This window comes from Nelumbo lutea, chromosome 4 (assembly GCF_056320005.1).
Source record: "Nelumbo lutea isolate HS-2025 chromosome 4, American lotus-T2T, whole genome shotgun sequence".
In the NCBI taxonomy this organism is placed as follows: Eukaryota; Viridiplantae; Streptophyta; class Magnoliopsida; order Proteales; family Nelumbonaceae; genus Nelumbo; species Nelumbo lutea.
Genome location: NC_142687.1, coordinates 55,999,204 through 56,143,382, shown reverse-complemented (window position 1 = coordinate 56,143,382; position 144,179 = coordinate 55,999,204). Strand labels below are relative to the sequence as shown.

At 38.2% G+C, this 144,179-nt stretch overlaps 2 protein-coding genes and 1 long non-coding RNA gene across 15 annotated transcripts; 1 reads left to right on the top strand and 2 right to left on the bottom strand.

Moving 5' to 3' along the window:
- Nucleotides 1-16,925: 16,925 nt before the first annotated feature.
- Nucleotides 16,926-18,949, bottom strand: LOC148860722 (UPF0426 protein At1g28150, chloroplastic). Its single transcript, XM_088986062.1, has 3 exons — nucleotides 18,854-18,949; nucleotides 18,640-18,759; nucleotides 16,926-17,226 (listed from the first exon to the last, which is right to left on the bottom strand). Exons 1-3 carry the CDS (start codon nucleotides 18,887-18,889, stop codon nucleotides 17,053-17,055), a joined length of 330 nt encoding a protein of 109 aa, XP_088842188.1. The 5' UTR covers nucleotides 18,890-18,949; the 3' UTR covers nucleotides 16,926-17,052.
- An 18,710-nt stretch (nucleotides 18,950-37,659) lies between these two features.
- On the bottom strand, nucleotides 37,660-122,012 carry LOC148860720 (polygalacturonase inhibitor (DUF639)). Of its 13 annotated transcripts, none has more exons than XM_088941190.1 (11): nucleotides 121,555-121,915; nucleotides 120,128-120,368; nucleotides 119,866-119,952; nucleotides 103,498-103,667; nucleotides 80,925-81,067; nucleotides 78,552-78,729; nucleotides 77,866-78,469; nucleotides 70,475-70,587; nucleotides 43,557-43,858; nucleotides 43,430-43,466; nucleotides 37,660-38,215 (listed from the first exon to the last, which is right to left on the bottom strand). In XM_088941190.1, the coding sequence occupies exons 1-9, from the start codon at nucleotides 121,716-121,718 to the stop codon at nucleotides 43,564-43,566; spliced, it is 1,995 nt and encodes a 664-aa protein (XP_088797316.1). In that variant the 5' UTR covers nucleotides 121,719-121,915; the 3' UTR covers nucleotides 37,660-38,215; nucleotides 43,430-43,466; nucleotides 43,557-43,563. The 13 variants fall into 13 exon arrangements, with proteins under 13 accessions (XP_088797316.1, XP_088797310.1, XP_088797320.1 ...); XM_088941184.1 differs by having other exon boundaries at nucleotides 43,568-43,858; XM_088941194.1 differs by having other exon boundaries at nucleotides 43,615-43,858.
- LOC148860721 (uncharacterized) lies at nucleotides 38,132-77,460 on the top strand. Its single transcript, XR_016094884.1, has 2 exons — nucleotides 38,132-38,246; nucleotides 77,034-77,460. It is a non-coding gene; the product is annotated as an uncharacterized LOC148860721 (long non-coding RNA).
- Nucleotides 122,013-144,179: the final 22,167 nt, after the last annotated feature.

Below are 144,179 nucleotides of genomic sequence, written 5' to 3'. Positions count from 1 at the left end.
ACCCATATCATAGGCTTAGCCCCTATCATAACTAAAATTTTTATTTCCCTCAATACTTATTACTCTACCTTTCTTGTTCCTAGTAATACATCCTTGAGCCTTATGATTTCAATGTCGAGATAGATTTTGCTCTTATGGGTATTGAATAATAAGATCCTAATAAGGAAAGTCCGAAGTAACTTCGTAACCAAGTTAAGTGATACGAAGAGAATAAGCCAAAGACCGAATCTGAAACAATAAACTTGGGTACTGAGAATGAATCGAAAGAAGTATTGATTGGGGAAGATTTATCTCGTGAGTAGAGAGCAGCTTTGATACAATTGTTGAATGAATACATCGACATCTTCGCCTGGTCCTATAAAGATAAGTCTGGTTTAGATACAAACTTAGTGGTCCATAATATTCCCACTTATCTTGATGTGAAACCTATCAAATAGAAGCTCTACAAGCTTAACCCAAAGTGGTCACTTCAGATCCAAGAGGAAGTAAAGAAGAAATTTGAAGCAGGGTTCATAGAGGTAGCCACTTATCTAGAATGGCTTCCCAATGTTGGTCTGTTGCCAAAAAAGAATGGAAAGGTTCAGAAGTGTGTTGATTTTCAGGACCTCAATAATGCATGTCCAAAGGATGATTTCCCTTTACCAAGTATCAACATTCTTGTTGATGATATGGCTAGACACAAAATATTCTCATTCATGGGTGGATTTCCATGATATAATCAGATAAAGATGGGTGGAGTGGAAAAGGAGAAGACTATTTTTAGCTGAAAAATGTTGGGGGCAATCTATCAACGATCCATGACCACTCTTTTACATGAAATAATCCATATAGGGAAGGAGGTTTATGTTGATGATATGATAGTGAAGTTCAAAAGAATAGAAGATCATTTACAAGACCTCCACTACAAGAAAATTGGACTTTGGCAACAATTGATTGATCACAGTTATAACTAGTTGTCGCCAAAAGCCAAAATTTAGCAACAATTGATTAACAGTGTTGTTTAGGAATTGGCAACAGATTTTATTCAACTGTCGCAAATTACTTATCCAATTGTTGCCTAAACCAATGTATGGACAACAAGTCTTATCCAATGGTTGCTAATTGTATATCAATTGTTGCTAATTTTTTTTAACTTTAGCAACACTCAGAAAAATCAGTCATAGTGATATTTAAAACATCAACAACTAAGGTAAAGAACGATTAATATGGCAGCCATAAAAAATATAAAAAAATGTAAGAAAAAACAATGCTTTTAGGGTCTAGAACGACATATATATATAATGAAACAACGAACTTTCAATCAAATCAGCTAGTATCATATAATAAATGTGGTAAACAATTAGTTGGTTATTAAATTAAAGAGGGGTTTTGAGTGGCCAAAGTCCTTCCTATATATATACCATGCCTTTCCACATATATTTTCCCTAATTTTATTAATTTGTTTTATAATTAACCCAAGAACCAATGTTTGATTTGAACATTTCAATGGTTTAAACAATAGAGTCGACAATTTATTTTCCATCTCATTGGTTTTTCCTATAACAGTATGCCATAGCGTAATTGGATCTAAAATTGTGATAAGTTCTGGGTTGGATGGTTCAATCGTTGTTTGCATCAAACAATGGTTTAAAACATTAATAAATAGTACCTTTAATTAATTAGCCCTAAACATACAAATATTTCAATGTTAAAATATCAATAGAACACTATTCAAAGAGCCCGTAACAATTAGCCAATATGATAAAAAAAATTGTGAGGCAATCCACTAGCTAATTTGTTGGTTAGGCTTTAAAAATTGATCAACTAAAAACATCTTCTAATTGGGCAACTCCAAAACTAATAAACTAGGCTTGATTTCATAAAACTAGTTTTTTATTCTTTTTTTAACTTTTATACCAACTTCTAGATTAGGTCATAACTTTCCAGTCAGTGATTGGATTGGGATGATCTTTTTATTTGTTTTTCAAATTTGAATAACATTTCGCAATCGATATGCATTACCAAGGGGTCAAAGGCACCTTGTCCTACTATTTTTACCAAAAAAAATTATGCAGTTGAACTCACCCACCATTAGCCCTATTCACAAGATGGATTCGAGTCAGATTTTGTATAAAGCCTAAAGCCCAATTGAGCCTCAAGACCGACCCTTGTATAAAGCCTAAAGCCCAATTGAGAAATTGGGAAAGAAGTTTTTTTATTCAACAACAAAGCTGATTTATTTATGATAAATGACCACAAAACCCCCAAAAAAAATACTAAAGGATATCACTATATAATAATTTGAAAAAAAAAGAGAAGAACAAAGAAAATATATATATTATAGATTTTTATTATATAAAATATATTTTTTAATTAGTTTTAATCAATGTTTTGAACTTATCGTTGACCCGAACAAAGAAAATATATATATTCTAGCTCTGGTTCGAGTAGAACCCGAAGAAGTGCCAAAAACTATTGATTTTGTCAAGAACCATTCGACCCAAATGGTTTGACCATTGATCCGGTCGACTCGGTGACTGGGTCGTAGTTCAAGAGGCCATAAAACACATATCATATCTAAAACATAATTATACATTATTTATTGATAAAATATGTACTTGTGTGTGTGTGATCCAATTATTGAAAACTTACATCTGAACTCGATCAGATTTAAGACTCGGAATCAAATTCAAATCTTAATGGACTCTGATTGGATTTGGATTTAATCCAACTTTGCTATAACTTTTTTCAAATATTATTAAAATTATTTTTTTTTTATTTTTCAATTTATATATAAAAATTTAATATAAATATAACATACTAAATTTATTATATATATAAATTCATATTTAATATAATATATTGACTATATTTTTTATAATTTTAAATATAATTATGTAAAAGTTATATATTAAAATTAATAAATAGTATAATATAATCGGATTCGGATTTTTATAGGATTGGATGGGGTCAAATCCGAATCCAATCCAATTATTAATCGGATGTAAATTGTAACATTCGAATTTGATCTGATTACATAAATACATCATCTAAATATGAGATAATTGGATCAAATGTTAGGTCGGGCCTCGGATTTTTGGGTACCATTCACATGCCTATATAAGTATATAAATATATATATACTTCAAATATATAGACGTTGATGTGGCACAATCTAAACCATTCAACCTGATTCGTCGAAATCGGTGGCCCGTGACCTATATGCAAAAAATGGTTCGACCTTTGGGTCGGTTTTTTAAACATTGGTTTCAATGTCTTAAAAACACACCTGAAACCAGAGTCACTTTCGCCACTAGTTTATGGGCTAGCTGTTCGATTGTCTAGTTTGAATGAATGGCCCACTCCAAATTTAAAAAGATTAAAATATATATATATATATATATATATATATATATATATATATATTTAAAATATAAAAATAGCTAAAAACCATTGCTTGTGACGAATGGGTCAATGGTTCAATCGCATGAGTCGACAATTCATTAACCAAGTGAACGCTTTTTTGCCAAAGAATGGGTTAGGAGTAAAATGGAATTAGTTGCCTGGATGGCACCTAAGCCGAACGGTTTGACCATCCAAGTCAATGGCAGTACAAGAACACTGATTAGCAAGCTTTTTAAACCAACTTGGATGGTTTGACCGTTTGAACCGAACGGATAGCCCGTTTTGACAAAAAAATTAAAAAAAAATTTAAAAATATAAAATGGTCAAAACCATTGAACGTTTCGAACAGTTCAGCCGCTTGGGCCAACGGCTTGTTGATTAAATCAATGTTTTTTTGGGAAAAATCCAGTTTAGGAAAAACCGAAACCAATCACTTGACTGTTTCCCGGTTTTTTCAGTCTGACCGTCCGGTCCGGTCCGGTTTTGAAACCATGCTGATTACTCGTTGCAATTTTTCTTACTAAATTAATTCTTGCTAATAAAATCAATTAGAAAGTTACCTTTTCCCACATTTTATGCTTTATTATATTCCCTCCCTATTGTATCCCGATTTTCCCTCCATTAGTTTTCAACCTCGAGTAGAACGTGAAGGCTCACGACTCCAACTTCGACTAGGTTTCAATCACTTCGAGTTTGACTTGAACCCGAAAGATCATAAATCATTTTCTCCATCGGACTTCTACTACTCACCTGCTATTCTATTTACTTCGTTCTAATGGTTTTATTCAGTTTGATGATACACAGGTTAGGCTCTCTCTGTTTTTCTCTCTATTATTCTATTGGTTAGTTGTTATAGGGTTTTATCATTATTTTCTATAGGGTTTTCTCTTTCTTCTAACATTAGGATTTGTAAATTTGTGGTAGCCGATCAAGTAAACAAGGGGCTATAAGATAAAACAGTGATTTGAAGATAAACCTCCAGTCGGAGTCGTCGCAGTGGTGATTTGAGGTAAGATTTCTGCATTCAAAATGTTTATGTCTCTCTTTCTTTATTTTGCTAGAAAGTTTCGAGCAAGCAATTAGTAATGAATTCCATGACAAAGATGTGATTATAGTCAATATAACCATCAATCGGAGTTGGTGTTGTCGAATTACACTTTTATTTCTGTTGTTGAAGATAAGCATTCACGAAGATGGTTTATCTATTCAATAACACTGTTGTTAGTCCCTTCCTGTTGGTTTTATGAGTATGGTTTTTATTTGTTAGCGCATAGGCTCTTAGTAAGCTTCTTTTTATTTTTCAAAGAACATAGAAAAGCCAAGCATGTTCCATTTGATACCTGAAACAATCCATTATCTATAAATTGGTTGAACATTAACTTCTAGGTAATAATTAATCATTAAATTGTTATACAGTTTTGTATGCCCTTAGCTTCAATCAAGATGATGTACTTTATGAGTTTATTGTAAATGAACAAAATTGTATATTTGATTTATATTCCTTTGGTATGTTTCTGTGTAATACCCTTAAACTGGACACTTAATGAGATTCGTGTTAGTTTAGAATATTCACAGCCAGTGGGTCGGTCTAGGGAGATCTATCCTGACAAGGCTGACACTGTGGTGCCACCAAGTCGGTTGGGGTGGCCTGTCTCAGCTGCCAGGGTGAGACCTTAGGCACATACAGTGTAGGATTAATTGAATCTTTGAACTGGATCAGATTTCCAATATTGCCCTGGACCTTGGAGATTGATGGGCAAAACTGGAAAGTTACAACCGACCCCTAGACTCGATTATGATACTGCAGTAGGTGTCGGATTGGGTTGTCTTTGATATACCAATCATTGAGATCCTTAGCGGGGGGTCAAAACCTAGGTATATTGGGACAATCTAAGAATTCATCTGAGTGGGTAATTATAGTGACAGGATCAGCCCCTTTGTCGGGCAAAGGTAATGATCGGGGATGCACTCTCACTAATGGAAACCAAGACTGTCGGCAGCCGATTTCAATCGTTGAGATTTGTTTTTGCAAAATATATTTTATATGAGATATAAAAGTATATATATTATGGTTTCTAAAATGTTTGCAAGAAGGTTTTAATTCCCGTGATCCATATAAGCAGAGAGTGCAACATTGTTCCTTGCAGCCGAGGGAGAGGTCCTTTCTTGTCAGGCAGCGTATGATCATTATGGGCTGAGAGGTTAAGTGTAAGACCATTGAGGATAATACCTGATGGGCTAATTTTGCATCTGCCCACAGTCCCTAGGTGTTACGAGGTGGCTTGGCCCAGGGACCACTTAGGGTAAGTGTTGGGCCCATAGAGCCCATAAGATGGGTTTTAGGGGGTGCGCTATCCATAACAGTGTATTCGGCCAGGCCTTGTAACAAAAACTAGGCCGAACCCATGTGGTTGATGTGTAGATCAATGTTTGGGTCCCACGCCATACAAGGAAGCCCAACTGGGCAGCAGTTTGGAAAGCTAAATGAATACATAACCTTAAATGGGCCTTAAGCCCATTTCAAACTGGGTTGATTTGATCAGTCAATTAAAAAGGGGTGAATTCTGAGATAGATCAGCTGATGGGACTGGGCCTAGACCCTATCCACTTAGAGAGTCCAAGATCTAAATAAGATTTAGATCTGGAAGCCTCCTAATTAGATTAGGAGATGGCTGATTTGATTTGTAGATAAGATAAGGGTTATCTCTTATCACTTAAAGGGACTTCTAATCCAAATATGATTTGGATTAGCAACTCCTAATGGGATTGGGAACTGATCCCTTTAAGATTATAAAAGGATGAGGGGGTGGTAGCCTTTAGACATGCAACCAACATACTCTTGTCTTCGGAGGTGAAATCACAAGAAGAGAGAATTCTGCACCTTGCGAATACTCTCTTGTCGCCTCCTTCCTGCAGCCGCCGCCTCCAGCAGTTCGATCTCCTATTCTCTACAGGAATAATCAAGATTTCATCTTGATACCAATCTTTTAGAGAAAAGATTGATTGGAGCTGTATTCACAAGCCATCCTGTTGATTCTTGCGAAGGGTCAAGTTCTTTTGGAATAACACTGTTGATTCTGCTCCATCCTGCACTGCGTCATTTTCAGTGGGAGCAGATTTTGGATCATTCCTTGGGTGTGAACACTTCCATTGGGAGATTACTATTTATTTTAATTTCTGAATCAAAGATGGTGGCGCAGAGAAGGAGATTTCGCAGATGGGAGATTCGCTATCTGCGATTTGCAGTTTGAGAAACTGCAATCTGTGATCTAACCTTTGTTTTGTAGGATGGAGTGTGCGAATAGCCCTGATTAACTGATTTTGATTTTTTTTATCAGTTATCTAATTTCAGATTATTTTCTTGAATTAAGGATTTAATTAAAAATCAAACCCTAGACCCATTCGAACCAAGATTGGTTCAAACTGTTTAGACCAAATCTAGGGTTTAACCAAGGCTAAAAGTCAGCCCTAATTTTCCCAGAAAATGGGCCTGAGGATTGATATTTAATTAAATGGTTAATTCGGCCCAGCCTGTAAAGGCCCAGTTTTAAATAGTTAAAACTGCAAAAGCCCATTTTAAATGATAAAGCTATATGGGCCGAACTGGGTAACCCTAATTTAGCCCACATACCCAGATAATATTAATGGTTAATATTATGGAATTTTAACGGGCTTCCAATGGGCCTTACAGATAATTAATTGATTGGATCAATTTATCCCTGCATGAGATGTATGGATGTGTGATGTGCTGCGTACATGGGCCATAAGTGCTTGGCCCATGCTCATTCGACAGTGGCTCTTGCGCACACCATGGCTGAATGCACATCATTGCCATGGTGTCCCTTTTGGTCATTGGATGACATCCCTCAGTGGTAGGCCCCACACCTCATCAAGAGGTTACGTGCGGAACCCTAGTCGATTTGGGCCCACCGAAATTTGACTTTATGAAAGTCAGTGGGAGCCACTTTGGTTTGACATAAATCAAACTAGGGCATAATAATTGTTCCCTCTAGCTAATATGAGTGCAAGTGATAGGGAAATTCATACGATGAACTCTCTAAAGGCCTTCCATCATTAGCATGAGGATGGGTCCTTCAGTAATGAGGAAACGCACTAGAAAATGGGCTATCCATTTGCTGTTGGACTTGTCTGAGTGTTTCATAAGATGATAGGGGCGTCATAGACCGATGTGGGAGGGGATTCACCAGAAAATGGGAACTCTTTCACGGTACCTTGGCATTCACGAATATGATGGGTAAGCACTCACTAGACAGAAATGTTTACCTGAAAACGGCTCTGAACCTTGTCTGGCAGAGGCCAAAGGAAAAACTCATATGATGAGTGGATATGATCCTTCACAGAAAGGTGGTGGGGTTATACAACTGAAACAATTGGCTCCATGCACCCTATGTGATTTCCCACATTTCCAGAGACAACCCGTAGTCTCCGTCACTGAAAAATGAGGGAAATCTCAAAGATGAATAAATGGAAATGGATCGTAGATTAAAATCCATATCTATGTAATGAATATGAATCAAATTAGGTTGTGGATTGATGTTTGCTCTTTTATCAGAAAATGGCAAACGGATCATTTGCAAAGCTTCTTGACAACAACAAGCTTAAGGGCCCAAACTATGCCGACTGGTACAGGAACCTTATGTTGGTCCTAGCTTTTGAAAAACTAGATAAAGTAGAAAAGAATCCTACCCTAGAGCGTTTGGGCGACAGGGCTTCTGAGGCCCGAAGGTGAGACTATCAGGCATGGGAGGAGAAAAACTCCCTTGCCGGTGTTACATCATTGCCTCCTTAGACAACCCAATACAGAGGCTGTTCGATCAGATCGAACTAGCTAAGGACATACTGGACAGTCTCAGGACGATATATGAAGAGCAGAATCGTTCTAGTCAACAAAAGGTCTTGAAGCCCAAAATGGATAGCTTTGAACTATTAGGAATGCCCAAAATGGGTGCCACTTTAAAAAGGGTTCCACCTTAAACTTGAGATTTGCAAAATTGCAGCCTATTTCGTGTGGAGGGGCATTCTATGATTACTTTATTTGCCCCTAGATTTGTCTTTTGTCATTTACCATTTTCTTTTAACTATTGGCCTAGATTCAGAGCTTGAGTGGTCTTAAACTGACCTATTTTGAACCAGGGTATATTGTAATTTACTTACACTTTCTTTATGAAACTCAGGAAGCTACCTGAACCAGACTAGAACAAATGCAATAAGACATTGAATTGGACCAATCCAATCCAGTCTAGGTTGGACAAATATTAAATCCATTGAAATGGACCAGTCCAAAGCCAGTCCAGATTGAACAGGTTGGACAATCCAGTCCAGGAAGAACAAAATTAATTCAGAATGAATTTAGTGAGCTTTAAAAGAATTGATTACATTGCCTCAGCCTGTGAATAGGCATGAAATATTGTGTTGCTTGGGTTTCTTGTGTACATCTATGATGCTTTCCATGAAGAGTGCAACTCTATTTTCTGAACTTATTGGTTAACATTCTCACGAGCTATCCTGTTTTGTATTTTACAAGTATTGGTTGACAGAGCTTATGTGGGGGAAATTTTGCAGAAAAGAGCTGCTTTTTGAGATCAAGAAAATTGATAGTCTATGGTCAATATGATTCAGCCTGAACAACTCAGCTTCTAAAGATGTAGTTGTAAATAGATTCAGCCTTATTTGGATCCTTGATATAACTATTTGTATTAAAACAAGCTATAGTTACAATGTTGTTAATCTATAGAAAGAACAAATTAAAAAAAAAAAACATTTTGTGAAGTTCTGATTTTAATATTTCAGATTTTCTTCATTTTAATTTTTTTTGTAATTTTCTATATAATTTTTGATATTTCATTCAGTATGGATTGGATTGGATTGGATCCAATCCAGTCCATTTACATTTTAATGAATTGGACTGGATTTGGTTTGTATTGGATTTTGACTGGATTGGATCTAGTCCATTTGTAAATGGACTCACATTGGATTGGATCGGGTTGGACCAAATCCAGTCCAATTGATACCCCTAGATTTAACCCCCTTTGGACCTACTTCAACCAAAATACCCAATTTTTTCAAAATTACCAAATTACCCCTCATAAACCTCAAAATTACAAAAAAATGCCATTAAAACCTAATATAGAAGAGAACGCAACTTTCTAATTCGGGTCAATGCGAGAAAGGTTACCGTTCATTGTCTCCTACCTTAAGACGAAGAACCGAGGGGCATATTTTGCATCGTATTTTCATAGTTTTTTTTTTCCTATGTTGTATCTGAATACATAAACTATGGATTATGTAACTTCTCTCGATCTAGTCATTTCACTCAGGGTAATTAGTTGTCAATGTTCTGCTCAAGAATAGTTTGTGAACGCATTATATTTGTTGGATCTCAAGAATCGGTAGTTTGTTAAGACTAGTATTTTACTGGTAATATGTTGGATCTATCGAAGAGTGATTTGGTCGAACTAAATAGTAGTATCCCTAGCCTTATGGGACTGTAAGGAAAGCTCACCGATCCGTCAGCTGCTTATTGTGTTAGAGTTTAAAAGAAAACATCAAAGCAAATCAGAAATAAAGATAATCAACAAATGGAGTTAGAGGAAAAAAAATATGTACAGAGTGATAATAAATGTAATGAGTAAGTCCAAAAGGTAGGGAGAATCAATTTGCCAAATAGATGGTAAAATAAGAGGGGTAGAATGAACAGTAAAAACTACAAAAGATTAAAAAATATCTAAAAAATTCATGAAACAAATCAACAAATAGGGTTCTATTAAAATAATAACACAAACAATCAATAAAAATAAAATTCAAAAAAAATTATATATATATATATATATATATATATATAGATATATAAAACAAAGATTATATAAAATAAAATAAATGAATAAATAATTAGGGGTTTTCCTCTATGATGTTTCGTTCTATATTTATTTTGCTTGTTTGAACAATTATCTCTTTTATGATTATGCTTATTCATAAATTCCATGTGGGTCCCACCTACTGGACCCGGGAGAGGGGTGCCTAACCCCTTCCCTCTCCCAGCAGAGTCTTACTCAAATTGGTTGGACCATTATTGTGGGTCCTGGAGTCACTATTAAGCAAAGATATTTTTGAAAACCCTTCTTGGAGGTCCCATCACCTCATATGGGTGGCGACTCCAATTCAACCCAAGTGAGTTTCTCACTTTTTCTATTTCTGCCTTTAGATACAAAAGAAACATTTGCATTCTTAAGCTTCCCAGTCTGACTATTCTTCTTAGAGTTGTTGTTCTGAAACCTTTCTAGGAGAAGATCTAGATGTAATTTCCAACAAGTGTCCTTAGTATGCTTTGGTTTCTTACAGTATTCACATATCACCTCTTTCTTCTCAGTTTGCTCATTTGACTTTATTCCAACATATGCAAAATGCTCTAGAGGTTGTCCCTATAATTGTACTCGCCGCCTACTCTTTTCATTGCTCACCATATAATATGCTTGAGTAAAGGTAGATTCATCTCTGACTAAAATGTTCTACCTCGTAATATCAAACTCAAGGTTGTCTTGTAAGAAACTCAAACACTATGTTTCTTTCAACTAGTTTCCTAAATACCTTTGCATCCTTGTACTCTCCCATACAACCGTCTTCATTGCATCAATCTCATACCACAGTGACTGTTTTTTTTTTTTTATCAACAGTGAAATTTTATTAATGATATAGAAAATCAGAGTTACAAGGGAAGGAGCTAAAAAGTCTTAACTCCCAGCTACCCAAGGAACATCCTGACCATGCAGCAATTACAAAACAGCCCAAAATATAGTGTCTTTGTTTACCCCTTGCCTAGCTAGACCATCACCCAATGCATTTGCACTTCTCTTTATCCATGTATAATGAATTTCCATGTCCTTGGTTAGCCACAAACTTCCTCTTTTCATTGTTGTATTTCCAAAGCATAGAACTATCCTCTTTTAACCAATTCACCACAATTTCAGAATCACCTTCTATAATCAACTTTTTTATATTCATTTCCTTGACCCTTTCTTCCCCTTCAATAGCTCCTAAAATCTCAGCCCTCAAGGAGTCTCCCACCCCAATCGGACTAGAGTACATGGCTAACAAATTCCATGTTTCATCCCTTATCACTCCCCCTACTCCGGAAGGCCCTGGGTTGCATATGTTACTGCCATCAAAGTTCAGTTTGATAAAGCCATGAGGTGGAGGAGTCCAGCAAGAGTTTAAAATCTTTCCACTTGAGCCCGAATCTGCAAATTCCTTCCAATTCCTTAACAACTCATCAACTGAGAACACTTTGAACAATTCCAATGTTCTCAACCAATGTACCATCCTAATGTGGATAATCTCCATGATTTCTTCCACACCTCTCTTTGTTTGAGAATATCCTTGAATTCCTCTCCTCCCAAACAATCCAACAAACCACATGATCTTAGCCTTTTTAGTTGGCCAATTAGGCATGGAAGTAAATGGTATTCAGACTCACCATCGGATTTACAGAGAACACACCAATGAGGAGACAAGTAACTATTGGGTCTTTTCCTTTGGAGTAGATCCCCTATATTAATTCTTTCAAAAAAGGCTTTCCAACAAAAACTCCCAACCTTTGGAGGTATAGCTCAACACCACACTTCTTTAACAGGGAAAGATGATCCAACAGGAGGAGAGAGTAATAGTACTTTGAAGAAGGAGGCACATGTGTAGGAACCCGAGGGAGTGAGTGTCCAAATTCTGTTCTCTACCTTAGAAGGCTCAATGAAGACCCCTTCAAGAATGGATAGTAAGGCTAAAGTATAGGCTAATTCTATGTCCCTGACATCTCTTCTCAGACTTAAATTCCAATCAAACCCAGAAAGTGAATTAGAAGGAACAAGAAAGGAGGAGAGTGATTCATTTTTTAGGGCAAAAATAGCAAAAAGGCCTGAAAATTGATCTTTCAAAGAGGAATCCCCAACCCAAACATGTTCCCAAAACTTAATGAGGTTACCTGAGTGCAAGTCGTACCTAATCCATGGAGAGAACAAGGGCAAGATGGCTTGAATAGCTTTCCAAGGAGAAGCTCTTGTAGTCCTAGCCTGAATCCCATCCATTATTTGCCAGCCCATGTATACTTCCCACTATCTTAACCCACAGTCTTTCTTTCTCCAATGAAAATCTCCACAACTATTTCCCTAGTAATGCTAGATTCCTAATCCTAATCTTCCCAATTCCCAAACCTCCCTCCTTTTTACCCATACAAACCACCTCCCACCTAACCCTATGGTCCTTCTCCTCCCCCGGTTCCCACAGAAAATCACTCATTAGTTTTTCCAACCTACTAGCCACCTTAACCGGGATCCTAAAGACTGACAAAAAATATACAAGGTTAGCCAAAGTAGACCTGATTAAGGTGATTATCCCTCTAAGAGACAAATAGTTTTTCTTCTAATTGACAAGTCTCTTTTCAAATCACTCCACAATAAGGGCCCAGAAATCACCTTTCTGAGGATTATCCCCCAGAGGTAAACCTAGGTAGTTTAAGGGCCAATTAGAAACTACACAGCCCAAAATGTCTGCATACTCACCAATCTCCCCTTCCCCTATATTGACTCCAACTATACAACTTTTTTCAAAGTTCAACCTAAGGTTTGACATTTGTTCAAAAAGTTGTATAGTAAGCTTCATATTTTTAATCCAATTGATATCCCCTCCTTCACAAAACAGAATCGTGTCATTTGCAAATTGTAGGTGTGTAAGTGGTATATTATCTCTTCCAACTCTCCACCCTCTTATTAGCTCCTAGAATCTGCTTTGGATATCAATCCCCCCAACACTTCAGCAATCAATGTAAACAAGAAAGGGGATAGGGGGTCTCCTTGTCTAATCTCCCTCAAAGTTGGGAAATAGTCCACCATTGTCCCGTTCACCAAAATGGAATATCGACAATCTCTAATCCAACCCATCACCCATTTGCACCAGATGTCTCCAAACCCAAAGTTAATCATTACCTCCAATAAGAATGACCAATCAACCAAGTCATAAGCCTTTTCTAGATCTAATTTGCAGACCACACATTTCTCCAGGATCTCTTATAATCCTCTAGACTCTCATTTGCTACAAGTATCTGATTTGTTATTTGTCTCCCCTTTACAAAAGCTCATTGATTGTTTGATATGATAGTTGGGAGCAGCTTTCTAATTCTAATTGACATCACCTTAGTGATGATCTTATAAAGGCTATTTACTAGACTGATCAACCTGTAATCCTTTAGATGGCTTGCATCACTTTTCTTGGGTACCAAAGCAATGAAAGTGGAATTTAGGTCAGGGTTGATCATTCTTCCGGTATGGAATTCATCGAATACCAACAATATGTCATCCTTTAGTATCTCCCAACAATCATGGTAGAAAGCCATTGTAAAACCATCTGGGCCCGGTGCCTTTGATCTATCCATTGAGAAAACCGCCTCTTTTATTTCTTCCAACTCAAATTTGTTTTCCAACCACTCCCTATCTTCTCTCTTTAGTGTTGGTCAATCCAAACCTTCCCCTTTTATTCAGTGGCCTTCTAAATATATGCCGAAAATGACCTGCAAATGCTTCTGCAATTTCTCTCTGACTTATGATTGTTTCCCCTTTAATCCCCAATCTAATAATAAAATTTTTCCTCCTTCTGCCACTTGCCAAAGCATGAAAGAACTTAATGACTTCAACTTATAGGCTCTTGTAACATTCAATTTCTGAGAATATGTTTTTGTAACACTGTCCCAAATTTCTTTGGACAAAGTCATTATGTAGGATTAATCTCTATTGGTTTCTCTTTACTACCTATGAGATACCCCAGTTTACCTCTACTACAAACATAAATCCTTATAGATTATGCCCGGACCAAGTAATTTGTTCCATCCAATTTTATTCTAGTCACTCCAATCAAAATGAAATCTGTTGAACCAACCCCAAACATTGTGATCTGCTTCATCTCACTTCTAGATTGCTCCATTGACCAACGAAAATCCAAAAACAAGGTTTTTAATCTATATGGACCTAACTAAGGTCAGTCTAGTACCCGTAGGTCCCAAAATTAGGATTTCACTACACTCGACTACCCGAGAGAAATGGGAGAAAAAGCAAGCGCATCTACTAGAGCTTTCCAAACTCCTTCCAACTTTAACTACCCACTTCTAGATATCAAAAGGAACCCCCTAAGCACCGAGTGCCACACCCAAACTGTCTCCTTAATATGTAATGGTAACCTCTCTAGTTAACTAGGATTTTAGGCAAAAATCCAGCAACCTCACTTTCTTGGCAATCTATAACAAAATTCTGTCTCTCCAAACCCTCTACCAATTAAGCACAAAAGTTCTCTGAACAATCAGCAACTTATCTCTCCATTCACTCTTCTAATCAAAGGGTGTATGGGAAAAGAAAAGAAAAAGAAAGGAATAAACAAGGAGGTGCTCTAATACCAAGATGTGATTCAATCCATCAAATCTAAAAAAATATTCTTTGATTATAACAAGAAAAAGAAGAAGAAAACAGAAATAGAAGAAGATGGAGAAGAAAGGGAGAAGAAGAGAGTTCAATGACTTCTCTCCTACCTCTCTAATCTTTTATTAATCTCACTAAATCTGAATTAATTACAAGTCTGCCCTTAAGGCTCAATTTGGAAGGAGTACAAATACATGTAGAGTGCAAAACCTTGTATTTTGTATTATTTTGTATGCATTTATACTCCTTCCAAACTGAGGCTAAGTGGGTGGCCAACTCATCAACATACTTAAAAGACAAAAAAAAGGATTAACAGGCCCACTATCAAACAAAACATATAAGCACTGATAACAAGACAATAATGCACTAGGGCCCATTCGGCCAGTCTCTCTAAAGATTCTATTTCATCCCCAGATCCCCAACCGTTGTCACCTTAACTCTCTCCAACACCACAAGTTTGGTTATTTTTACTGACAAGGGTTTAATTTCTTCTCAAGCTTGCTCTTTTGGAGGCATTTGCTTATCTACTTCTCTTCCTTATCTAGGTGTGTTCGGTGGTAGATCATCAAGCTTCAGTTCTGTTGAGGAGATAGAATTACTGCTATTTTGCAGGGAACTCAATTTGCACCTCAGTTCTCTGATGGTCATATTATCATCTCCTCTGACTCCTAGAATGTCATCGAGGCGCTCCAAGACAAGTTTTCTTTTCCTTGGTCTTGCTTATGGATTTTGATAAAGACCAAGTCTATCTTAAGTCTTTTTTTCCTTCTTTTCCTTCTGTTTTGTAAATAGACAGTATAATACTCCTACACACCTTGTAGCCCAAGCTGCAAAGACTCGTGCTGAGAACTTCTTTCTTTTGATCACTATCCAGCTTGGCTACCAAATGTTAAGGACCTTGTAAAGATTCAGCTTGTTTAATTTAATCCTTTTAGTTATAAAAAAAAGATGGAAATACAAAGATGTAAACCTACACTAGAGGTTAAACCCTAAAAGGAACATAACCAAATAGAACATGCAAAGACGAATAACAGTGCAAAAGAAAAAAATGGAAAATGGAAATACAAAGAAACAAGAAGAATGAAAAACAATGCATATGGTTGAGGTATTGCAAGAGCACTGGACAACCAATCGAAACCTAGAAAATGAAACATGAAGTCGAGGAGGAGGAGAAGAGAAAGGAAGTAAGACAAGAGCTTACATTGGATCGATAGCGTTCCACTGTGTTGGGGTTCTCCTTCAGCGGCAATTGAGACCAAACGAGTGAAAATGGGGGTTGAGAAGAGAACTCCTCTTAACTTTTGATTGGGTCACATGTGGGAGTTTTGCACAAGTCCTGACAAATGACCAAGCTTTATTGAGTAGACAAGAGGGCTTGAAAAGCTCTCAAGCTTCATTTGAAGTTTCTTGAAATTTGGCTTTCTCGTCTTTCTATAACACCCATCTTTTGATCTAATGGGCTACTTGATACCAAACAGGATGTCTTCCCGTAGAGTAAAAGGCACGCGAAGTAGACTTACGAAAGGGTGCCTTATTTTATTTAAATCAATCAAACAATCCAACCTGTTAAAGTGACCTCAAGTTTATCCATAAATTCATTGTTCCAAAATTAATTTGATACATCATTTGGATGGTTTTTTATGATTAGATTTTATGTGTTTGATATATCATTTAAATAACACGATTTTTCGCATTAAATATCAAGTATTAATTGAATGGATAGGATCATTTGAGATATTGGTATGTATTTGGATGATCATGATTAATTCATTACTTTGATAACATAAATTTTGGGGTTAGTTTATTTAGATGGTCCCAATTGATTGAAACCCTAGTACATCACTAGGATAGCTGAGATTAAACCACTCATCTTAAGAGATGACTTTGATGGCCTAGTATCTTTGGTGATTAGGTATAGCACTTGAAGGACAAAGATCAATTGCCAGATAAAAGGACACCACATTTATTATGTTTAGTATAAAAAAGTAACATCCAGAGTAATCTAACTCTTGACTACCCCAGAAAAAAAGGTTAACTCTTGGTAAATAATTCCAACAAAAACAAGTGAAGTGAAACTTAAATAATTTGCAAATACTCATTAATAACAAAATGATTTTCGTTTTATACAAACTGCATCTTTGTATAACTTTAGAACATCAAGCAAATAAATTTGATACACAGGCTACTAGTAAAGACATCATTCAATCTCAATCTGTTTCGGTCCGTCTGATTGTGGTCCTTCTACATCAATTTCTTCTTCTGTTATCCCAGAGGCCTCCACTGTTTTTGTAATCCATTCCTTAAGTGGCTCCTCGTTCAAATCAAGTCTTAGGAGACCAGCAAAGATTCCTCCCATGAAGGCAACAGGCTCCTAAACAAATGGTAGGGTAACTTAAATTGAGATAGAAGGGCGGGGAAGTATTCCAAGTTTATGGTAAATCTTCCATAGGCATTAAAGCAAGACACCAAGATAAATATCTGAGCTGGTACCACAAGAAAATGAAGAAATAGGCTTGCAGTCAGGGAATTCCACCTTACATGAAACACTTGCATCAATAAGGGAGAATATGACTTAGCCATTTGAGCAAAGGCAGCATTAATCAAATAGGTTACTAGATGGTAATTTAAATTGTTTCTTGCTTCCTTTCATGAAGTTTGGCTTCTCTCAATGTAAAGGGTCATATCCACTGAGAGAACAGTTCAGAGGGTATGAGTATCTAATAAAATATATAATTATATATATTAGATACTAACTGATCAAAAAAAAAAGTATCTTATAAAATAGAATGCCATACTAAATTTCCACATGGCTCCTAAAGTCCTCCATCTTTTTACATGGTTTTTATTATTGTAAATTACATGAAAAGAAACAAATGCCCAATCAAAGTCACTGAACCAACCAGTTACTTTTTATTCCTTCTCCCGATGGTTTGGATGAAGGGCTGCTCCAATTTATTAAGACACAATAGAGGCTTCCAAGAAATGATTAGGGGGTCTTGTGTGGTTCTCAGAGTTGTTTTCATCCAATAGATGGTTTTATGTTGTTAAAACTGAACAAGTTAAAAGCAGAGAGCTTTAATATTTTTGCACATTTTCAAAAACCAATTTAGAGTCAGCCCACTTGAGAAGAAAGAAGAATTAGAAACTTAATATCAGTTTTTGAAACCTAGAAACATATTTAATAATTACATAATTGGTCATTGACTAGAAATCAACTCAAGAAATTATAAACTCTTCCCCTGTGTTTGGTTTGAAAAAAAAAAAGTCAGGGAAAGGAAGGAAAATGTTTCCCTACCTTTTCTTTCAAACCAAACACAGCCTTCAGGAATGTGGAATACACTGTACTGATAAACAAGTAGTCCAAATATGCATTTCGTTGGTACATAGAAAGAAGACCATTTAACTTATATTTAGGGTTTAGGCTGCAAAAAATTGTAAGGTTATATTTAGAATTTAGTAGATAGAAAGAATACCATTTAGCAAAATGTATTAGGTACTATTATTTATCTATTAAAATCAGGGTTTGATAAAATATCTCAAACCTTCGAAGACCTAGCATACATTTATCAACCAACGTTAGCAATCAAATTAAAAAAAAAAAAGAAAAAGAAAAAAAAAATCAAAGACCTACTTGGTGAAATCTATCAGAATGCCCAACAAACATATAGTTAACCTCGGCTTACAATAATTTTCATATTTTTTTTAACTTCTTGGTGCAAAAAATAGGGCAAAACATATAAACAAACAGATAAGGTTGTGATAGATAAGAAGAATAGAGGTTAACCTTGAGAGCTTCTTTGAGGACTGGATCTTCTATGGGATTGAAGAATAGCGCCTTAACCCGAAAACCTCTGTTACGCATCTGCTTTGGCGATGTAGAGATTTTTGAAGGTGTCCGTTTCCACTATTTAAAAAAAAAAAATGGACGAAGAATTAAGGAAGAAGAGTGAAAATAAATGTGAATAAGAAAGGAAACGGGGTTTCAACGGTAAACTCACCATCGCCGTTGAGGGACCGACAAGGCAGAGAGCCATCTCTGATAAATCCGAAGTTGAAATGGAAGCGAAGTGGTTTGGGTTCTGTTTACACGGTAATCTGCTGATCTGCTACATGTAGCGCTCTTCGTAACAAAACCCAAACCGACCAACCCGGTCCGATCTAATCCGATTTGGCCGGTTTTTCTTCAGCACCGGTCGGTTTTGGGTTACAGAAAAACATAAACTGATGGTTCGGTTTGGTTTTGATTTTCGTGTGTGAAAACCGAAACTGAACCAACTTAGATATATTATATATATCTGATATATTTCAGTTTTAATATATATCTGATATATATCTATATATATATATATATATATATATATTTATTTATGGAAATGTATATATATATATATATACATTTATTTATTTATTTCAGCTTTATTTTGGAAATATACATATTATACATAAAATTTCAGCTTTAATCCATCAAATCATTTTTAATTTCCAGGCATCCAGCCTTCACTTCTTAGACTTGAATGTTTACCGTTCACACCGGGAGAATCATTCACAAAACTGACCCAAACTGACCCAAACCAACTCAAACCGACTAGGTTGGTTTTACTTAGTATTGGGTCGGTTTGGTTTCATTTCTAGGTAAACCAACCAGGTCGGGTCGGTTGGAAAAATGCCAATAAACCGACCCAATCTGACCAGTGAACAGCCCTAGCTACATGTTTTTAGAGGACTAGTGGAATGGCCTGTGCGATGCACGGGGTATTTGATATTGAAGATGATGTTTGACTATGCTTTTATATATCGGGTATAGATTTGTAATTTATGTTATTTTCTTCAATTTTTATGATTTTCTATTTTTCATAAATTTTCTATGTATTTCTTTGTTTTTTATAATTTATATTATTTTCTTCATTTTAGTGTTTTTTTCATAATTATTTTGCAATAGCATATATATATAATGGGAAAATAGAAAGTTGAGGGTAAAGTTGGAAAGTAAAATTATAGTGTTTTGACCAAACCAATTGTACCATTCTCATTTTTCAGTATGATATATAAGTTTCTATGATTTTCTACATTTTTTGTAAATTTTCAATGTATTTCTTTGTTTTTTGTAATTTATATTGTTTTCTTCATTTTATGTTTTTCATAATTATTTTGTAGTGATAATATATATAATGGAAAAAATTGAAAGTTGAGGGTAAAGTTGGAAGGTAAAATCAAGGTGTTTTGACCAAACCAGTTGCAACATTCTCATTTTTTTAGTATATAAGATATACATGGTATAGAATTTTTTATGATTTTCTATATTTTTTGTAAATTTTTTGTGTATTTCACATTCTCGTTTTTTTAGCATGGTATAGAAATTTTTATGGTTTTCTATTTTTTTTTTTGTAAATGCTTTCATGTATTTCTTTGTATTTTTGTTTTGTAATTTATATTGTTTTCTTTATTTTGAGGAGAAATGTGCACAGGATAAAGAGACACCATTTCTATTTCCTCTTTCTTATTGTGAAGTAGGGGGAATGGTAAAGATATACACTATACAAAGAGTGGTTTAAAGGAGAGAACTAGGGTTTTAGAATTTATTTCTTCGCTTCATGTGTGAATGATAATATTTGGCCTTTTACCTCGTGTCATTATGCTCGTAAATGGGGAGAAAACAAAAAAAAAGGCTTCATTTAATCATCTAATTGATTGTTCAATGATGAAAATAGAGAGATCGAAAAAATCCATTCCTCCCTTTAATTTGAATTTGTGGGTTTTGGGCAAACCATTCGATACTTGACACATGTTGGCTCTAATCAATGAAGAGGTTCGTCAGGTAGGCCTGACAGGAATAGGCCTGTCAATGATACCCGAAAATCTAAGGCCCAATTTGACATCCAATCTAATTATCTTGGATTCAGATTGTGTATTTATGTAATCGGATCAAATTGGGATGTTACAATCTACATCCAATTAATAATCAAATCGAATTTGGATTTTACCCAATATGATTTGATTAAAATTCGAATATGATTATATTATAATATTTATTAACTTTAATATATAAATTCTATATAATTTTATTAAAATTTATAAAAATATATTTTAAATATTATATTATATATGAATTTGTATATAATAAATTTAGTATGATATATTTATATTAATTTATTATATATAAAAATTGAAAAGTAAATATTTTTTTTTAATTTTAGTGGTATTTTAGAGAATTTAAAAGTGGAGTTGGATTAAATCCAAATCCGATATGAGTTTACTAGGATTCAATTTCGAATATGAGTCTCTAAATCCAATCGAATTTCGGATCAAATTTGAATGTAGGTTCTTCATATTCAGACCGGATGCGGATTCTGCTACATCCAATCAGAATCCGATCCAATTGCAGCCTTATTAGGGAGAAGATTAGATAAGGCCTAAGGGGAGAGAGAGAAGTAGGTTCCATAGCGGTTTTATTATTATTTTATTTGTTACAAGCGTGAACCGTTAACTAAATGAAATTGGAAAAATAAAAAACTATTATTATTTTATTTATTTTATCCAATTACAAGTGTTAACCGTTAATTAAATAAAATTAGAAACTAAAAAGGGTAAAAATGGAAAGTGAAAATCAGGCTTTTTCACGAAACATTGTCATCATCCTCATTTTTATAAATGGTACAGACAACGTTCTCATTTTTTAGTATGGTATAGAAATTTTTATGATTTTCTATATTTTTGTAATTTTTTGCGTATTCCTTTGTTTTTTTGTAATTTATATCGTTTTCTTCATTTAGAGGAGAAAGGTGTGTAGGATAAAAGAGATGCTATTTTTGCTTCCTCCTTCCTATTGTAAAGTAGGGGGAGTGGATAAGATATACACTATGTAGAGAAGGGTTTAAAGGAGAGAATTGGGGTTTTAGGATTTATGTCTTCGCTTCATGTGTGAATGATGACATTTGGCCTTTTGCCTCCTACCGTTCTGCTCATCAATGGTGGGGCCGTTATTTGCATATCTAATGCTTAGCATTAGGATATAGGTTAATCCTAATTCATTTATATTCGGATTTGAATTGAACATCCATTTGATTTATATAGAAGAATCTGGATCTCCTGCCAACAAAATGCATTCCAAACCCCTATGGCCCTACCAAGTACAATCCCTACGATATTACATTGGTAGGGTGTCAGATTACTGGATTGGCCTAATGATCATCGAGAAAAAACACTTAAAATTAGTCAATATAATGAACCTAAGAGCATTTCCTAATCCAATACAACTTATTACGTTAAGAGAGACAATTGAAAAAAAAAATAGGGAGAAAAAAAAGCTTCATTTAATCATTTGATTGTTCCCTAATGAAAAGAGAAGTTCAAAAAAATCCATTCTTCCCTTCAATTCAAATTTGTGGTTTGGGCAAACCATCCGATACTTGACACATGTTGGCTCTAATCAATGAAGAGGTTCATTAAGTAGGTGCTTCAGGAGAAGATCAGATAAGGCAAGGAATAGGTTCCACAGTAGTCTTATTGTTATTTTATTTGTTTTATCCAATTACAAGTGTTAATCGTTAATTAAATAAAATTGAAAAATGAAAAACATAACAAAGGGTAAAAATGGAAGTGAAAATCAAGCTTTAAAATAAAAAAAAAAACATGATAAAGGGTAAAAATGGAAAATGAAAATTAGGCTTTTTGACAAAACATTGTCACCATCATCATTTTTATAAATGAGAAAATGATGAGATGCAGAGATTATCCAATGACAAGTGTTAACTGTTAATTAAATAAAATTGGCAAAATAAAAAACATAATGAAGGGTAAAAACAAAAAGCGAAAATCAAGATTTAAAATAAAAAGTAAAAAATACAAAGATTATCCAATTACAAGTTTTAACTGTTAATTAAATAAAAAACATAATAAAGGGTAAAAATGGAAAGTAAAAAATATAGAGATTATCCAATTACAAGTGTTAATTATTAATTAAATACAATTGAAAGAAATAAAAAACATAATAAAGGGTAAAAATGGAAAGTGAAAATCAAGATTTAAAATAAAAAAGATGATAAAGGGTAAAAATGGAAAGTAAAATCGTGGATCTGGTCTCTTCTCCCAAGTATTCCAAACTGGGACAACATTGACCATCAAAGCATGTCCTTCCTACCAGTCCACCCCCTGAAGTGGCATAGAGTGAAGGTATTGTTACGACTTGATGCTTTTCCAATTAACTAATGAATGGAGTGGAGGCCATTTTCTATTGTTTAATTTCCCAAGGGATCCTATTATGTTTAAAAATCCCCTATTTAGCCCAATTTGAGCCAACACATGGATGCCTTTTCTTTGGTGAACAAGTCAAATTCATGGGGGGCACATTAGAGGGCTAAAATAAAGAAAGAAGAAAATAAAAAGAGAAAACAGAGAAAGTAGGACCAAATTTAGTCGGGCTTAAAATGAAGTAGTTGTTTGGAAGTGAAGTAGAGATTCAAAGTGCTTAACATATAATTTTTCAATAGTTGTGTCATGTTATAGTCAATGAAATGAAGGGATGCCATCTTTTGGTCATTTGTTCCATCTTTCATGTTGCATCCCAATTATACACAATAGAATATGTTAGTTGGCCCTTTGAGGCTTCAACTTAGCCTTTCCTTTCCAATAAACATTTCCTAAGAGGCAAATGTCCAGAATTGGGGCAACAAGGGGTAGTTGAAAAAAATGTGGTTAAGGAAGTCTAAAAAGAAAAAGATGAAAACAAAGGAAAAAAAGTGAAGAACAAATTGAGGCAACTTAGTATCGAGGGATGACATAGAAATTTTGGAAAACTAGAAAGCTTTAAAGAAAGAGATAGTCGAGGAAAACCAAACTAAGGAAGTTGGAGAAATTAGAAAATAAAGGGAATGGGAGAGAAATAATTACAAATGAATGACGAAAGAGAGAAACTATGAAAAAGAAATTGGGGTAGACGAAATGATTCAATCATTCAAGAATTCCTTGGATTGGATATTTGTCTTTTGATTCCCCAAACTCATTACATTTCATCTATAATAAAGTCCTCTATGATCAATGAGGGAAAAAAAGTGAAGAACAAATTGAGGCAACTTAGTATCGAGGGATGACATAGAAATTTTGGAAAACTAGAAAGCTTTAAAGAAAGAGATAGTCGAGGAAAACCAAACTAAGGAAGTTGGAGAAATTAGAAAATAAAGGGAATGGGAGAGAAATAATTACAAATGAATGACGAAAGAGAGAAACTATGAAAAAGAAATTGGGGTAGACGAAATGATTCAATCATTCAAGAATTCCTTGGATTGGATATTTGTCTTTTGATTCCCCAAACTCATTACATTTCATCTATAATAAAGTCCTCTATGATCAATGAGGGAACATGGCTCATATTGAAAAATGCGAAGAGCATAAAAAAATAAAAGAGAGAGAAGAGAAATAAAAAAAAATAGAAGATAGAGAAAATGATTAAGAACAAGTAGCAACCTTGCATAAAAGTTAAGTATTCAATTTCCTTTTGCAAATAAGTTTTTTAACCTTTTACCCTTCATTTCAGACTCTCCCTATCTTGAACCACATTTTGTCCTATGCACCAAGTCCTCCTTTATCCTTGAGAAATTGGCAAACCAATGCTAGATAGACCTAATTGATTAGAAATAAGGGATCCCATTTGAGCATTCTATAACCAAAAATCATTTTCATCATCAACCCTTCTCGTCAACTAGATATTGGGGCAACCCCCTTGGATTTGGGTATTTTTCCAAAATACACCTTTAATTGATACTTTAGCATTTTCAATGTATATGCCTTTAAAGTTGTTAGGGTTTTGATTATCTCTTTCAAGGAAGGGGAAAATTACTTTTTATTGTTTACTAAAGTGTAATGTAGATCTCATTGGACATAATTATTCTATTCTGAATTGATGTTAACGGTATCCCTTGTTTTGATCCAATCACTTCCTAAAAAGAGAAGAAGAAGAAGAAGAAGGAGAAAAATTTTATCCTCCACTTCTTCAAAAGCGTTGCACTATCCTTCTACATCGAAAGTTGCAAAAAAAAAAGTTTTTTTAAGGGAACCCCTTGGAATATAGCGTTTGGCATCCAAATCGATTACATAGATGCGCCTCAAAGGAGAAATTCAAGCCCCTCCATTACAAGGTCATTTGAGAACTCAATCGCTCATCGTGTGCAAAAAATATATACAACAATAAAAACAAAAAGAGGAGAAAGAAAAAAGTAAAAGAAGAAAAACAATTATAAGAAAGAAAAGTTGAAGATTTTAATGAGAATGTATAGAGAAATAAATCCAAAAAGGAAAGTGATCAAATGAAATTTAACAATTAAGCTAAGCCATATCTATTGTGATAGTAGTTCTTGAGTCTTTTTGTTGCATCATGCATTCATGTTTCTCATATATCACTTTTATGGTTTTGTGATAATTTCCTATCTCTACTATTAAATAATACATTATAAATTTTGATTTCAATTGTCTAGTCCCTACATCATGCATCATGAATTGCAATTTTCAATTACATCGTTGATTTTGTTGCTTTATCACATATTATGGGTTATTAGTTTCTTTTCTCATAGCACATCATGAATTCCAACTATTTCTTGTCACTTTGTAGCACAATGGTTTTATTTGATTAATCGCTTCACAAACACAACATAATTTCATCAAATTTTCACAATACATGGGTTTTAGAAGTTTAATCACTTTACAAGTACACCATGAATTTTCCACCATATATACTAACACATCATAAATCACTATTTTCACTACTCCATAGCACATTATTTTTTGGCCACACTGGCACATCACAAATAACTATTTTAATCACTCTATAACACATGAATTTTTCACCATGCTAGCAAATTACAAATTAGTATTTTTGTTTCTCCATAGATCATAAATTATCTACCATACTGACACATCACAAATCTCTATTTTTCACTACTCCATAGCACATAATTTTTTTGCCACATTGGTATAGCATTAATAAATATTTTATTGCTATATAGCATATTAATTTTTTCTGCACTAGCAATCATTGTTTTTATCACTACATAGCATATAGATTCTTCCACCACACTATCACATCATCAATCTTTGAATTTGTTGTTGCATAGCACATAGATTTTTCGTTGCACTAGCATACTACGAATCATTGACTTCATTTCTCGTAAGCACATTATGACTTCCATCAATTTTATCACAACATGACACAGTTTCCTTGCCACATGACATAGATTTTATTGTCTCTTGGCACAAGCTTCATCATCTTTCAATATAGCACATTTTTTTCCAAAATTCATAGATTTATCTTCTATGTGGCAGAATTTCATCACATTTAACATAGTGTTATTGCTCCATGGCACAAATTCCATCACATCATGAGAAAGCATATTTTTTGAAGCCATTGATTTTATCGCCTCATGGCACAAAATGACTTCCATCAAATTCATGATTTTCTACGTCTCACAACACATGCTTTTCTCAAATTCATTAGCTCTACTAATTCATAGCACATGGTTTCTTTGCATCACCAGTTGTTTCGCTTTATGACACATCAGAAATTTTAATTAAGATCTTATCATTTTGTTAATTGCTATATGGCACACTACTGATTTAAAGTTCATATTCTCTCACCTCAATATATAAGTGACCTCACTTCACAAGGTAATGTTTGTTGGAAGGATCACTATTGCCAAAATAAATAAAAAAATCAAATAGCCTTAATGGATGATCGGTATTACTTGCAAAAATCTTCATATGCTTCTTTTATCTTTGTTATTTCGTAGCCTACTACCTCACAACAAAGAAGGGCAACTATCAGCACTTGATTTTTGCTCGATCTATTTCTAAACCCCCAATTCGTACCCCTAACGCCCAATCAAATATTCCAAACTCTCCAAAACAACAAATAATCTAAGATGCCAAATCTTAGGCCAAAAGTTCCCAAATCTACCATTGAATCTTTTTTATCTCAATCCAATAGACTTGATAAATCCCCCATTCATACCATGTCCATCAAATCAAATTCAATCATTCAATAATTAGGAACCCCAAAATACCCATTTAGATTAAATCTTATCACCAAAATTCAAACTTTCATCGACCATCAATTAAAGATTCTATTTTGGTGACCCTAATTAGCTAATGCATTTAAAGCTTAAAATTCCCAAGCTACATTCCCCTCAATACATCAAATCTTGTCTTTAAGTCCAAATCCCATAACCATACAACCGATCAATTTTCACAACTAAATTTCTTAGTTTGACCCATACATAACCCAAGATTCAATTTTAAGACCCTAAATTAGCCATCCAAATACAACCTAAGATACTTTTAGCCATTAGATATCTTATTCCATCTATCTAATTGAAAACCTGTCTTTTCTGTCAAACTTTGGGCATCCTAATACACTTACCCATCAAATTTCAACTCAAATTTCGCTCATTTAGCCCTTTATCATATAAAGATTCCATTTATAACACCTTTTATTGGTAAAAAGATAGGGGTGTATAAAAGATGCTAAAACTTATAAAAAACTGGTGGATAGGAATTGGGTTTTTGAGTTCCTTACTAGACTTAATCCTAAATATGATAAACTTATATAGAATGTTTTAGCTAAATATGATGTGATCCTTTCTTAGGATTATATTATGGTCAATAGTGAAGAAAGTAAAAGACGAATTCAAATTGTGGAAGCCCCAATAGATAATTTTTCCAATTCTATGATGAAACAAAAGGTGATTATTGAGAAGGAAATTATGTGTGATTTCTACAAGAAACCAAAGCACACAAAGGATACTTATTGGAAATTGAATCCAAAGCTTACACCTCTTAAATTTTAAGAATAATAGTAATGGTAAAAATAGTAGGAATGGGAAAGGTGGAAATGCTAATGTAGCCACCTCCTCCGAGGGTGAAAAGGGGTAGTGTGATGAGAAGTCTTAAGGGAACAACTTGTAGCCACTAGGGCTGATCGAATATGAGAAGTATGGTTGTATTATCATTTATTTGGAATCTACCTCTTTAGCTTCTACTTGATCAAGCAATCACTCCACTTTTGCTTATGTTCACTTAGGTGTTTGTGCTATTATGAACCATGCTCCTACCTTAAATAATCATAAGATCTTGTAAATAATAGATTCTGATGCTTTTGACCATATGACTAGTGTTTCCACTTTATTCACTACTTATCAACTTTTATCTAATCGAAACAAAATATCTCTTGTTGGTGACTCTCTTACCCTTATCTTAAGAAAACGAGACATAAGAACCTAAAACTCCTTTATTTTGACCTTTGTACTTCATGTACCAAAACTTAATATTAATATGTTTTCAATTAGTTTAACTAAATCTCTAAATTATAGTGTAATTCCCCTTTTATTGTGTTTTTTAGGACATGAAATCTTAAAAAGGTGGTTGGGAGTGGCAATGAGGCAAATGGGATATATCTATTGGATATGCCTATAAGTAGAGCAAGATATAGCCTCAGAAATTAGCTTTTAGATTTATAGTGCCGGAATTAATTAGTCGTGTCATGTTATGTTACCATCGTCTATGTCATCTATTTTTTTCTTCATTAAAGTTTTTGTTTCCTACATTATTTAAAGGAGTCAATTATCAAGTCTACATTGTGAGTCTTGCAAGCTTTCAAAGCATTGTGGAAACTCTTATCTTGTAAATAATAAAATATGCACTTTTCCATTTAACATTGTTCACTCTGATGTGTAGGGGCCTTAGCACTTACCTTGTATGAGAGGTTACAAATATTTTATTATGTTCATTGATGATTTTTCTTGTTATACTTGGCTTTGTCTCATGCTTTTCGTGTTGAAGTACCCACACTTGTTCAATAGTTTTATGAGTGCTTACCTAGTTTGACACTTAAATCTAATCATTCTAGTTAAACAATGTTAAGGAATATTTTGATAAGGATTTTACATTTTTCTTTGAAAAGTTTAAAGTTGTTCACCAAAGCTCTTGCGCTCATACTCTTGAAAAAAATGGGATAGTGAAGAGAAAGAACCAACACATTATGGAAGTTCCTAGAAGTACACTTTTTGCTTCCCATTACGAAAGTTGTCAAAACACTCGTACTCCAAATGCCCTTGATCCCAACATTACTGAACCCATCAAGAACTACCAATGAATTCTAGACATTCTTAGACACCTTCCTACCAAATTTCAACTCAAAATTCTCCCATTTACCCCTCTATAATACAAATATTCTATTTCAAGCCTTTTCATTAGTCAAGACACCCATACTCCAAATTCCCTTGATCTCAACACCTATGAACCAATTAGGAACTGCCAATGAACTCCTAACATCACAAAACACCTACCTACCAAATTTCAACTCAAAATTTCCCCCATTTATACTTTCATCATACAAAAATTTCTTTCCAAGCCCATTCATTACCAAAACACCCATACTCTGGATTCCTTTAATCTCAATACATTTGAACCAATCAAACCCTACCATCCCATTCAAGAACCTAGGAAATGTTACTCAGTTAAACTCTAAGTTAGGACCCCCTTTAGCCATTTATCAGACAAAATTTCTATTTTGAGATTTTTCATTAGCCCATATGTTTTCCCTCAAGGTCTCTTTAATTTAGGCACATACAATTGGCCCAATCAAACACCACCAATCAATCTAGAACACTAAAAAGCCATACCTTATCAATTTTGGTACAAAAATACATTCATTTCCCCCTTAACTAAAAAAAAAAATCATTTTAAATGCTATTGGCCCATACACCAAAGACTGACTTCCACCCTTAGGCCCATATTCACCCTTCACACATCATCCTAAAAATCAAGCCCTTTAATTTGAATCTCAATTTAACCACTACTTGCACCCCAAAATGACCAAAATAACCTTAAACCTCCAAAGTATTTATCAAAGTGTTCCTACCCTAATATAAATATAACATAATATTTTTTCACTCAAAGGAATAGGGAAGAACATTATTTACGCTTTCCATCTCCAACAACAAACAAAGAACCCAAGTGGTGGTTTGAGCTTCGATTTTCCCTTCTCTCATCATCATCATCATCTTCTTCTTCTTCTTCTTCTTCTCTCTACAACTGCAACCCCTCCTTTATTCCTTGTTCGTCGTTGCAACTTGACCTGTTGTCGCTCTCTTCTCTCTCTCCCTCTTATTAGTTTCTCTCTTCTCCTTCCTTACTCGCCACCACTATCACTTCCTTTGGGTCCTCACGTTATAACTGAATTTCTTAGCACTATCGTTGTTGCGTCGTTATCTCTCTCTCACCTTATTCCTCTCTTTCTATCCCTTTGCTCACCATTGCAACATACCAGGAAATAGAGCACACCCTCCACCGCACCACCATCTCTCTCTCTCCCCCCCTTCTTCTTCTTCTTCTTCTCTCCTTTTTTCTCTTCCTTTCTTTCTTCTTCAACTTCCTTATTCTTTTTTTTATTAATTTTTTCTCTCCCCTATTCTTCCTCCATAATCATTAAAACCGAATCAAAGCAACCATTGATATTCCACCATTGTTACTAGTCTTTGCTCAACATGGAATTCTCCTAACCTACATTGCCACAACTTAAGATAACTCTACACTACTCCCACCATTGCATACTCAAGCTTAGTTTACTAACTCTATCCAACCAGTCTTAGCACTATTGGTGTTGAACTAACCACAAACTAGAGTCTCAATGGTCATTTCTATCTCTTCGATTAATTTAATCTATAGATGAAAAATTCTATAGATTTCTGATTAGATTTTTAAAGGCCATCACGTTATTATCACAACAATCTCGACTTTGATCCCCCAACTTGTAATATGAATTTAATCATTTGAAGGTGACATCAAGAGAAAGTTATAATGGTTATGGCTCTCTAAACCTGGTCAGTGACTTTACTTCCTCTTTATATTATTATTATTATTATTATTATTATTATTATTATTATTATTATTATTAATCATTTTAAAGTTTTGCCTAATCAGAAATCCATGAATCGGCTTAACTTCTAGTTCATCTTTTCAAGGTCATATCTATTGATAATAGGGGGAGAATCTAATCTACACCTTTTATTATGGGCCATTTGTCAGATTTTATCATTTTCACCAATGATTTATCATCATCAAAAAGGGAGAGATTGTTAGCAATATTGACCCTATGTTTTTTTATGATAACAAATTCATTGAAAGTACTAACATACGTAAAAGTCAAGTGTATAGACATTTTTCTTTGAATGTTTCTCAGATGGACTAAGCATGAACTAAGAAAAAATAAGAAATCCCTATAATGAGGAAATGGAAGAAGTTCATTCTTTTAAAAGCATGAAGGAATCAAGACAAAAGCAAGATCAAGTTCAAGAGAGTTAGTGTTAATCTTTCTAGGATTTTATGTAATTAGATTGCATATGTATTAAGGGATTATCTCAGACCTACCTTGGTTCACAACTTAACCTTAGAGACTAATGGTTAGCTTAAGAAAGGCCTTAGGTCATTCGCTGATCTTGAACAAAGTGAAAAAGCACAAAAGTTATGTTTTTTCTAAGTTTGGAAACCTAATGAATTGACATTTTAAGTGAAGGAATTGACTACTTGGGTCCTCCAAAAGAGGATTGTAGCAAATAGCTAGTCAACTTCTACATCCTAATAGTTGACTGGTTGTGACAATTGAAATTGGTAAAGGGAAGTAGTCGATTACTACAACTCGATAGTCAACTACTAGAGAAAAAATATTCCCAGTAGTGCATGAGAGTCGACTATCAAGGCTTAGTAGTCAACTCCCAAGGCTCCTATTAAAGTATTCCAAATTTGATAACTAAAGCAATTGACTACTTTGCCCAAGCGGCTTATGTTAGCTCTCTGTTTTCGATTCTTCGAAGCCTATAATGACTCTTTATTCTTAAGTTGTATAGGATGATCTCTGAACATTTTCAATAGAAGAATGAAGAGCTTCAATGGATCTATAATGGCTATATGTTGAATCCAACATTAACATGCTGGTGAGAAAAAAGAGATTTGCAAGAGAAAAGAGAGCAAAACGTTGGAATAAGAGTTTAGAAGAGAGTTTCTAAGCTAAACAAATAATCATCTTTCCATGCTTGTATAGCTATTGGCTTGCTAGCTGTGAAAGATTTGGATATCACCCGCAAGTCCATCTAATGAAAGGTCTTGTTGGCATTTGAAAGTCCAACTAGTGTAAAAGTATTGTTGGCACTTAGATGTCCAATTAGTATAGTGGAAATTCTTAGGAGGTATGTGTAGGGAGAGGATGTAGGCTAGGTTTAGTTGAATCTCTATAAATTTTGTATATTCCTTCTGTTATTCTTGCCTTTAATCTTGATAATTCCTATTGTCTTTCATACATAATCTTGCAATCTTTGAATATACTACACTTCACACTGTTGTTCTCATCACTCTTATTTAGCATTCATTTTGAAAAAGAGATATTTTGAGAAAATTTGTAGAACCCACTTCACTCCCTCTTGGGTTAGACTACCTAGGCTAATAGAAGACTGAGGCAAGCATATTAGATCAAACAATAATGATTATGGGAATTCTGTTTTGCTGACCCAATAGACCATTGAGGAAGGGATGGAGATGGAGCCTACCAAATAGAGGACCCATTGACTCGTAACCATTGTTTATTGCATTTGAGATGGCAACAATCACCCAATAATATTTACTAGTAGTAATGTTGTAGGAGGGATGAGAAATGTGATCCACTTGAACATGTAGCAATGAAAATTCATCACCGTCCCTTGCCTTTGACGACACAATGAAATTGGTTCTACACTAGCCAAAACCTTCATAAGTCCATGGAAGACTACAAAGATCAGATTATAGTAGATGCTAATTGTAGTGACTTAAGCACCAAAAACCAAAATTGGAAGATTGATTGAGCCAAGCCTCATTCTCCACTACAGGTGCCAATTGGACTGGATTTGGTCCAACCCGATCCAATTCAATGTGAGTCCACTTACAAATGGACTAGACCCAATCCAGTCCAAATCCAATCCAATCCATTAAAATATAAATGGATTATAAAAAATTACAAAATTCCAATATATCCATATAGCATTGGAAAATTTACAAAAATCCAATCAAATAGAATGAAATATCAAAAATTATATAAAAAACAAAACATATAAAAAATTACAAAAATATATTAAAATGAAGAAAACCTGAAAATTATAAAAAATATACCCTTTTGGCATTGGAAAAGAACTTTTGCAAAAGTGCTTTCATAAAAGTGCTTTTGTAATATTATAAAAGTGCTTTCGTAAAAGTACTTTCATATAAGTGCTTTTGTAAAAGTACATTTATAAAAGTGCTTTTGTACAAATGCCTTCATAAAAGTACTTTTATACTTTTGTAAAGGTACTTTCATAGAAGTGCTTTTATAAAAGCGCTTTCGTGAAAGTTCTTTCATAAAAGTGCTTTTGTAAAAGTACTTCCACAAAAGTGCTTTTACAAAAGTTCTTTTGTAAAAATGTGTTCGTGTAAAAGTACTTTTATTAAAGTGTTTTTATTAAAGTACTTCCATAAAAGGATTTTTATAAAAGTGCTTTCATGTAAAAGTACTTTTAGTGAAGTGCTTTCGTAAAAGTGACTTTATAAAACTGTTTCTGTAAAAAAGTGCTTGAATAAAAGCACTTTTGTGAAAGTGCTTTCGTAAAAGCTTTTCTATAAAGGTGCTTTTGTGAAAATACTTTCATAAAAGTGATTTTATGTCAGGTTCAGTTTTGATCGGTTTCAAATTGAGCAAGGTTTGTCCTCATGATCAGATTATTGGAAATTTGGTTTAGGTCCAATTCAGACCAATAAGAATATGGACCAATTTATTTTGGATTGCCCCAATCCAATAATTATAATGGACCATCCAAATCAGGTTTGATAAGGTTTGAATTGGATTGGATCTAATCCAAAACCGGTCAATTGACACCCCTATTCTCCACAACCCATATCTCAATTTCCACTCCCATGCTATCTCTTCACTTTGCGATCTCCAATCCCAAACCCAGATTGCATGAAGCTTAGAAACCCTGTTTTGAAATGAGCAAACTCTACTATTCTCATGGAGTCCTTTTTCCCCTCCTCAGCAAACTCTACTATTCCAATGGACGATGGTACACCAAGATTTGACTTTGAATTCCTAAGAACACAAATTCACTAGCCTGACTCATGGGGAAAGATGTTAGTATGAATTATGGTGATACCATTCCTCTTTGTCATAATTCCTCAAGCCCATATATTCATCCAAGCCTCTGAAGTCTGAAGTAAGAAACCACATTACCTAGCAGCAAAACCTTCTTCGAAATCTTATTATTCAAATCAAGCATGGGAATATCCATTCCTCTTTGTCAGAAAACTGTATGTCAAACAACTTGTATGGAAAGATGTTTTGAAATTTTAAAGAATAATGAAGGATAAAATAGAGTTCCATAGAACTTAAGAGCAAAGCTCAATCTATGTTCACTCACCCAGATTCAATCGTAAATCCTGGAATCAGCCATGGAAACTGTCTAAATTTTCCACTAGAGAGGGAAAACATTTTCTTTTTCATAATTGAAGAGTAGAATAGGAAAAGCTGCCTAAAGTTTCAAGGTCAAAGGACATTTTTTACCACAAAGGGGTAAAATTGGGATTTAACAAATTATATAAGTCATGTGGTATCAAATCCCAACAGATTGTGACAGCACGCTAAGGGTCGGGGAATATTTAGTCAATTGTTAGAAACGTTAGGAGTAAGTTAGGGCATTTTGCAAATAATAAGGAAGTTTTAGTCCATTTCCAAAAACTTAGGGGTAGTTTAAGTGATTTATCCCTAATAAAATTATTAATGCCATTAAGAAATTAGGTTTTCTTGGGTTTTATTTTATTCACTTCCCATAACAATGTTGGAGCAAGCAGAAATTTAAATATAGTTCATAGAGTACTTTTTTTATATCATTGTCATCCTTGTATGCGTCCTTCAAGTTCACGGTAGTTGGGTGCTTAGGCAAATGCTTCATGATTTCAACCTCTCTTCTCATGCCTTCGATATCCACTTCTATTCTCATTTTTCTTTAAAATTGTTTCTCTTGCTGCACCATAGATGGAAAAATCCAAAACCAGCACAACCTAACTATTTTGTAGGAGCTTTGACCTAGAAGATGATTTTGTTACAGGGCTAAGCTATAGCAAATCTAGGCAGTATTTGGCATTGTGCTCATCTCATGGACGGGACAGTTTCGGTCCCATACACAGGATGAACACCTGTTCGGCTGGCTGTGGACGGGACCGCTCCACGCTATATCATGAACCGGTCACGTCCACACCCCAATTTCTCATCCACAACAAAAACTCGTGGTTAAGACCCGTCCACAATTTATTCTTGATCCCCTACTTTACACTCTCCCTGAAAGGTTGAAACCCTATTATTTGTTTCACATTTTAATATTTTTGTCAAAAAAATATTAATTATTTTACTTATTTTTTTAAAATTTTTATCAATAAAATAATAATTTTCAATATTTAAAATATATTTTTGAAATTGTAATTATTCTACTATTATTTTTATAAAAATTTAATAATTATTGGTTAATATTAATTCATTGATGCATTTTTTAATATATTTATCATTTAAAATGCAAAAATTAGATATTTATGATTAAATGTATAGATCATTCATAAAATGTATACATGGAATCAAAAAGTGTGGTGTGGGTTGGTCCACACCATGCCTCCAGAACGCCATTTGGGTGTGGCACGGTACATGGTATCGTTCCAGAAAGTTTCAACATGGTACATGGTACCAAATTGAATGTGCCGTATCTATTCGTTGTATCAATGCCATATTGTGCCCATATTGTTGAGTGTCGGTGCGTTTTGGTATCGTATCAGTTACAATTTTATTGTGGCAGAATCGTAAATAAAACTCCCTTCGAAAGAGGGCTTCTAAACCCATTTCAGAAGCCCTCTTTCTTTCCCAAACCCTTCAAAAAGCTTTTTAACCTTTCTAAAGACTCAAATTTTGTAAAAATTTGCCAAAACATCTATAAATTTGCAAGACTCAATAAGTTTTTCAAGATTGTGAAAAAATGAGCGAAAATAAATATGTTTTTTTCAAATTTCTTTTACACTTTTAGCCAATGTTAGAAAAGTTAAGGGGAAAAAAAGTGGTTTGCCCCTTTCTCCTTCGGTTGGGAGGCAAAGCAGCCTAGACCCCCCCCCCCCCCCCCGTCCCCCTTTTTGATGTAGCCCAATTTATTTTTATGAGTTAGGGGGGTCTTGCTCCACTTCGGCGAGCGAGTGAAGCGAGCTTGCCTTCGCTTCGACAAGACCCCTCTTTTAACAACTGTTATGCATTTTTATTGTTCTTATTATAAAAGATTTTTATTAAAGAAAAAGAAAAAAAATGAAATCCCCCTTTCTCATTCCTCCTCTTAAGGAAGCTTTCACCTCCTTGTGTTTGAGAGGCTTACGCCTCTTGCATTCTGAACTATACTTCACACCTCTAGGTAGTGGAACGCCTCTATGCTTTAAAACATTGATATTTATTTTTTTAATTTTTACAATAAAATATGCAAAATAATTATTTCATCTATTGTGTCCATAAGTCCATTCAATTTTTTGTTACATATTTACTTTTCTTAATTTTAATTTAATTTTTAGAATAAAACATGCAAAATAATTATTTGAATAAAAATAAATAATTATTTAGTTTTTAAAAAATTAGAATAAAACATGCAAAATAATTACTTGATATATAATGTCCATAATTAGATAGTATGTTTATGTTCCCGACTTCCCATTTATTGATTATAATAAGTTTTTTTCATAAAACCCACTAAAACATGTTATTTTTATGCATATATAGCTCATTTATGTCTTATATTTAGTGATATTAATGTTTATTTATGATTTATTAGAGTATTTATAGCATTTCCTTGTGTTTCCATGCGTATCTTAATTTTTCATCCGTATCCATGCGTATCCAAGGTATATTCCAATGCGTCTCTTAAATTTACCTTTCCAATACGCATAGCATTTCCGATACTTTGAACCTTGAGTGCAAGTGAAGCAATGGCAGCACCACGGGATAACTAACAAAGTTCCCCCTCAAGGTGCCAACCAATTGGTTGGTAAGTACTCGTACAGTCATACTGATTGTAGCAGAGACTTGGGATTGAATTTTGCTTGTACCTGGATTGGCGGGGGTCGATGGATTTGGGGGACGAGCTACCCTCGTTGTGTAATCCCTTGGAGTAAAAAGACCAAAGAAAAAAAAACAAAAAAGCACAGACAAGCCCAATGCAGATTTCTTCCACTGCGGACCTATAAACATTCAAAATGTCAAATACCCCCACTCTATACACCAATGCCACCTACCCTAACTATAGTTTAGGCCTAAAAATTCTAACCCTAGGCTGAACTGTCATTCTCCCAAAAAAGAAAAAAAAAGTGAAGGCTGTGGAGCAGTGGTAGCATCGTATAATATGGTCATCCATGTGATCATCTAAGCATTCTTAACAGGTCCAGATTTTTCTAAAGCCCAACAGATCTGTATTCATCCGTAAAATACTGAGCTCAACCAATCTATGATATATAATAAAGTACGTATTTTGCCTTTGAATTACATAGTCTAGGAATATAATAAATTTTCACATTTCCCGAGTGCTTGGCAGGGATGGAGATGATTTTTCCTCTGCGGAGATAGGATGGAAATTTTTCCATCTCCTTTGGCAGGGATATGAGCACTCCCTGCCCGGTAGGGATCCCCGTTAAGTAATATATATATTGTGTTAATATTGTTTGAAAATATGGCTTGAATACATTTAGATGATTGTAAATTATAAATTATAACTATTTTATTTAAATTTTTAAAAATAAAATAAAAAATAAAATGAAGTTGATGTCATAAAAAAGTTGATGGGGATGGGGGAAAACCCTGTGCCCGTTGGTAGATACGAGCCATCCCACCCCACTCCATTGTCATTATACAAGTTCTACCTCGTAAAGCATTGGCATAATATTTTGTATTTCCAGTCCATATAGTTTGACAAAGCACACTTAACTTTATAACCAGATAATTACACACTAATTACAAAGAACAGGTGAAAAGAGATATTCAAGTTGCTATGACTATTAGGAGAAGAACCTCTCTCCATCCAAAGAATTATTCATTTTCGTTTCTTGTCTTCAAGTTTGATTAGCTGAACTGGGGCTGCTGGAATCCCGATCCACCATTCTCTAACCCGCCTTAACCACCTATCGCTGAGATCTTTCCTCAAAGGCATTTCCCTTGTGAACGCCTCAAGAAATACTATCATGATCAGAAACCATAGAGGCACAAATGCAAAGACTGCAGCCATGATGATAAAAAACACAACAGCCTTGTCTGTAGCCTGGATAGCAAAATGTGGAAGAGACAGAAAAGTAAGATAATTCATTTCTTTTTTACAGAATTGCTTTCTTTCTTTTTCTCGATCAGTCACAATACAATGCCTTTTAAAATGACTTTGATTCTTTAAAACAAAAAGGTGTGGTAATCAAACTTGAATTTTGGTTATATAATTTTATCTAATGATACCATGGCTCAATACATGAAAGGAAAAATCCTGCAGTAGCATATAAATGCTCAAATGGCCTTGAAATATCCTCAACAATCATTCAATTTCTCTATTTTCATATCTTCTGTCAAACAGCAGAAGGCATCATATTTCAGAGCATTACTCCCCTAAGCTTCCAAGCATACTAACGGGAATGTCATTTAAAAAATCTCATGTACCTAGGAAAGGTAACTCCATGTGATGTCAAAAAATAAAGGAAGCACCATAAATAAAAGGTTCCTTAGCACTGAATCAGAAGGAAGCACCAAAACCAACTGATGATTGGCTTTATTGGTATAGTCACTGGCTTGTTCCAGAAGAAACTTGGGATCAAATTTCATTGCCACCAGGGGTTGGGAATGAGAGGTTATTGGTACAGGGGGATCCCCACCCCCCATCCACCCACCCCAATTTGTCCAATTGTGTAGCCCAGTGAACAAAACAAGTGAAAAAAAAGAAAAAGAAAAAATGGAAGCACCAAAGACCCTGCAGATTTGTAATAGAGGCTTATACATATATTGCTTACACTGTGAATAAGAGAGATAAGTGTGTGCAATACAAATACACTGTGAATAAGAACCATGTATTTCTAAGTATTGGACACACATATACATGAATATAAGAGAGATAGGTGTGTACCATATTAGGGAAGCATGCATCTTTTTCTTTAACACAATATCTTAACTATCCATGACTTGCGAAAAAAAAGTTTCTGGTGAGGATGGGCAGGAAAAACCATTATACATGTCTCTGCTATACCATTAGTATAAGGTGAATCTTCACAAATCATGTAACCTGTAATAAAAGAGAATGAATTCGTCCATATTTGAACTTTCAATTCCATCAATATGATAATTGTTATGTCAGTATGTATGCCCTCAAACTGATGTATTATACATACTTTTGTTATGAATAAAAGGATGTTTATTTCATGTGCTATTGGGTTGTTCTGCTTGTTAGATAGCGTATGCCCTTAACTCCAATCAAATTGATGTATATAAACATTTATCAGTAAATGAATAAAGTACATCATTGTTTCATGTTCTTATTGGTGTATTTCTGTGAATTACTCCTTAAATTGGACACTTATGAGACTCGTGTTAGTTTAGAATGTTTTCAGCCATTGGATAGACTTGGGGAGTTTATCCTGACAAGGCTGACAATGGTGTGCTATTGAATTGGTGGAGCAACTTGTCTCAGCTGTGTTAGATCCCAAGCACAACCAGTGGGTGTTTAGAAGAAACACTAAACCCGGATCAATTTCTAGTTATGCCCTGGACCTTGGAGATAGATGGGCAAAACTGGAAAGTTGCACTTAATCCCAGACGATTATGATACTACACTAGGTTTTGGACCGAGTTGTCTTTGATATACCAACTAGTGATCTATCAAGGGTCAAATACCTAGGCATGTTGGGGCAATTAGGGAAATTACTTGAGTGGGTGATCATAGTGATCGACCCCTTTGTCAGACAAGGTGAATATCATGGTTTACACTCTCTCTGATGGAAACCTAGACTATCGAAAGTGGATTTCAACTATATTTGAAATTTGATTTGCAAAGTATATTTATATGTTATATTACTATTTTATGAAAAAGGTTTGCAAAAGGTTTTAATCCCGAGATCCATCCGACAGAGAGCGTGACATTGCATTTCGCAATCAGGGAAGAGGTCATTCCCTGTGGAAAGTGTTTTGATGATTATGGACAAAGGGGTTAAGTGCAAGAGACCATTACAAAGCTAATTACCTTATGGGCTTTATCTTACAGTCCATTATCCCTGGGTCTTCATAGGGTGGCTGAATCCAAGGATCATTTATGTGTAAATGTTGGGCCTAAACTAAGCCCAAGCTAATTGGGTTAGGAGCTCACTGCCTCTGAGCAATGAATTTGGCCTAACCTCTACCAGAGGTGGGGACGAACCCTTATAGAATTGTGTGAGAACTTTGTAGGTTCCACGCCATATGATATTCAGGCCTAAGGTGGCCATGCAACACCTTGGGACATAAACCATTAGAGAAAATGGGCTCAAGCCTCATTACTAATATGATTACTTAAGTGTTCACATGAAGTCAAGGTTCAAAATATTGATACTGCATTTTGTGCCTTTTTTATTATTTTTTTTGCAACCGGTTTAGGGCTCCTCCACCCCCTAAACCGATCAGACCCCCGATACACCCATTGTAGGGGCATATCGGAGGGGTCCCAGAACGATATGCATTGACCGATACGGGCCAATACTTTGAACCTTGCATGAAGTTGTCATGTGATTTAGGTTAAAAATAGGCATGGATTTGGGTATGGAGCACACATTCTCTTAAGAAGAGAATTCTTACCAATTGAAGATAAAGTCCTAATCCAAATTTGATTTGGATAAACTCTTAATTAAGTTAGCAGAGTGCTCTATATAAGGGACTAAGAGGGGAGGGGTGAATTCACCAATTCTCTCCACTCTCTTACTCTCTCCTCTTCTCCCTTTGCCTCCCCAAAACCCTAATTCGACCCAACTATGATTGGTGCAGATTTCCATCAGTCCTCTACTGTGTATTTGCAAGAAAAACATCATAGCATATCAGGTTCACATACCCACTTCGATCCAAGCAAGTTGGAGACCTATTTTTGCTGTAATGGTGTTGCTGAATTGGCTTCACATACACACTGCACCATCTTCAATTGGAGGCCGATTTTGGGACTGAAATTGGGCATGAACTACCACTCTCAGAGCTGCAGATTGTGGACTCTGTATTAGGTATAATCAGTTTTTAATTTGGCTTCAAATCTGGTCCAATTTAGTGCAAGATCAATCCTGAAATTTCAGATTTCAAAATTACCGAGAAATTGTTTCCCAGTTGGGGTTAAAAATAATTTTAAAAATTAGGTCAACCACTAAACTTGGTTTGGCTAGGTTTAATTTGATTTCTAACCCTTCCAACACTGTTGTGCTAAATGCCCTTAGTTCATAAAAGTATTATGTATGAGACCACATGATTGTTATAATATGGACTTAAAACTTCACAACCAGTGGATACACTTGGGGAAATGGGTCTCATTTTCTCAGGTTGTGACCTAAGGTGTTAAGGTGAGTGTTTACAAGAAACATTGAATTGGACCAAACCCAACATGCTCCTGGACTTTTTGACAGGTGGAACAACTAGTGTTGCTTTTAATCCCTAAACTTGATATTGATATCAGATTGAGTATCAGACTTATCTATGTTTGATATGCCAACCAGGGAGATCCTTCTAGGGTTAAATATCTAGATATGTTGGGATATTTAAGAAAGGTATCTTGATTGATGATCAATGTGATAGGATCCAATACTATGTTAAGACATAGATAACACTTTGTACAACTTCCTCCTTGGAGTCCTAAATCTACCAGCACTAGGATTATCTAAATCATCAATGAAGGATCTAGTGGTGCTGGAAATTGGACACCATGTTATAAAGACAAAGAGGGAAAGAGTCATTCCCTTAATGTGGGTCAAGTTTTTATAGCAGAGAGATTGATTGCAAGTGATTGATTAGACAATATTGACTTGATTATCACATAACAGTAGCTGAACCAATAGACATGGGCCTTTAGGATGGTAAGGTTCCAAGTGATTTTCAAGTGTTTAGACACTTAATAGGTCTGATCATTTAAGCCCATGTTATGGTCGAATTAGCCTATAATGGCTAATTAAAACTTAAGTGTCCGGCCCGACTAGCTTATATAAAGCATGTGACATGTTGGCTCTCCCATTAAGTGTCTGGCCCGACTAGACATGTTTAGTAAGATTAGGATTTGACTAATTAGACTAGTTAGATGGATTCCAATATATTCCAATGAGCCAACCTAAGGCTGATTTAAGAGAGCTGGACTCTCTCTAATCTTATCATAAGTGAATTAGGAGTTGTAAATAGATTAGGAGAGGGCTCTTGCAGCCTTCCCAAGTCTATAAATAAAGAGGAATGAGAAGGGATCAAACAATGCATGTTCTCCCTTACTAGCTGAATTCAATCCCACCATTGTGAGACCCTTTTGCTAGATTTTGAATCCCATTCTACCAGAGCTTTTATCCATTGTTTGTAGCACTATTGCAGCTTTGTTTTGGGTAAAGAAAACCACCCAAAAACGTGAGAAAGGTCAGACCTTTGCTGTTGTACATTCTGGAGAAGAAATCCAAGACTATAAGGATAGAGTTGCACCATCTTCAACTTGTTGCAGTATTACTAGGAAGATTCAAGCTTGGGTGTGAGCACCACTTCGGATTATGCATTTGTGGAATTCAAAATCAGGTAATGCACTCAATCTTGATCCAAAAAGATCTGATCTTTCATGGTCCAAAAACCCAATCGGTCTAATGAGAAAAACTAGTTCTTTTCATATTGTGCAATTTTAGCATTAGGGTTCCATGAATTTTTGAAATCCTATCTTTCTAGTTGCTGGATTTTTGGCACAAAATGATCATTGGATGATCAACTTTCAGTAATACCCTTATTTTTTTTTTAAATTTATTACATTATAATACTTTGTCTCCTCTTAAAGGATATTTAGTAATCCAAAGTGGTTTTTATTGCTTGCAATCAACAAGGTCTATTTGACCATTGATCAACTATAATAGTTCAAAAGTTTCTTAGTAAAATACATCTTCCATTGATCTGCAATTAAGCATACAGACTTAAAAAAGAACATAAATCTAATGAAAAAAGGTTCAGGCCAATAATAATCCTTTATATCAATTTTGTATTTTTAAATAAAATACGTTTTTGATGATTTTTCACGCCCAACTATAGTTAATGTTTTAACTTTTATATACTTAAATACCCCTTCTATTTATTCAATTTCCTATCTTTGTCCTTATATATTGTGTTTAATAACCAAAATTACCCCTTCTATATATGATCTTGCACATGCAACACGTGCCACACAACTAGTATATGAAGACAAGTGCTGAACAATTTTACGATGCCACATATTTAAACATATCTGATCTATTTGGGAAAAATCCAGATCAGATAATCATACTTTCTTTTTGGCATATCCACCAAGAGGTAATTTAACCCTGCAAAGGTAACAGCATAGATGTTGAGATGGAAGCTTACAGGAACTAGAACATGGAATTTAAGTATATAAAAGGGTGCTCTTAGCTTACAGGAAGCTTACAGGAAGAAAATTTCTTTAAGGTTCTTTAGGTATGTTGAGATGAAAACCTGAGGAAGAACACCAAACAAGAGTGCTCTTAGCTTGAGGAGAATAATATTTCCAGCTTGAACCAGTGTTTCAAATTGAGAAATTGCTTCCTGTAATGATAGCAGTTGTTCTACAGCATTTCGAGTTGGAGGAGCTGTAACTGTGAAAGCTTCCAATGGCTTCCCTTTGTTGCAAAACTTGTGCCAAATCATGAAAGCCGCAATGGATACAAAAATACAAGGGAAAATGTACCTGATCCAACCCCTACAAGCCATGATTAACTGGTCCATTAAGTTTCATTTTTTTGTGCAAGTTATTAAATAAATAAACATTATTGAAGCTGTGAGAAATTCAAGGTACCTAATAACAATATACCAAGTACTAATGTATAATTCTAAAATGTGGAAACATATAATGTTAACCCACACCCAAAGGACCTTAGCATCAAAGAACTTATGCAAGAAAAAAGTTAGGTCAAAACATTAATTTTTTTGGTAGTTAAGTTTAAATTATATTAAAAAAGGAAAAGAAAAGAAAAGAAAAGAAAATACAAACTTGCAAAGGACAAATCTGATGGGGGAGCCGCAAAAACTGAAATCCCCCTCCTCAATATAAAAAATATACAAATCCCCACAAAGCCAACCCTCCCACAGAGAAAAGCTCAGCACCAAAACAAACCCAAAATTCATCCTTAAGAACATTGCCTCAAAGCCAACACCAGATGAGGAACTCCACAAAACCAAGCTTCAGAAACTAGCAACCAGATTGCTACCCAAAACCAAACGGTACTGGATCACATCACAATGAACTCCTGCATCTCCCTTGCACACTTTTAGCAGATTTCGGATCAGCTTGCACCAGCTTATCAACATACAAATCTTCTAGTCTCCTCAGATTTCTGCTCCCTGGAAGGCCACCAAAGTCATACAGTTCCATAGCATTATCCAGGGACTCCTCACTGCATTGCTCTTCCTCTAAACTGTACACAAGTCCTTGGAGTGTCTCTGGTTAACAGCCTCAGTCCCCAAAGCTCAAAAGTACTCCCTAGCCCTTTCTTCACCACCCATGAAAATCAAACCAATTCCTTCCCATTTGGGCATCATCATTCACAAGGTGCTCTATCACTGCTTCCTCTAACCACCTTATTTTGCGCACAAACCTCCTGAGGACATGTATGCAATGTCTCACCAGAAACCAACCCAACAGCCTTCTTTGAAGGCACTGCCTTGTTGCACCAATGTGACTCCTCGTAGACGTAGCTTGTTTCCTTTGTTTTGCTAGTTGAGAGTTAACTCACCATTTACTAATTTCTTTGGGTTTTGTGCCTAGCATTTGGGAATGGTTTTCTTTCTCATTTTGGTTATAGATGGCTTCCACCAATTGACATTGCAAGGCTGTTTGATGTTTCTTTCCTTCCCTTTCTTACTAGAAAAAACAGGCTTTCATGGAGATGCAGTAAGGCAGCTATTCTCTGGTCATTGTGGGAGGAAAGAAGTAAAAGGATATTCAAGGGGACATCAAGGTTAAAAGAGATGGTTGTGGAAAGTATAACAGTGAAGGTTGAACATTGGGCCAAAATAATGTAATTGCTTAATTCCATGGTTTAACATGCCCCTACTTTCCCTAATATTTCCATGACATATTTCCATTTCCATGGGTAGCAACACAACTTTACCAGAATGGGATGTTCCCCAATGAACAATACCAGTACTACGTGGAGTACAAGAGATAATATTATAACTGTTAGAGTTGACTAAACAGGGGCATTTTCAGTCTTTTCCATATCAGTAATGTATGAGTTATATGCTGCATTTGTCCTTGTACACTTATTTACAAAGTCTAAATATATGGTCAACTGAGTTAGACTCTTAGTCTTCTCAGTTCGACACTTTTCTCCTTTCTTCTTCTTCTTCTTCTTCTCCTCTCTCTCTTCTTTCTCTCTCTTCTCAGTTCGGCTGAACACTAACATGGTTTCAGAGCACCACTAGAAGTCGACTGCAGCTTTCTTCTCTCCTTTTTTTTTCATTTTATTCTGGTGTAAGAAATCTGGGTTAGAGGACTGAGAAGAAACCCAGGTTTCTGCGGCAACATCTAGGGTTTTGGTGGGTTAACTTCTGGTGACAGTAGACGACTGCAGCAGTTTGAGTGAACAAAGAAAAAATAAAAATTGTGTGTGGATTGCTGTCACTATGTGTGACAGCTGTGGTGGTCGAGTAGGTGCAGTAGTTGTGATCTGAACCCTCTAATGAGCAGTTTCAAGAGGGATTCTCTGTGTTTTTAATTCTACCTGTACGCAGATCAGTGGTGTTCAGAGTGGCCGAATGCATGCTAGGGCAAGCTCATGGTGACTATAAGTGTGCTGGTGTGGAAGTTGAAGAACAGTAGTGCAGTGGTTGAAACTTCTCGTGTGTGTGTGTGTGTGACAGGAAGAACCAGTTTCGCAGATTGAAATGGAGTTGGTGGATGATTCGAGTGGTGACCAGAAATCGAGTGTGATGATCTCCTCTAATTTTTTTAAGTGTCCAGATGACATCCATCAAACTCAACGATGATTGGGAGGTATTGGGCCAAATCGGTGGAGGTATTTCTGAAGGCTAAGAAGAAAGTGAAACATGTACAGGAGGAGAAACCGAGTGCTGAATCCCCAGGTTTTAGTGATTGGGAGCAAGAGGATGCTCAGATCATGACATGGTTGTGGAACAATATGGAGCCTAAAATCAGTGTTAGCTTCATGTTTTTAGATACAGCAAGAGATATATGGGCACATGCCAAGAAACTCTATTTTGGACAAGACAACACTACAAGGGTTTATCAGTTTTATCAAGAATACTTTAGTTTGCAGCAGGGAAATCAGGCTCATGAAGAATATTATGCCAACATGAAAAATCTTCGGAATGAACTTAACGTCTATCATCCCTTAACACTGGACGTTAAAATTCAGCAAGAACAAAGGGAACAACTAGATATTACATGGTTCTTGGTGGGACTGAAAGTAGAGTATGAACCTGTCAAAGCACAAATATTGGGAGGGTCTTCTCTCCCTAGTCTAGAAGAAGTGTTTGCCCGTCTCCGTAGGATATCTCTTAGTCCCGCAGAGAGTAACATAACTTCCGACAGAACAGCACTGGCTAGTACTCGAGGTGGTTCTTATGGGCACAAAGGAGGTGGTCGTACAGTTAAGGGAGGCCGTGGTAATCCTATGGGTGGTCGTACCAGTGGAGGAGGTCATGAGTCAAGGGCAGGCCGTGAAAAAGGAAGGGGGAGCACAACAAGGAAGTGCACGCACTATGGGAGAAAAAGACAGTTAACTTTTGTTATGGTTTACATTGCCCACCATCCACATGGGCTAATCATGCAATTGTTGGTGGTAGTGAAGTCAGGGATACTCAACCAGTTGATCCAGCCAAGGTTTAAAATGTCGATGTCAATGGAAATGTCGCTTACCAAAATATAGGACATATGTCAGAAACGTCGGAAATGTCGAGGGGAAATATTGTAAAAATTAGAGACATTGTGGAAATATTATGAAATATGTGGAAATATGCAAAAATATTTTTTAAAATGATAAAAGAAGCATTAATTCATATTTCTAGACTATTATCTTATTTCCAACCATTATATAAAGCTAAGAAACTAAGATCAATAACAAATTAGTAAATGACGATTTACTGATTTATTATGCATTTTGATGTTTTTACAAGGTTATCTGATATTTTCTTTTCTTATTTTTAGTTCTGATTTATTATAAATTCTAATATATTTATTTCACACTAGTAAATAGAAATACATTTATTATGATTTTTTAAATATTAAAGTTATAATACATTATGTTTTATTATAAATTTAATAAACTGATTCTCCTTTTTGTAGTATTAAGATTATGATAAATTCTGATTTCTTATAAAGCTTAATGAATTTATTATGATTGTTAATACTAAATTTATAATAAATTATGATTTAGTATAAAATTTATTAAATTTATTCTGATTTTTTATATTAAATGTAGAATATGGTTTATTAGAAAATTTAATAAACATTTTCTGATTTTAATAAATATTTTAAAAAATACTAATTAGTTAATATTTTATTACTTGAAAAGTATTTTATGTTTTATCTTATAAAGTAATTAATTTATTCTTTTGTTTTTATATTTTGTTAATTCTTTTTATAAATATTTTATTTGAAATATTAAATAGAAATATTAATGGAATAATCTATATTAATATACTGTATTATATTAATATAATATACTAATATATTATATTTTTAATGTACATTAGTCGACATCTTGTTGACATAATAGGGAAAACTGTATTTTTTTGGTTATTTGGACCGATTTGGTCGACATTTCTGACATAATGTAATTTTTATATTACCATCCATTTTCATGTCAGTGAGCCTCGACATCGTCATATGTCGGGCGACATTAGCGACATTTGAAACCATGGATCCGGCATCCTCTACAGTCACAACCAATGTTTTGAAAAGCAGAGGCATGACGCAAGGCATTCCACTACCTAGAGGCGTGAGGCATAGTTTAGAATGCAAGTGGCATAAGCCTTCTGAACACAAGGAGGCATAAGCCTCCTTAAGAGGAGGGGGGTTAGGAGGAGGATGAAGAGGAAGGAGGGATCTCATTTTTTCTTTATTTTTAATAAAAATCTTTTATATTAAGAAGAATAAAGATGCATAACATTAGTTGAAAGGGGGGGGTCCTTATTTCTTGCATTTATACTTGCTTACTTGTACTATTGTAGGTAGCAGGGGCATTTTTGTCCTTTTACCTACTGTTATGTTTAACATATAAATAATACTGCCTTGGATGGCAGTAATAGTGTTTTAAAAGCGAAAGGCGCACAAAAAGCAACAGGTTCCAAATGCGCCTGAGGCACAAGGTGAGGTGCGCACCTTTTTAAAAAAGGCACACAAAATTAAAAAAAAAACTAAAAAATAGAAAAAAAAACATGTAAAAATTCTAAGAAATCAGGAAAATATAAAAAAACAAAGTTAATTACTTAATTATTAGCTCAATTGGTTAGAATTAGATAGTTAAATTATTAGACATTACTCATTAGAGGTAATGTAATCAGCTTATCAGAAATCTGAAATTAATGAATCAGGAAATGATCAATCTTGAATCTACAGAAATAAAAATTAGAGATAAACTCATAAATTGATAAAGTATGAAATCAGCAATGGTTCAATATAAAAATTAAGAAATCAGCATGATTAAATATAAAAGAATTATAGAATATACAAAATGCAATCAGCATTAAATATAAAAGAATTAAAGAATATGCAATCAGCAATGATTCAATTGGTTAATCAGGAAAATATGCAATAAGTAGTTAAGTATAAAATTAAGAAATCAGCATTAATGAAGTTAACACTTAAAAGACACTTACCTCTTGGTATCATTATCCTCTCCATGGCTCACACCGTTACACTCACATGTAACAAAATCAATATAAAAATTAATTGTTTATTGTAATAAGCAAGTAAGGAATCAGATTTGAAAATTATTTCAAAAAACAAGCTATATATTAGGTATTTAAATATGCAATATTAATTTTCTAATATAAAAAAAAAAGGTTCTTTTATCAATCATCATTCCCAGCACTGCACAACCTATACAAAAAGCAAGTTTACTGCCTATACAAAATCTCAAAATCATATATTCTCATATGTCCATTGACTCCATTGATCCATTCTTGATTCTTTTTCCTCATTCCAGCATTCATTCTTCCTCATCATTTCCCTCTTCTTCATTTGGAAATTCCATATCATCTTCATACTCATCAGATTTGTAATCATCGATATTTTTTTTTTATCAATAACAGCACTTTTATTAAAAGAGGTAAGATACAACCAGAAAGGAGGGGCAAAATGTCTAAACCCTTCCTTTCAAATCCGAAAAAACATATTACAGAATAGCCCAAAACAAATTAGATCTTCCCACCCCCTGTTTAGCCAAGGAGTTAGCCATGGAGTTGGTACTCCTCTTAGCCCATTGAAACCTTATGGTCATGTTCTGAGTTAGTTGCTTGATTTTCTTTCTTTCATTTGAGAACTTCCACATACTGGACTCTTCCATCAGCAACCATCTAATAGTCAGTTGGGAGTCACCTTCCACCAGCAACTTGCTAATATTCAACTGCTTAGCCCTTTTGACTCCTTCTACAACTGCTAGGATTTCAGCTCTCAGAGAACCCCCCCAGCCTATAGGTCCTGAGAACATAGCAATAATTTGCCCTTCTTTATTCCTGAAAATACCACCTATGCCTGAAGGGACTGGATTTCCTTCACTACTACCATCAAAGTTCAATTTGATGAAACCCAAGTCTAGTGGAGTCCAAACAGGTCTGATATCACTGGACATAGGAGCTGACTGAGCCACTTCTTCCTAGTTTCTAATGATGTCTCCTACTGAATAGGCTTCAAAAAGCTTCAAAGAGTTGGCCCAATGAGCCACCCTAACATATACAAGTTCTATGAGGGCTTCCCTGCTTTTCTCTTTTTCATGAAATAATCTTTGATTTCTTTCTTCCCAGACCGTCCAGCAAACAGCAACTCTAGCGCATCTCCACAAAATTTTACCTCTCTTCTTTAGACCCCTCATTGGAGTGGAGCTAAACAAGCTTTGCACACTTAAAGGGGAGGGCCACCTGCAACCAAATAAAGAAAAGAACCAACATCAAAAATCTGAAACAAAAGGGCAAGAGACAAGCAAGTGATAGCAGCTTTCACCATTCTTCTTACATAAGATGCACTAGTGTGGGGATAAACACCAATTAGGCCTTTTCTTTTGAAGTAGGTCACAAGTGTTACAATTTTCTAGGATTGCTTCCCAACAAAAAGCACCTACCCTAGGAGGGATGGGGCTACCCCAAACTTCCCAAACTGGAAAAGGAGGCCCAGGTACCGGACTAGACTGTGTCAATGCTTTGAAGAAGGAGAAGCAGGAGAAGATACCCGAGGGAACAAGAGACCACATCCTAGAGTCCACAGTGGAAGGTTCAAGGACTACTTCATCCAAGATTTTAAGCAGATTCGAAATGGGTTCCAACTCAGAATCTCTGAGAGCCCTTCTGAGACCTAAGTTCCAACCAGTAGCAGAATTAGACAAGTTAGCAAATGTTGCTACTGGTTCATTTTTAAACCTAGACAGAGCAAACAAAGAAGAAAACTGCTCTTTCAAGGGAAAATCCCCCACCCAAGTGTGTTCCCAAAAAAGTATAGCCAAACCAGAACCAAGATCGTACCTGATAAATGGAATAAAAGACTGCAGGACAGCATGAATCGACTTCCAAGGGGAGGCTCTTGAAGCCCTAGATGATAGTCCCGGATCCCAGCCATCTACCTCTTGCCCATGAATACTTAGGATTATTTTAGCCCACAAATTTTCTTTTTCTTTGGACCATCTCCATTACCATTTCCCTAGAAGAGCTTCATTCTTCTTCCGCAAACTTCCCAACCCCAGTCCCCCTTCACTTTTAGGTCTTGTAACTAGATCCCACCTAACTATACGGTCCTTTCTCTCCTCCCCAGGTTCCCATAAAAAGTCCCTCATTAATTTTTCCAACTCCCTACAAACTCCTTCTGGGATTTTGAACACTGACAAGAAATATACTGGAAGGTTTGCCAAAGTTGACTTAATCAGTGTTATCCTGCCCCCCAGAGACAAGTAGTTCTTCTTCCAGGAAGCTAGCCTTTTAGTGAACCTATCAATCACCGGATTCCAAAAGCTCCTTTTTCTGGGATTGTCTCCCAAAGGAAGCCCTAAGTACTTCAATGGCCAATGAGCTATCTCACATCCTAACACTCAAGCCCTTTCCTCAACCTCTCCCTCACTCATATTAATACCAATCACACAACTCTTACCCAGATTTACCTTGAGGTTGGTCATTTGTTCAAACACCCTAATCGCCATCTTCATATTGCACACCCAGCTAATCTCCTGTCCAACACAAAACAGAATTGTGTCATCTGCAAATTGTAGGTGAGTGACCAGAACCCTATCCCTCCCCACTCTCCAACCACTTATCAGATTTCTGGAGTCTGCCCTCTCAATAAGCCTCCCTAGCACTTCAGCAATTAGGGTAAAGAGAAAAGGGGAGAGAGGGTCCCCTTGCCTAATACCCCACATAGCTGGAAAGTGATCCACCACCTTGTTATTTACTAACACAGAATAATGGCAAGTCCTAATGCACCCTATAATCCACTTACACCACCTCTGCCCAAAACCGCAAGACTCTAGCACTTCCAACAACAGAGACCAATCAACCAGATCATATGCCTTCTCCAAGTCCAACTTACACACTACGCCTTTCTCACCTCTACATTTGTAGTCTTCCACACTAGCATTTGCAATTAAGATTTGGTCCACAATTTGTCTATTTGTCACGAAGGCACCTTGGTTGTGGGAGATGATCGAGGGGAGCACCTCTCTAATTCTTCTGGATAACACCTTAGCAATGATCTTGTAGAGGCTGTTAACCAAACTTATGGGTCTGAACTCTTTAGGATGAGAAGCCCCAACCTTCTTCAGTATTAGAGCAATAAAAGTAAAATCTAGGCCTGGGTTCATCACAACTCTTTCAAAGAATTCCAAGAACACTTCTTGAATGTCAGCCTTAATTATCTCCCAACAATCTTGATAAAAGGCCATCGTGAAGCCATCAGGGCCCGGGGCTTTGGATCTATCCATAGAGAAAATGGCTTCTCTGATTTCTTCCAAGTCAAACTCTCTTTCCAGCCACAACATCAACTCATTAGGGAGCTTAGGCCAATCCAACCCTTCAATCCTTAATCTCTTCTGCAGAGGCTTTCTAAAGATGGATTTAAAGTGTTCCACAAAAGCCCCGACAATCTCTTGTTGTTGTGTTAAAACTGTCCCATCAACAACCAGCTTAGATATGATGTTCTTCTTTCTTCTGCCATTGGCTATTGCATGAAAAAATTTTGTATTCCTATCTCCTTCCTTCACCCATTTGTGTCTAGATTTTTGCTCCAACTTACTTCTTCTTTGAAGATTATGTCCTCCAGGCTCTTCTTTAACTCCCACCTCATTTCTTTATCTCGGTCCCCAAAACGTCCTCTTTCTTCCTTGGCATCTAACTCCTCTATTTTACTTATCAACTGCTGCTGCTTCTCTTCTAGCCTACCAAAGTGGAGAGAATTCCATTCCTTAATTTTGACCTTGAGCTCTTTCAGCTTCCAATGGAATTTCATCCCTTCCCAGTTGATTTTCGGGTTAATTTCATTCCACCAAGTTTTCACTTTGTCTTTGAATTCCGGGTGAAGTAGCCACACATTTTCAAACCTTAAGGGAGAGGCCCCACTACCACCAATATCAGACTTACCGATCATTATTGGCCAATGATCAGAAGTAACTCTGGGTAGAGCCCTTGACATCAGATCTCCCCAATGCTCCTCCCAGACTGTGGTGAACAAGAATCTATCTAAATTGGAGCAGATAGGTTCAGCTTGGAGATTAGACCAAGTGAAGCTATTATGAGAAAAGTTCAATTCCTTTAACTCAAAGGCATTAATGAACTCATTGAACTTCCTCATACTGGTAGTGCCCATTTGTCTCACCTTATTGCTCTCTTCAATGAACCTTATCACATTGAAATCCCCTCCCACAGACCTCTAATATCTCCTAGTTCCGCCCAAAGCTCCTTCCTTTGTTTGTATTCATTGGGACCATATACATTGGTAAGGACCCACTCAAATCCATCTGACACCTGCTTAAATTTGATAGAAATTGAGAACCTTCCCACTAATTCTTCCACTCCCTCCACTACTTCATCCTTCCACAAAGTAATTAACCTTGGGCTCATAACCCACCTCAGTCCATTCACTCTCCACACACTTCTAGCCCACCTTTTGTCTAAAGTCATAAGTTTAGATTCCTGAATTAAAACAATGTCTGGATTTTCTTTCTTTAAAACTTCCTTTATTAAGGCTCTTTTTCTTACACCCCCAATCCTCTCACATTCATTCCTTCCACAGTTCAGCCTAGCCCCACTCCCTTTCCTTCTAGTAGCCTCCTTTTCTTCCCCTCCCTTTCCTCACTCTAGCCTCTGTGTTCACGTCCACTTCCAACTTTAATTTCTCAGCTTCGCCTAGCCTTCTCTTCCTCCTTTCAGCTCGTTTAGGTTTCTCACCTTACAACCTAACTTTTCTACAAATTCAGCTAATGGCTCCACTTCTTCCTCTCCCTTCTCTTCCTTTTCCCCCCTACCTCACTCCTCTTATTCCCCTTCTCCATCTTACCACTGTCCTCCTTAGTTTCCTCTTTGGTTAATTCATTTGGATCTGCTCTCCCCACCCTCCCCACCTTCTCATCCCCCTCCTGTAACTCCCCAACATCTTCAGTATCAGCCTCTAGACCTTGGGTATTCAATAAAAAGGCACAGTTGGGATCTAAAAGACAAACATCACAGGTAGAGCAAACATTAGTATCTAAAATCGAAACTACGACCATACATGGGATTGAAGGAGAAGGACAAGAGAAATCCAACTGGGTAAGTCCATTCACTCTTCGTGTAGGGCTTATCTGGTCGGCACCTAGGCTAACTTCACCATTGTTCGTACCTCCAAGGCCCTGTCGTTCATCCCCGTCTGTGCCGTCTTTGCTCGAATTATGATGAGCAGCCAAAGTCCTCTTGCAGGTTCCTTGTCTTAAGTTACTCTCCTGGTTTGGTTCTCCCTTACTTGGTGTTAGATTTTCCCCCTCATCTTCTAAGGCATGCTCGACAACGTTCAGCCCTCCGCACCTAGTGGAGGATTTACGCAAGAAAGGATCCTCTACGACGTGCTCTGAGAAAAGGATATCAGTATTCAGGGCATCTTCCAACTCTCCTTGATGATCTTCCCACTGAAGTTCAGCTTCAACATCTGAGTCTGACATCTCCTCTGAACTGTCACAACTTACCCATCTACCGTCCTCGTCTTCACAGTCTTCCTTACTCCCCCTGGAGTCGATATTCTCTTCTTCTGTTTCTTCTTCTATGTCAAATTCATCTTCATCTTCCAAATGAATTTGGGAATTTGATGTGCTAGGTCTTCTAGAATTGGTTGCCTTGGGCCACTTGGCTCGTAACTGTGAAGCTGAGCTTGAGCCTCTAGATCTTGTATATCTTAGTGGCTCTTCAACTCCAGAAGCACGAGAAACATCTCCCCATGTTAATGAATCACCATCATCAAATACCAAATCATCTTCAGCCCCATCCATCTCTCCCAATAACCACCCATTACTTTCATCAATATCTTTTAGAGAGATGGGATCGGTGTAACTGCGGGAATCAAAACTCTCTTTTAGCATCTAGTTGAACTTAATGAACACCAAATCATTTAATCGCTTTTGATCCAAGCGATTCCTCTTTTTGGTATGAATCTGTGAATTCATAAAATAGCATTGAATTACTAAAAAATTTGAAATTTAAATGTAAAATATAAATATAAGATAAATTACACAAGTAAATTTATTAAAGACATACATGCTCAAACACATTCCAGTTCCGCTCGCAACCAGATGCACTGCATGTTAAACTAAGAATTTTGATAGCAATTTTTTGTAGATTTGGAGCTGAAGCACCAAATGCTGTCCACCAATCAACAGAAAAATATAAAGATTAACTAAATGAGCAAATTTACTAAATAAAAATAGCAATTATTAAAATAACTAAACACAAATATTAATTGACTATGTATGAAATTATGAATATTTACCCAGTGCTTTTATCTTTCTCTACCAAATAGCCATGTTATTATCAAAAATCCCTTCTGCATTCTTATACCTTGATAATTCATCAAGATTGCATTCAACTTGTTCTTGTCACTTTCAAACATCTGGATTACTTTATAAAGGCCATTTATAATCTCTTCATCTAAATCAATTCTTTCCGCATCATCATAATAAAGTTGAGGGTTTAAATAGAAACCAGCCACATGCAATGGTTGGTGGAGCTGACAATCCCATCTCCTATCAATAATCTCAAAAATCTCTGATATCTTTTCCCTTTTACCATCAAATGCCTTTAGAATTGCTTCCTTTGCTCTATCAATAGCCTCATAGATGTAACCCATAGCCGGCTTGTTTTCACGATCTACCAAGCGTAAGACACGAACAAGAGGCTGCATACCTTAAGAATATATACAATGTTATTCCAAAATGAAGGAATCATTGCTGTCTCTGCAACCCTTCTACCCTTGGCTTCCTTTGCCCACTTGCTATCACTCCACTCAATAAAATTGAACATCTCCCTCAAGTTCCTCTTTTGCTAAAAAATGCTTTGTAATGTAAGATAGGAAGTAGCAAAGCGGGTTTTGGTCGGCCTAATCAATTCCCTTTGACTTGTAAACTTTCTCATCAAGTTTAATAGGCCCGGATGGTTGCATATGTATCCCGTTAGTGCTATAGCCCTCTCAATAGTCCTCTTGACAATAGGTAACTTGCCAATGTTTTCCAGAATGAGATCCATACAATGGGCAGCACACGGTGTCCAAGTCAAATGAAGATACTTAGCCATCAAATATTTTCCTAATAGCACAAAAATAATAATTTTAGAAACAAGACAATAAAAACTAAGTAAAAGTTATACTTTGTAAAGAAAAAAACAAGTTAGAAAATTTACCTGCCAAAACATAGCTTGAAGCATTATCGGTAATCACTTGAATGACATTCATTTCACCAATCCTCTCAACCATCTTCTCAAGTAAATTAAACAACCTCTCAGCTGTTTTTACATCACCTGATGCATCGATGCTTTCTATGAACATCGTCCCAACATGGCTGTGGACCAAAAAATTGATTAGGGTTCTATCCTTTCTGTTGGCCCACCCATCAGACATTAGAGAACACCCCCACTTTTCCCATGCCTCCTTATGATGTTGTAATAATGTCTTTGTGTATTTAACCTCCTTTTTCAAGAAAGGAACCCTTGCTTCATAATAGTTTGGGATCTTTAATCCAAGCCCAAATTGCCCAAGTGCTTCCACCATAGCTTCAAAGCTTTTCAAGCGAATGGTATTTAAGGGAATACCCGCTTGATATAACCACCTAACAATACGTATGCAAACTTGTTCCCTCCTTTCTTTGTTATATGTTTCAATGATGGTGGTTTGTCTCATTCTTTTTTGTTCCCTTCTCATCTCTACAACTTGCTCTGGACTAGGTGTTGTCAAAAACTTATCCATAGGCCCTTTTTGTCTTTTAATGGGTGGCTTGGAACTTGATCCAGCAGATGTAAAAGGCCTAAGACATGAATTAGAACTACCACCAACACCACGAACTTGTCCATCATCATCATCTTCAATTTCAATCATATTCTCATGATCATCAAAATTAGGGATCCTATCCCTTTCTTCCATCATCATGTTCTCTTTTATCGTTCTTTTCTTTTGCATATATCCCAAAATTTCTTCCCTAACTTTTTTAGGGCACTTGATACATCCTTTAACATTCCTCCTACCACCAACAATGTGCTCTTTTGCACTATAAATTCCTCCATTAGTCACTTTTCCACAGAATTTACAAGTGATTGAATTTGTATTATTAGGGTCTTGTAGAGAGCAATACTTCCATGTTGGATCTCTCCTACCACTACTAGTTTCATGAGAAGTATTGCCTTCGTCCATATCTAGTTGTACAAAAAAAAGAGGAAACTAAATTAATATTTAATAATCAATCAAAATAAAAATAATAAAATATATAATAAAACAAAAACAAATAAACTAAAATAGCTAACCAAGGAAATACATTGTATATGTATAGATTATTTCCTTTTATGTACCAAATCAACTAATACGGGTGTGTTTTTTGTTCTTCTTTGTGTTGGTTTCAACATGGAGTTCTTAGGGGGTAAACAGAAACCTACTGGAGAGGGTGCTCAAAGGGCTGTTAGTATGACTGATAACAACCCTTTCCGGGTTACCACAATCAGGTTTGATGGTTCTAACTATTTGGAGTGGGCTCAATCTGCCATGATGACAATTGGAGGAAGGGGAAAGTTAGGCTATGTGATTGGAGACACTAAGGAACCAGCCAAAGATGACTCTTCCCATTCCAAATGGGTTAAAGAAATTTATCTTGTGATGACATGGCTGTGCAATTTGATGCAGCCTCATATTAGCAGAAATTATCTTTGGTCAAAGACTGCCAAAGAAATTTGGGACAATATAAAAGAAACTTATTTCCAGCCACTTGATGTAGCTAGGGCTTTTGAGTTGAAACTTGAAGTTAACAATCTGAAGTAGGGGGAGAAACCCGTATCAGTTTATTACTCCACTCTGAAATCCCTATGGCATGAGATAGACCACCTTGAAACAATCGAGTGGGAGAGTAATAAAGATGCAGCAACCTTTAACAAGTTGGTTGAAAGAAATAGAGTTTTTGAATTTCTTGCAGGTCTGAATTCTGATCTTGACATTGTTAAACAACAGCTTTTCACTAGGGAAAATGTTACCTTGTCTCAAGCCTACTCTCTAGTACATAATGATGAGAGTAGGAGGAAGGTTATGCTTCAAAATTCTCAGATGGAAGTGGCATTAGAAGCTACAAGACACAAGTATAGTGGTGAGAGGGAGAAAGAGATGAAGAATGAAGAAAAGAAGGGTGTGTTTTGTGAGTATTGCAAGAAACCTAGGCACACAAAAGACATCTATTGGACACGTAATGGAAAACGGCACTGTAGCGGCAAACCCGGAAAAAATCGCAAGCATGATAAATTGGCCCCAACCTCAAAATGTCAAGGAGTTAGGGGCCTTCTTGGGTCTAACAGGGTACTACCGTCGAATCATCAAAGGGTATGGACTGATTGCTGCACCTTTGACAAGTTTACTTAGGAAAGAATGGATTTTGTTGGATTATGGAGGCCCAACAGGCCTTTGAGACACTAAAAGCAACTGTTTCGTCTCCACCGACACTCGCACTTCCAGATTTCACAAAGGACTTCATCATTGAATGTGATACATCAAGCCAGGGAGTAGCGGTGGCAATTGGGCGGGTTGGGTTGGGTTTGGTTTGGGTTGAGCTTCAACCCAACCCATTTAACCCGCCAACTCATTAATGACCCAGTTATATAAAGTTATATGGGTTGGGTTCAACCCAAACCCGCTTTAACCCAATCCAATCCACCTAAACCCATTAATCTTATATTTATGGACTTAAAAAACACTCTCTCTCTCTCTTAACAAATAAGTTGGTCATAACTTGGTGGTAATAGTAGTTACTATTTACACAAGTGGTGAAGGTTCAAATCACATTACATGCATGCTATTTTTACACAAGCGGCGAAGCCATTTGACTATGTTCGGATTTTGGGTTTGACTGAACCACTTAGGTTCAAACCGGTCAGACCAACTTGAACTATCTAATTTGATCATCTTCGAGCTAATCACATCAAGGGTAGTTGAACCATTTAGATTTGGATCAGTCCGGTCGGACCGGTCCAGTCAATGGTGGATTGACTTGGACCGGCCCATATCAGGTTTGTACACGGGTTTGGAACTAAACCGACTCGAAGCGGGTCAACGTAAGTAAATAGAGTTAGTCCAGATTCAAGTCGGGTTGTGTGGATATTGGTCGGAGCAGACAGCCTAGACCAGGCAAAGCACATGGATATCGAGCCATCCCGCCCAGAACCGTTTCGGATTCAGGTTGACCCGAATCGGCTTGTGTTGGGTCGGGTTGTGCTGTGTGAATACTGGTTGGACCAGACGACCCAAACCGGGCAAAGAAAGTAGTACCGAACCATCCCGCCCAGGGTCTACTTCGGATTTAGGTCAACCTTGATCGGGTCAAACCACATTGAACTGGTCCGAACTTAGGTCAAATTGATTTGGATTTATGTTGGGTCAAGTGTGTTGATTCAGGACAAAACTAAATTTAGTCAATAATTAATAGAAAATTAATGCATTAATTATAAATTATTTAATTCGAATGAAGAAAATTAAAAAAAAGGCTAAGGAATTAATACTTGTGTTTGTAATGGTTAACCCAATGGTTATCCACAACCCAACCCAACCCAAAATACTTGGGTTGGGTTGGGTTGATGGGTTGATCACACAACCCGCCAAGTAAATGGACAGGTTGGGTGGGTTAGATACTAGGTGGGTTGGGTGGGTTCAACGGGTTGGGTGAAAAATTGCCACCCCTACCAGGCAGTGGGTACGGTTCTCATGCAAAAAGGGAGGCCACTAGCTTTTTTTCAGCAAAGCATTGACATCACAAAGATGGGCCAGATGAACGAGAACTGATAGCAGTTGTTCTTGCAGTTCAGCGATGGCAACCCTACCTTCTAGGGAGGAGGTTCATCATACAAACTGACTATCAGAGCTTGAAATTTCTATTGGAATAGTTAGTGTTATCTCCAGAACAGCAGCAGTGGGTAGCCAAATTACTTGGCTATGATTATGTCATTGAATACAAGGCGGAACACACTAACAAAGTGGCAGATGCACTGTCACGCCAACCACAACTATTCCCACTACTACTCATGTCCCCAACATGTTCTTTCATGGATCAGTTACGGGAAGAAGCCAAAAGACATCCAAAATTGAGCAAGCTGTGTTCATAGGTCCAGGAGGACCCTACCAACCACCCAGGGTACACAGTGGAGAATAACTTGCTATTTATAAACACCGACTGGTGATACCACAGGATTCAGCCCATATTCATCAGCTTCTTGAATTGTTCCACTCATCACTAGCAAGAGGCCACTCAGGAATTCTGCACATTTACAAGAGACTAGCCACCCAATTCCATTGAAAGGCATGCGGAATTCGGTCCAAAAATTCATAGCCAAATGTGTCATTTGATAGAAAAATAAGGCAGATACCCAGAACCCAGCAGGCCTGCTACCACCACTCCCAATTCCTACACAAGCGTGGGCCGATATATCCATGGACTTCTTAACGGGTCTGCCCCTTTCCTATGGCAAGCCAGTCATTCTCGTAGTTGTTGATAGATTCACCAAATACTGCCACTTTCTCCCTCTCTCCCACCCCTTCACAACTTCAATGGTGGCTGAGATTTTTACTAAGGAGGTGGCACAGCTGCATGGTACCCCTAACTCCATTGTCTCAGACCGCAACCCAACTTTCATGAGTCGTTTCTAGGCAGAACTTTTCCGATTACAAGGAGTGAAGCTCTTCAAATCTACCAGCTTCCATCTTCAAATAGATGAACAAACTGAGGTGGTTAACCAGAGTCTAGACACCTATTTAAGGTGTTATGCTGGTGACAGGCCACGACAATGGCTCAAGTGGCTCTATTGCGCTGAATGGTGGTACAATACCACTTATCATAGTGCAGCAGGAATGACTCCATTCCGGGCTCTATATGGACAGGACCCACCTACCCTACTTACATATGAGAAAGGTTCTACGGCAGTAGCAGCAGTGGAAGACCAACTCCTCCAACGGGATGTAGTGTTACGAGAGCTCAAAGCCCACCTCTGTCGAGCTGAACAATGGATGACAGACTCATACAACAAGAAGCATAGGCCAGTTCAGTACCAAATTGGAGATCAAGTCTTCCTTAAACTACAACCATACAAGCAAATTTTAGATTGTTGACCGCATTGGGTCCGTGGCATACAAACTTGACCTTCCAGTGACATCAAAATTGCACCCTGTATTTCATGTATCCCTATTAAAAAAATGGCCGAAAACTGGAGCAATAACGACAACAATCTTTCCATCATTTTCGGAAGACAGCCAAGTTCAAACTGAACCTACCCATATAACAGATTTCAGATGGGTGCACAAAGGTCATCACATTGAACCAAAAGCATTGGTGGTGTGGTCAGGTCTGTCACTTGAAGATGCATCTTGGGAACCTTACTTGGACTTCGTCGCTTCTGGCTGCCTTATTCCATCACCCGAGATCCAAGTTAGCATCGGCAAAGATCTCTTGATTCCTCGCGGCCGGGCCGGCTTGGAAGCAAGCTAAGCTACCGAAAGCTTCTGGCGACTCGCTTCTATGCCCAGCCCACCGCCTATCCTATCGGCTTGGAAGCAAGCTACCTGTCACCTATCTCACCCTACATAGAAACCTATAGTGCGCTCCTGCGTCCCGCGCGCTCCAGCGAAGAAAACGGTTGGGCTCTCTCTCTCTCTCTCTCTATCTCTCTCTCTCTCTCTCGCTTCAGGAGGTAGGCTCCCTCGAAGAGCCCTGCGTTAGGCAGTTACCTAACATAAAGGCAATAGGGAAGTGCTAAACAGTTCTAGCCACTCCTGGAGTCATTGAGACAAGCAGCTAGGACATAGCAGTGGCATTTTCCTTATGCCAGATTGAGTAATCAGCATCATCCTCTTTAGGTTCCTTCTTCTGTCCATCTAAATAACCCATAAGTTCCCGGGAAGTAATGAAAAGCTTAGCTGAAACAGACCATTCTCTGAAGTTGTATTCATCTAACAACACAATGGTGATTTGCAAGCTGTGCAGATTTGGGTTTTCCAGGTTTGAAGACCTCCCACCAGTCCTATTGTCCTTAGAAGACACTTCACCTGATATTGAAGACATATTCTTCCTCTTACAATAACCACAGCTGAAATCTCAACACAAAGAACTAGACTTCAGACTTACCGGAGCTGTTATAAGGATGAAAACACCCTCTGTAACTGTACTGAAGCACTTCTGGGCTGAAAACAACACCACTTCAGGCTGAGCAGATACTGAACTGAAAACAATACCACTTCTGGAGGTCGAACCTGGACTGTGACCACCCTATGGTCTGTTCAATCTCCCAGACACCAACTAGGACTGTCTGCTCAGTCCTTCTACCTAGATCTGTTCTACACAAATCTCTCTAGCAGCCGAATGGCTACTAACTGCACAAAACCACTAGTAGGGCATAAGCTTCTAGGAAAAACTCCCCTTGGGCCCTACAGCCAAGAGAAACCCTAGATACAGGCCTTGCTATTGTCTACGGTCAGCCCTAGGGTTTCTTCACAGTAGCAGAGATAAGAGAGAAAAAAAGGAACAGATAAGAGGAAAAGAAGGAAACTAGCTGTTACCAGTCAGGCCGAATGGAGCTCTGATACCATGTTTGCTGGAGAACAGCAGTAGAAGAGGAAGAAGAAGAGAGGAGAAGAGGTTTGAGAATGGGCAGCAATAGTGTCTTAGCTGGCCCTAGAAGCTAGTATATATATTTACAATAAGAGATTACATAAAAGGACTAAAATGCCCCTGATTAGTGATGGGACACCTAGACATAATAAAGAAAAATAAAACAGGTTTAGGCCCAATAACTAAAGGCCCATAGTAGACTAAGGAACTTAAACATGAAAGTTAAACTAAGCCCACCAACACTTACCCACTCAAACCAACAGTTTTCTTGGTCCCACCTATCATGTTCAGCTGGCTCACTCTTGGGTTCTTTCACTCTTTCATTTATGTAACCAACTTTTCCCCTTGCTGTTACATAAAGCTTTACACTTTTAGCCCACTCCAGATAGTTTAGGCCATTTAAAGGGGCAATTGGCATGGGAAACATCATGTTTTCACCTCCCATACCAGCTATGCTACAGGTTGATGTAACCCCAGATGAAGCAGAATCATCATTTGCCATTGAGGGGGAGGGTCTACACTACAGAAAACAGAACCACAAGTGCACCAGACCAGTTCCCCACACAACTACTATCTTTACAGTCATAATCAGAATGCTAAACCCCAAAAAACCTTACTTTTGAAATGAGCTGCTGAAATCAGTCCAGTAACAGTTCAGCCATTAAAACAGTCCAGTAATCAGCATTAAAACAGTCCAGCAACAGTCCGGCCATTAAAACAGTCCACTAACAGTTCGACCATTAATAAGGAGTCATACCAACTGATTAAAACACATACCTGTGATAAAAAAGGAACCACACCCCCCTGCCCAGCGCCTGTACGAAGGTGTAAACCCAGAAAAGAGGCCTTCACAGCATTAACCACAGAGAAAAAGGGGACACACCCCTGTCCAGCACCTGTACAAAGGTGCAAACACAGAAAGAAGTCTTCACAGCATCGATCAAAGAGAAGAAAGGCCTTCCCAGCATCGGCCCTCTTCTATTAGGGTTTCCATAGTGCTACGACCAAGGAAGAACCCAAAAAAAAAGATAGTAACAAGTCGCCTGACCAGTCCGATTAGGATTTTATTTTGTCTTCAACGTCCAAGAGATCAAGAGGAAAAAACTGGGAAGAGATTTGATTCAGATGAGAGAAAGGATCCCTATAGCCCAGAATTGCGTTCTGATACCAACGTTTTCTTTCTTGGAGAGAGAGAGAAGAGAGAGGAGAAGAGAAGGGAAGAGAGAGAGATCTGATTGAGAATCAAAAAGTATTGCTGGCGGCGCCCAGATTCTTATTTATATTAACATAACATAAAGTAGGAAATTACAAATATCCCCCTGGCGGAACACCCTAATAAAAAAAAATAATAAAAAAGAAAGAAAGGAACAAGCTGACACCACCCTAGGCTGACAGCAAACAACTATGAAAAACTGCTGAACAAGAGAAGAGAAAGAGAGGAGAGGCGAGAGGACTGAGAGCCCAAAAGAATACAGCAGGCGTGTGCAGTATGTAATTATTTATACTAGGATGGTCATACAACATAAAAAATAAAGAAATTACAAAAGTACCCTTGCGGTACTAAACATATGTGTACAACAACATCTGTCAACACTCCCCCTCAAGTTAGGGCATAGATATCAATCATGCCCAACTTGTCACAGAGATCATGATGTCTAAAATGGTGTAGCCCTTTTGTAAAGATGTCTGCAAATTGGTTCTCAGAGCTGACATAGGGAGTACATACTTCGCTTGTGATGACTCTCTCTGATAAAATGCTTGTCAACTTCGATATGTTTTGTTCTATCATGTAGCACTGAGTTAGCAGCAATGTTTATACCAGCTTTGTTATCAGAGAATAGAGTCATAGGCTTGTCCACTGGGAAATCCAACTCACTCAACAGATTCTTTATCCACATACTTTCAGCTACTCCGTGAGCCATTGCACAATATTCAGCTTCCGCACTAGATCTAGCCACCACATTTTTCTTTTTACTCCTCCATGTAACAAGGTTCCCTCCTATAAAGGTGCAGTAGCCACTAGTAGACTTTTTGTCACTTTGAGATCCAGCCCAATCTGCATCTGTATAAACTTCAATTTTCAAATGCTCGTGCCTTTGAAATAGCAAGCCAACACCAGGAAACTTTTTTAGATATCGGAGGATTCTTTCTGCCGCTTCAAGATGAGTGGATCTAGGTGCATGCATGAACTGACTGAGGACACCAACAGCATAAGCAATGTCTGGGCGAGTCATAGAAAGATATAACAGTCTCCCTACAAGCCTCTGAAACTGTTTCACATCCTTGAGAGGTTCAAATTGGTTGTCACCTAATTTATGGTTGGGGTCAATGGGAGAGTCAACTGGCTTCACTCCCATCTTTCCAATGTCCTGAAGTAAATCTAGGACATATTTCCTTTGGGAAATGAAGATACCCCTTTTTGATCGGGCAACTTCAATTACAAGAAAGTATCTGAGAGGTCCTAGATCCTTCACTTCAAACTGAGTGGCAAGGAAACCCTTCAACCTCTGGATTTTATCCTTCCAGTCACTAGTAACAATTATGTCATCCACGTATACTATTAAAGCAGCCATTTTGCCTTCTCCTCTTTTCACAAACAGTGTGTGATTTTATTAACATTCCTTGTATCCTTTCTGTTGAACTGCAATATGGAATCTACTGAACTAAGCTCTTGGTGATTGTTTCAGCCCGTATAAAGACTTCTTCAACTTGCACACTTTCTGTTCATTTCCTTGAGCCAGGAAACCAGGGGGTGGAATCATGTAAACTTCCTCTTCAAGATCACCATTCAAGAATGCATTCTTGATGTCAAGCTGATGCAGATCCCAATCTAGATTAGCAGCAAGAGAGAATAGAGCTCTAATAGAGTTCATCTTGGCAACAAGGGCAAAAGTTTCTACATAATCAACTCCGTACACTTGAGTAAACCCCTTTGCCACTAAGCGAGCTTTATACCTCTCCACCGTTCCATCAGCCCTATGCTTGACAGTGAACACCTATTTACATCCAACTGGATCCTTTCCCTTAGGAAGATCTACAAATTCCCATGTGCCATTTTTATGAAGGGCATTAATTTCTTCCTTCATGGCATATGTCCATTCAGGTACTGAAAGAGCTTCTGCCACATTCTTGGGGATAGGGACACTGTCAATAGAGGTAAGGAAAGCACGAAATGAGGGTGAAATGTTCTCATAGGAAACAAAGTTGGAAATGGGATGTTTAGTGGTGCACAATCTAACACCTTTCCTATGAGCAGTAGGAAGGTCAAGGTCATTAGCAGCAGAGGTATCAATTTCAATAGAATCAGGAACATCATTGGGAGCCAAGTTACCTGAGTGGGTATGATCCTCCCCCGAGGAGTTTGATGGCACTGGAGGTACAACTTCTAGATTCTCCACAGCTCTTGAATTTGATTGGCCTTTGCGATGACGAAAGAAGACACGAAAAGGCGGAGGATCAAGAAGAGAAAGGAACTGAACCAGTTTCTCCTCATGCCTACAGTCCCCCTTAGGAGAAACAGGAAAGAAAGGTTCATCCTCAAAGAAAGAAACATCCATGGAGACATAGAATTTCCGAGAAACGGGATCAAAACAACGGTATCCCTTTTGAGTGAATGAGTAACCAAGAAATATGCAAGGAATAGCACGATAATCCAATTTCCCATGGGTGGGAGACAGATTTTGGACAAAGCACCGACAACCAAATACACGAGGAGGAATGCGAAGAAGGGGGGCCTTAAGAAAGAGAAGCTGATGTTGGGCTTTGTACTCTAACCAACGAGACGACATACGGTTAATGAGGTAGGTAGAACAAAGAACAGCCTCAAACAAAAAACGTTTGGGGACATTCATATGGTGTAGTAAACCCTGAGCCACTTCAAGGAGATGTTGGTTCTTCCGTTTAGCCACACCATTTTGTTTTGGTGTTCGGGCACAAGAGCTACGGTGAAATGAACCACGCGAAGCAAAGAACTCCGTGAGATCACTATGAAAAAACTCTTTAGCATTATCTGACTGAAAATTTTGGATTTCAGTCTGAAATTGAGTGAAGACCATTTGCTGAAAATCTTTGAAAATTTTTTGTACTTCCTCCTTGGTTCGCATAGGATATACCCAAGTATATCTAGAATAATCATCAATGAGGGTAATAAAATACTTGTAACCACTCTCAGATGGTAAAGTAACAGAGCCCCATACATCAGAATGAACAATGTGAAAAGGAAATTCAGATTTACTATTTTTTTGAAGAAAATGAGTTCTACAATGTTTACTTAACTGACATGTTTGACAAGAGAAATCTAAAACGGACATTGACTTAAACAGTTCTGGAAACACAACTTTTAAAGATTCAAAAGACAAATGACCAAGGCGACAATGCCATAAATAAACTTGACTCTTACAGGACTGACTCATAGACTCTGTAACATGAAGACCAGCCTTATTCTCTAGCATGTAAAGTCCATCAGCCATATGTCCCCTACCAATCATCCTCCCCGAGGCCAGATCCTAAATCACACAATGAGAAGGGAAAAAGGTCATTGAGCAGTTTAAGGAATTAGTAACACTACTAACAGAGAACAAATTAATGGAAAATTTTGGAACATGTAGGACATCAGAGAGGGTAAGGCCAAGGGGAAGAGAGATGGTTCCTTGACCAGCTATGGAAGTGTACGATCCATCATCTAGTCTCACCTTGTCTCTTCCAGAAAGAAGGTGATAGGTTTGAAAGTAAGAGGATGTACCAGTCATGTGTTTTGACGCTCCAGAGTCAATGATCCGTGGAGAGTCAAGGGTGTGAGAAGCAACATGGAAAATTGTGATAGAGTTACCTGACGTAGATGCAAATGAGGTTGAGGGAGGAGCATCCATCTGACGAATTGCCCTACTATAGAGCTCTAAATGGTCACGGAAGGAATTCATAATATCCTCAATTAGGTCAAATCCAGAGAGATGTGTTTGAATCACAATAGGGATGGAGGGTTGATTCTCCCAAGTAGCCATGTTGGCCATGTTGTATTTCTTTGTACATTGTTGTCTGGACCTTTTATTCACATCTGAACCTTGCTTCTTATTCAGATCTTGAGCCCATTTTGGTTTCCCATGAAGATCACAATGGGTATCTCTGGTGTGTCGGGGTTTCTGGCAATGAGTGCACCACAATTTGTCCTTATCTTCTGTTTTTTTTCTGGAGATCTCCTTTCCTAGAAGAAGATCCCACACTAGTAGAGACACCCCCTTTTGCTGCCAACACAACTGCATCCCCACCAGGGCTTTTCATCAAATTCCTTCTACTCTCTTCAGATTGTACAAGAGCATAAACTTCCTGAACTGGTGGAAGATCCTTAGAACTGAGAATTTGGACTTTGACAGATTCATACATAGGATTCACACCATGTAAGAAGGCAAAAACTCTTTGTTGGGAGACAAGTTTCTTGTATAGTTTTGCATCCTCGTCACACTTCCAATCCACATTCTGGTAATGGTCCAACTCCTTCCAGACAAAAGTCAAGTTAGAGTAATATACTGATAAACACCTCTCCCCCTGTCTACAAGTAGACGATTTTGCCTGCAGTTGATAGATCTTGGCATAGTGTCGCAGTTCTTAATATATAGATTTTGCTTGTTCCCAGATCTCATTTGCTGTTTCAGCCCACATGAAATTCTTCCTTATTTGAGGTTGCATGGAGACTAAGAGCCAAGACATAACCATATTGTTCTCCTGATTCCATCTATCATATTCAGCACCCCCAGAGTGTAGTTCTTTAATTCTCCCATTAATATAGCCTATCTTCCCCCTTGCAGTGATGTATAGCTTGATTCCTCTTGACCATTCTAGGTAATTTAAACCACCAAGAGGGACAACAGTCATAGGAAATGATAGGTCACCACCCCCACTCATTCCATTCAGCATTGAAGAAACTCCAAATGTGGCTGAATCTTCACCACTCATGATTTCAGGTTTAAAAAACAGCACCCAAAGAAGGAGCACTGCCTCACAGAGTTGTTACAAAAGGCACCAGGCACTTCATGACCTTCAGTCCACTAAAAAGACTGCTATTGCAGCACACAAACAGGTCCTTATGACCTACGGTTTCATAGGGATCCAAGAACAAACGCTGTTGCTGCAGCACGTAAACAGGTCTATATGACCAAAGGTTTTACAGGGATCCAAAAGACAAACACTATTGTTGCAGCACATAAACAGGTCTGTATGACCTATGGTTTTACAGAGATCATACGACCCCACAACAGAATGGAAGGAGCAAGGTGAAGTTCACCACACACCTAATCAGTAGACCTGGTACAGTGCCAACTTCAGGGCAGCCGAACAGTCAATGAGAGCAAAGTAAAAGAAAGAGCTACTTCAATCCATCAACAGGGTAGCCGAACAGCAGTAACACAAAAAAGAAAACTTCAGTCGAATACCAGGGCACCCGAACAGCAGATGAACAGTAGATAATACATTCTTAAACATCAGATGATAGCCTCTCTATAAACCAGAACTTTCTCTACGCTGGAATATGAAAAGTCAGGCAGGCTTCTACTTGCTTAAGGTCGAACAGCAGATGGATACAGCTGGGAGATGAAGAGACTGACTGCTCGACATTGGAAGATGAAGAAATCAGATTTGCCCGACATCACCCTTCAGGCCTGGACGACTTGCTCTGATACCATGTTGAACAAGAGAAGAGAAAGAAAGGAGAGGCGTGAGGACTGAGAGCCCAAAAGAATACTGCAGGCGTGTGCAGTATGTTATTATTTATACTAGGATGGTCGTACAACATAAAAAATGAAGAAATTACAAAAGTACCCTTGCAGTACTAAACATATGTGTACAACATCTGTCAACAAAAACAAATAAATAGCCCCAACAACAGACAAAAAATCTACTATAGGCTAATGTACTCCCATGCAGGAATCTAATCACTTAGAAAAGTAAGAAGCAGAGTGTAGTTGCTAGAAGTAGTGTGGAAGTTGAGTACAGGGCAATGGCACACACCACTTGTGAAGTGATTTGATTAAAGCATCTTCTCCAAAAGATTGGCATTCCTGTTAACAAACCAATTAAAGCTCTTATGTGATAATCAAGTAACCACACACATTGCTTTCTAATCCAGTTTTTCATGAGAGAACCAAGTACATAGTAGTCGATTGTCATTTTGAAAGGAAAAAGGTGACAAATGGTGATGTTGTCACTGTGATCACACCCTATGTAAGATTAGAAAATCAGCTAGCTGATCTATTCACCAAAAGTTTAAGCCATGCCAAGATGGGTTACATTTGTAACAAGCTAGAGCTTTATGATATATGCTCCAGCTTGAGGGGGAATGTTAAAGTCTAAGGTTCAGGGGCAATAGTGTCTTTTTCCCTTTGTTTCTAAGTCTCATGTTATATGTAACTCTTGGAGGGTATTTTTGTAACTTTGTCTTTATTAGAAGCCTAATAGAACAAAAGTTGACAAGAGGGAGAATACAGTTTGGACCTCTCTCTCCTAGACCTAGTTTCTTCTTTCTTCTTCCTTTTCCTCTCTTTTTTGACTTTGTCTCAAACAAATCTCTTCCTTATCACTTCTCTTTATTTCAACTTTTTCTTACACTTCTTTTTGGCCTTTATCACACTAATGATGAAAAGAAAGGAAAGCAAAAATGGCTTTTTTTCACATAATTAATACAACAGAATAATCAAAATCCGATGATAAATGATGCCAATTTCAAGATTTCTGCTACTAGGCACATGCCTATCATTCAGCACAAACTATGCCACAAGAAAATGACCTAGAATTTTCTTTAGGTAAAAAAATACCTGAAAATTGTGTAACATATCACCACCAGAAACATTGCTGACTTAAAAGGATCATCCCAAGAAGCCAAAAACTGAAGCCGCTGAAATAATTCAACTACTGGGAATAATAGTTCCTACAAACAAATAAGAGAAAAGAATCTTCTTGACTGGATGTAAACATGATACTTAAAAAGTTGATTCAGTTGAGTGCATGGAAACTAGATTATCAAAATCTCCATTTTATCTCAGATCTTGAATCTTTTGCTACTGAGATAAGTTCTAGGAAAGAGATTTCTGACATTTACTCATTTAACATGTGGTACAACCAATTATTATCTATCTAGAAAGTAATAGATACTATTTCAGACTCATAAGTGACTGCTACCTATTGAATAATACAAGGTCACATTCCATTGGATGATCACCACCATCCAAGAAGCAGCTTTATTTGGCATTGTCATTGACTATGGGGAGTATTCAACAAAAGTTATTTCACAATGTTATTAGGACCATTCAGGGATGACTCATTCAAGAGGTGGGCTGTCAATTAGATGATCTGGACTATAGGAACATATATTTCTTGGACAAGTAATAGAAGGTCGTAGTTGTCAAGGTCTCACCTAGGCACCCACCAAGGGGCACCAGAACACCATGAATTATATTAAAAAGGCAACTGTCTAGGCGAGACTAGGCACCTGCCTAGGTGATAAGATGATCATCTAAGTGACAAAAGTTACAAGATAGGTGCCTTTTGTAACATTATTACTTTGATGTATGTTATTATCATGTACCTCGATAATATCACACTACATATAATATATAATATTTATGCTTTGTTGTACTGTTTTATTGTTAAAACATAAAACACCCAAAGGTTTTGAAAAGAGAAAAAAAAAAAGAAAAAAAGGTACAAAATAGGGATCCCTTAGGTTCCTTTTATAATAAAAGATCTCATTAAAATAAGAGTCTCTCCAAGAGAAAGGTGATACTGTAATAAGAAATCACTAGAGAATATATACAACAATAGAACATAAAAATCCTCCGCCTTCAAAATCCTTTGCATCAATAGAACATTAACCCCCTTTTTTTCCCATCCCTTTCTACAATTACTCCCTCTCACATTGTTGAGAAAGTTTAGGCAAGGGTGTTTTTCTTTTCTTTGTACTCTTTTTGTATTTGGGTGCCCAAGTAGGGACCTCTTTGTAATTTCTTGTTTCAAAATATAAAATGCTTTTTGAGGGCGTGAACAGTAACAAGAACACACCATTCAACAGATTCCTCTCTTCTTCTCCTTTCTCTTTCTTTCTTCCTTTCTCATACAAACCCTAGATTTACAATACTAGTTGACAACTTGGTATCAGAGCAAGGTTAAGGCACATGGGAATACCTTTCTTCCTGACTCTCTTGCACAAGATGAACTGCTGACATCAGACCGCCACACGGATGATGTCAGCAGTCCGTATAGGTGTTGGCGGCAACACATGAATCATATATGGTTTGATTTGCCCTGATTTTAGAAGATTTTTGGTATGGCTCTTGTCTTCATTCGAAGCTTCTATGATATTTAATAGATTTTTCAAGCAGAAAATCGCAAAAAATCCAGATCTGATGTCGAGCCTTATACACTTTGTTTAATCAGTTTTTCTGCTGCAAAACCTAGACCATTCAGGTCATTTTTACCTTAGGAGCAACGGGAAGTGGTCCCGTATTTTTCTAAGCCCTAGACAATTTTTGGGAGATTTTCTTCTCCCTCTATTTTGGCACCAACTTAGTTTTTTGGCCCTTTTTTGCTTCTTAACCATGTGGTGGCCTAGTTTCCTGGGTCCTTAGCTGTGGTTAAGTATTTGGGGCCCCTTTTGGTTGACGCGAAAGTGTTTTGATAGATTATGGAATCATCTAAGGATGTACAGATGGTTTCCAGTGTGTTCCCGGGAAGTGCAGACATTTCCAGTGGTATGATAACCATTGTTAAACTTGATGGAACCAACTTTTTATAGTGGTTTCAATCTGCTAAACTTACCATCACTGGGAGAGGTAAACTGGGATTCATCACAGGAAAGGAGGTGAAGCCAAATCTGGAAGATCCAAAATATGTGAAGTGGGAACAGGATAACTCTCTTGTAATGTCATGGTTGATTTGCTCAATGCAACATCATATTGCCCGAAACTACATGTTTCTTCCAATGGCCAAAGATATTTGGGATAGAGTTGTTGCCACTTATTCCCAAGTTAACAATACTGCTAGAGCATACCAGCTTCGGCGAGAAGCTTGTAGTATGCATCAGGGGGAGAGATCTATGGCTATGTATTTCTCTTCTCTACAATCTCTCTGAGAAGAAATGGATCACATGAAGACTCTTGTATGAAAGGACCCTGAAGATGGTGAGCAATATCGAAAGTATATAGAGGAGAATAGAATCTTTGATTTCTTGGCTGGCTTGAATCTAGAATTTGATTTTATTAGGCAACATATTCTTAGTGTCGGCATTGTCACTCTTGCTTCCATTTACTCCCTTGTACAAGGGAAATAGAGTAGAAAGGCAGCCATGATGCAACCTCCTACGATTGATCACTCTGCCTTTATGTCATCTCAATCCAAGCAAAATACTAGTAAGCACCATGTTATTGAGAAGGCTGAGGATGTGGTTTCGGATTATTGCAAGAAGCCAAGACATACTACTAAGGAAAAGTGTTGGAAGCTCAATCCTCACTTAAAACCAGAAAAGTACAAAACCGGGAGGAAGGGAAATGCTCACTTGGCTACAGTTGGTAATAATGTTCAACCTTCTAATGTTCATGACTCCTCTGATGTAATAGACAAACTCAGGAATTTACTGCTGAAAATGGAAAAGGGTGGTACATCCTCCTCATCTGGTTCTGGACTTAGTAATCCATCTAGTTCATATGCCAAGACAGGTACTGCACTTGCTTGTTCCACATTTTTAAGTCCTCGGATTGTAGACTCCGGGCTAGTGCCCATATGACTAGTATGCCTTCACATTTTACCTCATATAAGTTAACCCCAAGGAAGGGCAAGATAACTGTTGCTAATGGATCTCAGACCCCTATTTCGGGTCAGGGTGAAGTCAAACTCACTCATAATCTTTCTCTTGAATTGGTTCTTCATGTGCCTCAATTACATAAAAGTTTGTTGTCTATTAGTTCTCTTACTAAATCCTGTAATTGCTAAGTGACCTTTTTTCCTACCCATTGTGTTTTTTAGGACCTGAGCACAGGGAAAATGATTGGAAGTGGGCATGAAACTGATGGAGTCTACCTCTTTGATGGACCTTCAGAGCATGGATTATCAAGCCAGACTGAGTTTTGTTCAAATGAGAAAATGAGTGTTGAAATTATGGCATCTTCTTCTTGTTCGTATGTCTTTCAATTCTGTAAAACTTTTGTTTCCGAACTTATTTTACTCTGTGTCAAAGTTGAACTTTGAATGTGAAGTTTGTCATCTATCAAAATAGTATAGAACTACATATTTTGCTAATAGTAAAAGAAATAATGTTGCTTTTCATTTGATTCATATTGATGTTTGGGGCCCATATGCTATCCCTTGCATGGGTGGGTATAAATACTTCATCCTCTTCATTGATGACTACAGTCGGTATACATGGCTCTACTTGATGAAAAGTAGAGATGAAGTTCCTATGGTGGTTCAAAACTTCATGAATATGGTAGAGACACAGTTTGAGAAAAGAGTTAAGATAATAAGATCTGACAATGCCAAGGAATACTTTGAACATCATTTGCATAGACCTCTTGAAGATCGGCGCATTATTCACTAGAGTTCATGTAGTCATACTCCACAACAAAATGGGGTAGCTGAAAGGAAGAATAGGCATGTGGTTGAAGTTGCTCGAGGTTTACTATTTCAGACTCATGTTCCCACCCGTTTCTGGGGTGATGTTGTTGAGACATCTGTGTATCTCATCAATAGACTTCCTTCAAGGACCCTTAATCTTCAATCTCCTCATCAACTTCTCATTCCTGATGAACCTCTTTCCAATCTCCCCCTTAAAATCTTTGGTTGTGTTTGTTTTGTTCATGATATGAGTCCTTCCCGGTGTAAGTTTGATCCTAAGTCAGTTAAATGTGTCTTCCTTAGTTACTCTCCTGTCCAGAAAGGCTATAGATGCTTTGATGCTCTCTCTAGCAAGAAATATGTCTCTAAGGATGCTACCTTTTTGGAGTCCTCTTCCTTTTTCCAGTCATCCCATCCTTCTCTTCAGGGGGAGAATGCAAGTGAACATTGGACTCCCTTTTGCCTTCCTGCCCCTGTCTCTTCTGTTCCTCCTCCTCCCTCTCTTCCCTGCAACGATGGTATTCCTTCTCCTCCTCCTCCTCCTCCTATGTATCGGCCTCGGTCCTGGCAGCAATTTTTCATCAGGTGCAGTAAGAGGGTGGCTCCTACAGTAGAATGCCCATCAGAATTTGATCTCCCAGACTCAAGTAATCTTGAACCTCCTGATAATTCTATTACTAATCCTGACCTTGATCTTCCTATTGCCACTCAAAAAGGGAAGAGGGCATGCAGCAAGTACCCTATTACTAACTATGTGTCTTATGATGCTCTCTCACCTTCCTATTGTGCCTATATTTCTACCATCTCTTCTGTTTCCATCCCTCGCAGTATTACAGAGGTAGCGCAGTCCCCTCATTGGAAGGAAGCCATGAACCAAGAGATGGAGGCCCTGATAAAGAACCAAACTTGGGAGGTTGTTCCTTGTCCTAAGGATAAGACTCCTGTTGAGTGTAAGTGGGTCTACACTATTAAGCACAAGGTCGATGACTCAATTGAGAGGTACAAAGCTCGACTTGTAGCCAAAGGATACACACAAACTTATGGCATTGATTATCTAAAAACCTTTGCTCCAGTTCCTAAAATGAACTTTATTCATGTGATCATTTCTCTTGCTGCCCATTACTCTTGGTCTTTATATCAAATGGATGTGAAGAATGCCTTCCTCAATGGGGACTTACAAGAGGAAGTGTATATGGACTTACCACCTGGGGTGACCTTTCCTAACAGTGAAGGAAAAGTTTGTCGCTTAAAGAAGTCCTTGTATGGGCTCAAACAATCTCCTAGAGCTTGGCTTGACAAGTTCAGAAATGCTATCTTAAAGATTGGGTTTTCTCAATCTCAGGCAGACTACACTTTATTCATTAGAAGAGTTGATAGAAGAGTAACAATGCTGATAGTATATGTTGATGACATTGTTGTGACAGGTGACGATATAACAGGTATCTCCCAGTTAAAGTCCTTCCTTGCTTCTGAATTTGAGATTAAAGACCTTGGTGATCTCCGATACTTTCTTGGCATTGAAGTTGCAAGATCTAAGAAGGGAATTTTTCTGTCGCAAAGGAAATATGTACTTGACTTGCTATAAAGTTGGAAAATTAGGATGTAAACCTGTAGAAACTCCAATTGATCCCAACCACAAGTTGAGTGCTACTGAAGGAGAAGTTCTTCCAGACAAAGGGGTATATCAGAGATTGGCGGGCCACCTTCTGTATCTCTGTTTGACTAGACTTGACATATCCTATGTTGTTGGAGTGGTTAGCCAATATATGCATGAACCTAGGACCTCTCATATGCAGGCAGTTAATAGAATTTTAGCCTATTTGAAAGGATGCCCTAGTAAAGGGATGTTGTATTCCAACCACAACCATCTAAAGATTGAGGCTTACACAAATGCAGATTGGGCAGGGTCCATTGATGATAGAAAATCAACATCTGGTTATTGTACATTAGTCGGAGGCAATGTGGTTAAATGGAGAAGTAAGAAACAATCTGTGGTTACTCGTTCTAGTGCTAAGGCAAAATACAGGGCAATGGCTCATGGAGTGTCTAAACTACTCTAGTTGAAGACCTTATTGGCTGAGATGGGCATCCAAGCGGATAACAATGAGACTGTATTGTGACAATCAAGCAGCCATAAACACTGCCCACAATCCTGTTCAACATGATCGTACAAAGCATATTGAGGTGGACAGACACTTTATTAAAGAAAAAATTGCTAGTGGAGAAATTTGCCTTCCTTCTGTAAGATCGGAAGACCAACTAGCCGATTGCCTCACTAAAAGTGTTCACCACCCAAAGTTTGCTAAGAACCTTGCCAAGTTGGGCATGATTAACATATATGCTCAGCTTGAGGGAGAGTGTTGAGAAAGTTTAGGCAAGGGTGTTTTTAGTCTTTACTTCTTCTCTTTGTACTCTTTTTGTATTTGGGTGCCCAAGTAAGGACCTCTTTGTAATTTCTTGTTTCAAAATATAAAATGCTTTCTGAGGGTGTGAACAGTAACAAGAACACACCATTCGACACATTCCTCTCTTCTTCTCCTTTCCCTCTTTCTTTCTTCCTTTCTCATATAAACCCTAGATTTACAATACTAGTTGACAACTATGAATTAAATATAACATGGGCTTGGTACCTTGTTTTTCTCCTCAATACTCTCTCCTTATCTCTCTCTTAAATCTTTTATTAGTATAAAAATATAGCCTGCTTTATTTGCTACTAGTTTTTTGACTTGTAATTTCTATGAAATAATTCTGATAGGCCAACATTTTCAGGAAGGTCCATGTGGGAAGGTATCTCAGCTTGAGCCACTTCCAGACTCTTCGCTCAAATCTACAGTAGGAAGCCACATGCCTAAGATGGTTAGAAGGAATAAAATGCATGATTTGATGTAACAGAATATATTGAGGAGAGAGATGATTATAAATATCTAGCCCAGGGAAGAGAAGGCAAAGAAGTTAGATCCAATCTTCCTCCTTTCTCTCGATTTCCCCACCCCCACCATTTTGAGGTGGTTAGCTCTCCCTCGAAGAGAGCTCTGTGATAGGCAGTAACCTATCAACTTCTTATATAATAATGTTCTATTTGAAATATCGAAAGAATTGATTTAAAATGCTATTGTATTTGTAATATAATGACTTTGCATGTTTCAATATAAAATCCGTTGTTATTATTGGATAGAATAACTAATTTTCACTTTATATACATGTTGGCTGATATACAGAACTGGGAAATTAGCTTAGATAAGGTATTTCTTCTTTAGAAATTTGTGCAACTAGCCACTCCACTATCATCTAGAGTTGCCTATACACCTTAACAAAACTATGTAACTTTAGTTCTTATCAAAATTGCCCAGAAGGGTACTGCTTACTGAATGATACATGTCATCATTTCTCCTCTACTAATTTTTTTATAATTATTTCTCTATTAATTACAGGACATGTAATTTTTCTTTTCTTGTAAATTCAAATGCTGTTCTTATCTAAGAACTCTTAGTTCTCCTTATAAGTTTTAAAAATAGATATTGCAATAGCTATTTTTAAAAGTTAATTTAGTAATAAGAACATGAAACAAAGTCCAGTAAAGAGCACAAAATTCACAACACACCTTCATCACAGCTATGTTTGTATCAATTCCCTCCACTTTCACTTGATTCACGGTTTCCTGTGCTGCCTCAGCTCTTCCAGTGCTACATTTCAATTGCTTCACAGCCAATTCCAAAGGATTTATTTTACCAACCCAAATATCCCTCTCCAGGAACTTTGCTTCTACCTCCACATCTAACAGTTTTGGTAACATGAAGCCAAGTCTAGTGAGTGTAATAAATGACACCAGGGACAATGAAGGCTGCCGATTCATGTCAACTGATGAACTCTCAATGGCATCATCTTGAGACATCCCAGAATTCAGTATTTCTAAGTGTCTTGATAAAGTTTCCAGAATGGTATCTCCCCCTGGAAGCTTTTCTGCTAAGTTGTATGCAAGTAAAGTCTTATAATGGGACGGGCAAATATGGAAAGCATCTCTCACAGCATGGTATCGATAGATGCCTAGGATGGCCTTTGCAAGTGCTTCTGCTTGCTGAGTATGTTTGAGTTTGTATTTCCTAATAAATTTGTGAGCATATAGAATCTCAAGACTAATTTCCAACCAATAATCCCTCCGTGAACTACCTTTGAATTCTGGAAACTCCAAGTAAACAGGTTCTGGTCTGTAAAATAGCACAGCTAAATTTTGATCACAAGGTCTATAATTATATATATGTCCAACAACCATTAGCAACTGAAACTTACATAGCTGTTGATTTATACATCAGAGCTTTATCAAAGAGACGAGCACCCAAAGGTCCAGTCAATTCAGGCTTTACGATCTGCTTCAGGTCTGTTGCTAAATCATATCTAACAGCCTTTTCATACAAACCAACTCCCAGTGATTCAAAGTACAAAGCATAATTGGTCAGTGTCAAGCGCCCTGCCGCAAATAAAATTTATATAAGGATGAAGACAATTTAACTCATTACATTGTTACCCAGTTTGCAAACACAGTACAATGTTACCCTACCTCAACATAAATCACATGGTATTAACCAAGTCTGTCTAAGCATTGGTAGACTGCAGACCTAAATAAACCCAATGAAAGATAGATGATAAATGGGCAGCCCAGTGCGGGAGTGTCCCACCAATGAAAAATAGATCCTATGAATAATTAATAAAGATGGCATAGGTGATGCAGGAGCCAAAGAGCCATTATACAGTAACTTTTTGAAAATTTCATATATTTTTGTATTTTTAGACAGTAGGGAGATCTTGTCCATTTTATATGTTGCCTGTGGGGTCTGACCTAGTAGTTTGATTTGTTTAGTCATATTTTAGTTGTGCCTAAATTTCTGAGTCATTGGTTTAAGTAATTCAAGAGTTAATTTATTTTCTTATGACAGTAGCAATTCTGTAATTTGATTCCAGTCCTAGTAGGGCTGCCCACCCCTATGTGTGTGCGTTTGTAAAAGTGCAAAAGCATAGATAAGATGAATGGATGAAGTTTATTTGAGATTTCACAGATTATATTGTAAGTGTGCCCTCAAGTGATTCTAGGCACCCCGATGAATCATTCCAGATTTTCTCCCACTTTTTTTCTCTCTATTTTCTTATTAATCCTTCAAGAGCCATTACAACCATCAACCAGTGTTTTAAAAGGCATGAGAGGCATATGCCTGGAGGCATGCCTCCAGGTAAGACACCCCTCAAATACCCCAAGGCATATGCCAGAAACACTAATGCCTCTGAGGCACACCCTCATACGCCTTTTGCATGAGGTATGCGCCTCACACGCCTCATGCATGGATCATACAAAAAAGCAAAAAGAAAGAAAATAAGGAAAAAATGAAAAAAGAAAAGGGAAGGGAAGGGAAGGAACAAGACATCTTTCAGCTAGTATTATGCATCTTCATTCTTCTTAATACAAAGCATCTTTCATAAAATTAAAAACAAAAAAACAAAAAAAAGGGGAGATTCCCCTTCCTCTTCTTCCTCCTCATCTTCCACCTCATCCCCCTCCTCTTAAGGAGGCTTACACCTCCTTGAGTTTGTGAGAATTATGCCTCTAGGCAGTGAAACACCTTGCATCATGCCTCCAAGTTTTAAAACATTTCCGTCAACAACTGTAAGTTTTTCATCAAAAGACATTCATTCAACATTTCAAGGGATTGGAACTATTAGGTGTATTTTCCTTTAATTTTCATTAAAACTTGAAATCTTCCCATTCTAGTTGTTTCCATCTTTTTTTCCAAACTGTCTCCAATCCCAACCAAATTTAGATGCCCCATATATCATTACATCCTTCCATCCCTTTAAATATCATACAAAATCCCACATAGAACACAGGATTACTTAATTATTTAGCTTTATGCCAAGTCTAAAATTTTCATCCTTATGTGCCAAACATACTCCAACCTAACCAAATTCAATTGCATTTCACAACTATCCATTCTAACCCTACATCCCTACCTATGAAATTTCACAGAAAAATTGCATCATAGACCTATTTTTTTCTATTTTAAAGTTTTTTCACCTTATTAAGATAAATATATAATTTTTGTGTTCAACAACCTAAAACTTTTCCAACTTAACCAATTTTTGTCTTTTATCCTAAATCCATCCTAACCCTCATAAGCTCATCCTTTGGTCATTCAAGTCTTACATCAATTGGTATCAAAGCAAGTGGTCCTACATCAATAGGCTGCCAAGGATATAGGTGTTCACAGCACAAATCTTTGTACATTTTCCATTTTTTTAATTATCAATAAATTGTGAAGAAATACCAATTTTAAAAAACATGGATCCAAGTGGAAATTGGACAAGGGAAGCCAAGATAGATTAGACCAATCAAAATGATCTAACAGATCAAGCCAAATCATACTTCAGTTATCCAAGAAAGCTACCTTAAGGAAAGAAAGCTAAACAAGTGGAGAAAACAGTTTAGTGGAAAGATCTTTAGGCTGAGTTTGGAAGGAGTACAAATGCAAATATGTAGAGTGCAAAACCTTATATTTTGTATTATTTTATATGTATTTACACTGTACATATTTGTATTTGTACTCTTTCCAAACTGAGCGTTATGGAGTCAGAAAGAAAGAGACATCCCAGATCCAGGAGAAACAAATGCCTCACCAGGCCATGCAGAGATGCCAGTATGTTGCAGAACTGGTTGAGTGGGAACACTACCATCAACATCTAGGATGACCTCTCCTTCAGCAAGTGTAAGGCTGGAAGCTAAAGGCAACCCTGAGGCACTTTTTGCATTTTTGATCATCCTGCAATAAAATGTATGATCCAATAACTGAAATTACATTTAGGTACTAGATAACACAACTAATGAAGCATTCAGACAAATGCACCATCTCAGTGTAAGGCTGGAAGTTAAAAGCAACCCTGAAGTAATTTTTGCATTTTTTATCACCCTGCAGTAAAATGTATGATCCAATAACTGAAATTACATTTAGGTACTAGATAACGCAATTAAAGAAGCATTCAGACAAATGCACCATCTCAGGGTTGCCTTTACTGCAGTAAAAAGAATAATCAACCAGTGGAGAAGGGGCAGGTGAATATAATAAATTTAATAATAAACAGTTGATATTTTCATCAGCATTTTATTTGATACTTTGTACTTCTCATTAATTACTTAGGTGTGTTTCTCTGTTTTTGTTGATAATAGAAAATTTTGCAAAGAGAGAAAAGCAAGGAGACACATAAACAGTAGTCATTATAATCAAGAGGATAGAGGGGAAACAAGGAGAAAGGAGAGAAAGAGGAGAGGCAAGATAAGAGAGGAGGGAAAGTTCGAAAGGGCCAAAAAGTTGGGCTGGTGGTGCCTTTTCTATTATTTATGTTAGAGTGACAAGAGATTACATAATAAATAAAAGGATTAAACTACCCCCGCAGCAGTCTAGTACATGTTACAATGCTCCCTCTCAAGTTAGGCTATAGATGTCAATCATACCCAACTTGTTACATAATTCACTATGCCACAAGGAGTTAACACCCTTTGTGAATACATCTGCAAGTTGCTCCAACATATGGGGTACACACTTTTCCCTTTCAATCTTCTCTCAGACGAAGTGTTTACCAATTTCAATGTGCTTGGTTTGGTCATGGAGTATAGGTTAGCAGCTATATTGATAGTTGCCTTTAACAATACAATATTATGGGGCCACTTGCTGTGAAACCATGCTCTCTGCCTCTCCCAGGAGACTTTAATCCACAACACTTCTGTCAGACCATGTGACATGGCTCTATACTCAAGACTCTACACTTGACCTAGCAACCACCTCTTTATTTCTACTCCTCCAAGTGTATAGTAGCCACTAGATGACTTCCTCTCATCCACAGAGCCTGCCCAGTCGGCATCATTAAAGGCTTCAACTCTTCAACGATCATGCTTTGCAGGCAAAAGTCCCCTTCCAGGGTATTTCTTCAAGTACCAAAGAACCCTTTCTACAACTGCAAGATGGGAGGTTTTAGGAGCATGCACATACTGACCAAGAACACCAGTAGCAATAAGAAATGAATGGGCATGTCATAGAAAGATATAACAACCTTCCAATAAGTTTCTAGAATTGCTTCACACCCTCAAGGGGATCTCCTTCATTGTTTCCCTATCTGTGCTTCTGCTCTATTGGTGTGGCTGCTGATTTAGCTTCCAGCTTTCCAATATCCTGTAGGAGATTAAAGACATTTTTTTCTCTAAGAATTAAAGATGCCCTTCTGTGGGCTCTTTCCCTTTTTGGGTGTAGTTGGAATCCTCCTTCAAATTTGCAAAGCCTTTTTTCCCCTTCTTTCTTCAGGTGCCGAAGAGAAAGGACCATGTGGAGATGTTCGAGGGCTGCAGTTTGTTGGGCCCTATGGGAGGAAAGGAACTCCAAAATCTTTTCTGAAGTAGGAAAAAGTAATGAAGAACTGAGAAAATTGATTCATATTAGGGTTATTCAGTGGCTGAAATCTTCAGAGCTGTTTACAGATTTCACAGTGGTTGATTTGTTGAGGAAATGGGGTGAGATTGCTAACTGCAACCAGGCCAAAGCAATCTTGTGTGTGTCCTGGGCTCCCCCACCGGCTGGCTTCTTAAAACTGAACTTTGATGGGAGTAGTCGGGGGAATCCTGGACAATCGGGGATTGGAGGTGTGTTTAGGGATGAAAACGGGCTTGTCTCAGCCATGTTCTCCGGCCCAATTGGAGTGGGTGACTCTCTCAGGGCTGAAATCTTTGCAGTTATGGAAGGAGTTCAAAGAGCCAAGGAAATGAATATAAGAAAACTCATCATTAAAGGGGATTCAGAGGTGGTGGTAGGGTGGCTGAATAAAGAAAACAGCAGTTTATGGATGTACAGTAACGAGAGGAGGAAGTTTAGGTGGCTGGTTCAAGAGATGGAAGTTAAGGTTAGCTGGGTGAATAGATCAGTCAACTCCTTTGCGGATGGATTAGCTAAGCAAGGAGTCGAGAGGGAGTCAATGTTTTGGGAACAAGTGTAATTTTCCCTTTTTGTTCTTGGGGAGTGTTAAGCTCCTTTTGGAAGATAAGAAGGTTTATCTTCCTCTCTGTAATTACTTTTGTAATTAAGTAATGAAATGTTGTTATTGATCAAAAGAATTAAAGATGCCCTTCTCTAAGCAAGCAACTTCAATTCCAAGGAAGTACCGAAGAAGACCAAAATCCTTTACTTGAAAATTAGAAGTTAAGAACTTCTTTAGCCTCTGAATTTGCGACTCCCAATTGCTTGTGAGCACTAAGGGTGTCAATGGACCAGTTTTGGATTGGACCCCATCCAGTCCAAAATCAATTTGGACGGATTGGACAGACCAACAAGACATATTGGATTGGACCAATCCCGTCCAAAATATTTATTAAATTGGATTGGACCTAGTCCATCTGTAACAAATTTATATTGGATTGGATTGGATTAAGCTAATATCTGGTCCATTGATATAAGATAACAATATATGTGTCAATGGACCGGGTTTGGGTTGAAACCAATCTAAATCAAAATTAATTTTAACAGAGTGGACGGTCCAGACATTGAATTGGACCGGTCCAAATTGTTCCAGAACATTCATTGGATTGGATTGGACCCGGTCCATTTATAATGGACTCACATTGGACTGGATCGGATTGGACCAAATCCAGTCCAATTGACACCCCTAGTGACCACTATATCATCAGAATACAGAATGAGGACAACAATCTTCTCACATTCTGTTTTTAGTTTTTACAAATAATGTGTGGTTTGACTGGCATTGCTTGAACCACATTTGTGTACAACCTTGTTAAATCTGTTGAGCCAAGCCCTAGGGGATTGTTTTAGCCCATACAAGGATTTCTTCAACCTACGCACTTTGTGCTCACTTCCCTCTTCAAGGAAACCCAAGGGTTCGATAACGTACACCTCTTGCTCTAAGTTTCCATTGAGGAAGGCATTTTTAATGTCTAGATGATGGAGACCCCAATCAAAGTTTGTATCTAAAGAGAGGAGTACACATATAGAATTCACCTTAGCAACTAATGCAAATGCCTTAGCATAGTCCACTCCATACACTTGAGTAAACCCTTTTACCACCAATCTCGCCTTATATCTTTAAATAGAACCATCAACTCGATGTTTCACTAAGAACACCCTACTAGTTCCTTTCCCACAGGGAAATCCATAGGTTCCCAAGTTTTGTTCTTTTGAAGGGCATCCATCTTTTGCCTCATAGCATCTATCCATTCTGGTAGTTAAGGTTTTTGCATCAACCTTGGAAATAAAGGCATTAGAGATAGCAGACAAAAAAGCATGCAAGGAAGATGAAAGGTTTTCACATGAGGTAAAGTTGGCTATGGGATACTTGGTAGTATAGGTTTGCACACCTTTACATTTTGCAATAGAAATATCAAGGTTATACACAGGAATAATATCAACAATATCAGAAGAATTAACAAGGACAAGGTTACCTGACTGAGAGGGAGGTACTAGGAGGTGTACTAGCTTCCAATTTTCCCTCTAGGTAATCCAATGATGGTGTTGGTTACATAGCCTTTGATCCCTTCATACTATCTAAATGTGGTTGATCCATACGAGGACGTTTACATGGGAATACACAAAGTGGAGTTAAGGTCTAGTAGGGATGGAAGAAGGATTTGTCTCTCCTCCAAACCATTACACTTCTCCCCCTACGGAGAGGCAGGGGTATAGGGTTGACTCTCAAAGAATGATACATCCACGGAAACAAAGAATTTCCTGGATAAAGGGTCAACACACTTATAACCCTTTTAAGTAAAAGGGTAACCCAAGAACATGGAAGGAATGGACTTAGGATCTAGTTTACCACATGATGGAGATAAATTATGGACAAAGAAACAACACCCAAAGACACGTAAAGGAATGGAGAACAAAGGAGATTAGGAAGAGTAACTAGTAAGGAGCCTTAGAATGTAAAACTCAAGATGGCATTCTGGTAATTAAGTATGCTATTGTTAACAGAACTGCAATCATCCAAAATCTCTTGGGAACATGAATGTTGATCATTAAACCTTGAGCAATTTCCAGCAACTCCATTCAGCTAAGGAGTTTTGGAACAGGAACTTCTATGGAATGATCTACAAGTGACAAAGAACTCATTAAAATCAGTTTTGAAGTACTCTTTTTTTATCAATATTTTTGAAGTACACTTTTTTATCAAAATTTTTGAAGTACTCTTTCACATTGTCAGATTGGAAGATTTGAGTTTCAACATGAAATTGCATGAACAGTGAACACCATGCAATGAAAGTCCCTAATAGGTACTTTCTCTCATGAATGCAGAGGATATAACCATGTGTATCGTGAGAAGCCATCAACAAAACTAATAAAATAGTTGTAGCCATTCTCAAAAGTCATAGAGGAAGACCCCCAACATCAGAGTGAACAATTTAAGAAGGAAAAGATGTTCTTTTATTAGTTAGAGGAAATAATGTTCTACAATACTCACTCAACTGAAATGTTTGACACTGTAATGTCAATCAAGAGACTGACTTAAACAGGTCTGGAAACAAACACTTCAAAGTTTCAAAAGAAAGGAGACCCAGGCAAGAGAAGAAGAGGAAGAAGATGAGAGAAGAAGAATGGAGGAGATGAGAGTACTATCAGTTCTCTCTCCTTTCTCCTAGTCACTTTTTACAAACTTAATTTTAATGAACATAATTACAATGATGCCCTTAATGGGGCAACAAACTCAAACATAGCATATAAGGAATAAAAAAAAGTTAACAGGCCCATTAACATAAACATAACTAATAAAAGAAAACAAAAATAAAAGAGTAATAGGGTCCATTCAGCCCAGTCCCTCTACAGCCAAGAAATCAAACACTCTGTTCTTCTCAACATATTTTCAGTACTATTCACCATCCTCAAGATTTTTCCATTCCAAGGCCTCTAGATGGTCCATTTTTCCCAGATTGTAAGGAAGAGAAGTACATATCCACAATCCTCTCTCCTTGGTGCATATTTTTTTATCAATGATAATAAATTTATTAATTCAGAAAAAGATTTAGAGTGAGTTCATACAACATCCTAGGGAGAGGCACAAGCTGCAGCCCCTCCTTGAATCTTACAAGTAAACTAGGAAAGAAAAGCAAGAATCACAACTGAGCCTCCCCTTGCTTGGCTAACACATATAACGAAGTATTTGCTGATCTCCCCACCCACTGTACAGTGACCAACATATTCCTTGTCAACCAACTAAATTTCTTCATTTCATTCTTGTAACGCCACATAGCCTCTTCAGGATTTTTCAACCAACCCACCACCACTTTGGAATCCCCCTCGAATGTTAGGTGTTATACCCCCAACTGGTTTGCAAATTGCACCCCTTGTACAACAGCTAATAGTTCTGCCCTGATGGAGTCCCCAATCCCTAAGGGACCTGAGTAGAGCAACAAAATCTCTCCCTTCTCATTTCTCAAAGCACCCCCCATTACGGATAATCCTGGATTACCCAAGCTACTTCCATCAAAGTTCAACTTCAATGAGCCTTCGGATGGAGGAGACCAGCTTGTAATTGATTTGTCCTTTAGGGATGAACACCTCGTTACTACTAACCAATTTCTCCCAAGGTCATTAAAGGAGAATTGATGAAAGATTTCCAAGGTCTTCAGCCAAGGTATTGCCCTATTCAGCACACAGTCTTTCAATTCCTGACTGCTCCTTTCCTTTTCTTGAAAAATTCTAGCATTCCTTTCTTCCCAAAGAGTCCAAATCAAGGCATCACGAGCACATCTCCACATAATTCTCCCTATTTTTGTAGGCCAATAAAAGGTAGAATGGTTGAAGAGCATGTGAACTTCTGCTAGTAGACTCCAACTACTCCTAAACAACGAAAGTAGCCAAGCCCAAAGTTCTGCAGAAAAGGGACAGGATATTAGTAGGTGGTAACAATCCTCACTGTGAGCTCTACAAAGGATACACCAATTAGGAGAAATACAGAGGAAAGGTCTTCTCTTTTGTAGGTTATCTAGAATGTATACTTTCCCATGGAATACTTCCCAACAAAACGCCATAATTTTTGGGGGAACTGGCCTGCACCAAATTTCTTTTGACGGAAAGGGTTGGTGAGTAGAAAGTTGAGAGATAGACTTGAAGAAAGAAGCACAAGTGAAGGTTCCATTGGATCTAGGAGTTCATACCCTCTTATCTGGCTTGGAGGGATCCAAACAAACCTGATTAAGACAACCAAGCAAGACAGAAAGAGATATCAATTTCATCATCCCTAAGTCCTCTACGAAACCCAAAATCCCAAGTAGGATCTAAGGGTGTTCCCAAAGGTGAGACAAATTTTGAGACCACCTCTTTTTTGTACAAAGAAACAGAAAATAACAATGGGAACAAATCCTTTAAAGGTGTGTCTCCTACCCTAATATCCTCCCAAAAATGAACAACGTTGCCAGAACAAACTTCATACCTAATAAAATTGAGGAATTGAGGAAGGGTGTTGTGAATGGCCTTCAAAGATGCTGCTAGGTTAGCCTGCCTTGATACACTAGCATCCCATCCATTCTCTGACATCCCATGAATGCTTCCCACCACCTCATGCCATAATCTATCTCTTTTCAATGGTCATCACCACAACCATTTCCCTAACAGAGCTTGATTTTTTCCACTTACCCTCCCAAGTCCCAAACCCCCCTCTTCTTTACTTCTGCACACAATTTCCCAATTAACCAAGTGATCCTTTTTTTCTTGTCCCAGCTCCCATAAGAAATCTCTCATCAACTTCTGCAGTTTCCTAACTTCCCTAACTGGTATCCTAAATACAGACAAAAAATAGGCAGGTAAGTTAGCCAAGGTAGCTCTTATTAGGGTAATTCTCCCTCCTAAAGAGCCATAATACCTCTTTAATGAGGCTAATCTCTTCTCAAACTTTTCTACCAGGGGTCCAAAATCTATTCTCCCTATGATTTTCCCCTAAAGGAAGCCCTAATTATGACATAGGCCAAGCAGAGGTTGAACACTCAAGACACTCCACAATAGCCTTGACCTCCCCTACCTCCAAATTTATACCCACCATACAGCTCTTTTCCAAATTTATTCTCAAATTAGAAATACTTTCAAATTCTTTGATTAGCTCCTTTAGGATATCTATCACATGGACGCCCAAAGATTGCGGAATAAAGGGTGCGAATTTCAAAAATTTTTCTCTCCCTTCAACTAGGAATCGAATTCCCTATTTAGAAAATCATATTTTTAATTATCATTCTTGAACCATAAACTGAACCAGATCTGAACCAAAAGGAGTAGGGAGGGATTATACCTGATACGGAGAAATAGTATCTCCCAATGGAGGTCTTCACGCCAAAGGAATGATCCAAAATCTGCTCCCACTGAATATGGCGCAGTGCAGGGTGGAGCAGAATCAGCAGTGTTCTTCCAAAAGAACTTGAGCCTTCGCAAGAATCAACTGGATGGATTGTGAATACAACTCCAACCAATCTTTTCTCCAAAAGATCAGTATCAAGATCAAATCTTGATTTCTCCCAAAAACTGGAGATCGAACTACTGGAGGCGGCTGCTGAAGGAAGCAGGCGGAAAAAGAGTATTTGCAGGGTGCAAAATTCTCTCTTCTTGTAATCTCAGCTCTAAAGACAAGAATGTGTTGGTTGCATGTCTAAAGGCTGCCGCCCCCTCCTCCTTTTATAACCTCAAAGGGATTATCTCCTAATCCCATTAGGAGTAGCTAACCCAAATCATATTTGGACTAGAAGTCCCTTTAAGTGATAAGGGATAACCCTTATCTTATCTGCAGATTAGATCAGCCATCTCCTAATCTAATCAAGAGGCTTCCAGATCTAAATCTTATTTAGATCTTGGACTCTCTAAGTGGATAGGGTCTGGGCCCAAACTTATCAGCTGGGCCCAAACTTATCAGCTGATCCAGTTTGAAATGGGCTTAAGGCCCATTAAAGTTACGTATTCATTTAACCTTCCAAACTGTTGTCCAGTTGGGCTTCCTTGTATGGCGTGGGACCCTAACATTGATCTACACATCAGCCACATGGGTTCGGCCCAGCCTTTGTTACAAGGCCTGGCCGAATACACTGTTATGGACAGTGCACCCCCTAAAAACCATCTCATGGTCTCTATGGGCCCAACACTTACCCTAAGTGGTCCCTGGGCCAAGCCACCTTGTAACACCCAGGGACTGTGGGCAGATGCAAGATTAACCCATCAGGTATTATCCTCAATGGTCTTACACTTAACCTCTCAGCACATAATGATCATACACTGCCTGACAAAAAATGACATTTCACTCGGCTGCAAGGAACAGTGTTGCACTCTCTCTTATATGGATCTCGGGAATTAAAACCTTTTGCAAACCTTTTAGAAACCATAATATATATACTTTTATATCTCATATAAAATATATTTTGCAAAACAAATCTCAACGATTGAAATCGGCTACCGGCAGTCTTGGTTTCCATCAGTGAGAGTGCATCCCCGATCATTGCCTTTGTCCGACAAAGGGGCTGATCCTGTCACTATGATCACCCACTCAGATGAATTCTCAGACTGTCCCAACGTACCCAGGTTTTAACCCCCGCTAAGGATCTCACTAATTGGTATATCAAAGACAGTCCAATCCGACACCTAGTGCAGTATCATAATCAAGTCTAGGGGTCGGGTGTAACTTTCTAGTTTTGCCCATCAATCTCCAAGGTCCAGGGCAATACTGAAAATCTGGTCCAATTCAAAGATTCAATTAATCCTACACTGTAAGTGCCTAGGGTCTCACCCCGTCAGCTGAGACAAGCCACCCCAACCGACTTGGTGGCACCATAGTGTCAGCCTTGTCAGGACAGGTCTCCCCAGACCGGCCCACTGGCTGTGAACGTTCTAAACTAACACGAGTCTCATTAAGTGTCCAGTTTAAGGGTATGATACAAAAACATACCAAGGGAACATGAATCAAATATGTACTTTTATTCATTTACAATAAACTCATAAAGTACATCATCTTGATTGAAGCTAAGGGCATACAAAACTGTCTAACACTAAATTCTAAATCTCTCTCAATGTCTGAGATTAGCCTTTTAGGCCATATTGTAGGCTTCCCTTTGGAGTTGGTAGACTTGAATTGCATTTCTAACATGGGAGTTATGTGGCAGTAACACGATCCCAAGCATCATTTCCGATGGAGAGGAACATGTAGTTGCAAGCAATATGTGGCTGCATCGAACAGACTATCCATGACATAACCAATAAATTATCATGTTCCTACTTGGCAAACTTGGGGTCATCAGATTTCAACTTCACCTCCTTGCCTGCAATGAATAGCTCACCCCTTCCTCCAATGGTAAGCTTGACTAATTGAGACCACTATAGGAAGTTGGTTCCATCATGTTTTATAGTGGTTATCATACCACTAGAAGCATCAACATTGCCTAAGAACACTCCAAAAACCATTTATACTTCCTTAGGCGAATCCATTAGACTTGGACTAGCAATTTGACAACCCTACAGAACTCCAATAACCAACCAATCAGCACACAATAGACCAACCAGAACAGGTCAACACTCGGTTGGGAGCCAACAAGAAGCAGAAAAAAGAGTTTTACAACAGAAAGGGAGGGGAATAAAATCTCCCAAAGAATAACTAGGGTTCAGACAAATGTGGAACCACTTCTCATACCTCCAAAAAAGTAAAACAACCTGAGCGCAACAGGTCTCAAGCAAGAACCATCCTCAGATGGGAATAGAAAATCCCAAATGTCGAACCTGCATTTTTCTGTAATTTTTTATTGAAAAAGCCAAGAAAAAGCATGGAAGCATCAAATGGAGATGAGACCCATACCAAAATCTTCCTGAAAATAGGGAGCACTAAACTGAACCAGATTCAAGGGTTGCCGCTCCACTAGCACTTGTACGGACTACTAACGTCATCCGGTGGTGGTCCAACATCTGCAGGTCTTCCTAGGTTCAAGGGTCAGCAAAGGAAGCTCTTCCAAGATCCTAACCCACTGTGATACCAAATTGTAAATGAAAAGTGTGGAAGAAGAAGAAGAAGAAGAAGAAGAAGAAGAAGAAGAAGAGAAAGAGAAGAAAGCTTCATGAGAATAGGGTGTGTTACCGTTTACACCTAAAAAGTTCATGTTTAACTTAATAATGAAAATTACATCCATGCCCCTGAATGGACACCCAAAATACAAATAAAATAGTAAGACAATAATGCTCCTACCCACAATACATAATCTCAACAAAAGTAATTTAGTTATCAAAAGAAAAAAAAAAAGAGTTCAGTCATCAAGTACTCCTAAAAGAAAATGATAAACGTAAACAAAGGAGATAGACCAAATATCATAAATATAAACGTACTGAAACTGGAGGTGAGAAAGCAAAAGTTCTAGTTAAGTTTGACTTGAAATAAAGCAAGTGCCAAGATGGAGTCCTAACCTTGATGTTAATATAATAGAAGCTTTTGGGTATTGTAGGAATTATTAGCAAAAATAATAGGAATTTGTAGGTAGACCTATTGAATGACAGGGAACAATTATTTCTTTTGTTTGCCCAAACAGATCATCATCATCATCATCCCAAGCCTTATCCCAACTATATGTGGTCAGTTATATGAACCCTGTTTTGCCAGTCCGTTCTATTTAATGACATATTCATTGTTAAATTATTGGTGCTTAAATCATTTATTTCTACTTCCGCCCATGTCCTTTTGGTCTACCCCTTGGTCTTCTAGCCCCTTCAACTTGTAACAAATCACTTCTTCTTATAGGTGTTGCTGATGGTCTTCAATGCGCATGACCAAAACATTTTTGTCCACTTTCTTTCATTTTATCACTAGGGAGGGAAGTTGAGTGCCCGATTTGAAGATTTTACATTGCATTGAAATTTTTTAAAAATCCCAACCTGAGCCCACCGAAGTTGCACCCCTATTTATCACAATTGAAGCCACCCCTAAATTACTGAAAATGACTTCATTTCTCATCCTATCCTTTCTAGGTTTTCCACTCACACATCTCAGCACAAACATTTCTGCCACATTCATTTTCTGGACATGTTGTTTCCCAACACTCTGCTTCATACAGTGTAGCTGGTCTTACAATTGTTTTAAAGAACATTTTTTATCAATAAACTGAATTTCATTAATTATCAAGCCAAAGGAGGACACAAGGAGGAGATAAACTCTCTTAACTCCCCCAGATAGAAGCCATAAAATGAATTACAATATAGCCCAAAAATTAGAGTTTCTTCCCACCTCTTGTTTAGCTAAAGCATCAGCCATGGAGTTGGAATCTCTCTTAACCCAATTCAGCTTGACCTTCATTCCTTGTGTCAAGTATCTAAAATTCCTTTTCTCATTCATGAAAGCCCACCATCCCCTCTCCTCCTCTTTTTGAAGCCAGCCAATAACCAGCTTAGAATCCCCTTCAATTAATATCTTAGTCAAGTTAAGTTCTTTGGCTCTCTTGGCTCCTTCCAACACAGCAAGGATTTCTGCTCTTAATGAGTCCCCAACAAAAACGAGAGCAGAGAAAAGAGCCACAATTTTGCCATCTTCATCCCTAAAAGCACCTCAATACCTGAAGGTCCAGGATTTCCTTCACTGCTACCATCAAATTTCAGCTTAATGAAACCATTAGTAGGGGGAGACCAAGTAAGTACAACTATTTTGATGGCTCAGATTCAGCCACTTCTCTCCACTTCCTCCTCAAATCTACCATGCAAATACCATCGAAAGGATTTAAAGTTTTCACCCAATGGATCACCCTAACTGTAATGACTTCAATTAGACCATCCAAACTTCTTTCTTTGCCTTCAAACAGCCTTTGATTTCTCTGTTCCCAAATAGTCCAACAAACTGCAGCCTTTAAACATCTCCATAATGTTTTTCCCCTCTTCTTTTTCCAGCTAACAAAGGTAGGGCCAAACAGCCTTTGAACATTTGGCAGGGGGATCCACCTCCACCCAAATAAGGAAGAAAACCATTCCCAAATTGACAGTGTAAGGGGACAGGATATCAGTAGGTGATGAGTACACTCACCATTAACCTTACAAGCAGCAACTAGGTCTTTTCCTTTGAAGAAGCTCATAAGTACTAATTCTATCCCAAAAATCCTCCTAGCAGAAGCCCCAAATCTTATGTGGAATAGGTTTACTCCAGATTTCTTTCGTCGGAAACAGATGGCCCCCAAAGTCACTAGGATAGTAGGATTCAATAAAGATAAAAAGAAAAGGAACAAGATGCCCAATGGAGAGAGAATCCAGACCCGAGAGTCAATGCAAGAGGGATCTAAATAAACATTCTCAAGGTTTTGAATCAACTTCAATGCTCTATCAACCTCACAGTCATGGAGATCTCTTCTAAGGCCCACCCAAAACCGGAGGTAGAATTAGAAGGAGGCAAAAATGAAGCGATAGGTTCACCCCTACAATTAGAGATAGCATAAACAGAAGGGTATAGCTCTTTGAGGGAGGTGTTATCCAACCAAATATGCTCCCAAATTTTGATAGAATTATTAGAGCAAGGGTTATACCTGATGTGGTCGGGGAATAAAGACAAGATAGCATGGATAGACTTCCAACGAGAAGCTCTTGTTGCCCTAGCCAGCACGCCAGCATCCCAACCATCAGCCGCAAGCCCGTGAATACTGACTATCACCTTAGCCCACGCCTTGTCCTTCTCAGTAGGCAATCTCCATAACCACTTAGCCAACAGAGCCCTAATTCTTTCCTGAATATTCCCCAAACCAAGCCCACCAAACCTCTTGCTTCTTCTGACAATATCCCAGCAAACTCTATGATCTTTCTTTTCTTCCCCTGGCTTCCATAAAAAATCTCTCATCAACTTTTCAAGCTTCTTGCTGATCTCAACAAGAATTCTGAAAACTGACATGAAATAAATCGGCAAGTTAGCAAGGGTGGACTTAATGAGGGTGGTCCTACCCCCCAAGAATAAATAGCTCTTCTTCCAAGAAGCTAGATGCTTAGTGAACTTCTCAACCACTGGGTTCCAGAAGTTATACCCCTTTGCATTATCCCCTAAAGGCAAGCCCAAGTAGCTCATAGGCAAGTAATCCACCTTACAACCCAACAAATCAGCTCATTCAGACACTTGGTTATCCTCCATGTTCAAACCCACAAGACAACTCTTATCCCAATTCACTTTCAAATTCGACATTTTCTTAAATAAGATGACAATCCACTTTAAGCTTATCACATATCTCCTATCACTCCCATCACTAAACAAAATTGTGTCATCCACAAACTGAAGATGAATGGCAGGGATCTCCTCAGTACCAATTCTCCAACCTTTCATTAGACCTTTGTCATTAACCCTCGTAATCAGTCTCCCAAGCACATCCGCAATCAAAGTGAAAAGAAAGGGGGATAAGGGGTCACCCTGTTTAATTCCCCTAATAGCTAGAAAGTGATCCACTACAGCTCCATTAACCAAAATTGAATAATGACAAGACTTAAGCCTTCTCGAGGTCCAACTTGTAAACCAAAGTTCTTCATTCCTTCCAACAAAAAACCCCAATCAACCAAGTCATAAGCCTTCTCGAGGTCCAACTTGTAAACCAACCCCTTCCTTCCTTATGTCCTCAGCACATTCATTAGCAATTAAGATTTGATCAACAATTTTCTTATCCTGAACAAAGGCTCCTTGTGTTGGAGGAATCAAAGAAGGAAGCACAACCCTAATTGTCCTAGATAACACCTTGGCAATGATTTTATACAGGCTATTGATTAGACTGATAGACCTAAAGTCCTTCGGATGCAATGCTTCAGACTTCTTGGGGATGAGGGTAATAAAGGTGAAGTTAAGCCCCAGATTGATAATGCCTCTCCCAAAAAAATTCATTAAACACTTTCTGCAAGTCATCCTTTAAAATTCCCCAGCAGTCTTGATAAAAAGCCACCGTAAAACCATCAAGACCTAGGGCTTTGGATCTATCCATAGCAAACACAGCCTCTTTGAAAGAACATTTCTTTTAACCTAAGTGCTACCTACCTATCACATAAAACTCTAGATGCATCCCTCCATTTTACCCATCCTACTCTAATTCTATGAGCGATATCCTCCTCAATCTCTCTCTTGTTCTGAATTATTGAACCAAGGTACTGAAAAATGTCACATTTAGTTATTTCTTGGTTTCCAATACTAAGTGTACCCTCATTTTCCCAAACAGATGGTATAAGGAAATATTAAAAGAGTGCATTACAGTTAGAAAGGTTCATTGGGTAAAGCCTTTGGAGGCTTTCACACTTTTTTCAACAAAGGACATAATAAGGAATTGGGGAATAGTAGTTGGTTCTTCCTTCAAGAAGCCCATGGTCCAAAAAGAATGAAAACCACCAAAGGAAGGCTTTATTAAACTTAACTTTAATGGGTGCAGCCTAGAAAACCTGGGACCATCAAGTCTAAAGACTAAGTCTATAGTTTGGTGGGGTAAGCTAAAGATTTTTAAAGAAAGTGGATCTTTAGGAAATTTCAAAAAAGGCCCAAAAAAGTTGGGGGCCTCAACCAAAAGGAATAGGGCTAGTAAACAATTGAAGATGTCAAGAGAGAAGCCTAGAAAATTTTCAAGGACTCATCCAAAGACTGTCAAGCTGGTGGAAGGTGGAAGTGATGAGCAATCGTCAAATGATCGTATTGTGGGAGATTCTACAGGGGAAGGTGATGGTGAAGGATCGAATGAAAAGTCAAATGAGGAGGTCCAGAAAGTTTCAAGTGAAGCAAATTTGAATGTTGATTGATTTTCAGATGAACCCAAGTCTAAAGTTGGCTTTATGGCTCTCATGACCTTGTATCCTAAAGAGTAGAAAACTTATGTGCTGATTTCAGCCAAGCTTCTTGTGAAACGAAGAGTAGAAAGTTGGGGATTTCAGCAAGAGAGGAAAGGGGAGAAAAGAGAAGAAGGTCGACTAGGATAGATTTACTTAACCCTAGCCGCCAGCCCCTCATTCTATTTATAATTATCTTAAGTATGAGATATTACAAGGATGCCCTTAGTAGGGCGGCAACTCAAACTAAGTAATTACAGCTCTTTAAAAAATAAAAACTAATGGGCCCAAGGCCCAACATCTTAATTTAAAAGAAAATAAACTAAACACAAGTCGGCCCACTCAACACTCCCCCTCAAGTTGGGAGTAGATGTCATACATCCCCAACTTGCGTAGATCATGCTCCAGCTTATTCTTTGCAACGCCTTTTGTGAGGACATCAGCAAGCTGCAGATCAGAAGAAATGTATGGAAGACAAACATCTCCAGAAGTCACCCTTTCTCTGATAAAATGTCTATCTACTTCAATGTGCTTAGTTCGGTCATGCTGGATTGGATTATGAGCAATATTAATTGTTGCCTGGTTATCGCAGTATAGCATCATAGGTTCTTCTGCCTGAACACCGATTTCTTCCAACAAATAATGGATCCAGAGAAGTTCTGAAACTCCATGTGCCATGGCCCTATATTCAGCTTCTACACTTGATCTTGCCACAATTGTTTGTTTTTTACTCTTCCATGAGACTAGGTTACCCCCAACTAGGGTGCACACTCCTGAAGTTGATCTTCTGTCATCGAGGCATCCTGCCTAGTCCGCATCTATATAGGTCTCTAGCTTGAGCTGTCCATGATCAGTAAACAATATGCCTCTACCTGGATGTCCCTTCAGATAAACAAGGATCCTGTCAACTGCCTTCCAGTGCTGGTCTTGTGGAGCATGCATGTATTGGCTCACTACACTTATTGCATAGGAGATGTCCGGTCATGTCATGCACAAGTATAGTAGCCGACCCACAAGTCTTTGGTACCTCCCGAGGTCCTTTACTGGTTCACCTTCTGATGCATTGATTCTATGGTTCTGATCAATGGGGGTGCTAGCTGCCTTTGTTCCAAGTTTCCCTGTTTCTTGGAGAATGTCCAAGACATACTTCCTTTGAGAGATAAAAATTCCATGTTTCGATCTTGCAACTTCAATGCCTAAGAAGTATCTCAGTTCTCCAAGGTCCTTAATCTCAAATTCCTTATGCAGGTTCCTCTTCAGACTATCAATCTCACTCAAATCATTCCCAGTGACAACAATATCATCCACATAAACAATTATGATTGACACCAAAGATCCCCTGCACTTCACAAACAAGGTGTGATCAGATTGAGTTTGAGTGTAGCCAAAAACAATCAGGGCCTTTCTGAATCTGTCGAACCATGCTCTGGGGGATTGTTTCAAGCCATATAGTGACTTCTTCAGCTTGCATACCTTTCCCTCTTTAGCATTATCATAAAAACCAGCTGGAAGATCCATATACACCTCTTCTTGTAGATCCCCATTTAGGAAAGCATTCTTCACATCCAGTTGAAACAAGGGCCAAGAGTATGAGGCAGCAAGAGAAAGGAGTATCCGAACATAGGTCATCTTTGTGACTAGTGCAAAGGTCTCTAGATAATTAATGCCATAAGTCTGTGTGTATCCTTTTGCAACAAGTCTTGCCTTGTACCTCTCTATGCTTCCATCTGCCTTATACTTTACTATGTAAACCCATCTGCATCCAACTGTCTCCTTGCCTTCTGGTAGGTCCACAATCTCCCATGTCTGATTCTTAATCAAAGCTTCCATCTCTTCTTGCATAGCTGCCTTCCACTCAGGTTTGGAGAGAGCCTCATTAACACCCTTGGGTATAGACACGGAATCAAGAGAAGAGAGAAAAGCACGGTAGGAAGGAGAAAGTCCACTATAGGATAAGTATTGTGATATGCAATGAGCAGTGCACTTCCTCTTCCCTTTTCTAAGAGCAATAGGGAGATCAAGGTTATCTGTAACAGTGTTAGTGGGTCCAATGGGAACTGAAATAGTAGAGGGATCAAGAGGAATACTTGGATATGTATCAGCCGAATCTGGAGTCTCCAAGGGATCGACAGGAAGTGATGTGAGTTCTGCCGTAGTGGAATCAACCTCCTTATGAAGTCTCTGCCGTGAGTAACACTGTGAGACGGAACGCACAGGGGGTGGCAAGGTAGGTGACATCCGATGGTTGTCAAGCACAGTAGTAGACACAGGAACTAGAATTGGGAGAGGGATAGACTGCTGACTTACTTCCCCAAAACACTCCCCCTAAGAAGGATTCCTTGAGAAGAAGTATGTAGATTCAAAAAAGGTGACGTCCATAGTAACAAACCGGTTCCCAGAAACTGGATCATAGCAGCGGTATCCTTTCTGATTCTCTACATATCCAAGGAAGACACATTTCTTTGCCTTGGGATCAAGCTTCGAACGGTAAGGACCAAGAATATGTGCAAAGTAGATACACCCAAACACCCTTAGGGGAATATGAAACATCTCCCCCTGAGGAAAAAGAAGGTTGAATGGGGGCTGAATCCAAGTATACGAGAAGGCATCCTGTTAATCAGATATACTGCTGTGAGAACAGCATCACCCCAAAACCGAACCGGAACTGTCGCTGTGATCATCATGCTTCTTGCCGTCTCAACAATGTGTCTGTTCTTTCTCTCTGCAACACCATTCTGCTGTGGACTGTAGGAGCAGCTACTCTGATGGACAACACCATACTCCAACAGATATGAGGCAAGATGTCTCTCAAAATATTCTCTAGCATTGTCAAATCTAAACATCTTGGTTCTAGTTCCAAACTGTGTTAATACCATCTGATGGAATTGCCTCACCAAGGATGGTACCTCATCACGTGATTTCATCAAGTAAATCCAGGAATATCGAGAGAAATCATCCACAAACAGAATAAAATAGCGATAGCCTCCCATAGAGGGAACATGATAAGGGCCCCACACATCCGAATGAATAACATCAAAAAGAGAAAAACATCTTTTATTACTCGGTTTAAAAGAGTGTCTACAATGCTTTCCAAGTTCACAACCTTCACACTTTAACCTTGATAGACTCACAGACTCAAACAGTTTTGGAAACAAAGAACTAAAAAAAAAAAGACAAATGACCCAGACGATTATGCCAAAGTATAATCCGATCCACAAGTTTTGACTCACTGTCCTTGCAAACATGATGACTTTGGTGAATTGGAAGAGTATCCAGGAGGTAGATTCCATTCACTTCACGACCACTCTCAATCGTCCTCTTTGAATCCAAATCCTGCAAAATACAATGTCCAGGAAGAAAAATTACTGAGCAGTTCAGATTCTTAGTCAAACTACTAACAGATAATAAGTTGGTGCTCAATCTAGGAACGTGGAGGACAGAGGGTAAACAAATGGAATCATTAATCTTGACAAATCCCTTCCTAGCAATAGGAACATGGGATCCATCAACTGTGAATACCCTATCTCTACCAGAACTGAGCTGGTAAGAGGAGAAAATGGTGGAACAATGGGTCATGTGCTCTGAGGCTCCAAAGTCTATAATCCAAGGAGATCTCTCCTTACCTAAAGCAGAAACATAGTTTGCAGTGACATGTGGACTACCTGTGTGGGCAAGGGAGGTAGAGTGAGTTCCACATGTGCTACCTGTACCTTGTTGTCCGGTTGCGGCTGAATTGGAACTAGCTGTATCCCTCTGATTCAGAAGTAACCCAAACCTCTCAAGCTCGAACCTTACTGCAGCAGCTGCAACAGACTCCAAGGCAGTTGTAGTAGGGGGGTCGGAGTGTCACCAGTAACTGCCATATGTGCATTTCCTCTCTTATTCTTCAATCTGGTCGGCACAAGATGTGGGTGAAGCTTCCAGCAAGTATCTCTTGTATGCTTTGGTTTCTTACAGTAGTCACAGACTAAGTCCCTTTTGTCTTCCTTCTTGTTCTCATTGCCATTCTGTTTAGGTTTCACAGCACTTACCATAGCAGACTGATCAGACATGAGATTCTTCATCATTACATCCCTCTTGCACTCCTCTCCTGAGACGAATGCATATGCTTGGGAGAGAGTGACACTATCCCTGGAAAGAAGATGTTGTCGTGCAATGTCATACTCAGGGTTAAGGCTAGCAAGGAATTTCGAACACCCTGTACTTCTCTAAGTGTTTTTGATAGGTAGCTGCATCCTTGGTGGTTTCCCAAGCAAAGGTCTCTAGATGGTCAATCTCCTGCCATAGGACCTTAAGGACTGAAAAATAAGCTGCAACAGATCTATCTCCCTGCCTAGTAGCAATAATCTGATTTCTCAGTTGATAAGCCCTAGCAACATTCTTCTTCTGTGAATAGGTCTCTACAACCCCATCCCATATCTCCTTAGCAGTGTTTGCCCATAAAAAGTTTTTACTTATATGTGGCAACATAGAATTACACAACAATGTCATTACCATATAATTTTCTTGCACCCACCGGGAGTTGCCAGTTTCGGGTTTTACCTCTTCACCAGTAATATACCCCAGTTTTCCACGAGCCCCAATGGCCATCTTTGCAGATTGGGACCATTCTAAGTAATTTGTACCATCCAACCTAACTGTAGTAATGGTTCCGGCTTCGAAGGGGTTTCCAGCACCTCCTCTCACTAGTCTCATTTCATTCCCGGGCTTATATTCAACTCTATGTCCCTCCATGTGTCTCAAAGAGGTCCAAAAAACAACTAAAAAATGCAACAAGAATAAACAGAATACCTTCTGGAACCGACGACACTCCTTTGGTGTCCTGGACTTTCTTCCCACGAAAGATTCCTTTTCGGTGGAAGAAGAGAGAGAAGAAGCAACTGCCCTCTCTAGAGGCCTCCAAACCACATGGAACTTGAATCGCCCCTTACAAAAAACCCAGAGGAACCCTAGAAAAATAGGGCACCACTACCTAGGTCAAAATTAAAGAGTCCAACAAAATCAGGACTCTTCCCCTTTCTCTAGTTTTTCCTGATTCTGATGAGAAACCCTAGACCAGCTACAAGGCATACAGATCCAACAAGAAAATCCAAAAACTGGGCTTACCTGAAAGCTTCGATCAACCTCTTAAAACTCCATGCAGTCGGCCGATCTAGGACTGCAGGAATAAATCTCTTCAAGAACCTTCAACCTGCTCTGATACCAAGTAGAAAACCTTATATGCTGATTTCAGCCAAGCTTCTTGTGAAACGAAGAGTAGTAAGTTGGGGATTTCAGCAAGAGAGGAAAGGGGAGAAAAGAGAAGAAGGTCGACTAGGATAGATTTACTTAACCCTAGCCGCCAGCCCCTCATTCTATTTATAATTATCTTAAGTATGAGATATTACAAGGATGCCCTTAGTAGGGCAGCAACTCAAACTAAGTAATTACAGCTCTTTAAAAAATAAAAACTAATGGGCCCAAGGCCCAACAACATCTTAATTTAAAAGAAAATAAACTAAACACAAGTCGGCCCACTCAACATAAAGCAACATTGACTTCTTCTCAAGCAGTGGTACCACAAGTTTTGGAAGCATCTAATGACATTTATGAGCCTGGTCATATTGGTGTTGAGGAGGATTGTGTGATTTCTCAAAGAAGTTAGACAAAAAAATTTTGATAGTTGAAGAAGTGATAGTGGGTAAGATTGGAGTTGATTTGGGTAGAAATAAGGTTTATCCAGTTCCCATGGTCTTAGATGGAGTAGTGGATGCAAAGAAACTTAGGGGTGCTAGTAAATCCCATCTGGTGCATGCTACGAAGGGCTTGATCAGAACTGGTCCTTGCAGTAACATAAAAGGGTGTATAGAAGAAGAGGAGCAAGCAAGAAAGTCATTAACCAGAAGATTCTTGGTGGGGATGGTGTTGACAATCTTAATGTTTCTGTGGTGAGTATTCACAAAGCAGAGTTTGAGAGGTTGGAAGAATTCAAGAAAAAAGAAAAAGGATAAGGAGGATTGCGAAGTCTCAAAGAGAGATGGCAATCTAATTGCAGTCCCAGAGGTAGACTCTGAAGGCAGCCTGGATGTGAAGAGGCTTGCAGATAGAGATGTTGAGGCTGGTAAAGCTTTGGGGTTATTTTTCTTTGGTAGAGAAGCAATTTCTAGAAAAGCTTTTAAATAATTCAAGAAAAGAAGCAAGGAGAGGTGCCAGAAGGGATTTTGAGGAATTCGAAAGAAAAAGAAAGGAATAGAAGTTGAAGAAAACCTGTTAGGAAGGAAACAAATCATGGGATGAGGACTTTTCAACCCAAGAAGATTCACTCACAGATGAAGACTGAAGACTTGGTTGGGCTGCGAGGAGGGGTTTCTGCTTCTAGCCAGCTGTTGGGTTGGTGGTCTATGTATTATTGGGTTTATTTGGGGCTTTGCCTTGATCTTTGCTTGGAATGGGTGGGGTAACCTCATGTTTGTAAATTGAGAGGTTAGCGGGTCTTTTTTTTTTTTTTTTTTGATCAATAACAGCAGTTAGCGGGTCTTTTTGGGGGCCTTGTGGCTGTTCTTCTCCTGGTGATGCCTTATCACCTTTCTGATGTATTTATTCTTTTTTCTTTAAAAAAAATAATTTATCCTTCAAAAAAAAGGAAGGGAAATGTGGGTCAAGGGAGAAGGTTTGGAAGAGGATCTTGAGGAATAATTTTGTTTTTGAGTCTATTGGATTTGCCTTTTGTAGTGCTGTTGAGTATTGTTGTTTCACCCTGTTTGCGCTTTCATGTAGGTTGATGGAGTATTGATTTTGATGTTGGGATTTTCCTTTTCTCTCTTGGGTGATTCCTAATCACCTTCCCCTTGTAATTTCTTTTTTATTTTCAACGAATTCTAATTTAGTATGAAAAAAGAAAAACCTAGGACCATCAGGAATCAAAGGAGTAATTAGAGATGAGAAGGGACAAGTAATGGAAGGACCTCATTGGTGTTGGTGAGTCCCTAATAGCAGAGTTAATGGCTGTGTTACAAGTAGTACAGTATGCTAGTGAAATAAATTTGAGCAAGCTGCTCATTGAAGGGAACTTACAGATGGTAAGGGAATATCTGCTGAATAGTGAGAGAGCCTTGTGTTCCTATAGGCATGTGGTCTATAAAAAAAAAATGAAACTAAGAGGGGATTTTGCTCCAAGCAGAAGCAAGTTGCCCCCAGATTTATCAATATACATCTCATGTAAACTAACTTCAACTGAATTGGGCAAAACTGAGATAGAACATATGCCAATTGTCATGGCATGTGTCTTTAGAAATAAGCATGACCTAAAATATATAGGACAGAGATGAATATAAAAGAACATAGTAGAAAACACTACCGATAAAAAAATGTAGAAAACACTACTAACATGATTATAACAGTACAATCTGATTAAAAAGAACTTCATTTTGCACAATAGGTGCAACTCAAGAGCTAAAGCATACTTGTCAAGGCTTCCAAGGTACTTGTTATATATGAAAAAATGAAGCTGGCCACCTGAAGAGCTTGTGAGTGCCTCAAAAAGATTGTGCACTGTAATTATATCCGCTACAGCAGCACAAGCAGGAGCAATTCGTGCAAAAGCCTCTGGTCCGACAGTTTTTTTGTCATCAACCTGGTCCAGAAACCAAAGAAAAGAAAACAAAAAGAATGAGAAACTACATAAATGATAATAACTTCAAGAGACCAATGGTTTATTAAGCTACACTACAGTAACTTTGATAATATCTTGTGAAGAAAAATAACCAGCACTTATTTCTTCCTTTAATCAGAAAATACAGGAAGAAAGATAAAAGTACGAGAGTAGGAGAGGAAGAACAGAGAAGAAAAACAAAGGAGAAGGAGAGGAGAAAATCGAACTCTCTCCAGCCCCAAACTTTTATTAATTGTGTTAAAAGGTTGTTTATGTATGTGTTATGTCAGTATTAGTACCATAGGGGTACTATTGTAATTTCCTGATTATACTATGATCGCCCTAATATAAATATGAGAGTTGGTGCCGCCAGCTTGACCTTTTTGGCTCTCAACTCTCTTCTCTCCTCTCTCTTCCCTCTTCTCTCTTCAGCCTCTATCTTCTCCGTTTAATATGGTATCAGAGTGAAAGGGAGATTGATCAAGTTTTTCCTTCCTCATCAGCTCTTTTATTTTTTTTTCTTTTTTTTGGAGAACCAAGAGAACAGCACCGGACTGATCTGAGAAGCTTTTTTCTTCCTTTTTTTCTTTATTTCTTGGTTGTGTACCAAGACAGAACCTGTAACAGGTTCGACTGACTGATGTGATCCTTGTGATATTTCTTGGTTGTGATCAGCACCTGTAGTTTCCCCTCTGTGTGGATCATGTGATCCTTGTGATATGTTTGTAGGTCGATGATGACCTGTGTGTGCTGTAAAGAAACCATGTGATGAGATTGTAGGTCTATGATGACCTGTGTGTACTGCAACAGCAGTAGGATAATATCTGAATGTTGTAGGGCTTCGTTGGGTCCAAAAGTTTGGAGTTTCTCAGTTTCTTAGTGCAGTTTTTTATTACTCCCAGCAGCAGTACATTGTGAGAAAGGGAGATAATGTGGACTGTGAAAAATAATAATAATAATAAATCTGTTGTAGTGTTGGACTGCTCTGCCCTTTAGTCTTGTGGCTATTTAGGAGTGATCTGAAGCAGCCATCATGAGTATTGAACACTCTGCCACATCTGGCATTTCCTCAATGCAGAATGGGATGAGTGGGGGTATAGATTTATCCTTCCCTATCGCTGTTATACCTCTGGATGGACTTAATTATCTAGAATGGTCAAAGGGGATCAGACTGTACGAGAGGAAAATAGGGTACATAAATGGGAAAATTAAAGAACCCAATTCCAGGAATGCAGAGCATGTCAAGTGGAACCAAGAAAACAGCAAGATAATGTCATGGCTCCTAGTGTCTATGCAACCTGAAGTGAGAAGAAATTTTATGTGGGCTGAAATGGTTTATGAGATCTAGGAACAAGCAAAGTCAACATACTCTGAACTGCGTCACTATGCAAAGATTTACCAGTTACAAGCAGAGTCATCCACTTGTAAACAGCGGGAGAGAAGCCTCTCCATGCACTACTCGGACTTGACTTCCATCTAAAAGGAGTTGGACCATTACGGCATTACTAGAATGTGAACTAGAAGTGTGATGAAGATGCGAAAGCTTACAAGGCACTTGTTTCACAGCAGAGAGCTTTTGCCTTCCTTATAGGTTTAAATCCTATTTATGAATCCATTAGGGTACAAATCCTAGGAAGCAAGGATCTCCCATCTGTCCAAGAGGAATATTGCCTAATACAGTCAGAGGAAAGCAAAAGAAACTTGATGAATAGTTCTGAAGGGGATTCAGTTGCTTTGGCAGCAAAAGGGAATATTATTACAGGTAGGGGAAATTCCTTTAAGTAGGAAGACTCTCAAAAAAGGGTGGACGATAAGGACAAACTATGGTGTACTCATTGGCAGAAGCCTTGGCACACACGTGATACTTGCTAGGAAACTTCATGGGAAGCCGAAGTGGGCTCAGGAGTTGAACAAGAAACAGAGTTCATATCAGAATAAGAAGCAAGGACAACAAGGTCCAAGGAAGTCCAATGCAGCAAACATGGCCTCTCAGGAGACTCAGTCCTCTACTACTGTGACTCTGACGCACCCCTATGGTTTTGATCCTTGTTGAGCAAGAGCAAGAGCAACTGAAGAGACAAGAGGAGAGAAGAGAGGGAGAGAGGAGAGGAGAGCCGAGAGGACTGAAAGCCCCTTCTGAACTTAGGGGGTGAAAGAATGATCTATTATTATTTATACTAGTACAGCCGAACACTGTAAACAAAGGAAAAATTACAACAATACCCTTATGGTACTAAACCTGAATACATAAACAACTGACAACACTCCCCCTCAAGTTGGAGCATAGATATCAATCATGCCCAACTTGTCACAAAGATCATGATGTCTGGAAAGGTTTAAACCCTTTGTAAAGATGTCTGCAAGCTGGTTCTCAGAAGTGACATAGGGGGTACACACTTCGCCTGTGATAACTTTCTCTCTGATAAAATGCTTCTCAACTTCGATGTATTTTGTTCTATCATGTAGCACCGGATTGGCAGCAATGCTAATAGCTGTTTTGTTATCACAAAATAGAGTTATAGGTTTGGTCACTGGGAAACCCAACTCCCCCAACAAATTCTTTATCCACATGCCTTCAGCAACCCCGTGGACCATAGCACGATATTCAACTTCAGCACTAGATCTAGCTACCACATTTTGCTTTTTACTCCTCCATGTAACAAGGTTCCCTCCTATAAAGGTGCAGTAGCCACTAGTAGACTTTCTGTCACTTTGGGATCCAGCCCAATCTGCATCTGTATAAACCTCAACTTTCAAATGTCCGTGCTTTTGAAACAACAAACCAGTACCCAGATACTTCTTCAAATATCGAAGGATTCTCTCTACTGCTTCAAGATGAGAAGACCTAGGAGCATGCATGAATTGACTGAGGACGCCAACAGCATATGCAATGCCTGGGCAAGTCATAGAAAGGTATAACAATCTCCCTACAAGCCTCTGAAACTGTTTCACATTCTTGAGTGACTCACCACAGTTGTCACCTAATTTATGGTTGGGGTCGATGGGAGAGTCAACTGGCTTCACCCCCATCTTTCTAGTGTCCTGAAGTAAATCTAGGACATATTTCCTTTGAGAAATGAAGATACCATTCTTTGATCGGGCAACTTCAATTCCAATGAAGTATCTGCCAGGTCCTAGATCCTTTACTTCAAACTGAGTTGCAAGGAAAATTTTCAATTTCTGAATTTCATCCTCCCAATCACCAGTAACAATTATGTCATCCACATAAACAATTAGAGCAGCAATTTTACCTTCTCCTTTTTTCACGAACAGTGTGTGATCTGATTGACATTGCCTGTATCCTTTCTGCTGAACTGCCACATGGAATCTACTGAACCAAGCTCTTGGTGATTGTTTCAGCCCGTATAAGGACTTCTTCAACTTGCACACTTTCTGTTCATTGCCTTGGGCTAGAAACCCAGGACATTGAATCATGTACACTTCCTCTTCAAGGTCACCATTCAAGAATGCATTCTTGATGTCTAGCTGGTGTAAAACCCAATTCAGATTGGCTGCAAGAGAGAAAATGACTCTAATGGAATTCATCTTGGCAACAGGGGCAAAAGTTTCTACATAATCAACTCCATACACTCACTTGAGTAAATCCCTTTGCCACTAAGCGAGCTTTATACCTTTCCACTGTTCCATCAGCCTTATGCTTGACTGTGAACACCCATTTACATCCAACTGGAACCTTTCCCTTAGGAAAATCAACAAGTTCCCATGTGCCATTTTTGTGAAGGGCGTTAACTTCTTCCCTCATGGCATTTGTCCATTCAGGAACTGAAAGAGCTTCTGCCACATTCTTAGGAATAGGGACACTGTCAATAGAGGTAAGGAATGCACGGAATGAGGGTGAAATGTTCTCTTAGGAGACAAAGTTGGAAATGGGATGTTTTGTGGTGCACAATCTAACACCCTTCCTGTGAGCAATAGGACGGTCAAGATCATTAGCAGTAGAGGAATCATTTTCAATAGATTCAAAGGCATCATTGGGAGCTAAAATACCTGAGTGAGTATGATCCTCCCTCGAGGAGTCTGGTGGCACTAGAGGTACAGCTTCCAGATTCTCTACTGTTAGACAGTTTTGTATGCCCTTAGCTTCAATCTGATTTGATGTACTTTTGTTATTTAGTGGAAATAAATAAAGTGCATGTTTGATTCATGTTGTTTGGTTTAATTCTGTGTAAAACCCTAAAACTGGACATTTATAGACTCATGTTAGTTTTAAATGTTCACAGCCGTTGGATAAGTCTGGGGAGATTTATCCTGCCAAGGCTGATACTGGTGTGCTACCAAGTGTTGGGATGGCCTGTCTCAGCCATCAGGGTAAGACCCGAGGCACATGCAGTATGGGATTACTTGAATCCTTGAACCGGACCAGATTTCCAGTATTGCCCTGGACCTTGGAGATAGATGGGCAAAACTGGAAAGTTACACCTGACCCCTAGACTCGATTATGACATTTCACTAGGTGTTGGATCAGGCTGCCTTTGATATGCCATTCAGTGAGATCCTTAGCGGGGATCAAAACCTGGGTATGTTGGGGCAGTTTGAGAATTCATCTGAGTGGGTGATCATAGTGACAGAATCAGCCACTTTGTCGGACAAAGGGTAATGATCGGGAATGCACTCTCTCTGATGGAAACCAAACTGCCGGCAGTTGATTTCAATCGTTGGAATTTTGTTTTGCAAAATTAATATATTTATATATATATATATATATATATATATATATATATTAGTACGGTTTCGAATTGTTTGCAAATGGTTTTAATTCCCGGGATCCATGTGAGAGGAGAGTGTGGCACTGTTCCTTGCAGCCGAGGGAGAGGTCCTCTCTTGTCGGGCAGTGCTTGATCATTAAGGGCTGAGAGGTTAAGTGTAAGACCATTGAGGATAAATACCTGATGGGCTAATCTTGCACCTGCCCACAGTCCCTGGGTTTTTATAAGATGGCTTGGCCCAGGGACCACTTAATGTAAGTGTTGGGCCCATAGGGTCCATATGATGGACTCAAGGGGTTCATTGAGTTTTTCAGTGAATTCGGCTGGGCCTTGTTTTAGAGGTTGGGCCGAACCCATGTGGCTGGTGTGTAGATCAATGCTTGGGTCCCACGCCATACAAAGAAGCCCAACTGGGCAGCAGATTGGAAAGTAATTAGACACTGAACACTTAATGGGCCAAAAGCCCATTTCGAGGTGGGCTGATATGATCACCCATCCATGGGGCGAATTTGAGATTAAAGTTAGTAAAAGGATTGGGCCTTAGCCTTATCCACTCTCAGAGACCAAATTCAAATTAGATTTGAATCTGGTAACCTCCTGATAAGATCAGGAGTAAGCTAACTCTATCTGCAGAAAGGATTAAGATTATCCTCTATCCAAATACTGATTTGGATTGGGATAACTCCTAAAAAGGAGGTTTCTTAATCAAGAAGAAAGGAGGAGATTTCGAACCACCTTGAAGAGGTATAGGATATCTCCTGCGAATTGAGAGGGGCTCTCATTCATACTCTCCAGAAAAACAGAAAAAGAAGTTCAGCCTTTTTCGTTTTGGAGATCTCCTCCTGCCGCCGCCATCTGCCATTGCAAGATTAGATCTTTGCGGAAAAGAAAGTCAAGAAATCTGTTCTTGACATCAGTCTTGCAAGAAAGACTGAAAAGGATTCAGTGTTTAGTACTTCCAAAGGATTCTTGTGAAGGATCCAGTGTGTAGGACGCACCCTGCTGGTTCTGTTCCATTCACAGCTGTGTCATCTTCAGCAGGAACGGATCTTGGAGCATCCTTTGGGCGTGAACACCAACTTTGGGAGAGACTGCTTCTCCGGATCAGGTATATTCCTCCCATTTATCTTTTGGTACAGATCTGGTTTGATTATGGTTCAAGTAGGATCCTTGAATATTGTATTCTAAATTTAGGGAATATGATTCCCAATTGAGAGAAGGTAGGAAATTTTTGAAATTCGCCCACCCATTCCGCAACCTTTATGGCGTCCATTAGATGGATCCTACCATTCTTTCATCTACAACTCTTGGATTTGAGCTCTTGGATTTGGCTGGCCTTTGCGGCGATGAGAAAAAACACGAAAAGGTGGAGGGTCAAGGAGAGAGGGAAGCTGAACTAGTTTCTCCTCATGTCTACACTCCCCCTGAGGAGAAACAGGATAGAAAGGCTTATCTTCAAAGAAAGAAACCTCCATGGAGACATAGAATTTACGAGAAACAGGATCAAAAACACGGTAGCCCTTTTGAGTGAAGGAGTAACCAAGAAATATGCAAGGTATAGCACGAGAGTCCAATTTCCCACGGGTGGGAGACAGATTTTGAACAAAACACCGACAACTAAAGACACGAAGAGGAATAAAAAGAAGGGGAGCCTTAGGAAAGAGAAGTTGATGTGGGGCTTTGTACTCTAACCAACGAGAGGGCATACGGTTTATAAGGTAAGTGGAACAAAGAACAGCTTCAAGCCAAAACCGTTTGGGAACATTCATATGAAGTAGTAAACTTCGAGCCACTTCAAGGAGATGTCGGTTCTTCCGTTCGGCCACACCATTTTGTTGTGGTGTGTGCGCACAAGAGCTACGGAGAAGGGAACCATGCGAAGCAAAAAATTCCGTGAGGTCACTATGAAAAAATTCCTTTGCATTATCTGATTGAAAATTTTGGATTTCAGTTTGAAATTGAGTGAAGACCATCCGCTGGAAATCTTGAATGATTTTTGGTACTTCTTCCCTGGTTCGCATCGGGTATACCCACGTAAATCTAAAATAATCATCAACGAGGGTAATGAAATACTTGTAGCCACTCTCAGATGGTAAAGTAACCCCACACATCAGAATGAACAATGTGAAATGGAGATTCAGATTTACTATGTCTTTGAAGAAAATGAGTTCTACAATGTTTACTCAACTGACACGTTTGACAAGAAAAGTCAGAGACAAACATTGACTTAAACAGTTCTGGGAATACAACTTTCAAAGACTCAAAAGACAAATGACCAAGACGACAATGCCATAAATAGACTTTTTTCTTACAGGACTGACTCATAGACTCTGTAACATGAAGACCAGCCTTATTCTCCAGCATGTAAAGTCCATCAACCATACGACCCCTACCAATCATCCTCCCCAAGGCCAGATCCTGAATCACACAATGAGAAGGGAAAAAAGTCACTGAGCAATTCAAGGAATTAGTAACACTACTAACAGAGAACAAATTAATGGGAAAGTTTGGAACATGAAGAACATCAGAGAGGGTAAGGCCAAGAGGAAGAGAGAGAGTTCCTTGACCAGCTATGGAAGAGTATGATCCATCGGCTAGTCTCACCTTGTCTCTTCCAGAAAGAGGGTGATAGGTTTGAAAGTAAGAGGACGTACCAGTCATATGTTTTGATGCTCCAGAATCAATGATCCATGGAGAGTCATGGGTGTGAGAAACAACATGGAAAGCAGTGGCAAGGTTACCTGACGTAGATGCAAATGAGGTTGAGGGAGGAGTATTCATCTGACGAATTGCTCTACCATAGAGCTTTAAATGGTCACGGAAGGAATTCATAATGTCCTCCCTCGGGTCAGGTCCAGTGAGATGTGTCTGAGTCACAGTAGAAATGGTGGGCTGATGCTCCCGAGTAGCCATGTTGGTCATGTGATGTTTCTTTGTATTTTGCTGCCCGTACTTCTTATTCACCTCTGAACCTTGCTTCTTAGTCAGATCTTGAGCCCATTTTGGTTTCCCATGAAGATCCCAACACGTATCTTTGGTGTGTCGGGGTTTCTGGCAATGAGTGCACCACAATTTTTCCTTATCTTCTGTTTTTTTCTGGAGATCTCCTTTCCGGGAAGAAGATCCCCCCACCAGTAGATACACCCCCTTTTGCAACTAACACAACAGCATCCCCATCAGGGTTGTTCATCAAATTTCTCCTGCTTTCTTCAGATTGTACAGGAGCATAGACTTCCTGAACAAAAGGGAGATCCTTAGAGCTGAGAATCTGAACTCTGATAGATTCATACATAGGATTCAGACCATGTAAGAATGCAAACGCCCTTTGCTGGGAGACAATCTGTTTGTACTTCTTAGCATCCTCATCACACTTCCAATCCACACTCTGGTAGTGATCCAACTCCTTCCAGGCAGATGTTAAGTCAGAGTAATAGACCGATAAACACCTCTCCCCTTGTCTACAAGTGGAAGATGTTGCCTACAGTTGATAAATTTTGGCATAGTGTCTCAATTCTGAATATGTAGACTTTGCTTGTTCCCAAATTTCATTCGCAGTTTCAGCCCACATGAAATTCTTCCTGATTTGAGGTTGCATGGAAACCAAGAGCCAGGACATAACAATATTGTTCTCCTGATTCCATCTGTCATATTCAGCACTCCCGGAGGATGGTTCTTTTATCCTCCCATTAATATAGCCTATCTTCCCCCTTGCAGTGATGTATAACTTGATCCCTCTTGACCACTCTAGGTAATTTAAACCATCAAGAGGGTCAACAGCCATAAGAAAGGATAGGTCACCCCCACCCATTCCATTCAGCATTGAGGAAACTCCAGATGAGGCTGAATCTTCACTACTCATGATTTCTGGTTTTAAAAAAAAAAAAAAACAGCAACCAAAGGAGCACTTCCGTACAAGGCTATTATAGAAACAGGTCCTTCTGACCTACGGTTTCACTGGGAGCAAAGACTGAACACTGTTGTGGCAGTACACTACTATGGCAGTACTTCCCCCTTGTCTGTATAACCTACGGTCTTGTAGGAATCCAAGAAAAGAACATTGCAGTTGCAGTACACAATCAGGTTTGTATGACCTACAGTTGTACAGAGGTCATATGACCCTCCAACAGAATAGAAAAAACGGGTGAAGCTCACCACACCCCTAATCGGCAGGTCTGGTAGCCGAACAGTCAATGACTGAGATCAATACAATATCTGCTTTAGGACATCAACAGTCCATCAAAGGGGTAAAGAAATACAAAAAAATATTGAATACAACTGCTTTGTTAAAGAAATAAAGTCCCTCAATAGTCCATCAATTGGCTGAACAGTCAATCCGAAAGGCAGCCGAACAGTAAATGAACAGTACCTCTTTTAACTTCAGATGATAGCCTCTTTGTAAACCAGAACTCCCTCTACGAACCTCAAATGATAGCCTCTCTACAGTCGAATAGACAATGAATACCACTTCTGGGCTGGAAGATGAAAAGTCTCTATAACTTCTGGGTCGAACTGAATACAACTGATTAGCAGTTCAATGGATACAGCCCTGGGAGATGAAAAGACTATCTGCTCGACATTGAACAACAGGTTTGCTTGACACCACCCTTCAGGCATGGACAACTTGCTCTGATACCATGTTGAGCAAGAGCAAGAGCAAGTGAAGAGACAAGAGGAGAGAAGAGAGGGAGAGAGGAGAGGAGAGCCGAGAGGACTGAAAGCCCCTTCTGAACTTAGGGGGCGAAAGAATGATCTATTATCATTTATACTAGTACAGCCGAACAATGTAAACAAAGGAGAAATTACAACAGTACCCTTATGGTACTAAACCTGAATACATAAACAACTGACAACAATCCTCAATTCGTCTGATGGGCTCTGCCCCTTCTCCCTCAACCTCATTTACATTTACATTAGGTAACTCTGCCACAGCTTTCCATATCTCTTCTCATTCCCCTGACTCTCCTTAGATAATTGATTTTGGAGCATCAGACCATATGACTGGTAAGTCAAGTTATTTTCAGTCTTATCATCTCCTCTTTGGGAGGGATAAAGTGACACTAGCCAATGGCTCATTCTCCACCATTGCTGGTCAAGGAACCATATCCCTTCCCTTTGGCCTTAATCTTTCTAATGTTTTGCATGTTCCAAAGTTACCCATATATTTGTTTTCGATCAGTAGTACACCCCATATCAAATCTGAAGAGCAACTTGCAGATATATTCACAAAGGGCTTACATCACTCGCGACATAATGATTTATGTGACAAGTTGGGCATGATTGACCTCTATGTCCCAACTTGAGGGGGAGTGTTAAAAGGTTGCTTATGTATGTGTTATGTCAATATTAGTACCATAGGGTACTATTGCATTTCCTAATTATATTATGATCGCCCTAATATAAATATGAGAGTTGGCGCCGTCAGCTAGACTTTTTTGGCTCTCAACTCTCTTCTCTCCTCTCTCTCCCCTCTTCTCTCTTCTTCCTTCTCTCTTCAACCTCTATCTTCTTTGTTTAATAAATTTGATCAAAAGAAATTTAGAGATAATTACATAGATACCCTTGTATAGGGCTGATGCATATAAACTTAGATAAAAATGGTTAACAAGCCCATGAGATAAAGGCCTATTAACACAAAAAATAAATAAAAAATATAAGACTAAAGTAAACTAAGGCCCATCCGGCCCAATATCTCTACACTCGCCCTCAAGTTGAGCATAGATGTCAATCATGCCCAACTTGCATACATATTGCTACAATTTAGCTTTAGGAACTCCCATGGTAAGTACATAAGCCAGTTGCTCTTCAGATGCAATAAAGGGTAGGCAAACTTCTCCCAGTTCCACTCTCTCTCTCTCTCTTTAATGAAATGCCTATCCACCTCAATATGCTTCGTTTGATCATGTTGGATAGGATTATGTGCTACATTAATGGACGCTTGATTGTCACAATACAACATCAAGGGTTCACCCATCTCCTCCATCAGAGACTGTAACCATAAAAGCTCTGATACACCATGTGCCATGGCTCTATATTCTGCCTCAGCTAAAGACCTAGCTACCACTAACTACTTCTTGCTCTTCCAAGAAACCAAATTTCCAGCAACCATACTACAATACCCAGATGTAGACCTCCTATCATCAATACATCCTACCTAGTCTGCATCTATATATGCTTCCAGTTTCCTGTAACCATGCTTTCCAAAAAGTATACCTTTTCTTAGCATACCCTTTAAGTAACTCAAAATTCTCTCTATTACAGCCATATGTGTATCTCTGGGGGCATGCATAAACTGGCTAATGACACTAACAACATAAGAAATGTCAGGGTGAGTCATGCATAGGTACAACAACTACCCAAGCAACCTCTAGAACACTCCCCTATCCTCAAGTAACTCTTCATCAGAAGCAAAGAGCTTTCTGACCAATCAGTGTGATAGCAGGTTTGACCCCAAGTTTGCCTATTTCAATAAGCAAGTCAAGCACGTACTTACATTAGGAGATTGAAGATGCCATCTTTGGACCTAGCAACTTCAATCCCCAAGAAGTATCTCAATTCTCCCAAATCTTTAGTTTCAAATTCAGCATTAAGAAAGTGTTTGAGGCTATCAATTTCTTGCACATCGTCACCAGTAACTACAATGTAATCTACATAGACAATTAAGAAGATAATAACTAGAGCACCTCTCCTCTTCACAAAGAGGGTATGGTCTGACTACATCTATGTGTATCCAAAGTGAACAAGGGCAGCCCTAAACCACTCAAACCAAGCTCCCAACCTCTTGGTGACTGCTTAAGGCCATAGCGTGCCTTCTTCAATTTACATACCTTACCCTACATTACATATGCACTTATTCATGCAACTCCCCATTCAAAAAATCATTCTTTACACCAAACTGATAGAATGGCCAATCAAAATTAGTTGTCAAAGATAACAAGACTCTTACAAATGTCATTTTAGAAACAAGGCAAATGTCTCCAAGTAGTTTATCCCATATGTCTATGTATACCCCTTAGTAATCAAACAAGCCTTGTACCGTTCAATGGATGCATGGCATTTTATAGTATAAAATCATTTGCACCCAACAGCCTCCTTGCCTTCAGGTAAATCAACCACATCCCAAGAATCATTCTTATGCAACACTTCTATCTCAGTTTTCATATCATGCTTCCATTCTGGTTTTGAAAGTGCTTCTAATATAGACTTAGGGATAGGCCTAGAAGAAATAAAGGCTAAGAAGGAATAATATGATGAGGAAAGAAATAGAAGAGATACTTTGAGATACAATGTGCAGTGCCCTTTCTCTTACCCTTTCTTCTGGAAAGGGGGCTACAAAGGTATGGGCTCAGTACCTACTGCCTCTTCTGCGACTGGGAGTATAGGAGGCTTAATTGTAGGAGTGGAAATAACCTGCTCATTCCTGAACCTTTGCCGCTTGTACCACCTCTAAAAGATAGTAGGCATAAATGAAGAAGGATGTGGAGGCAGTGGTGAAGGAACCGAAATGGGAGAACTAGGAGATAACTTAATAGGAGGAGGGGACACAAAAGGAGGTGAGTCAACAAGAAGCTCACCGCTGGACTCAATAAAAACAAGAAGAGGAACATCAAATAACATAAAGGAACTCTCCCCCTTAGGAAAATGACCATAAAAGGGAATGGACTTCACAAAAGTGACATCTGTGGAGACAAAACACGAGTAACACTAACTAGATCAAAAAAACAATAACCCTTCTATGTGGAGGCATAACCAAGGAATATACATCTACGAGCCTTTGGAAACAACAAGCTAATACGATTGATAAGATAAGTTGTTTTAATAACAACATCCCCCCAAATTTTGGTAGGACCATGTGAGGCAAATAACATGCTTCTGGCTGCCTCAACAATATGACAATTTTTTCATTCAACAACTCCATTTTGTTTTTTTTTTTTTATGAATAAGGATAGTTTATTACTTCAAAAGAAAAAGAAGACCTCATACAGTAGCCCGTGGAGAGGTGCAAGCTGCAGCCTCTCCCTACTGATTACAAAGAAACTTAAAAGGAAAAGGAAAAGATGAACATTACAGCTAAGGACAGGGGATTAGTAGGTGATAACAACCCTCCTTGTGAGCTCTACAGAGAAAGGACAGGACATTAGTAGGTGATAACAATCCTCCTCGTGAGCTCTACAGAGAATACACCAGTTGGGTGAAATACAAAGGAAAAATCTTCTCTTTTGTAGATTATCTAAAGTGTTCACTTTCCCATGGTACACTTCCCAACAAAAAGCCATTATCTTTGGGGGAACTGGCCTACACCAAATTTCCTTTGAAGAGAAAACCTGTTGAGAGGGAAACTGACAAAGGGACTAGAAAAAGAAGAACAAGAAAAGGTCCCTTTGGGCTGAGGAACCCAAATCCTATTGTCCGGCTTAGACGGTTCCAAACAAACTTTATTCAAGAGATGGAATAGATTAGATAAGGAATTAATTTCCTCATCCCTTAACCCCCTACGAAAACTGCATCTTGTTGTATTGTGCATAATCAAGAGCTTTGGTGAATAACTCCAAAAGTATAAAGATAAGAAACATGACTCTTCTCAAAATATTCTTTTACTTTATCTTACTGAAATATCTTGATACAAGTATCAAATTGGGTAAGGATAAATTCATGAAACTATTTCATAATCTTTAGGACTTCATCACATGAACACATCAAATATATCCAAGTGTACTAAGAAAAGTCATCAATAAACAAAATAAAGTATCAATAGCCACCCAAGGAGGGTAAATGGTAAGGCTCCCACACATCAAAGTGCACAATATGGAAAGGAAAAGTAGATCTTTTATTACTCAAAGGATAAGTGTTTCTACAATGCCTTGAAAACTCAAATGACTATGAAAACTTGACAATTTGACTTCTTTAAACAATTTCGAAAATAAGTGGCTCGAAGCTAAAAAAGAAAAATGACCTAGCCAAAAATGGCATAACATGACACGACTAATAGAAAAGCAACTTTCAAGGGTTGTCCTTGGCTTTTTCTTGGGTACATCAAGCAAGTATATTCCATTTGATCGCCACTTACAATCACCTTCTGAGAATGTAGATCCTTAAAAATGCAATAAGGGAAAAATATTATACGACAATTTAATGATTTAGTCAGGCTACTTACAAACGAAAGGTTGGTGTGCAGTTCCGAGTCATGAAGGACAAAGGTGAGGTTGAGGAAATTTGTGGCCTTGATGTCTCCCTTGCCAGAAATAGGAGCAAGACAGTCATCATCTAGGGTTATTTTGTCACGACCAGAAAGCATGTTATAGGAATTAAATAAGGTAGAAAAATTAATTATATGATTAGAGGCTTCAGAATCTATGATCCATGGGATTCTACGCTTATCTGCAATAGTTGCATGATTGGCAACTACATGTATACCTAAATGTGCAAAAGTAGTGCAAGTTGAATTTCCTGAAGGATTAAAAGCTTATGCGACTATGCTCTTAAGGTGATTAACCATCCTCCCATACTTCTCAAATTCACCTTCACTTCTACTAGTTGCTCAATAGTAGTCTTTTCATTAGAACCCTTGTCACTGCCTAGAACCATAGTTGCATTAGCATTCCCAGTCTTTTCCATTTCCATCTTTCTTACTGTTATTAGCATTCTTGAACCGAACCAACAAAAGTTCTAAGTGTAACTTCCAGCAAGTATCCTTTGTATGTTTTGGCTTCTTGCAATACTCACATATAATATCTTTCCTTCCCCAAACTACCTAAAGTTTCACCCCTACATTAGCAAAGTGGTCAACCGGAATTACCCCTGAACCTGTACTTTCCTTCTACTTTCCTCACTACTCACCATAGAATCAGCATGAGAGAGGGTAACATCATCCTTTACCAATATATTTTGATTGGTAATGTCATATTTTGGATTCAGCCCTATAAGAAATTCAAACTCCCTGTTTCTTTCCACAAGTTTTCTATATGTTTCAACATCTTTTTTACTCTCCCAAGCAATCGCCTCCATCAAAATCAATTTCTTGCCACAAAGATTTCAGCATTGAATAATAAACGGTTAATGGTTTTTCCCATTGTCATAAATTATTCACATCACTTTTTAGCTTATATGCTCTAGCCACATTCAATTTCTGGGAGTACGTCTCTGCAACAATATCCCAAATTCCTCTGCAAAATTTATCCACAAGTAACGTTGGCTGATATGAGGTTGCATTGAATTCACCAACCAACCAATAACAATATAATTTTCCTTCATCCACGTCTCGTGGGAGGGATCATCTTCCTAAGGTTCCTTCTTACTACCAGAAATATACCCCCACTTTCCTCTACTATAAACATATATTCTGACTGACAATGACCAAGCCAAACAATTGGTTCCATCAAGCTTCACTATGGTCATGGCTAGAGAGGGTCAACAGAGGCTCTTGGAGCCCATCCAAACTCTGAGCTATGCTTGATTTCTACTTCAGAGTGCTTCATTGTTTCTAAAAATTCAAGAACCAATATTCAAACAGCAAATAAGAATCATTGGAAAAGATAACTAAAACTGACCTCAACAGGATCCCCAGTTTGTGATTTCACCATACCCAGAAACCCAAGAGAAAACAAGAAAAAACCCAACTGCCCCTTGTAGGCCTTCCAAAAATCAGTTCTACTTGAACCAATCTCTATAGCGATTAAAAAGGATCCCTTCAAGCCCTGAGCTCCAAGTTGGAAACCCCTCTAGGACCCTTAATTCAAAAACCTCCAGTTTCTAGGGTTTTGGGCAAGAACTCCAAAAACTGTCTTGAGCACCAATCTGATCGCCTCTTTTCTCCTGAAATCCTCTACCAACTGGGCTGATTATCTTCTTTAATCAATTATCCATTCAATTCTCCATACACAATGTGTATGGGATTAAAGAGAAAAGAAAAAAAGATGGTTATATGCTCTAATACCAAGAAGAAAAATAACCTGCACTTATTTCTTCCCATAATTAGAAAATGCATCAAGAAAGATAAAAAAAGTATGAGAGCAGGAGAGGAAGAGAAGAGAAGAGAAGAGAAACAAAGGAGGAGAGGAGAATATTGAACTCTCTCTCTCCAGTTCCAAACTTTTATTAATTAAATCAAAAAAAAATTTAGAGCTAATTATGTAGATACCCTTGTACAGGGCAGATGCTTATAAACTTAAAGAAAAAAGGTTAACTGGCCCATTAACACAAAAAAATAAAAATAATAAATATAACACTAAACTAAACTAAGGCTCATCTGGCCCAATATCTCTACATGTATGAACACTGTAAGTGATAGAATTGTGGCTTGCCACCACCTTACATTATGCATTAAATGGTTTAGCAATTTGCAAAGAAACATTCTGTGTAAAGTAATATGATTGCAGCTTTCCACCACCTTACATTATGTATTAAATGATTTACCAATTTGTAGAGAAACAGAGAATATTTAGGATGTGTGGAGGAACCTGAACAGCCATGTTTGTTGAATTTGAATAAAAAAATGACCATCCATCCTCATTCTCATTTTCCTGAACATTGCAAGATTCATCTCCCTATGACATAAAATAAAAGTGTGTATAGAAGCCTCACATTAGTAAGAGTCCTGCTGTTCAAAAAAAATCTATCTACGGATAGATAGATAACATTAATCTTCAGTATTTCAATGATCAGAAAAAAGATCAATCTTCAACGCTTCTTAAAAATATCCAATAATGATGATTGTCTTACTTTGTGTAAGGGCTCAGGCTCGCTCTTAACACCAGGGTCTTCCCATGCAAGCATCATATCATATGTCAATAAGCTGAATTCTTTATCACTCAAATAATCTGGGCGTTGAGTCAACACATTGAGTGCTTGATATGAGCAGAATTCTAGCAAATTTCGAGCATAAGTAGAAACATGCTGAGCATGCTCAGGCAGCTGAGTCTCGAAGCAATGTTGCAATTCTTCTGTTGGAATTTGAAGAATCCTGTGATAGTACAAGGAATCTTACAGGAAGGCAAAGCAGAGAAGTAAAGTGAGAACCACGTCATTTTTTATGCATATTGTTTTGTATTTTGCCAGTATTACATGGACTCACATAAGTGGACAAAGTATCCATGCTGGACTCACATTAGATTCCAACACTCCACAGATTGATTTTAATTTGCATGTCTGCATCCATATGAAACATTGGGTTTCTCTCATACTACAAACAAGATTCCGAAACACTGGATTCTACTGCAAGCAGATAAAAAAGGGCAGCCCAGTGCACGAGGCTCCCACAAATGTGGGTCTGGGGAGGAACAGATCTACGCAGCTTTACCCTGTGCATACAGAGAGGCTGTTTCCAAGATTTGAGTCACCCAGGTTGCAATGGAGCAACCCAACCATTGCACCAAGGTCCATGCTCAGCAACGCAACTGTGGCAATTCTACTGCAAGCAGATATTATTTTTTATTTCCTGGAAGGGGTCTTAGGGACTTATTGTGTTTTTTTTCTTGAAAAGTAACAAAAAATTTATCTTAATGGTCTAAAGAGTCATACCAAACAGAAAAGAAAACAGAAGGGAACAAAAGAGTCAAGAAAAGAAGCAGAAATCCATGCTTCTCGAAAAAAGGCATAGGCTCAGTTTTATTCTGTAAGTCAGCTTGCCAAAACTAAGTATTGGACTCCTGTATAACCTATAGTAGAGGCATTCTCCGCCTAAAGATGGTCAAATTAATGGGCTTTTGGGATTCCACTTGGAAGAAAGATTTCATTCTCCTGTTCCATGGTATTGAACCCATACGGTCATTTACTCTTGTCTAAAACAGATTCACTTCTGGTTGTAAAGAAAACCTCTAACTGGGTGTATTCTTCAAAACTTGAAATTGAGCTCATCCTTAAATAAACTCAAAAGGAAATCCCAGAATATAGCCATGTCATTTCACATGGTACCCAACAGGCTACAAAAAAAGATATTAAATTCATCTGCTTTTACATTGATCAAATTACTGGTATCTGAATTCTTCAGTATCTGGGTAGACCTAGATAATCCTAGTCACCATTTAATGAGGTCAAGCTAAGACAACCTACAACTCCATCTTCGCCGTAAACCACGTAAGTAAGCACAAATAAACCCTAGTTCCTTATGCACAAATGAATTTGATACGAGAGAAGAGAACGAATGTTACTTGGAACAACGACTGACGACGGAATTAGCGATAGGAGATAGTTGAGGGATGGGCTTGGAAAAGTCATCGCTCGTCTCTTCTTCCGACTTTCGACCACTGCGGAAGAGGGACGTAATGGACTTTTGCCTTATGAAACCCTCAATTATCCCGATCCCATTCTCCATTTGGAGAGAACCGAGGAGCGGAGGAAGATATAGAGGTTAGAACCCTGGTTTCCTGAAACGCAGTCAAAGCTTCTTCTTACTCGCAGTGCAGGCGAAGCAAAGTATGAACATGGAAGGAATATATTTGGATGGATTAATCATGGGGTGATCCCCGCCATATGCATATTCTGATTACTTTTTAACTCTGTAGTTCGTTCAAGCTCAACGAAGTCACTGGAATTATTTATAGGTTTCTCTCTCTAATGCTGTGTTTGGGTCGAAAGAAGGGAAAGGTAGGGAAAGTAGAGGAAAGGTAGGGAAACAAGCACAGCCTATAGCCCTCATGCCTCGGAGTTCAGATTTTGTCCTGCCTCTGTACATTGGGAATATCTCACATCACATCGAGTTCCAAAAATGAGGAGGGACAGGAACTATACATTACGGAGCGCTCCATACATTGATTTCACGGAATGTCCTTTTTGCATATTTAAAACATCTCCGGTATTTATATTTATTATCTATGGAGAAATATTTTCAATATACGGTGGAACGTGGCTGTGAGATTGGTCTAAGGAGCAAAGCTCCATACATTGATTTCACGGAATGTCCTTTTTGCATATTTAAAACATCTCCCGGTATTTGTATTTATTATCTATGGAGAAATATTTTCAATATACGGTGGAACGTGGCTGTGAGATTGGTCTAAGGAGCAAAGCTCCATACATTGATTTCACGGAATGTCCTTTTTGCATATTTAAAACATCTCCCGGTATTTGTATTTATTATCTATGGAGAAATATTTTCAATATACGGTGGAACGTGGCTGTGAGATTGTTCTAAGGAGCAAATCCCAATTTATACGAGGATAGTGTAAACATGCTTCTATGAGGACCAAATCTGATCTCAATGTCTCGTCTGTTTGTCTTCTTACGAGAGGGCTGAGCCAAGTTGTGTGTTTCCAAAAGTGGAAAAGTAAGTGCCCTTTTGGCCAAAAGAGGTAATGAACTTATGGGATTAAGATCAAAATGAATTCGAGTTCAATCCTCACAAAACAATGTTTACATTGTGTAGGTATATACTGTTTACTCAGACCTTTAAAGAACACTCAAACATCAAGACTAACACCACAGAAGCATATGCGAGCAACCTGCAATCGACCCCCATGTTGCGATCAACTTGTGACACACTGTCACCTCTGTGATAAATTCACAATACATGAAACAAAACCATGATAAATTTGCGGTCCACCGAGCCCAATCAGTGCCCGAACCTAAAAAACCCCATAGGGACCCGTCCAAAGGACCCAAGCCCACCTGAGCGTGCAATGAAGCTACACCTGCTACAACGTGCGATGAACTCACAGCCTGCAAACCCACTCTTGACGACAGGTTAGAAGGGACAGCAGGCCGAGCCCATGGCGAGGCCCGTGTGTGCCCAAAAGCATACGAACCCACGATAGCAAAGAACCCTGTGAGCCACCACGTGGAATCAACAAAGTATCAACCACCAAAACAATGACATTACCATTGCCACATAAGATTAGTTATAACGCGCAAAAAAGCAATAGCACACGTGAATAATGAGGGATCTCGATGATAAGAAAAGCCAATCCCTGAGAGGATCCCCATGAAACATGTGGCGATACCCCAGTAGCGCATCCAATAATTGACAACGAATCAAATATTCCCTTTTTCGATACGGAGCGAATATCCTCATCTCCTACCTTTTAGGATCTTGGGATCCCTTCCATAAATAGGGATCCTCCTCGTATCACAATCATCTGATTCCAAGCAATCTATTACCTAGTACCCCCGAGTTATTCCTATTTCCTACATCTTCAACCCAAAGATCCTCACTTCTTTGTCCACAAGACCCTTCTCTGTCTTTCAAAGAGACCACTCCTCACCCCAGCCTTACCCCTCCTACACATTGTACTCACAACCACTTACAATTGTGTAATGAGAATATCTCTATACTTGTATATTTTTATTCATAGGGAGATATTTCCAATGCACACTTGCACGCTACTTTGAGTACAATGTGAGCACCATTTGTGCTGAACCTGATCTTGATCTAGACAGTTTGGTAAGAATTCAGATAACTGGATTTGCTTTAATGCTATAGTTGTGTTGTGGGGCATTACCATTAATTCCACAACCTGCTAAACAATTATTGTGTTCAGTAGTTAATCCTATCTTGTTTGATAAACTGATTGGTCCACTAAGTTTTAAAAAATGCATTTAAAGACTTAGGGGGTGTTTGGTGCATCTTTCCATGCGGTATTTTGGTTGTTTACAAGCCGAGTATACCGAATTTTGGTCTATTTCTATTTGGCGTGCAGAAGATCTAGCTGCCAAAAGACAGAATGTCGAAAAGATGCGAAAAACCCATTTTGTGCTAATTTCGGGAAGCTCCAAATGGAGCTTTTCGTGTCTTTTGCGTTTTATGCTCGCGTGGAAAGACATGCATCTCCTAAGCAGTCTTTGGGCTGCCTACATCTTATGTCAAAAGCTCAATGCGTCTTTTGACTGTTAGAGCTACAAGCCTACAAGAACATCTTCTCAAAAAGGCTTGCCAAACGGGCCTTTATTTATCGCACAAAAGACCCAACAGTTTCATTTGAAGCTTATAAAATTCAATGGTTTTGATCTTTTTTGCTTTTTTTTTCCAAGTCCACATCTTCAATCTTTTTTGTTTTTGTTAACAAACGAAATAAGACCAAAAATCAACTCTATGAGCTTGCCAAAGCTTAAAAAGACATGTGAAAAGACAACCAAATGCTGCATCTATGTTATATAGGAAATGTCGATGCTTGCCTTGGCTTCTATGCATACCAAGAAATGCCACTTTAGTACCTGGACTTTAATTTCAAAAATATACATTTAAGTCCAACTCCATTAAACTAACATTATGGTGAGGAGTAAATTATTAAAATGCCCATATTCTAACTCTCTTTCTATTCTTCTCATCTTTCTTCTACCTTTACACTTTGGACACAAATCAGTAGCAACAAAGTAAGCTCACCTTGCCACCATTAGCTTGCGACTAAAGTCCAAAGGTAGAAAAAAGATGACCAGTGAAAAAAAAAAGAGAGTTGAAACATAGGCACTTTTGTAATTTTACCCCTTATTGTAATGTTAGTTTAACATAATTGGACTAAAATATATATTTCTAGAAGTTCAAGTACTAAAGTAGCACATTTGAAAGCTCAAGTCCTAAAAATGAGATTACCCCCAATGTAGAAAGTACCTATCAACAGTTAACCCAAAAATTAAATCATACTATTTTATTAGTGGGGTCATTATCTAAAATTCCCCTAACTTCTCATTTCTCTTTTAAAGATGCCTAAAGTAAGAAAATCTTTAAAATCAATTAAACCTTGCAAACATATTGATGGAAAATCCAAAGATCAATACCTTTACCACTTCACTTTCTAAATAGGGATGGCAATTTTCCCTATTAAATCGGGGCCCCATGCTATCCCACCTTGAATGGGGCAAGTTTTCCCCAATCTTAAATGAGAACAAGATGGAGATGGGAAAATTTTTTTTGCTCCAAACTGGGGATGAGGTAGTGACGAGGTTTGTATATAATTACCCAAACCTAGTGATAAATTATTAAAATACCCATAAGTTTATTATTAATTTCTAAAATACTGTTAAGTTTCCCTTAGATTCCCTAAAGCCTATGATCTCATAATACTACTTCTAAAATATGTCCAAAATTCATATAACCCCATTTTAAAAAATGCCCCCTAAATTTGATGTATATAAGGTGGTTTCTTTGAGTGGGAAAAAATTTGGGGATTCCCTATCCTTGATGAGGAGGGGTTCCCACCTTACCACTAGGGATAGGGTGACAACAAGGTAGGGGATTTTTGTCTATGGGGCAGGGATGTGGAGGGTTCCCTGCCTTGAACCTTCCCCGTTGCCATTCTTATTTGTAGCTTTTGTAATGACTACTTTTGTCCAACACTCTCCCTTCCTTCAGCTTACATATTTTGTTCAAACTTGATCAGAGCATAACTGAACCAACATACAAGTGACCCCATCTAGTTGAACCCATTGAGCTTCAAAGCAACAATGGCTAGTTCCACCTCTTCACCAAACTGGCTAACCTCTTTATAGGGATCAAGCTGAGCTTCAAACATCATCTTTGTTGGCCCAAGCAAGGTTTGAAATTTTGCAACGTATCAACCAATACAGATCAATACATTGCATTTTGTCTAGTGCCTAATTCTTGTCATTAGAATCAGCCCAATTCTTTTCCCTCTTTCTCACTCAATTTTGGTAACTTTTCTAATTCAAATTTAATGTATATCACTCTTAATTAAATGTCAAATTTAATGGCTGTCATTAAAAGGCAAATTAAATACTACATTTAAGACTATATTTAACGTAATGTTCAAATTCAAGTTTGAATTTGACACGTGAGTAAATTTTCTATTAAAAATCACAAGTACGAGTAAAGGGATTTAAACCCTAGTCAGTAATTTGTAATGACTACAAGTCCACCACCATGACATACCCTAAATGCTTATTGTCATATTAATATGTATTTTAATTTTAATTAAACTCACTTTTTAGTGGATGGCTATCAATAAAAACTAAATTTTAATAATAAATATTTATACAAATTATATTGATTTGTTAAAACCAAGGTGTGTGTATATACATTTTAGTTCTTCCATCATTTTTCAATGATTCCCAATTGTGTCCCGATATTTCACACTTTATATAGACCATTAAAGTATGTTTTTTATGTTTAAATTACTTATGTATAGCCATATACATCTCATATTTATCATTATTAATATAGTCTTTTAAAATTCATATGAGTTTCTTAGAGAATCCATGTGTTTCTTAAATTTTTTGTTCATATTCATACTATCCAAAGCATATCTTAATATATATCTCTTAAAATTGCCTCTCCAATATGCATTGCATTTCCGATACTTTGAACATTGGCCCCAATGTGTTCTATCATCTCTATTAACCTAGCCAACCGCTGAACACCACTACAATCATCGTTAATTAATAGCTTACACCCTACAGTCGTCTATTTTCCACCCCTAGACCATCTATGAACCAAAATCCTATGGTCCAATTCAAGCAATAACTATTGTTAGATTTGAATTCCCTGTTTAGCCTGATCATTACAATAGCAATCTTATGGATTGAAGGCTTCATGAAAAACCTTTCTTAAATCAATAGAATAAACAAGTAATCTATACTACTTATAAAAGTGTGAATGATGAGCTATTGGCTTTTGGAATTTTTCTTTATTGAAATACCTCTCTTCTTGAATTTAGTTCATCTCCATTGAAAGGGTAGAATATGTAATTAAAAGAATACCATTAAGTACATTCAATTACCTATCATTAAGTTTCACATTTAAGTCATTAAATAAATCGCATTATCTCTCATTGAATCCAACATTTATACTTTTGTTTCTCATCATTAAATTCCACTAATAAATCCATAAACAATAATTATTAATAGAATGAAATTTTATATTTTTAAAATAAACATAGAAATGAAATCATATTTTTCATCTAGGTGGTGGGTAAGTAGTTCAACCATTTGGGTAAAATGGATAACTTCATGATGTCATAAATAAATAATACAAATTTAGAAATATAAAAAATACTTTTGTTTATCATCATTAAATTTCACTAATAAATCCATACACAATAATTATTAATAGAATGAAATTTTATTTTTTTAAAATAAACCTAGAAATAAAATCATATTTTCCATCTAGATCGTAGGTAAGTACTTCAACCATTTTGGGTCAAATGGATAATTTCATGATGTCATAAATAAATAATACAAATTTAGAAATATAAGAAATACACAAAAACACTACTGGTAGTTTAGGTTTCCATCAGAGAGAGTGTTGTCCATGAGCATTCAGTTTGTCCAACAAAGGGGCTGATTTTGTTATTATGATCACCCACTCAAGTGAATTCTCCGACCGCCTCAACATACCCAAGTTTTGACCCCCACTAAGGTTCTCACTGATTAGCATATCAAGGACAACCCAATCCATCACCTAGTGTATACCATAATTGAGTCCAGGGGTTAGGTTTAACTATCCAGTTTTGCCCATCTGTCTCTAAGGTCCAGGGCACAACTAGAAACTGGTCCGGTTAAAATTCAAACAAACCCACACTACATGTGCTTTGGGTCTCACCCTGGTAGCTGAGACAAGCCACCCCAATCGACTTGGCAACACATTAGTGTCAGCCTTGGCGGGATAAACCTCCCTGGGTCTATCCAACGACTATGAATATTCTAAACTAACACGAGTTTCATAAGTGTCTAGTTTAAGGATAATTACATAGAAACATACCACATATAACATGAATCAACTATGTACTATTATTCATTTACAATAAATGTCAAAAGTACATCAATTTGATTGGAGCTAAGAGTATACGCTTTCTAACACTTTGAGCCAAGTTGGGCAAGCGAGCCGAGCAATTTATGGACCGGCTGGACAAATTACCAGACTGCGGAAGGCGACTGAGCTACTCCCCTCATCGAAATAATGTCGACTCAGGAGTGGGGGCAATTGGTGAGGGGTAATTTGGTCCTCCAAATGACATCATGACACGTGGCATCCATGAACAACTAGATGACACCTCAGCAATGATTAAGCATATCACATTGGCAGAGCGACTAGCAACACCTAATCTTGGGCTGACCTATAGTACCTCGGCCCTACCGGCCTAAGGGACCTCAGTGTGAGGAGCGACCTCCTTCGAGGACCTGTCGAGCTAACTAGGTACAAGTAGCGACCTACGAGACATTCTTGTTGACTAATTCCATAGATCTGTTATCGGCACCGAATTCTCCAAGGTAACAATGCTTGACTGTTAAGACCACCTACCCGCATCGTTCGTGTTAGAGTTAGTTGAATGAGGGGTAGATTAGTCTTTTCAATAAGCTTAAGTTATGTGTTTATGTGGCAGTTCTAATTAGACTTCCTGTTCCATACTTAAGTGGGAGCAGTTTAGTCATTGTACTTAAATTAAAACCCCTAATCCATATTATGGTCGACTGGTAGGGTTTAGCTTACCGAGTTCGACTTCTTCTTCTTCTTCTTCTCCTTTTGCTCTTTCTCCTTCACTCTCTTCTAGTCCACAGTAGAGTTGATTGAATGGACCTTAGCCCTCTACGTGAATCACGTAACTGGTGGAGATATTCTCTCTGAACTTAGCAGGAGTGGCTCCCCGAGAATCTTGGAATCGCTACAAGGGGCCTCTAGTCCCTTACACCTATATAAAGGCATCATTTTCTTGAGAGAAGGTATGCACGGTTCAGATCTCGCATACTCTAATCTTTTAGCATTCTAATTCCCTCTAAAAACTTCCAACTCACTGGCTTAAGTATCAGAATGCCCGCCCTGGGTAAAAGCAACCTGGGCACTCTAATACTATTTCCCTACAGGTCTCCTCGGAGAACTACACAGTACGTCGATTAACTTAGCTCGACATCCAGCTACCTCCTAGCTTGGCCTTACTCAGCTCGACATCCGAGTAACTTTCCAACAAGGAATTCTTCAACTCGGCATCCGAGTCATCAACCAACAGGGAGCTACCAGATCACGCTTCATCAGATCCCTAAAGAGGTTTTTTTTTTGGCAAAAATAGTGGGTTGTTTGATGGCTTGGGATACATAGACCTCAAAAAGTTACCCAAAATCAAAGGAATAAAAAAGATCACCTGAATTTGACATCTAAGCGCAAAGTTATGGCCTCTAGAATTTTGCACATACATTGAGTGTGCAATCCGTGACTTAATGGTCGGGTCGAATATGTTAATGGTTCAACCACCAAGTTGGATGGTTTTTTACTAGATGGCTGGTTTCATGCAAACTGGACCAGCAATATTGACCAAGTGACAATTTGAATAGTTATAAATTACACTAATTTCTGATCATTTTCAATAAATAATGGTTATAAATAAAAAAATAATTGTAAACTACAATAAAAATTAATAACAATAAAAGTTACAACAAACAAAAATAACATTAATTTTTGTTAATTGAATAAAAGTAAAGTAGATAATAATATATACTAATTAAATAACAATAAATTACACTAACTTTTGATAATTTTCAGTAATTCACAATTATAAAAAATTATTGAGAATTAATTTTCCATTGAAATTATTAATTAACTAACTAATAATTATTATTTGTTTTAATTGATGGAATTTATTTTCTAAAATAAACCAAATATTAATTAATGTAATTAATTACAATTTTCAGAAAATTTTGAGTTATTTTAAATTAATTTCCTGAAATTATCAAATAACTGAAATTATTTTTAATTACACCAAAGTTAAATAACTGATAATTATTATTTGTTTTATTTAAGGAATATTATTTTCTCAAAAAATAACAAAATATTAATTAATGTAATTAATTACAATTTCGGGAAATTATTACAAATACCTAAAACAATCTATTTTAATTACACCAAAATAAATTAAGGTAAATTATTTTCTCTGAAAACAAAATATTAATTAGTGCAGTTAATTACAATTTCGGGAAATTATCAGATAAATAAAGGGAAATTGACGAAAACCCACCATCACTTTTTTTGAATTCTCTTAAACCCACCACAAATTTTCAAAACGTCCAAAACTCACCATGTAAGTGAGATAATGGTAACTTGACTAACGTGCAACGTCAATTTACCATTTTACCCTTCATTGTATTCGGTCTATTTTACAATATACCAAAATTACCCCATCAAGCTTCAGCCCAAAACCCAAGCATTAGCCGCTACTTTCTTTTCCCATCGGTCGCTGCTTCCCCTTCATTTGAGAACTTGAAGAAGAATAGGATGCGTATGAGAAGAACAGCCTGAGAAGAAGAACATCTGTCGGATCCTCCTGAAGACTGTTCCCATCGTCTGAGAAGAGGAGCAGTCAGAGTACAGTCCGCAACTTCTCACCACCGCTGCTTCTCCTCATCGTCTGAGAAGAAGAATGGTCGATTATTGCCTCTCTCATTGTCTAATAATAGAAACATTTGAAATATTGCTGCTCATGTTTATGCATAGACACATACACCATTAATGTTCCTTCACAGGATTTTTCCTTCATCTGACAAACCCAACTCGATAACATTGTGCTTTAGAGAACTACCAAAGCCACAATTGTCTACCATCTTCATCAATGAACCAACATGAAAATCTGTCTTCCTAGAACTCCTAATAGAAGACAATTACGACATTGCAGGAGGTTGCAGGAAATTAATGGGCAATAGAAGACAATTACGATATTGTAGATGCACTGAAAACTTGAGAGAAAAAACAGATAGAGAGAAGACAGAGCAAATTAATGGGCAATGCAGAGGAAGAGAGAGTAGGTTACTTGGAAAGCAGAGGCCTTTCTGTAAGTGAGCATATGAGCCATGGCAGGTATGATGTATACGGTGAAGTTGACCAGGAGAGCACCGACGACGGAGTTGATGGGACTGAAGAAAGGAAAAATAATGGACAAGAACCAAATGGGGATGACCACCGGCAGCCTGGCCAGTGCCCTCAAGCATATACTCTTGGTATTGTGCATCCCAATCACCTTCCCCCATACGAAATACAACGGCGTACATGCGAACCCAAATGTTATGAACTGCCCACGGTGAACAAAAAAATCCAAAATGGCAGAGCATTGTAAATTCAATCATTCAACAAGGCTAAGTACGCCCAAATAAAATGAAAACAGGCGCGCCGACGGGAACGGACCTAATGAATGAGCATCAAGATAACGACAGCGTCACGCCAGCCGTGCGCCAGTGATGGGTTTGTCTTCTTGGGGGACTAGTTATTCTAGGCTTTCCATGACCTTTCTTGGGGAAATAACTGGCTCACCAGTCGTATTATTAGGTATGCTCTCACTCTTCTTTTCCTGCAACCTCTTGCTTTGCTCAGAAAGAGAACTCTGTTTCTACAACCTCATCCCCTGAACACTGAAATCTTCCACTTCAATAGGAAGACCTCCAAACCTGGATTCAGAAAACACCAATTCTTTCTTCCCTGCTTCCTCTATTTTTCCAGGGAAAGACCACCATTGAGATTAAGAAGCCAAAGAACTACCGTCAAAGATCTTATATTGGGATTCAGATGACGCAAGGTTTGTTGTTTCAGTGCTGCTTCCAAACTTATCCAAAATCCAAGAGTTCGGTCAAGAAACATTGTTTAACAGTCCGACTCACCATTCAGGGGAAGTTTAGTCATTAAATATGCATTTAGGTTGACGTGGACAACTTGGGTCATTCAATTTTAACGGTGTTGTAATGGATGGTGAGTTTTAGAAAGTAAAATCTCACTGACATGGTAGATGTTTTGAAAAGTTGTGGTGGGTTTAACAGAATTCAAAAAAAGTGATGGTGGGTTTTGGACAATTACCTTATTTTTAATAACTGATAATTATTAATTTCCTAAAACTATCAAATTACTGAAATTGTTCCTTTTAATTATATCAAAATTAAATGACTGGTAATTATTATCTGTTTTAATTAAGGGATATTATTTTCTCCAAAATTAATGATATATTAATTAATGTAATTAATTAAAATGTTGAGGAAATTTTAAGTTAATTTAAAGGAATTTATTATTTTCTTTTGAAATTATCAAATAACACACATTATTAGTTTTAATTACACCAAAATTAAGTAACTTAAATTATTTTTATTTATTTGATTTAATAAAAAATGAAATTAAGTAATAATTATTAGTTTTCTAAATTTAATTAACGTAATGAATTACGATCTTCGGGAAATTTTGAGTTATTTTTAATAAGCTATAATTATTAGTTTTCAAAATTTAATTTCCTGAAATTATTTGTTTGGATTACACAAATTAAGTTAAATTATTTTTAACTATTTGTTTTACGCAAAGGAAATATTTTTTTTTTCAAAAAATAATTGCACACGTTAATTCAATAAATATTATTGAGCTAATGAAATACTTAATAATTTATTTATTAAGTTACTGCATACATATATTTATATATTTTTTCAAATTACACAAATAAATGGTTAAAAATTTTGAACTTTTATTAATTTTCCAAAAGGTATTAAATAACGAAAATTATTTAAGACCAAATTTATTTAAGTGAAATAGATTAATTTTAGTTATTTGATTTAATGAAATAAATGATAAAATAATAATGAATAAAGTTGAAATTATAGAAAAAAAAGGATGTAGAACCGGGTCTGGGTCGGAATATCCAAAGTTTGACTACATTTGACCTTCTTCTTGACCCGATTTTCTTCGTAGTTGTACGACGCAACGATCACAGTAGTGAAACAGTGGCTGATTTTGGGAGGTTTTTGGCAGAGGAAAAAGTGCTCACTTGCATGAACGACGCGGACGATCATTATCTATAGAAAAGTTGGCTAAAAATGGTGCGTGATAAAACTTGGTGGTTGTGAGGAAGTCGGTGCTATTCCCTGTTCAACTTGAAATTCCCAAACGAGTGAAAGCCATAGCATTTGAGGATTTCGGGTGATAAAATTATGAACTTTGTGAACCGTGTGGAAAAAGTTGGATCTCCACCCCTGTGTACAGTGAAGAGAACTATTTCAGCTGGCGGCCATTTATAGAATAATAACTAGCTATCGTGGCCTGTTGGGAGGCTTAAATAGGAAAGGGAAGGAGAGAGAGAGAGAGAGTGAGTGGAAGAGTTAGAAAGGAATAAGGGAGAAAGGAAAAAAGTTTATAAGAGAGGAGAGGAGATCAAATCAGCCCCTCACAGCATCTCACAGCACATATTAGAAGAAGCAGGATCTGCTTCTCACAAATGGGCGCCTCACAGGCACAATTAGACATAACCATGATATCCCAAACCTCATCAAACCCCCACCTGTAAAATGTTATCCCAAGACACCCCTGATTGCCCCTCCATCACACCAAGATACCATTTCAAAGCTCTAGATTGATTAGACCAAGCTCCTTCTAGATATGCCTAATCCAGGTCTAATTGGGACAATCTAACCCTACCATCAACCGAGATTTCTCAAAAACCTCACCCTACCAAATTTCAACTAAAATTACTTTTGTTTGCCCTCTATCGCATTAAGATTCCATTTTAAAGCTCTAAATTGACCAAATCAAACATCTTTTAGATCTGCTTGATCTGGGCCTATTTGGGCCAATATGACACCACCATTGAATCCAAAATGCTCAAAAATCCCACCTTACTAAATTTTAGCCATAAATACCCCTAATTTCCCATTCATCTAAAAAGTTTATATTTCAACCAATCTCACTTGTACACCCAAAACCAATGTTTATGTTCAGACCCATCTCGGCCCTTCTTTCTTTAACCCGAAATCCTAGCCACCCACTTGGTATATTTGTTTAACCCTTCTTGAATTGGAAATGACTGAACTACCCCCAAAATTTTGAAAATTATCAAAATGCCCATGAACATCTTAAAATTTATGAAATTGCCATTATACTCTACATATAAATTCAAACCTAAAGTTTTCAATAGAGACTAATTTGCTCAAGTCACTATTTGTCTTCTTTTCTCTCTTGACACAATCCTTTTCACCTTTTGATCCCCTCATCTCTCATCGTTTTCTCCCATCTTTTCTCTCCATCTCCCTCTCTTTTCCTTTCCACATTGTCATTTTCAAAAGTTACTAATGGACCATTTGTGGACATTGTTCATCATCTTCCCCAATGAGAACTAGTAACCTAGTGGTGGTGCCAACCCTGTTTTTCTCCATAGTTTTGGGCGGGGTTTGGCATTGATGTTATTTTTTGAGAAAACGATGCCATATAGGTGCCACATCAGAAAAATCGGTGCTTCAGAAAATGTCCTCTTGTTGGGTACTGTTTTTCCAGAAAAAAACATTGTTTCAGACCACGCCTTGGAAATCAGGAAAGTGTGGTATGAAGAAATGCCAAATTCAATATGTTTTCTTAGAAAACAGCATGCTGCTATAAGTAGTGCAATGATGTAGCATCAACACGGCATCATCTTGGAGTTGGATACATCTTGACCCGCATGCCCCAACTGATCTTGACCTTAATGGGTACCCTTGACCGAACCCACCCTAACCCTTTTCCATTACTCGACCCATATTGACTCACCAATAGATTGGGTGGGTATGGGTGGGTTCCAAGGTGGGTGGCTCAAATGGGTTGGGATCAAGATTGCCAGCCATAATTCTCAATACTCCTCACCACTATCATTGGCCGAGTAGAGTTGCATAGATAGTAGCCATCATCTGGGCTATCATTCTTCTCAACTTGGATGAAACTCACACCCAAGGAGTCATTTCTTCTCACCATTCTCTTGGTTGCAAACCATGAGGATCACCTCTATTCCGGTATTAGTCTTAGATCGTAGTAGATCGAAACTTCCCCTGTTTCACCATTGAGCATTGAGTTTTTTGCTGAAACTTTTTTTCTTGGGAATTGGGGAGTTGTGACAAAAATTATTTGAAAGAAATAAATTAAGAAATAAGAAATAAAGAAAAAGGGGAAAAAGGGATAAGAAAGAGAGAAAATAGAGTGTTGATAGGGAAGGAAGAGGTAACAATGTAACATAACTAGAATAAGAGAGTCCGGATTTTACATGTGTGAGTGGGAGTAATGGACGTTTCAAATGTCCTGAAACATCCTCCCATTTTGTTTTTAATATATTAAATTATATTAAAATTTTAAAACAAATAAAAAACTGGGGTCAGCGGTGGGAAAGAGAGACCAGCTACCCCTGCCTCACAGCCTGCAGTTAGGTCGGGGGCCTCCTAGCTAGTTAGGCCCGTGTCACCTCAGCATTTGTAGTTCAAGCTCTCACTTGCTGAAAACCAGTTCGAGGTGTTTGCCGCAGACTTGAGTCAATGCCCCTCAGTTCGTAGCTACCAAAAGCAATCCGAGCCCCTCCTTGGGCCCATCGAGCTCGGTAATATTGAAGCCAGTAGAACCAACGCTGACCCAACAAGGAAGCAGCGGAGGCGCCACCGAGCTCCCACTCACGATCTGCCCAAGCTCTAGGGCAAGGAAGAGGTAAGCTCGGGCAAGTAAAAGTTACTCCACTTCTTTCGGTTCCTTCTCCTCTATCGCCAGAACTTCTTATTGTTCCTATGCCGAAGGACTTCAAGCATCCCCCACTGGATAAGTATGATGGATCATTCAACCCGAATGACCATGTGGATGCCTTCCAGTCCCAGATGCACCTGGCAAGGGCCAACGAATCCTGTATGTGCGTGGCTTTCTCCACCACCTTCAAAAGGGTAGCCCGCACATAGTACCGAAACCTTGCGCTCAGATCGATAAGAAGCTGGGCGTAGTTCATGCAAGTCTTCGTTTCCCATTTTGTCACCAGCAAGAGATACCCAAGAACTCAAGAGAGCCTCCTTGGCATAGTTCAGAAGGAAGGGGAGTCCATCCGGCTCACTGCAGCCAAGCGAGGCATCACCCATAAAGAATTCAAGTGGCACGTAGTTGTTAATCAACCCAAAACTGTGACCAGCTTGAGTTTCGGGATAAAGAATTCAAGTGGCCAACTCGGGATAGCACGAGGTGGCTAGCTTGAGTCTTGCAAGTGCTACGTCGCCACCGTCAAAGGGAAAGCTAAGGTGGCCGACGACCTCGAGCTGGAGCGACCTACGGAGCAATACGAGGAGCGAGCTGCACCCACAAAAGAGACTGTCTCCATCCCGGCATCGACAGAAGACCCAGCTCGGGCACTTTAGATCGATGCTTCTATTGAGGAGCCTCTGCGATTCCAACTGGTAAGTTTCTTACTAAAAATTTAGATGTTTTTGCATGGTCCGCGGCAGAGATGCCCAGCATAGACCCTAGCATCATAACTCACAAGTTGAATACTGATCCTGTAGTTAGGCCCGTTAGACAGAAGAAATGCAACTTAGCCCCAGAGCGATGGAGGGCAGTCAACGAGGAGGTCGGGAAGCTCCTCGCAGCTGACTTTATCAGGGAAGTCCATTTCCCGAGCTGGGTGGCCAACCCCATTCTGGTAAAAAAGGCTAACGGTAAGTGGCACATGTGTGTCGATTATACGGACCTGAACCGAGCATGCCCGAAGGATTGCTTCCCACTATCCAGGATCGACCGTCTGGTGGATGCGACCTCAGGGCATGAGTTGTTGAGTTTCTTAGATGCCTATTCGGGATACAACCAGATCAGGATGAACCCAACTGATAAAGAAAAAACTGCCTTCATAACCGAGCTCGGCCTGTACTGTTACAAGGTCATGCCCTTTGGGTTGAAAAATGATGGGGCAACCTTTCAGAGACTTGTAAATAAATTATTTGAGGCATTAATTGGCAGGAAGATAGAATGTTATGTAGACGACATGGTCGTCAAAACCCAATTTTCACATGATTTAATACAAGATTTGCATTCAGTTTTTGAAATTCTGCGTAAATTTAATATGAAATTGAACCCGAATAAGTGCGTCTTCGGTGTCACATTGGGTAAATTCCTAGGGTACATCGTTAACCGGCGCGGCATTGAGGCTAACCCAGACAAAATTAAGGCTATACTAGAAATGGGACTACCCCAGAAATTAAAGGAGGTTCAGAAGTTGAACGGCCATTTAGCCGCTCTAAGGCAGACCATTGCCTGCCTTTCTTTAAGGCAATGAAAAACAAAGGCTTCGAATGGACTGAAGAGTGCTAGCTCGCATTTGATGAGCTCAAAAAGTACCTCGCCAGCATCCCAGTCTTAACCCGACCTGAAGAGGGTGATGTTTTAGAGCTGTACCTATCGGCAAGTGACGAGGTGGTCAGTTCGGTACTAATAAGAGAAGTAGATCGGGTCCAACAACCCATCTACTATGTTAGTAAAGTTTTGCAGGGAGTAGAGACAAGGTACCCAGAGATAGAAAAGCTAGCCTATGAACTAGTCATTGCAGCTCAGAAGCTCCGTCCGTACTTCCAAGCTCACACCATCATCATCCTTACCAACAAACCTCTAAGGCAAGTCCTGCTCAAGCTCGAGGTCTCCGGAAGGTTGACGAAGTGGGCCATCGAGCTCAGTGAGTATGAGCTCCAGTACAAGCCGCGAACTACTATCAAGGCCCAAGCCTTAGCAGATTTTGTTGCAGAATGCACCTTTAGCTCCGAAGTCCCTAGGTCGGTTGAACACGAGGCCCCTAGCTCGAGTGAGCCCGAGGTTCCTAGGTCGGTTGAGCTCGAGCACCGTGAAGTAGCAAGCAATGCGGCATCTCTCCTAGTTAGACCTAGTGTGAACTGGGATGAGGAGCCCTGGATCCTTCACGTAGATGGCTTGTCAAACATGCAGGGCAGCGGAGCTGGGATCGTTCTATACGGGCCAAGCGGTGTGAAATTGGAGTATGCACTACACTTTGAATTCGCGGCATCCAACAACGAAGCAAAGTTCGAGGTGTTAGCGGAGCTGGGACCGTTCTGTACGGGCCAAGCGGTGTGAAACTAGAGTATGCACTACACTTCGAATTCGCGACATCCAACAACGAAGCAAAGTATGAGGCGTTAGTAGCTGGGCTGAATCTAGCCAACAAGGTGAAAGGCAAGCACATTGTCATCTGCAGTGATTCTCAGCTCATGGTCAACCAGGTTACAGGTGAGTACGAAGTTCGCAAGCCAACCATGATAGTGTACTTATATAAAGTAAGAGGGCTTTGCTCAACTTCCAGTCACACTTCATCCAACAGATCCCAAGATTAGAGAACGTTGAGGCCGATGCCCTATCCCGGTTAGCCAGAACTAGTGATAACACCATGAGAACCGTGTATGTATAAAACTTACCTTGGTCTAGCATTCTCGGGGGGGCAGAGGAGGTCGCTCCCGTCGTTCAAGTAGAGCCGAGCTTGATTGATCCGCTCATGAGCTTCCTGCTACATATAACCCTTCCTGCAGATCATAATGCCACCAGAAGGGTATAGCGTCAGGCAGCCAAATATGTCATGATAGATGAACGGCTGTACCGAAGATCCTACACGCTCCCCTATCTGCGTTGTTTGCGACCCTCTGAGGCCAAGCTCTTCCTTTGCGATACTCATGAGGGCCTGTGCGGAGAACATTTGGGGGGTAGGGCGCTCGCCCAGAAAGCATTGTGACAGGGGTACTACTGGCTAACGATGAAGGTAGACGTGACCGAGCTTGTGAAAAGATGCAACAAGTGTCAGAAGTACGCCAACATCCACCACCAGCCTACCGCCGACCAAAAGTACCTTACTAGCCCGTGGCCATTCGCACAGTGGGGGATCGACATACTCGGGCCATTCCCACCAGCAACAGGGCAAAGAAGGTTCCTAGTGGTGGCAGTCGATTATTTCACTAAGTGGGTTGAGGCTGAACCCCTTACAACAATCACAACTCAGAATGTGCAGAACTTCTTCTGGAAATAGAAGAGATAAAAAAAATTCTCCCTTTATCAAGTAGCCGGCTAACAATTTTGACAATCGACTACGAAGTAATTTGACTGTTTAAATGTTCAAATAACTATTACCATCTATGAAAAGCCTTTTATGGTATTGGAGAAAATTTGAATCATTTCTAAGAAAGGATAAATCTCTCCAATGGCTAAAAAATGGTCACTTGTTTTTAAATCCTCTATAAATAGAAGATGTTTGTTAAATTCAAAACAAGAAATAAGAAATTGAAATTAAACTAGAAAAAACAACCAAATGCTTTCCTTGTATATAGTGCATAGTTATTTTTCAGATATAGTAAGTTATAAAGTCATCTTTGTTGAAGAGATACTTAAGATTCAATAGTGTTAAAGGTGAGTAAAACTAAGCCTTAAGCTTGTACAGTCTCACCCATCTATTATAGATCTTTTCATTGAGTTGAGCAACTTTGGAGAAACTTTAGCAATTGAATAGTTTGTCTTTGTATTGTAATATTTTCCAATTTAGAGGTTTCTCTTGTTGTAAACTTGTTTTTATACATGTATTAGAAAGGAAATATCTATAAGTAGGTAGGTGTTCAAGTTTTGAATACCATACAAGTCATGTTGGCACTATCAACACAAATTTCGTGCATAAACTTGGAGCACAAAAAATCAGACAAATTAAAAAAAAAATTTAAAATGTAAATGGAATACAATCTCTTTTTTTCTTTTTTCTTATTTAGCAAATAATACTTTTGATTCTCTTGTCTTGGATGAAACTTAAAGTCACAATTGCAACTTGCAATTACGAGAAGAAAGCAACTACTGGTTTTGTGAACAAAATTTTCCTCTTAATAGAAGTCTTCTTAGTTGTATCAATCTTATAGGAGGTTTTTTCAATTGCATTAATTTGATGAAGCTTTTTTAGGTTGCGACAACACAAAAACCAAAATACTTAATTAATGTGACACGACATTATTGTAACTTCAAAGCTTCAATGATCGACTATCACGACCTTATTGTTCTTTCTTCCTACAACAAAGAAAAGCTAGAAAATTAAAAGCCAAAGAAGAGGGCCTTGAGGGAGCCAAGGAGGGCCTTGCTCTTGTTTTCACCTCAATTTATAGTGGCCTTTCTTAGGTGAGTCTGCCCAAAGATTTAAACTCATTTGGCAGCTATTGTCTCCTTCTTTACTTGAAAAAAAATTTGATCCTATTATAGCTAATGATTACCATTTAAATGGAAGGCCCCACAAGATTGATTTGAAAGACATTCAACTTAATGGGATTCTCTTAATTAAAATTTGTATAAGGTTGATTGGAAGGGGTTTGTAAAGGTGCCACTTGGAAAGAAACTAGGGCCCACATAAGGAAAGAAATCCTTTAATTGAATTGAGCTAATCCTCCTTGAATCAGCCAACAACCATATTTTTCTTTAACCAAATTGTTAATTAGGCATCGTTGCCAATCAATTGGGCTCCACTACATTGATTAGAGAAAACTTGTCTAATTGATTTGAGAGAAAAATCTTTCGGATTGCCATAAATGGTGGGCTTGTCTCCGTATTCAATCCTTAACGTGGCAAATGCTCATTGCCACTACTCAGTTTGGTTTGTAATGAGCCCTACCCAACATACTCTTGGGTTTGGAATTAATGGTATCTCCCCACTCAATTCTTTTTGGGGGAGTACATTACAGAGCCCATTTTCTAGTTAGATTTCACATTGGGTCCCATCCAACATCTTCTTGGGCCCAAATTTTGTTATTCTTTTCTTAGTGGGCCCAATAGCTCATTTTTATTGAATCTCATATTGGGCCCTATTTACTTCACTTCATGTGCCAAAAATTTACATATCAACAGGTACCTCTATTAAGTCCAACTATAATGTCTTGTAGGCATCTGAAAGCCCTATTGATTTAGGTCTTGTTGGCATTCGTGAAGTCCAATTGGTTTAGGTATTATAAACACCTGCGAAGTCCTATTGGTTATAAAGGCTTTTGATGGTGCTTGGAAAGTCCAACTAGTTAGTGGAAATTAATCCTCAATGATCTCTGTATTACAAGATATAGATAGAGTTAGCCAGACCACTATAAAAATACTATACGCCTAGTGTGAATTTTCTTCAACTTTTGTAGTTTGTTAGTTTGTTTACTAACTTTACTAACATCCTCAAATATATGCAATAACTTAAATCCCTATAATCTTATAGATATTGTTTTTATTTCATTTCTTTAGAGCTACAAGATACAAGACCTCTTAATGCAATTGCTGAGTTACTAACCCTACAAACATTTACTAACTACACTAACTCTCCGGCTCAACAATTTGGGCTTTATCTACTAACATCTTTCAATTCCTAACTATTTACTTCTAATTGATTTGCATTTAATTTTATAGTTTCTTATTGGCATATTATCCTAAGAACCATTGGAATTTCTTGGTTGCTGCTACCCCTATTTTCATTGTATGCGAGTATACTCGTTATTCCTCCTCTACCAATATCATTCTCAAGATCAGAAAATGGTTATGCAAATTGCAGTAACCAATGGATTTTAGAGTGGACTGTAATCTAATAGAAAAATCTCGACCTCATTTTCTTGGGGTATACTGAAAGGAATGGTAGGATCCATCGTATAGACGTCAGAACTGGGTGGGCGAATTTCAAAAATTTCCTACCTCCCTTCCAATTGGGAATCGTATTCCCTGATTTTAGAATTAAAATTCAATGATCCTACTTGAACCAAAACCGAACCAGATCTGAACCAAAAGACAAGGGAGGAATTATACCTGATCTAGAGATGTAATATCTCCCAAAGTTGGTGGTCATGCCCAAAGAAGACACCAAGATCCACTCCTACTGAAGATGACACAGTAACTGTGGAACGGAACCAGCAGAGTGCGTCCTACGCATTGAATCCTTCACAAGAATCCTCTGGAAACAATGAGCACTGAAATGAATCAGCCTTTCAGTAAAAGCTGATATCAAGAACTCTTTCTTGATCTTTCCCTCTCAAAGAAATCGAACTGGTGGTGGTTGGCGGCGGCTGATGGAGGAGGAAAACTAGAGAAGAGTGTGGCAAACTACTTTTCTCCTCTAGGGTTTCTAAGATCTAATCTTTAGAGTGCAGGTGTGTTCTCTGCGAAATCCCCTTGGGCTTGTAATAGAGATTTCCTCCTTTTCTTAATGATTAAAAAAGCCTCCTAATCATATCAGGAGTTGTCCTTATCCAAATCAGTATTTGGATTAGGACTCTTCTTAATCTTATCTGCAGATTAGATTAGCTTTAGGGCTCATCTTAATCTCAAATCCACCCCTTAACTTATTGATCAAATAAGCCCAGATCAAAATGGGCTTTAGGCCTATTAAGTAATAAGTGCTCAAAAGTCTTCCAAACTGCTACCCAATTGGGCTTCTTTGTATGGCGTGAGACCCAAGCATTGATCTACACACCAGCCACATGGGTTCGGCCCAGCCTTTGTTACAAGGCCTAGCCGAATTCACTGGGTAGCCCAGTGAACCCCCTTGAGCCCATCACATGGACCTTATGGGCCCAACACTTACACTAAGTGGTCCCTGGGCCAAGCCATCTTATAAAAACCCAGGGACTGTGGGCAGATGCAAGATTAGCTCATCAGGTATTATCCCAAATGGCCTTACACTTAACCTCTCAACCCATAATGATCAAGCACTACCCGAAAAGAGAGGACCTCTCCCTCGGCTGCAAGGAACAGTGCTGCACTCTCTACTCACATGGATCCCAAGAATTAAAACCATTTGCAAACATTTTGAAACCATATGTAAGTATATATTGTATATAAATTTTGCAAAACAAAATTTCAATGATTGAAATCAACTACCGGCAGTTTGGTTTCCATCAGAGAGAGTGCATTTCCGATCATTACCTTTGTCCGACAAAGGGGCTGATCCCGTCACTATGATCACCCACTCAGATGAATTCTTAGACTGTCCCACCATACCCAGGTTTTGACCCCCGCTAAGGATCTCACTGATTGGTATATCAAAGACAGCCCGATCCAACACCTAGTGCAGTACCATAATCGGGTCTAGGGGTTAGGTGTAACTTTCCAATTTTGCCCATCAATCTCCAAGGTCCAGGGCAATGCTGGAAATCTGGTTCGGTTCAAGGGTTCAAGTAATCCTACACTGCGTGTGCCTTGGGTCTCACCCTAGTTGCTGAGACAAGCCACCCCTACAGTTGGCAGCACACCAATGTCAGCCTTGGCAGGACAAATCTCCCCAGACTTATCCAAATGCTATGAACATTTAAAACTATTACAAGTCTCATTAAGTGTCCGGTTTTAGGGTCTTACACAGAAGCACATCACACAACATGAATCAAACATGTACTTTATTTATTTACATTAAATATCAAAAGTACATCAAAATCGATTGAAGCTAAGGGCATACAAACACTGTCCAATAACTCCTACTTGCACTTAAGTCCAATCTGGTACAAGCCGGAGTCCCATACTTTCCATGTGTTTCTCAAACACCTTCTGTGTGAGTGGCTTAGTTAATGGGTTTTCCACATTAGTTGCTGACGCTACCTTCTGAATCAAGATGCCCCATCTACCAACGATCTCCCGCAGTACATGGTACTTTCTCTCGATGTGCTTTGACTTCGAGTGGGCCCTAGGCTCCTTAGCTTGGGTAATTGCTCCACTATTGTCACACAACAATGGGATGGGTGATGTGCTGGACGGAACCACTCCTAATTCGTGAACGAACTTCTTCATCCACACGGCTTCCTTGGCAGCTTCACTTGTGGCAATGTACTCGGCTTCGGTTGTGAAGTCTGTCATGGGCCCCTATTTGCTGCTTTTCCAGTAAACAACACACGATCCTATCGTGAAAATGTAACCAGATATAGACTTTCTATCATATGGATTCGACCGGAAATCGACATCAGTATACCCCAAAATTTGTAGTGAACTACCATCGAATACCAAACAAAACTCTTTTGTCCTTCGAAGGTATTTGGGTATGTTCTTCATTGTAGTCCAATGCTCCTGCCCTGGGTTGGCTTGGAAACTGCTTACGACACTCACCGCCTAAGCAATGTCAGGGCGAGTGCACAGCATGGCATACATGAT

Excerpts from the sequence above, each read along its gene's own strand:
- LOC148860720 (XM_088941184.1), bottom strand. The coding sequence starts at position 121,718 with ATGGAGAATGGGATCGGGATAATTGAGGGTTTCATAAGGCAAAAGTCC. Across the intron at positions 120,369-121,554 it reads GTCGTCAGTCGTTGTTCCAA|GATTCTTCAAATTCCAACAG; the intron begins GTAACATTCGTT and ends GTACTATCACAG. Across the intron at positions 81,068-103,497 it reads TACCTTGGAAGCCTTGACAA|GATGATCAAAAATGCAAAAA; the intron begins GTATGCTTTAGC and ends ATTTTATTGCAG.
- LOC148860722 (XM_088986062.1), bottom strand. The coding sequence starts at position 18,889 with ATGGCTCTCTGCCTTGTCGGTCCCTCAACGGCGATG. Across the intron at positions 18,760-18,853 it reads TCGGTCCCTCAACGGCGATG|TGGAAACGGACACCTTCAAA; the intron begins GTGAGTTTACCG and ends TTTTTTAAATAG. Across the intron at positions 17,227-18,639 it reads TCCTCAAAGAAGCTCTCAAG|GAGCCTGTTGCCTTCATGGG; the intron begins GTTAACCTCTAT and ends CCATTTGTTTAG.